The sequence below is a fragment of the Thunnus thynnus genome, chromosome 13, assembly GCF_963924715.1.
Source record: "Thunnus thynnus chromosome 13, fThuThy2.1, whole genome shotgun sequence".
In the NCBI taxonomy this organism is placed as follows: Eukaryota; Metazoa; Chordata; class Actinopteri; order Scombriformes; family Scombridae; genus Thunnus; species Thunnus thynnus.
This window is the reverse complement of record NC_089529.1, coordinates 17,387,241-17,531,419: the sequence shown is the minus strand read 5'-3', so window position 1 is coordinate 17,531,419 and position 144,179 is coordinate 17,387,241. Positions and strand designations below refer to the sequence as shown.

At 39.4% G+C, this 144,179-nt stretch overlaps 6 protein-coding genes and 1 long non-coding RNA gene across 14 annotated transcripts in view; 3 read left to right on the top strand and 4 right to left on the bottom strand.

The window, feature by feature from the left end:
* The first annotated feature begins 2,114 nt into the window (after positions 1 to 2,114).
* LOC137195795 (proto-oncogene DBL) lies at positions 2,115 to 23,411 on the top strand. The gene is made up of 26 exons (XM_067608421.1): positions 2,115 to 3,200; positions 5,135 to 5,269; positions 5,622 to 5,738; positions 6,460 to 6,609; positions 6,785 to 6,909; positions 7,109 to 7,223; positions 7,325 to 7,444; positions 7,527 to 7,718; positions 8,566 to 8,757; positions 8,835 to 9,015; positions 9,374 to 9,462; positions 9,804 to 9,904; positions 10,405 to 10,471; positions 10,738 to 10,853; positions 11,001 to 11,070; positions 11,188 to 11,280; positions 11,471 to 11,563; positions 12,655 to 12,780; positions 15,962 to 16,177; positions 16,452 to 16,544; positions 16,666 to 16,744; positions 17,073 to 17,118; positions 18,603 to 18,775; positions 20,120 to 20,232; positions 20,390 to 20,502; positions 20,628 to 23,411. Exons 1-26 carry the CDS (start codon positions 3,150 to 3,152, stop codon positions 20,707 to 20,709), a joined length of 3,048 nt encoding a protein of 1,015 aa, XP_067464522.1. The 5' UTR covers positions 2,115 to 3,149; the 3' UTR covers positions 20,710 to 23,411.
* LOC137195796 (uncharacterized) lies at positions 18,792 to 20,761 on the bottom strand. Of its 2 annotated transcripts, XR_010931164.1 has the most exons (4): positions 20,672 to 20,760; positions 20,361 to 20,510; positions 20,114 to 20,261; positions 18,792 to 18,992 (listed from the first exon to the last, which is right to left on the bottom strand). It is a non-coding gene; the product is annotated as an uncharacterized lncRNA (long non-coding RNA). The 2 variants fall into 2 exon arrangements; XR_010931163.1 differs by lacking the exon at positions 20,361 to 20,510 and having other exon boundaries at positions 18,801 to 18,992; positions 20,672 to 20,761.
* Positions 23,412 to 24,226: 815 nt separating the features above from the next.
* Positions 24,227 to 30,733, bottom strand: f9b (coagulation factor IXb). The gene is made up of 9 exons (XM_067608419.1): positions 30,604 to 30,733; positions 30,417 to 30,519; positions 28,617 to 28,786; positions 28,463 to 28,487; positions 28,239 to 28,352; positions 27,965 to 28,096; positions 27,190 to 27,572; positions 26,563 to 26,698; positions 24,227 to 25,448 (listed from the first exon to the last, which is right to left on the bottom strand). The coding sequence occupies exons 2-9, from the start codon at positions 30,496 to 30,498 to the stop codon at positions 24,901 to 24,903; spliced, it is 1,590 nt and encodes a 529-aa protein (XP_067464520.1). The 5' UTR covers positions 30,499 to 30,519; positions 30,604 to 30,733; the 3' UTR covers positions 24,227 to 24,900.
* Positions 30,734 to 38,178: 7,445 nt separating this feature from the next.
* On the top strand, positions 38,179 to 57,187 carry fgf13b (fibroblast growth factor 13b). Of its 4 annotated transcripts, none has more exons than XM_067608415.1 (5): positions 38,179 to 38,482; positions 49,420 to 49,530; positions 51,707 to 51,810; positions 53,310 to 53,508; positions 55,642 to 57,184. In XM_067608415.1, exons 1-5 carry the CDS (start codon positions 38,434 to 38,436, stop codon positions 55,779 to 55,781), a joined length of 603 nt encoding a protein of 200 aa, XP_067464516.1. In that variant the 5' UTR covers positions 38,179 to 38,433; the 3' UTR covers positions 55,782 to 57,184. The 4 variants fall into 4 exon arrangements, with proteins under 4 accessions (XP_067464516.1, XP_067464517.1, XP_067464519.1 ...); XM_067608416.1 differs by lacking the exon at positions 38,179 to 38,482 and adding an exon at positions 43,950 to 44,251; XM_067608418.1 differs by lacking the exon at positions 38,179 to 38,482 and adding an exon at positions 47,990 to 48,880 and having other exon boundaries at positions 55,642 to 57,187.
* Positions 57,188 to 58,218: 1,031 nt separating this feature from the next.
* afap1l1b (actin filament associated protein 1-like 1b) lies at positions 58,219 to 75,827 on the bottom strand. Of its 2 annotated transcripts, none has more exons than XM_067608414.1 (19): positions 75,635 to 75,827; positions 68,162 to 68,290; positions 66,593 to 66,673; positions 65,991 to 66,076; positions 65,781 to 65,898; positions 65,589 to 65,678; positions 65,220 to 65,431; positions 64,341 to 64,520; positions 64,110 to 64,202; positions 63,314 to 63,416; positions 62,198 to 62,353; positions 61,690 to 61,904; positions 61,351 to 61,496; positions 61,134 to 61,215; positions 60,788 to 60,896; positions 60,361 to 60,528; positions 60,106 to 60,272; positions 59,216 to 59,341; positions 58,219 to 59,130 (listed from the first exon to the last, which is right to left on the bottom strand). In XM_067608414.1, exons 1-19 carry the CDS (start codon positions 75,654 to 75,656, stop codon positions 59,104 to 59,106), a joined length of 2,310 nt encoding a protein of 769 aa, XP_067464515.1. In that variant the 5' UTR covers positions 75,657 to 75,827; the 3' UTR covers positions 58,219 to 59,103. The 2 variants fall into 2 exon arrangements, with proteins under 2 accessions (XP_067464515.1, XP_067464514.1); XM_067608413.1 differs by lacking the exon at positions 75,635 to 75,827 and adding an exon at positions 68,531 to 68,696.
* Positions 75,828 to 79,238: 3,411 nt separating this feature from the next.
* Positions 79,239 to 127,575, bottom strand: LOC137195791 (actin-binding LIM protein 3-like). Of its 3 annotated transcripts, XM_067608412.1 has the most exons (23): positions 126,844 to 127,571; positions 123,471 to 123,638; positions 110,665 to 110,848; positions 108,643 to 108,755; positions 106,554 to 106,680; positions 105,760 to 105,853; positions 105,232 to 105,319; positions 98,929 to 98,987; positions 97,422 to 97,502; positions 96,599 to 96,760; positions 96,425 to 96,454; positions 95,375 to 95,486; positions 94,948 to 95,052; positions 93,306 to 93,356; positions 90,610 to 90,747; positions 90,382 to 90,446; positions 89,873 to 90,017; positions 85,124 to 85,153; positions 82,799 to 82,857; positions 82,301 to 82,367; positions 82,110 to 82,117; positions 79,925 to 80,005; positions 79,239 to 79,806 (listed from the first exon to the last, which is right to left on the bottom strand). In XM_067608412.1, exons 1-23 carry the CDS (start codon positions 126,860 to 126,862, stop codon positions 79,693 to 79,695), a joined length of 2,100 nt encoding a protein of 699 aa, XP_067464513.1. In that variant the 5' UTR covers positions 126,863 to 127,571; the 3' UTR covers positions 79,239 to 79,692. The 3 variants fall into 3 exon arrangements, 1 of the variants encoding a protein (XP_067464513.1); XR_010931161.1 differs by having other exon boundaries at positions 79,925 to 82,117; positions 82,301 to 82,370; positions 126,844 to 127,573; XR_010931162.1 differs by lacking the exon at positions 94,948 to 95,052 and having other exon boundaries at positions 79,925 to 82,117; positions 82,301 to 82,370; positions 126,844 to 127,575.
* Positions 127,576 to 140,477: 12,902 nt separating this feature from the next.
* LOC137195790 (beta-2 adrenergic receptor-like) overlaps positions 140,478 to 144,179 on the top strand; it is a 9,631-nt gene continuing 5,929 nt past the window's right edge. The window contains exon 1 of the mRNA XM_067608410.1: positions 140,478 to 140,702. The gene's annotated coding sequence lies outside the window, so the exon portion shown is untranslated. The remainder of the gene's footprint in view (positions 140,703 to 144,179) is intronic.

Here is a 144,179-nt window from a genome sequence, read left to right as displayed (position 1 = left end):
TATTTTATCTCCTCAGGCCTCTAAAAGTGCCTAATTTTTTTTTAAAAGCCCTCTTTCGTTTAACTGGCAGACATCGCAACATATGACGAGGGGTCCCAGGCATACACTTTGCTTTGTTTTAAAGGGACGCAAGCCAAAAATCTTGGGAACCACTGAACTAGATGATGTTTCTTTTAAAGTAAAGATGATTTAATAAAATACTTCATTTATTTATAGGGAAAGTGGGAGATGTCAAAGGGCCTTGGTTGTAACCCAGCCAAGGTCAGCAGTGTGACCTCTAGGTCAACAGGACACCCCACAAGGCAAGGGTTGCTGTGTTGTAATGACCGTGGCTTAACTGATTTACTTCGTTATCTCAAATCAAAATATAGAGGCTGTACAGATGAAGTGTTATGTGAAAGCTTTATCAGCTTTGTCATTACTGGTATCCATTTAATTTGACTGATGCAATGGAAAAATAAAGCTTTGATTGTATTTCTCAACAGCAGACAAAAATTTCCAAGTTCAAGTGGTTGTATAAACTTTCTAGCTATCAAAATATCACTCCTGAAAGCCATCTATTTGTGATCAGGGCAAGTCAGAATGAAACATAAATAGTAGGCTCAGGTTTTATTAGAACAGGACGCATTGCCTTGATACTAATCACTGTTCAGTCTGCCATGCAGTTTGCTTCCAGGAATCAGCATGTCCTCCCTGGCTCTCAGCCTTTTGATCACCAACCAAAACACGATGTGACAGGTGATTCCCTCAGATGAGGATCTCCCTACTGAACATGTGACTCTATGACAAACAGTGTCTCTCATCTGTTTACTGTACTAATATAAGACATATTTTGGACTTTGGAATCAATGATTTGATATTTATTAAGAACTATCTGAAGTTATTAGTGTGGTATGTACATCTTATTCCATACATCTAATATGAATATACAGAATTAAATAAAAAAGTATGGAAATACATATAAAAAGCCCATCATACTGGCAGTGTTAGTTTGATTTTATGGACACTGATATAAGGGGATATATTTACTGTATATATTACTACATTTTATCTAAATACTGCAGATTGAAATGAGTCAGAGATTCAGACACAGGCAGACTCTCTGCCTACTTAATGTACATAATCCACTTCATTTGTAAGCGCTCACCGAAATAGCCAACACCTAGACACGAAATGTTGTGGTGGTTCAGAACAAAGGCCGTCAGATTTAACTGCAGCTTTATTGATTGTGTTATTTTGACTTTCATACTCTCTACCACTGCTTCCACCACACACTGTAACTGTAACAGGTTTATTACACAAAGACAGGTTCTTTGTACCTGTGGGCGCATTTAAATGCAGTATAATTAATATTTTTACAATTTACAATTAAATTGTACCGAGTGTGCCATACTTATTTAGATTGGGGGGAAAAAATCAGTCAATATGTTCATTTTTATCCCAAACTCCCTTCTTTTGAAAACATTTACACGGTTTGATAGGAATACATAACAGACAAGTCTCTGGACTGGAAAAGAAAGAAATGTATATATTTTATATTTATTATTTTTATTTTGTAAAACAAATCCCATTTTAGCTCCTGGTGACTGAAGCCCAAATTGGCACAGGTCCCATGTACTGAGAGGTTTTAAATAGGACCAGCTGAGTAAAGGAGCTGTTGGTGGCTGAGCCTTTTTAAAGCCAAACGCACTCAGAGGGAGTCTGCCAAGGACAAATCCAGCACAATCAATTATTTATGGTGATAAGATAAGTTTAGATAAGTGATGCACAGATATAACATGAAGAAGTATGACATAAAGCTAGGTGAGTATAACTTTATATGAACAAGACAGAGCACTAGATGAGCTGAGATGAGACAATATAAAATAACATCCAGATTAAATACATTCACACTTCATAGAGAAATAACAAATTTATTTTCTATTTTTCCATTGTATACTTATTTTTGCAGTAATTACAATTGCAGCAAAGTAATCTGATGTAAACACTGTCATGGCTGGATTACCAAAGTGTAAAAACGACCCTGGGTCCCCAGATGATTCATTAATTGCAAATTTGTTACAAATGTTACAAATTTACTCCACTAAAGTACAATATCAACTAAAGTGCGTACAGCATTAACTGGTGTTGTGGCCAAAATCTAGTTTTAAAATAAGACTTTATTGATCCCTGAGGGGAAATTCACAAGACCTCACTTATTTTAGTCTCTGCTCATATGATCCATATTCCTAAAGTTAAATCAAATTACCGAACCACACAGAAAACCTGATTCCAATACATTTTAATCCAGCATCAAGGTCTCTAAGCAATAATAAAGCTGTTTTAATAGTGTTGTCTGTTTGTTGACGTTAACTTGGAGGCACATGCATAGAGGGTGGGAGGTGGGTGTTGGTTTGTCAATAATAATAACTTAATTACTTTATATGTTAGCACCTTTCATGCAAAGATGCAGCCCAAAGTGCTTTACAAAAAAAAAAAAATAAAGAAAATGAAAAATGAAAATAACCAACAAGTAAGAAAGCTATTTGAGGGCCCAACAATTTTCACCCAAAGGCCCAAGTCAGGTTAATATGCTGTTCATGTCAAAGGATGATCCAGAGGTGGCTCACAGTCTCCTGAGTTTAAAGCGCCATCTAGTGGATACAGTAGAAATGATTTAACTCCCTTTCTTTCTTCCATCTCCCCTTTTTATTGCCCATGTATCTCACAATAAATGCTTCTTTGTCTGTTCATTAAACAAAAACAGGGAAGGCATAAGTCATATTCAAGTTCAGAAACGTGGAGACAACTTATTTTTCCATATTTTACAGCGGGATGCGCCATTATATTCTCCAAAATTCTTGCTTGTAAACAATAATTAAATCATCTTTTAAACAGGTAATTTAATTTATGATAATATGCGCATTTTGTGCTGCGCAGCTGTGTAGCGGCCAACTTATTTTGGCTTTGACGTCAGGTAAGTGAAACACACCCCATCCTGGTACAGAGCAGAAGTGCGTCTGGTGCGCACTCAGCGAGCTGCTCGGCCCTCCCGGACACTGCAGTGCCGGTTACCGTGCCATCGCTGCGGCTGCTCGCTCCCGACACCACGTCCCGCTGCAGACTTCCCGGGTTCGGGGAGAACAGGGGACAAGGAAGCGCTGAAAGCCATGGCCGAGTCCAACCCGCTGCGGGGGTTCCCCCGTCTGCGCCGGGCCGCGGTAAGCTCCGCCGAGAGGTGGGAGGTGGGAGGCTTGAAACGGGGCGGCGAGGATACTGCAGCAGAGAGAGGAGCAGAGAGATGAGGAGAGATGCACGAGCTGGTCTTAAGACAGTTAAGCTCTGCGACAGAGGTTGGGATGTGTCCTCAGTGCAAACAGGATTAGATATATAAATTCTCTCTCGCTTTAGAGACTGCTCACATCAGATAGCAGGTCATTGTTAGGAGTGTAGTGTGTAGTGGACCAGGACAGGCCAATGACAAACGTGTTTGTGCGTGTGTGTGTGCGTGTGCGTGTGTCTTTCTGTTTGGACTGCAACTGCAGAGCAGCAAAGAGGCTGTATCAGCTTTGGCACTGCAGCCTGTAACTGTGTGGAGTGTGTTATGTGTGTTATTAAGTTATGCAGCTTTATGTATTAGATTTGGGAATATGCTTCAGACACTTGATGCCCACATATCTAAATGCAGTTAGTGAATGCAGAGGAGCTGACAGGTCTGCAAGCATCCAATAACATCCATCATGGCTGCTGTATGAAAAAATGTCAAGGTTAATTTTTGGGGATTTGGATGAATATTTACCTTATACATTTTCTTGTGTAAAATGCTTTTGTAGAAATGTAGGTGCACTGGACAGAAAACTGTATGTGTATTTGGTCTCAGGTCAGCATTTTCTGGTTTAAAGGTCTAAATACCTAAATACCTGTTTCTGAGAGCAGACAACAAACTTACCATCTTACACTGAGTTGAAAAACTTAAGCCTTGTGTTTGCTTTATCAGATGACGCTGAACATGTTTTAATGGGGGATGATGTGAAATCAGTGTACCAGAATCCACACAGTTCACTTTCCCTGCCAGGTATACTGGTTCCCTCACTCACCACAAGTGGGAAAAGTGTGAGAGTCTTCATCATGTTTAATAATTCCTCTTGTCATATGATCTATTAGTAATGAGAAAATGTGGGGTGGACATTTGGTATTTTGGAGGCAGGGAGAGGAGATAAGAGAAAAAAAGGAAAATATTTCACCAGGGAAGGAAAGAGCTACCATAATAAGTAGTCCACTTCATTGGTGATCTGCTCTGTAGTCATCTGTCTTATGGTAGTCACTTGTTCAAGCTGGAAGCAATAAAACATTACCCAGAGCACCAAAAATAGACCAGTGTGTTTCAAGGGTTATCTGCTGCATCTCTAGTTGAATGTATGCGAGTCAGAGAAATTATCTGCTGCAGGAATTAACAGCAACACAGAAATATTAGCAGAAAACAAAAAAAAATATGAAAAAGGGGGAGACAAACTAAGAGAGAAGGTGTAGAAGACACATAATCAACATTAAAGGTGGATTAACTGACCCTGTAAAGCCTTGAAAAAGTTATAGTAGCTTTGTGTAAAGTAGTAAAGAAGGCAAGAAATGTGAAGACGTGAGGTGGTTGATAATGAAGAAGAGAAGAGCGATGAGAGAGCAGAGTCAGTCAGAGGAGCTGACTATAAGACCTTCTGAAGCGCTGTAGAGAGTTAAAGACTCCCCAGATTGACACTGAAAGATGCTGATGCTGAGTTGAGCTTTGCTAGGCTGCACGACTAACAACACACAGCTGCCATCAATTCTGACTGCCTCCTGTCATCCCCCCATCCTGCCCTACTCTAGGGATGTGGTGGTGGTCCTGTCAATCCACAAAATCCACATTTTTAGGCTTATTTCCCCGAGATGAATTCAGGGGATCAGAGCTGTGTTGCTTGTGACAGCATCAGTTAACTATCAGTCACTATCAGTATGAGTTTTCTTGTAAATTAAGAGTATAATTTAAAGCTTTACAGAGGCTGATATTGTTTGATGTTTTTGGCCATTTTTAAATAATATTATCTCTTCTACTATGAGTATCTAATGCTATTACAAAGTTTAATGAACAAATAAAATAATATACTTCTTCCTCTTTCAGACCTCATTTCCGGGCAACCTGCATCTGGTCTTGGTGCTCCGCCCCACCGGCTTGTTAAGCTCCACCCCCAGTCCGTCCTCAAGCACTGACCTGGGCTTTCGCTTCAGTCAGGATGACTTCCTGTTAAAGATGCCAGTGAGAAGACTTGTTATGAGTTTATCTTAAATTTACAGAAAAAAACATGTATTTTACCAATCTGATCCAGTTGTCTCTGCTCCAAACTACACACACATGCTTCCTCCTCTCCTCTCCTCTCCTCTCCTCTTCTCTCCTCTCCTCTCCTCTTCTCTTCTCTTCTCTTCTCTCCTCTCCTCTCCTCTTCTCTTCTCTCCTCTCCTCTCCTCTGCTACCCTCTTCTCTCCTCTCCTCTCCTCTCCTCTCCTCTGCTACCCTCTCCTGTCCTGTCTGTCTGACACACAACTGTACCTGTCCAGGTGGCTGTTGCACATCAGTGTTCTTTAGATGCCTTGTGCTTCTGTGTTTTTAGGTGGTTATGCTGCGTTCAGTGGGTGACCTGCTGCGCTACATCGATGAAAACCACCTGGCGTCAGAGTTCACTGGAAAAGTGCAATACTGCCAGAGTGACTGGATCGTCCTCCGCACGGTATAGCCTACGCACTGAGGCTTGTCAGTCCACCACAACATGCAGGTTGCTGTTGAATTAGAAGTTAAAAACATGTTCGCAATGAAAATAAAACAATAGAAGAGTATTCACAGTCCATTATTCATACAGCTTAACAACTAACAATACTGCTTGACTTCAAACAGCCCTTTTCATATCCAAAACCTGAATCAGATGCTCAGAAACTAAACTACTAATTCAGGAACTATGGAACTTTCAGTAAATATCAAACAACTGGTGAAATGCTTCCAATAGCAGTTCAGGAAATCAACATGGCAATGCAAAAGACACACAATGTGTTGTAGAATAATATTTGGCTATATGTGGACACCCTTTGTTTTATTCCTGTTAATGTGACCCCAAAAGAAAATGTGAAGGGAATCGCGATTTAATAAAGAAAAGTCTTTCTAAGTTAACTGCAGTTGTACTTTGTTATGTTGAGATTTACAGCTGTAATTTCTAAATGAATAATAAGTTATATCAAGTTAAGTAATTGTTTTTCTAATTCTACCGAAAGTGTCACCCAAACCTCCCTAAAACTATTTTTTAAATTACGCAGAACAGAAGATAAAAGACAATACTGAATTATTGCCCAGTCCTACGTAGAAGCATCATTTTTTCCCCCTAAACAAAAAACGAAAGTACAAAAGTATTGAACAAGCTTTCATGAGGTGTGTGTGTTTGTGTGTGTGTGTGTCTGCAGTCCATTGAGACCTTTGCAGTGACAGTGAAGGAGATTGCGCAGCTGCTGCAGGGCTTCGGATCAGAGCTGTCTGAGACTGAACTTCCGGATGAGCCCAATGCTATCGAGTTCCTGCTGCACTCACACACACACCGATACCGACAGATGAAGGTTGTCGCTCTCTCTCTATTTTTCTTACTGTTCTTCCTCTCTCTTTGCCTCTGTGAAGACTCCCTCTGTGGCAATTTTTGTATTTGATTTCTCTCTCTGTGTTTTGCATTCATGCGCTGGTGTTGTATGTTTTTATGATTTCGTTGTCCTTTTGTTGCTGTTTTTCTTGTTTCAGGACGATATCCGGAGTGTGCTAAAAGAAGGGCGTCTGCTGCTGTCCAACCTAGAGACTGTCAAGGCCTCTAAGAGAGACACAGAGGAGGAGAGAGACATACAAGCAGACATGGACACCGTTCAGAGGTACGTGTTCAGACATTTTTTAATCTTCTGTAGACAAATCACTCAGTCAATAGTTGTTTTTAAACATATATGGTATTGAAACGAGTATTAATAAGACATATTATCAGTCTTATTAATGCTAAACACAAATTTATTCATCTTACTAAACCTTACCACGCAGCTTGTGTGTAAGTGTTTTATGTGTGTATGTGTGTTCTAGGCTCCTGGCTCAGCTCCGAGACATGGAGGAGGCGTTTGATGGCTTCTTTGAGAAACACCACCTGAAGCTGCAGCAATACCTCCAGCTGCTGCACTATGAAATGAGTTTCCAGCAGGTGTGATGAGTGGTATCTGTTGGAGTCTCTCCTTAAATCGTATTCTCCTGACTCTATGTTACAGTCCTGTGATGATTAACTTTGTGTATGTGTGTGTGTAGATGGAGGAGAAGCTGGAGAGGCTCACAGCTCAGGAAAAGGAGATTGCCTCTGTGGGAACAACAGTGGTTCAAACTGAACAATTACTGAAAGACCTGGAGATGCTGGACAAACATGCTCAGGTCAAATACAAACACACACTTATAGTTTGTATTTTGAAGTAAGTGACCAAGCTGAACAAAATGCATTCATATTATGTTGCAGGAGGAGATGGCTCGTGCCCAGGTGGTGATTCTGCATGGTCATCAGTTGGCTGCCAACCACCACTACGCCCTGGCACTCATCGTGCAACGCTGCAACGAGCTGCGACATCTCTGTGATGTCATCACTACTGCCATACGCACCAAGCGGGCCTCGCTCATTCGAGCGCGAGACCTGCTGCTCCGCCTTGAAGAGGTAGAAATGCTGACATGATACACGCTCAAACAAAATTATAATATTTGCAGACTTGCATGTGAAAACTCAGAATTACTGCAGTGAAACATTAAAAAAATCATGAATTGTTGTGTATTTCTGTTTCACTGCCCTGTTTTGTCTCCATCTTGCTTTACTTTGTCCTCCAGTCTTCCATGCAAGTTTCAACACAAACCACAATTACTGTAAGCTGTGTGTTTGTTTCCATGTTTGTTTTGATGTCAAAGGGTTCAAAGAAAAATTCATTCTCACAAGTGCACGTGTACAGTGTATCTGTCTGTTGTTCCCCATCTTAGATTTGTGCTCCTCAAAGACAGCTACTGATTAGAGCTGCAATGATTAATCCATTCATTGATTTGTCAATCAATAGAAAACATTTGCTCATTTAAGCTTCTCCAATGCAAATATTTGCTGCTTTTCTGTTTAATATAATTGTACACTGAATATATTTGGGTTTTGGACTGTTGTTTGGACAAAACAAGACATTTGAAGGCATCACCTTGGGCTGTGGGAGATTATAACATTTAGTGACATTTATCACTGTTATCTGACATTTAATAGACAAAAAATGGATTAATTGAGAAAGTAATCTCTAGTCGAGAATGAAAATAATCCTTAGTTGCAGCCCTGCTATTGATGTTTTTGTGCCATATATAACAGCAAAGGGACAATTGTTAAATGTCATCAAGTGAATATCTTCTTTGTTCTTTGTTTTCAATAAATTAAAAAAATCTGTATATGTATTAAAACATAAAATGTATCAGTGAGATCAGCCGTGTGCATGTGTGTCTTCTTGTGTTGTCTCCTGTGTTTATCTGTGTGTATGTAGGCCCTGCGGTGGTGTGACGAAGGCGCCTATCTGCTGGCAAGTCAGATGGTGGACAAGTTCCAAACCAGAGAGGGAGCTCAGGACGCATTGCAGTACCTCAGCAGTCACCAGGAGAGGGCGCCATCTGCTCTGAAAAGCCACCAGGACATTCTGAGCCTGGAGTTTGAAGCCATACTCACCCCACAGCTGCAGGTGGCCCGTCTCCACTGACACAAACACACTCAGACGACTCACGTCTCATCTCAACTCACACTTTCTTTCTTCCCTAGTCACAAATTGGCATGGTAACGGAGAAGCTCCACTCGGTGCAGTCCATGATGAGAAACAGAGAGCAGTGTCTGAGGAAGCTGGCGGATTTGCAGGTCAGACCCATCCAGCTGGTGGCCCCCCGACCCGAACCCGACCAGACCTTGCAGCGATGCAAGTCACCCCTGTTCTCCCCCAAACACGGTACGACCCTCTCCAGTGGTTTACACTTGTATTAAAGGATTTTCTAGACAATTCTAACACTAGAAGCAGAATGAAATCACTTGTTTCATGGGACTTTTACACTTATTTCTGGAGTGTACATTTGATTTCATTGTTTCAGTTTCTGTCCAATGTCTGTTTTTGACTAGATTGTTATTATTATACAGTTATCAGTTAAGTCCCACGCTCAATTCTCCTCTCTCCGATATTCCCTTCCCGGCATTTGACATGCTTGTTCCCTCTTTTATCTCATGTACAGTGTTTTGCCTGCATTTCCTCTCAGCTCTGTCATCACCAGTCGTATTTGTATGCATGTGTGTTTGTGTGATTATTTTCACAGGTGTAGACTTTAATGTACTAAACTCCAAGTTCTCCTTCGACCTGCTTCCTGGCAAAAGAGCCTCGAGGAGGAACAACAGCCAACGCAAGGTGTGTGGGTGTGTTTGTGTGTGTTGTGTTTAAAGTGCTATATACAGTAATAAATTAGAGTTGAGTGTGAGTGTGTGTCTTGTATTGTCCACTCCCTTGACATATTCTTGGGCAAATTAAGAGATGAATAGAGGTGTAAATTCAATACATTCATTTGATTAATTCTGCTGTCACGGCTAATACGTTGCTTTGGCTTGCATTCTTACTTATTTTTTTAATGGGAGTATTGACAAAATTTTAACTAATCATCAGCTAACCTTTAACACTACACTGGCAGCATGGTTGTAAATGTAATGTGATTAAATGCCAGAACTTGCTGAGAGACTTCTTTCATGTGTCAGATCGAGGTGATGCACGATTACCAAGGCAACCGCAGCTGTCTGTACGGTCCCGCCCCCGAAACTGATTCTGAGGCAGAAGACAATCCAGAGCAGGTCACACGGTATGCAATCTTTCACCTGTCACACATGATCCCTGAACCGAGCCTTGACCTAAACCTTGACCTGTGACTCTGATCTTGCACCGTTTGTCTCTAACTAATAAGTTATCAATCTATATACAAAAGGGGGCCTGAAATTCCCAGAATTAAAAAAAAACTGACATCTTTCAGTAATACCCTTCTTATCACCTTCAAAGTTCTCTCCTTGAGATGCAGCACTTCTCCCATTGCTGGAAACATTTTCTGTTGTCATCTTTTGTCACCGTATCCAGAACCTCCTGCGTTTCTTCCTTGGTGGCGAATCTTCTCCCTTTCAGTCCCAATTTTAGTTTCACCAAGCTTTAGGCATAGACTACCTAGTGGCACCTACTCCTGTGCTATTGATGGTTTCCTGGAATTTTTGGGTCTCCCCTTGTATGTAAGGCTATCCAACATATGTGTCAGATGTTTTTTAGTTTTAGCATTCGGTTGTACTCGCTGTTTCCTTCTGTTTATCTTTCCAGCCATATTATGAAGGAACTGATAGCTACAGAGAGGATCTATGTGGACGAGCTGCTCTCTGTCCTTCTGGTGAGTTTAGTTTAGGTTATTTTTTACGACATTTTGCTTTTGTCAGCTTGCAGTGCAGAACAACAGCATGGGTAAGATGATGAAATATGACAAAGGTACCGGGCTGACTTTAAACACGGTTTTTATGTCCTGTTTTCTCCTGTCATGTTTTTCTCCTCTCCTTTTCTTCTCCTCTCCTCTCCTCTCCATTCCTCTTTTCTCGTCTCCTCTCCTCTCCTTTGCTCTTCACTCCCTTCTTTTCTTCTCCTCTCCTCTCCTCTGATCAGGGCTATAGGGCAGAAATGGAGGACCCATCCATGTCTAATCTCCTTCCCCCAGCTCTACGCAGCCAGAAGGACATTCTGTTCGGCAACATGCCCGAGATTTACCAGTTCCACAGCAGGCAAGCCACACACACACACACATATACACACACACACACACACACACACACACTGAGCTCACCAGCTGTCGCAGAGTTGTCCTTGTCTCCCCCTCTTTTTACGCCAATCCCATTTCCTTTCATTTTCCTCGTGGATCCTCCATTCAGGATCTTCCTCCAAGATCTGCAGAGTTGCCTGGAGACACCAGAGAGGGTGGGGGCATGCTTCCTGCAACGGGTGAGTAAAGATGAGGAGAATGAGACAGGGATGGGAGGGAGCTGTGGTAGGGGGATTTCAGAGGTAATGACAGATACAAGTTTAACTTTTAATATCTGCGCGTTTGTGTGTGAGCAGAAGGGGAAGTTCAAGGTGTACGAGCGTTACTGCCAAAACAAGCCTCGCTCTGAGTTGCTATGGAGACAGTGCTCTGATTCACCCTTCTTTCAGGTATTTGAACATATTTAATACACGATCCATTCACTGTCTCATATTAATGTTAGGAAAGTCATTTGGTTTTGTGCTGATAATAGGCATAATCTTTGTCGTTTTTCTTATTTTCACAACAGAATCACTTGTGATTTTCCAATGCCTCATGCATCTAAGGCAGCAAAATGGATCTCTTTCTCTCTCTCTTCAGGAGTGCCAGAGGAAGCTGGACCACAAGCTGGGTCTGGACTCTTACCTCCTGAAACCAGTCCAACGCCTCACTAAGTACCAGCTGCTGCTCAAGGTTCTGTACATCTGAGCTCACACACTCAAAGCTACAGCTGCACTCATTAAAAAAATCTGACATGAATGTTCAAAAGAAGTTTTTAATCACTGTCATGAAGGCCATTTGTTGTGAGATTACATGTTCCTGACATCTTTTCTTGCATAATGATAGTATAACATGGAAAAGAAAAGAGACAATAGACAATAATTTTACAAAGATTTTGTTGTCGAAAAGCAGTTTTCATCATGATGAGACAAAGTGTTGCAGAGAAATGTTTCACCAACTTTTTCTGCATCTTTGATACAAACGAGGCCAAACCATTTGTAGTATCAAATCTCAAATGAATAACTTTAAGTAACTAGAGATTTATTTATACAGCACAATAAAAGCTTTAAGAAAGGCATTAGAAACATGTTTCATTTTGCATATTTTGCATATGGTGCAAATCTTATCAGCTTTGTAGCAGATTTAAAAAAAAAAAGACAAAACACCAAATGGCTGTTATATTACAGTAATTGTCTAGACCATATTCATTCAGGACTTCTTGACCCGGGAACTCAGGGAATAAAGAAGTTTGAAATAAGAAAATGTTCAGGAGTGTAGATCAAAAAGGTCATTGAACTGATGATGCCACTAAAGGGAATATTAATGTATTCATGTAGTACTGAGCACCTGTGCCTGTAATATTCTTGGTCTGATCTCTGTCAGTGTTTCTGTTTTTGTATTGGCTGGGATTATTGATTCATAAAAATAATAAAAAAAAAATTTGGTCTGGCCAGTCTGCACAGTAATGGGTTTTGTTTAGAAAAAAAACACATTACGTTCAGATTGATAAATGGACATAGAGCCTAACAATGAAGACAGTTTTATTAACAGCATGGCAGACGCACTGCAATACAGACAAATAAAAAAACAGGCAGACGTCTGAAACTCCCACACAGACAAATTGACAACAGGAAGACGCCATTTATCCAGACTAAATTTAATAATTTGTAGACTTGCAGACAGGCAGTCATTGAACTCACACCCAGACATTTGTACAGGCAGATATCAAGACAGACTAGGTTAAATAAACTGACCTGGCAACCTGTGTCTCTGTCCTTGTTCAGGAGCTGCTGAAGCACTGTACGGAAGAGCGATACCGCTGTGAACTGCAGGAGGCTCTGGACTCCATGCTGGAGCTGCTGAAGTCTGTCAATGACTCCATGCATCAGATAGCCATCACTGGATATCAGGTACCGGCCTGTCAAATCAATAAGTAAGGTAGAGTGGACAATCACGACAACTGGATGCCAGATTTATGTCACGTCTGTGTGCTTTAGTATAAAATGGTCCAATCAAAACTTTCAACAAGAATCACTGGTTGCTGTGACGAAATTACAACCAGCAACATAATACTGTTTCTGTATCAGGGGAGGAGGCAGACAATAAGTTGTAAAAACATTGTTTTTTCCTCACTCTCATTTAACCTGCATTATTACATTTTCCATTTACTTCCAATTTCTTCTGATTGTGTGCAAACCAACTACCTCAGACATGAACTGACAACCTTTAAATCAAATTAGATTAAAAAAGTGCAATGCCCGTTCGAAACGTGCCTGTTCGGATTGCTTGGCCTCCAGCTGCTGCTTCAATGCATAGAAAAATTATTACAGTTGATGTGAGGTGTGAATGAGTGCATACACCAACATCATGAAAGAAACTAACATTCTGTTATACACAGATGTTATAAATAATAAGTACTCTAATAGTAAATAAATGTTCTTTTCTCATTTCAAGTAGCTTAAAATAAGGGCTGCATTTAAAAATAAAATAATGTGCATTCTACTATAAAGTGGATTGATCATATTGGGCTCTTAGATCATTTATTTACTGTGCCCTCAGTTCGGATTTGAGTGGATGTATTTGCTCAAAGGATTTGTGCTTTGTCTGTAGTGGCACTTCACAATCGCCATGGTCTCAGAGCATATGAGACAAACTGGTTTTGAACTGTCAGTGGGAAGTATTTCCATCATTTTACACATGTAACTATAGTCACTGTGTATTGAGCTGTTAGTGCTTCCAAAATGCGGGTGACGCACACTCAACAATGTACCTGAAAGCCTCCTGTGTATACACAATGGTTCACTCACTGCTGCTGCTGCTGCTGCTGCTGATCTGCTAAATGTGCTGCTCATGCTATGTTTGCTCAAAAGATTTGTGCTTTGTCTTTAGTGGCGCTTCACAATTGCCATGGTCTCGGAGCATATGAGACAAACTGGTTTTGAACTTGGAAGTATTTGCTCCGTTTTACGCACGTAACTACAGTCCTTGTGTACTGGGCTCTGAGCGCCTCCAAAACGCGTGTGACCTGCGCTCAACATTGTACCTGAACGCCTCTTGTGTATTCACTCGCTGCTGATCTGCTAAACGTGCTGCTAACGCTACGCTGTCCATTCCAGTGTCCATTCTTGATTAAAAGGTCTGTTTTCGCTGTCTACTTTTCTCTTTTTAGAGCACTTTTCTCTGACTCGTGTCCCGCCTCATCTCTGGTCTCTCCCTGACATGCCAGAGTTAATCGTCAGAGCCCTGAAGCTCCGCCCTGCCTCTGCACAGAGCGGAGCGGCTCACTGATCACTGATTTATTCAAAGTTTATTGATATTAAACGATTGCGTGTCCAAATTGCACCAAATTTGATACTGCACTCCCTTTGGTCCCCAGCCATACACCCGCCAAGTGTGGAGTCGATCGGATGAACGGTTCAAGAGATGCGCGAAGGACATACAGACATACATACATACAGAGATTCCTTCCTTTAGCAAATTAAATAAAACAATTTTTTCTTTATTTGAATCAAGGGTCTAAGGATAGAGGATGTTGTATTGCTGTACAGATTGTAAAGTCTCCTGAGGAAAATTTGTGATTTGTGATATTGGGCTATACAAAATAAAACTTGACTTGACAAAATAAACTTTAAAGTTTTATGCACTTAAAATAATTTCAATGAAATGGCTGTTTGGTTGTTACGATTCTGGCACTGAACTGTGTTTTTTTGCATTGTAACTTGCATATTCCTTATATAGATATATATTATAGTTTTTCTTTTTTTTACATTTCTTCTTTTTACTACCAATTTTATTGTTTTATTCTATTCTAATTACAAATATTTTAATATTTGTAAATACATTTCCTGTGTGTGTAGTGTGGAGGAGGCTACAACTGCATTTCATTATGCAATCCTGTATGTATAATGACAATAAAACTGAACCTTGAACCTTGAGTCTCAAAGGAACATTAGACATCTTTTGGTTTTGTCTGTTCAGAAAATTGAAAATAATCATGGTTATAATATTTCCAATTTTTGCCACAATCAGTAAAAATATTACTATATTACTACAGTGGAAACCACTTATAGTGATCATAGTTTCAGTGATCAACTGTTTATATAGATCAAAAAGCTCGGGACAGAATCATTTCTATACAAATGCTGTTTAAATAATTTGCTTATAGTAATCAAGTATACCGCTTACAGTGTTCATTTTGGGTCTTTTCAACATATGGAAAAACATTTTTAAAACTATGGTAATTTTTTTTTTTATCCTACTCCCCTGATATGCATATGATATGTATATATATATATATATATATATATATGAAACAATCAGAAAATAACGTTTTATTCCTCTCATTCACCGGCTTTCTCACTACCACTGCTCACTCTCCTCATGCACTCTCTACCTTCCTTTACCACTGCTTCTCTCGCTCTCTCTCTTTCTCTCATCTTTTAAAAAATGAGTCGGGAAGCCGACAGCAAAGCCTGACTTTACTTTTAATGTTATCAAAGAGAAGTGTCCTCCTCTCTTTCTAGTAATGTTTTTGTCGTCCCTCAGTGCAGGGTTGTACATCTCTAATCAGTCTGATCTCCGGGCTGTAATGTACAAATTTCAATTAGATAGTAATCTGCATTAGAAATAAAGAAAAAGAAAAAAAATGGGTTATAAAAATCATCCACTCATAGTTATCAATTTGACCTGGAAAGACGTGATCACTATAAGTGGTTTCCACTGTATTTCCAATCTGAGGTAGATACAGAATTCCTCTTCTATATCTTTCTGAGCTCTCTAGCACTGTTCTTGTTTGATTTGATTTTTACCTGTTTCTATAACTACTCTGTAGAAACACCTCAAAATCCACAAACTGCACCACGAAATGCAAATAGCTACAACTCTGTGTAATTCCTCACAGACTTTGGTATAGCCTTGAATCACATTGCTAAATGTCAATGTAAATCAATGCTGTTGGGTGAAGCATAGCGAAAGTTTCCTATTCACATTGATAACTAAAGTTTGTGCACTTTGAACATCAGCTTCACAGTTTATGTGTGTTTAACTAATGTTTGTTACTTTCTTGTCTGTCCACCTGTACGTCGGACTCAGGGTGATCTCGGCCAGCTGGGCCGTGTGGTGATGCAGGGCAATTTCAGTGTGTGGATCAGCCATAAGAGTGCAGCGGTGCGAATGAAGGAGCTGGCCAGGTTCAAACCCATGCAGAGACATCTCTTCCTCTATGAGCGCGCCCTGCTCTTCTGCAAGCGCAGAGATGAGGACAATCACGACAGGACGCCCTTCTACAGCTTCAAATCCTGCCTCAGAGTAATAATACATAATACACTCACTTCAATGCAATCCAGTTCAACAGCCCTCCAATACATCCACCCTTTATGAAGCTGATCAGATTATGTTTTGACACTATTGATTCAACTCTGACTTAACTGAGCATTTTGAAGGCTGCAGTTTGGGGCACTGGTGAATTGTTTTATTGGTGGACATAATCCACGGTTGCATTTTATCTTAAGAATAAGAGTGTACAGTCAGAAGTGCTGACAGCGAAATAGTCAAATGCAATGACTTTTCTCTCTTTCTGTAGATGAGCGCAGTGGGAATCACAGAAAATGTAAAAGGAGATGTGAAGAAATTTGAAATCTGGTACAGTGGCAGGGAAGTGGTGTACATAGTTCAGGTATTTGCTTTTCTGCTTTCTATTTTTTTATATTTTATTGCAGTCAGTTTCAGTGTCTGGATCCTCTCTCACACTCTTCTCGTGTCGTGTTCTGTGCTGTGCTCTGTGTGTGTCTGTCTAGGCTCCCACAGTAGAGGTGAAAGTTACATGGCTGACGGAGATTCGTAAAATTCTCACCAACCAGCAGAAACTGCGTCAAGGTTTTTATTACTGTTATTATGAATCATTTTCTGCCTCAGTGTTTGGTGTTTCTATGAAATGCCTAATTGATCTCCAGCTCTATTTTATTTAATCTAAGAGATAAAACCTATATTTTAATCTACTATAACATCTGTAGCTAACAAACTTCACTGTTAATGCATTCTAGGAAAGTAGCTTTTTCTTTTTATTTGTTTGTAAAGAGAATTTTCCAAAGAAGTTATGACAACTAAATTAGATGTTTGGTCTTGTGGTGGACTCCAGTCTGTTGTTTTTATGATTCAGTCTCCCTAAATCTAAGCCACACGCCTGTGTTTTCTGTTTTCTCAGATGAGGCTCCTTCTCTTCAACTTTCAGACAACCCCCTCTCTGAAAGGTGATTCTCTCTGCATGACCTCCCTATGATCTTGTGTCAGTTTGTGACCTCCTGATGTGTGTTAGTGGGAATGGGTGAACTCACTTTTCATTCCTGTCTCAGTTCGGAAATTGATTTGAAAACTTAATACAGTAAAGGAAATGTTTCTCTCCCCTATGATGATGATGAAAAATCAATTTCCGAAATGATTTGGTGATCAAATAATCCCTCAATTTCATCCACATGCCAGTCCATCTTATCTTTTGTAACAAAGCATCATGATTATCAGTACACAGGGATGTTGAAGCTACTGAATGAGTTTGTATGTGTGCAGTTTGTGCATATTTGTATACTGTATATTAACGTTGTTGCCATTACCCTTGAGAACTGGCATTCATGACAACATTGCCAAGTCCTGCAGATGGCTGTAACACTCTCCGTGGTGCTGAAATTGAAACTGAATTTCAGCACCATGGAGAGCACTTCACACTCAATCTACTGCAAAGACCTAACTTTGCAGCTTTTGCTAGTGCTTGTTTCTAATTTTACTGGCTAGTTATCGACGCTCACCTGGCCCTGAGTAGATAAGTAGGTATTCATAAAATCCAACAGTGCTCTCGACCATGATAGAGAACGACTTCATTAACATCCTGCTAAGCTGCTTAAACAGTTCTCAAGTATGTCTGGCAGTCATGTTATTGATAAGCAAGCGTAAGTAAGTTGAGCGTGCATGTTAGATCTTTTTCTAAGGAGACATCGTAAGTCAGTGAAATTGTTGGCACATTATTGGTTTGTTCGATTTATGTCTTCAGTAGGAACCAATGGGCTCGAGGCTGAGTGCCACAGACAGGATACAAAAATCAGTTTTGTATTGAGACAGACTAATGCAGTGCTGGTTTTGGTCTTTTCATTGGGGTTTTTTGAAAATATGATTTAATGCCAGTCTTATCCTTTAAGTAGTTTCACTACTAGTAATCATGATCAGTTTTGTCTTGTGGGACTTTTTGATTTTTTTCTAACAGATGGAGGATGAGATTGTGCATGTTTTGACTTTATGTAGCAGATGGGTCAGATTTAACATTCAAGCAAAGTGACTTTCAAATATTTTGTGAGCGCTTTAATTTTCTTCCTATATGTGATACTCTGTATATGGAACAAACTCCACCCATCTACTACTTAAAGCAGGTTAAACAACTCTGTGGATTATTTGCAAATGCAGTCTAATTAAGGCCTGATGTGTATGTGGAATACTGTGTTAACAAAATATTTTTTCCATATATTACAGCGATCTCTGATACACTTTGATAATTGTGCTGTAACCTCAAAGATCCTGTGGAATGAGACGCTGAAATATATGTGATTGTGAACTGAATGCTGTTGAAATGTAAAGAATGTGGATGAGGTATGAGCTCGTTTTGTGACACCGTGGATGTTGTTGTTGCTGTTGTTTGTTTGTTTTTTCGTTTGTTGTGGTCGTGTCTTGTTCCCTTGGTGATGCGGTTTAGTGCATCAGAGGTGTGTGTGTCGTGGGGCGGAGCATCGGTGGGAGGCTGCTCAGCGTGTCTCCCTGTTCCTCACAGCTCCTCGACGACAAGCCACTCCCACAGGTTCCGGGGGGAGGAGTCAATACACACTAGTCCTGCCCACTCAGATCCCGTGGTTCACTCACCTCGACGCAGTGAGTGGCTCACACACAAATGCACACATCAATTACAGTCACTTCATGGCATTATTTTCTTTACAGTAATTATTTGCCACATTTTTGTTTGATTCACTGTTTAATTCATGAAAAGCTTCTACATTTTCTCTCCTGAACTCTTCTGGTCTCTGGCAGGTCTTTCTTTGGCCAGAACTTCAGTGATGTCTCTAAACTTTGACCTTGAGGATGAATGTGTCTTGCAGCCAGAGGAAACAAAGAAAACACAGAGTTAAACATAAGTTACATATGTTGAATAAATGAATGGCTTTATTTAATGAATCATTTACTAATGCTTTAAAGATCATTTATAAGAATGACTTTTGGGTTGCCAGGTTATGTAAAATCCTCACCCTGGACTAAAATACATTAATGAACAAGTTATTAACAATTACAACTGAGAACTATATTACTATAAGACCATTTATTAATAATTTATTAACATGTATAATTGCAGGTGACAGGTTTAATGACTGACTTACTCTGTTATTTAATCCTTATAAACTCTAAAGTGTTGCTTACCAGAAAGTGGTACCATAAAAATATGTAAAACAAATACTCAAACATACAATACAGATTAATGCACATTTAACCTTTTGACGGCATTTAAGGAAAAGATAACGACTAACTCACTTAACTACCATGGAGTTTTACACACACCCCAAACCAGCTTCAGAGGGAAGTGCAATCATTGCGGAGCTTTTTTACAGATTGCTGATTGGCATCAATTGTCAGCTGATTATCAATTTAAGTGCCCAGATATTTGTAGCATTTAACCTGTTCAATGATTTAACCCTTAAAGGGGACCTAACATGCACATATGTCATATATCATATACTGTTTGTGGGTTTGATGGGGAAACAGAGGTAACTTTGCAAACAGAGCATTCAGAGCAGACTGAAGAGCTTTTGTCTTGAAGGCAACATTTTTATATATGTTCCCCTCAAGATTTGGAACTTTGACTATGTTTAGTGTAGACATCCGACATTATAACAGTATATAAATGACAAAATCACAAAAATCATGAAAAGTCCCCTTTAATGATGTGTTAATGTGAGTTTAGGGTCTCCCTCTATACACTCATATCTTTATGTTTTCTGAAGCAGAAACTGGTTTGTTTGGAATAAACAGAAAAGAATTTTACTATCACATTGTGAGTAGCTGAAAAAGAAATGCTACTGTATGTTTTCTTGACTTTGTTCTTTGCATGACTCCATTTGTCAGGAGCAACCCAGGATGAAATGAAAATCATCTCAGTTATGTGTCATTTTTAAAAAAGTGTGGCGCTACACCGTTCAGTTGTCTCAGCAGTCTTGTCACCTGTAGGTTGGCCTGTTCCTGCCCACTCAGTGGCGATCTGTGAGGGCCTGGAGGACTGGGGCGCGACAGACCTGTCCAACTTATCAGACTCAGATGAGGAGGATCAGCCTTCCCCCCTGGTGAGACTTTAGTGGTCGACGATACTTGCCTGTGTGCAAAGCCAAGTTCTATGTATTTTAGATCTGTCTGTAAATGAATGTAGACATACATAGAGGTAGATATGGGCTCACAGCTGAAGCAACATAACTGCACTTTTCTCTCTTTCTTCTGCTTCAGGTGGCGGGTAGGTATAGGGTCATGGTTGAAAGCAGCATGGCCAGCACTGATGACATCATCTTTAACTGTGGCGATGTCATTCAGCTGCTGCATGAGGATTCGTCAGGAATGTGGTAACAGGCTACGTGTTTCAGAAATGTTGATTGACAAAAGCATGAAAATATTGACTGAAGCTGAAATGAAGCTATGTTAAAAAAAAAAAATCTTTGTGTGTCTGTGTTGCGTTTTACGTGTGCAGGATGGTGAGGAATATAAGTCGTGGTGAAGAAGGGCGTGTTCTACCTGAGGACCTGCACAGGATTCTGGGAGAGATCTGCTGAGAGCCAATCAGAACAGAGGATAGATGATGCAGTGTTCGTGATGTGTGTCCATTCTCTTCCTGTTTTCATTGCTTATTTGGCTCATCCTCCTCTCTTGCTGAACACTCCTCCACACTGACATTAACCACAACTTGCTGACCAACAGGGGGCATCTGACTCTGCTGAGACATTCATCAATCAGAGTAAAGCACAACATCAACAGCATACCTTACTCTTCAAACTAATGAGTGACTAGATGCCTGTAAACGACAGAATGGACCTCAGAAGACTATAACAATGCAAAGCACATACGTGGGACCTCACAGTACTGGAGCCATTCCTTCATCTATCTTTTCCGGCAGTAAAACAGTAAACTGGAAGGTTATAACTGAAGACGTTGATCGGAGGCTTTTATTCATACATACAGAATGGACTTTTGTTTAAGACTTCAGGTTTTATCATTTCTATTTTCTTATGAAATATCACAGAAATCATCCATATGCCTTCAAACATATCTTGACTGTCCATGTGCCAAACAGCTCAGCTAATCATTGTGGCTTCTTTTTATATAAAACTCTCCCTTGTGGAAAATAGCATTTCCTACAACAGCCAGCTACAAAGCTAGAATCATGAGAATGGGATGTTAGCGAATGTTGAAATCGCAGTATTTACTTCATCCCTTTAGTGGCAAAAGAAAACATTCAGCATCTGCTCAAAAAAAGGCAAAGAGGAGACAAACTTGGAAATAGTGTGTCAAGATATTACAGGTCTCGCAGGGCTCCACATTCATAGCAGCTATTGTTGGTTTGTTTTGACACTCAGTGGCTACGATGGGGGTTGCAGCTCATATGGATTAGTATAGATCTTTTTTCATGGCAGGCATTTTGACATGTGAAAGCAGGGAAAGCACGATCATTAATAACATTAATTTGTTTTGATTACTACATTCCCAAGTCCTGGTATTATGCATGATGGTTCACTGGAACTGAGCCATTGTTAATGTTATTAGTCCCACCTGTGCTTCTCCTGCTATGACAAGTAAAAATGTTTCTTGTATCCGCTGCAGCACTGTCAGTCCTCAAGATGAACTATGCGGGCTGTCATTGTAGCTAGTTGTTGTATTTCATTGGTTATTGGCCTTATTTGCATATAATTATTTACTGTCACTGCTGTTGTTGGTGGTAATGTATTCTTTTTGTTAACATTTATATTTTAGGATTTGTTGGTGACATTCTGCAACTCACATATCAAACAAATATCATCTTTGTCTACTGCAGCTGTAGTTACCACTGTGATGACACAAGCTTTATGTTTCTGTTTGTGTACTGCTCTGCATGGACAAATCACTGCACATAGCGACTGCTTTTTTTCTGCCTGCACCGCTATTGTACACCAGCGGGGAGAGTTATGTTCAGTGTTGGGTAGTAACTGTAAATAGAGTAGCGTAGAGTTATAATTGCCAACTGAACATTTACAGTTACATCCTGGATTACTTCATGACTTGTTGATATGAAATTTGGGGGGCTGAATTTAGGAGAAAATAATATCACAGCAGATAAAACTGCCTGTTTTTTTTAACTGCCCAGTCTGATTTTGCATACATTGTAAAAAAGAAGCCTGTTAAGCATCAGTTTATATATTTCATGTCCACACAGGTGTTTCCACTTATTCTGGCTGACTAGACCAGCACTCAGCTTGAATTTGGGCAGAATTAAGATGCAGTGACATTACACTTCTGTCCAATGAAATTCCCCTGCACTATAGGTCTGGTTCAAAGGATATAATGTAACATCTCTGATGTGGGTAAGAAATAAATATTGATCAGAGCTATAAAAATTGTATGAGATCGTTGACCCGTTTGTGAAACACACTAGAATGATAGCTTCTCTATTTCCAGACACAGTGCAGCAGTGCCTCTATTGACCAACTGAACACATCCGCCTGGTCAAAGTTGAACAAAGGTGAACTTTGACCTGCGAATCTGACAGAGCACACTGCACTGAAAAGAAACACATGCTTTGTTTCTCTGTCGTACTGACTTCAATAATGAATAGTTCACAGTGAATGAAACTGAGCAAATATTAGTTGAATGAAATAATGTAATGTGACCTTACCGTTATGCTGTAACTATGTGAGGTCATCAAACTTCATGAACCAATAAGAATGATAAAACTGTCACCCTCCCATCCTAACAGGTGCAACAAAACTAAAAGGAGGGCCAGAGAGATGCCAATTAGGCACAGAAGCAGTCTAATCAGGCAAGATAAGTGAAAACACCTGTGTGAGTGAACTGTGGGTCTGCGGGGGCCTTTAAGAGGCTTTCAAACACTGTGTGAAAAGTGGTTATGGAAACACTGCCACTTCACTGTGCTGAGGATTTATCTCTGAAGGGCAGATGGATATAATTACTTTATTACAGTCAGCTGTGACAATGTAAATTGTAAAAATTTGAGTTGTCAATACAACTTAGTTTGGTCAGTAGTAATCTAGATGGTAACACTTGTTTATGTGGTCCAATATTGACACTCAGCTATCAAGTAACAAAAGGCACAATAGATACCTGTGCTGCATCTCTGGATAGTATAAATCTAATCCCACTGGAAACACTAACTCTAAGATTAACATTAAATAAAGATTAATTTTCCCACAGTGGGAATATAACATATATATATATATATGTATGTATATATATATATATATATATGTATGTGTGTATATATATATATATATATATATATATATATATATATATATATATATATATATATATATATATATATATATATGTGTGTGTGTGTGTGTGTGTGTGTGTGTGTGTATATGTGTATATATATATATATATATATATATATATATATATATATGTGTGTATATGTACATGTATATATATATATAATATTATAGTCACTTGATAGTGGAGTACAATGATTGGACTGTCTAAATAAAGTGTGTCCAATAGCTTAATACTCCATAATGAGGAACATTTGTTTATCATGTTAGTTTGATTTGAAATCCACCCGACACTGGCTATACTGTAACATCAGAATGTGTTTTACTTTGTTCATGTTCAGTCAGGCTACAGCTTCTTTTCCACAGTACCTAAAATTAGTGTTTGCTGCTTTTGCTCATTTTGCACTTTTTGATATTTTGAATCATTGTGAAAGCTTGTATTATAATGCATAATGTATATGATTATTTTCTCAAATATAAGCACAGGATTGTTTGATTTGATTTAACCTGACTGGTGTGACTTTGTTCCTGCATGATTTAGTTTAGGTCCCACTAGACTTACTGACAAACCTACGGTACACCTACACAGATGTTTTCTCTTATTTTTCCTGATTGCACCTGTTAGAAGAGGACAACTTACACCTCATCAAAATTTGCTACCCATTTATGTCAGTGATAAACTGCCTCATTTGCAGAGTGTAAATAATATTTGAGTTTTTTCTTACAGGTTAAAATCAAACAAAGACACACAGATAACAATAAAACGTGCAAGTAGAGGAAAAAAGCCCAGCCAATTCAAGAGAGAGGGTGAGATTGATCTACAGTATCATTTAAGATGTATTGATTGTTTACTGTAAACAATACAAGGAGCAGAACAGGAGGGATGCTGCATGGCTGCACTGAGTGCAGCAACATTAATCAAGGGTAACAGCAAGCATTTGATTAAAACAACATGCTATGGTTACATTTTTCATATTATTTTCTGCACTTTCTCACTTGCATCTTTACACAGTGTGCAAGTCATTTTCAACTTGCCAATTCAGGTCTAAATACTTTTTTTTTTTTACATAGTTTGGTGATGTCCTGTAATTTTCAGCTTTACTCCACCCAACTTCAACCTGCACAGAGGTCTAATCAGTAACACCAGTGTGTGTTTTCAGGGCCTTTAAGGTTCAGGAATATCATGTGAAATTACTTTAGCATTTGATCTAATATAAGCTATTCGAGATTGCATGAAATGTTTCTTCCGGCATAGCATTTGAATTCAAATGTTGGATGAGGAGCGTCATGGCATTATTTTGTATTATTTCAACAAAGACATGCAAATACTCAGATATTCTGATTACATTTTATTGGAGAATAGAAATTAACATGACTTTTTTAACTAATAGAAGAAAAACTATCACATTGTGAGTAGCTGAAAAAGAAATGCTGTATGTTTTCTTGACTTTGTTCTTTGCGTGACTCCATTTGTCAGTTAACTCAAATCCCTGTTGTCTTACTGATCCACGGATAGTACCGTGAGATTCGGGTATAGATGCCATACTTTCCATCTTTGGCACACTCCTCCCCCCAGCTGACAATGCCCGTCAGGAACCAGGTGCCATGGTTACTGCTGGCATGTGGCCCCCCACTGTCCCCCTGGCACGAATCCTTCTGTCCACTTTGGTAGCCTGCACAGAACATAAAGCGTGTGATGTGGTCCCGGCTACTCTCTTTACACCGGGTGCGGTCCACATAGGGGACCTCCAGCTTCTGAAGCTTGTAGGCCTCTGGACCCAGGAACTTCAGCCGTCCCCAGCCGCTCACCAGGGACTTGCTGGACTCCCTCAATAGGTTCTCTGTAAAGTCTTTGGGGCCCAGGCAGATGGGAAGCCGACGGTAGGACAGTTCCACTGGACTGGCGAGTTTCAGCAGCGCGATATCATGGTTATACTGGGACTTCTTATCATCGTACATAGGATGGAGGTGCTTTTCTGCCACCGCATGATCTCGCTCTGTACCCTCATCTTTGAGCACGTCATGTTCACCTAGAAACATAGATTAATTTATTTATGATAACGATCATATTATCATTTTCTGCACCAGGCAATGTGTGTGATGAGTCTAGTTTCATCAAAAGCTTCTGAAATAATAGCTTACTTGCTCAAAATTAAAGCAAGCAACCAATAGTTTTTTTTTTTTTTTAAAAAAACATCTGATAAAGCAGTTTTATTATCCATGAAGCTGAAAAGATGAAAAATGCACATTGATGATCTCACTGATATCCAGCTGTAAAATAAAACATTTAATAGACTCACATGTTATCTAACATTTTTGCAAGTTTTAGATCATGAACTACTGGTCATTAATTCTAAAAAATATGACAAAATATGACACAAAAATATTTCACATTGCATACCATACATTTTAGATTGATTTCTTACCCTTTAAGCAGCCGTTGTTTTTCATTCATTTTAGTAGTTAATTGAATACAATAAATTCTGAAAAACCACTTGCTGATTTACAACCTGTTTGACTGTAATCAATCAACAGTGAGCATTCAATCCACTCTATTTGTCAGAGTTGCATTACTGTAGTGTAGTTGTGAATTTTCTTCATGGTTTGTTCATGGGCACTCAGATATCTGACAGTCAACTGTTGCAAAAGACAACCCAACTGACTTTAAACACCTTCCAGGTTGCTCATTATTTGTCTAATGGGCTTGGTTTCACAACAACACAATGCTTTGGGCAGCTGACTCAAATCTCAAATTTCAGAGCTTTGTTTCAAATCAGTCCCTGCTAACAACTGCATTACCACATGGTGATAAAAAGCTTTGATAAAGCAAAGTAATTGCTCAGTGTTGAATCTCAAGCAAGTATCAAATATCTCTAAATTCATTTTTCATCCATGAACTGTAACCAATGGCAGTCTGGAGGATAAAAAAATGAAAAGTGCGTGTTGTGTCGGAAAATAGTCAGCAATATTTTGTAGTTATTGGGATAAAACATGCAAACCATCAACATCACCCTGTCAGACAAACTGGCATTAACTGTAATGATTGGAAAATTAGGTGACAATTTTAAGACCAGATTATCTGGATTTAAGAGATAAACTGTAGATCAAAGATTTAGAATTGGAGTATATGGGTGTTTTTCATACCCACTCTGATGAAGAACTCTTGTTTGGCCTGCACTATACAATGGGCAGCAGTGATGACCCACAATTCACTGAGCAGAGATCCTCCACAGAAGGGCTGCGCTCTCTGAGAGGCTGCTGGGTGAGACATGAGGCTCACCTGTAAACTCACACAAAAACACGAACACAGATACTTAAACACAAACAAAATGATAGAGAAGCAGCACAGATGGGTTTTTTCATGGAAATGTCAATTGGCTGGTCCCCCCAGTTGTTCTAGATTGTCATCTATTGAATGGATTGCCAAGAAATTTTGTTCAGACATTCATGAAACATCTCAATATATACAACATGGATTGGCTCAAAATTTTGGACAGACACTCTTAATTCCCTGGCAATATACTCTAAAGACTTTGTTGATCCCCTTAATTTTTCTCTAGCGCCACCAGCAAGCTTTTGTTTCACCTCTTAAATTATATTTCCTGCCCCAGTGGCCTGGAAATCTGGGAATGGAGAGAGTTTGCTAAATTTGAGCCGATCGACAAGTATCTGCTTCCTAAAAGCCCAACCACTATGATTGTTTCTGTCAATATTATCCATTTGCTTTCTATTCATCCCCATCGCTCCACCTTGCATCCCACACCACAGTACCTGCCAAGGTATCTCTCCAGGAGTGGCCTCATCACCTCCCACAATCCTAATCTCAGTGTTGTCTTCTGCTGTGATGTTTGGGTGTGAGAAGTAACCCCACCCCGCCCCCCTTTTCTCTCTGGGTGCTTCAGTGACACTGCTCGGAGTTACAGGAGAGCTTGAATTTGACTCCAGTGAACCTGTCTCTACTGCAGAGGCTGAAGAGATATTGACCTCTTCTGAATCATTCATCGCGTAGTCGTAGTAATCTAATAACTGTGTTACATTGTGGCCAAAGTAGTCATCCTTCAGAATGTCGATGGAATCTAAACTTCTTTCAGAGGTACTGTTTGATGTTCGTGGCTTTACGGTCCCTTTGATCACTTGACCACAGCTGAATTGTCCTGTGGAGTAAAAAGGCAAAATAGATAGGGAGATATTATAGTTTTGTCTTCATATTTCACACATCATTATATATTAAAGTCTGTTTTCCACAGCTGGGAGGATTTATTTTGGGACTTGGTGGTTCAGATCTATATTGGTAGTTTTGATTTGTGACTAACTGTGGATGCAGACATTCAAATACAGTAGCTGATGCCAGTATTTCCTCTGGAGAAACACAGCAAGTCACCATGGTCTCAAATGTGGGTGTAGAGGACAAGACAGGTCTAATTTTGTATTAAGATTTTATACAGAAGGGATTTAACGTTCTAGCATTGTTTCCATTTGTTTCTATTTGTGCAGGTATGAATTGACCACTTTATTGAATGGTGTATGTGGTTTCAGTTTATTTCACCTTTTGGTTCACAGCTCCTCTTGTCTGGCCCAAGTATGTAACCAGTTGCACACAGGCACACTGGGCGCTGCGCCTGCATCACACAGAAGTGGGAACATCCTCCGTTGTTGACTGAGCACTGCTTGTTCACGTCTGGAAACAGGTGGAAAAACAGAATGAATCTCATTTTGTGTGTTATTCTTAGTCCATCTTAATAATAATTAACTCCTTAGTTAAAAGAAAATAAAGTAAAGATCCTTGTTTGAGTTATTCACATCCTGTCTGCCACACTCACCGATCTCACAGTTCTTGCCACTGAAGTTTGGTTGGCACCAACAGACATATGTACCAACTCCATCTACACACTCTCCTCCATTTTGGCAGGGTGGTGGCTTACACTGGTCACCATCTACACACAAATACAAGTATAAAACACATATATACACACACACAGGTTTTTGGGGGATTGTATGCTTTAAATTATAAGAACTGTCAGAACGTGACATTCACTTATCTTACCAACGTAGCTGGCCCAGAATTCAATCTGAAATAGAAACATGGAGATTGATTGTTCAGCCATTAAACTCACATTGTTGTAAAAGAACAATGAATTATTTGTGTGTGTGTGTGTGTGTGTGTGTGTGTGTGTGTATGTGTGTGTGTGTCCACCCACAGTTTTCTCATCATTCTCAAACCATTCCCTGGCCTCCTCCATCGTGCAGACTTCCTCTCTACATTCCCGCTCCAGGTTGTCTTTCTGCAACTCTTCAAGATGGCCGCTGTTGTATCTGCGCCGACGATGCAGCACTGTATGTGCTGACTGCTGAGACACAAACACAGCACCTGAAAAGAGAAGATGAGACAAGAGGAAACAAAGAGGAAATTATTTTAAAACCTCTGATCAGATAACCTGGAGTCACTTTTCCCTAAAAACACCTCTTTCTGTAAATTGGAGTTCTATCATGTTATTTTGATGATACATTAAAAAAACCCTAAACATTTTATTGACCTGTTATATATCAAATTTATTTCAAATGTTTATAAACGTTTACTTTTGAACAAACCTTTACAGGACAGGTTCACAAGTTTTCAAGCCTGTCATAAAACAATATTCAGATGCCCAAATTAACATTGACATATGTTTTTCTTGCTGTAATCATTCCTCCTGTTCATACTGACTTTTAAGAGATTCCTTCATAATGCATAAAATCCACAGCCCTCCTTCCATGAAAAAATATTAAATATTAAAAAATGTTTCTTAAGCTAATATGAGGTGTCAGCCATCCAAATTAGTAGTCAAATAACTATCTTTCAGTGTTACTGTCTTTTTAGTGCTAAAGTTCCTCTTTTTTTACAATCCTTCCACTGCAGCTGAACAGGAAAACACTGTCTGTCAAGTCAGAAAAAGAGACTTTTTATTATTAAGACTGTAACTTTGAAAGATATCCACTTTATTTGACTAACTCAGGCGGCTAAAGCCTAATATTATCTTCAGATAAACCTTTAAACACATTTTTGCTCAAAATGAGGACTGTGGATTTCCCCCCCAATCACTTACATTATCATCGTCATCATAAAGTACATTTGACGGGGATCTTTTAATGGCCAGTATGAACAGGAGGAATGATTACAGTGAGCAAAACCTCTTATTTTGAGATAGACTTGAAAAATTGTGAACCTATCCTCTAATATAATCACAATACATCCATCAAAATGCACACACCATCTGTTAAACAATAACAATTTATGTTACCCATACCAAGATTTCAAAATTCAAAGTCTGTCTTTTCACAGTATAGGAAAGATGGCTGTAAAACATTTGAAGTTTGGCTGTGGTCATTTTAAATTCAAGATATTAACAATATAAACTAATGATGGCAAGTTGGCAAGTTTTCAGTGCAAAAAAAACCCATCAAAAAGTCCTTAGAAACATCTGAAACCACTCCAGCAGGAAACACACCAAAATACAGCCAAATCCTCTGCTTCCATGTCATTCTACCCTGTTCCATGATGTTCCAAAGAGGTGCCAGAAATAACATAGCTAACCTTGAAGAAACGGCATCAACATACAAATATGGTTTGGGGTGCAGTGACTGATTTAAGTAATCTCTATGAATGTTTTAATACTTTTTTCAGCTATGTTGTTGGTAACTTCTAACTTGTCATCATTGAAATCATTTGTAACCAACATACTGTAATTTAATTGACCACATCTGTCATTGTTCTCTATGACAAATGACTCTACAACCTATTTTACAACCACCTTTCAAACCTACAAGAGTTGAGTCTTTAATAATCAGAACATAGATTTTTGAGTGGAATATCACTTTAAGATGTGGGGTGAGAGACCAGGCCTTAAAAATGGCCAGATGGTCAATTGCCTGACCACCAGCATCTTCCTATATTTCTACATCTTTTGTCCCTTTGGCTGCCTCGTATGCCCTCAATCCATACCTGCTCCCCTGTTATTTACCTGTGTTTTCCTCTGGGATTACCAGTCCATATGCCTCCAGCAGTAAACCAGCGATGAGCGCCAGTAAACAAACTCTGGCCATCTTGTCCTGTCAGCTGTCTGTCTGCTTTGTGGAGCCAAAGCCTGAACTCAGTACTGGAAAGACTGATCCACCACTCCAAAGTACAGAAACACACTGTTTACTCACCTTGTAGGCTGAGGACTACACATGTGTGTGTGTTCAAATTTGTATGTGTATGCGTGTGAGAGAAAGAAGAAGAGTGAGAATAGGAAAAAAGTGTGTGGGAGATGCTGAATATGCGCATAAAGGAAAGAGAGAGAAGCATAACTTGACAACGTTTGAAAGGAAGTCAATTTTATACGTTCGGAGTTAATTTCAGATTAGAATTGAGCAACAACAAATATTGACTGTCAACGAGAAAGAGGGACAGTTCCGGACAATGTGGTGTGTGTGTGTGTGTTTGTGTATGAGTGTGTGTGTGTGTGTGTGTTGACATTTAATCATGTTGTTTATCATGATGAGTCTTGTCCAATAAGCAGCTTTTGCAGCATGGCTTACGTGAGGGTTTCAAATGGGGGTAAATGGACACACATACAGGACATTACCCTACCCTAACCGTAACCACTACTTGCCAAACCCTTATCCTTATCCTAACATTATGGATACACAATGGAGACTTTATCTTTGTCCTCAAAAGCAAGGTGGGCCCACACAATGTGACGTATGTCCCCATAGATCATTATGTCCCCACAATGTAGTGAAATAAGTATATATACACACATACACACTCAAAAACATAAGCTTGTCTTTTTATAGTTGTGACTATCCTCATTGGCATAATATGTTTCTTAGCCCCTAACCTTAACCATCACAACTAAATGACTAACTCCAACACTTACCCTAGACTGAAGCTAAACTCAATTCTAACCTTAACTCTAAAACAAACCTTTGAAATTATGAGAACCAACCCAAAATGTAGTCGCAATGCTACAATGGTTTAAATTTAATTCATGCACATAATACATTGCCTAGCCCCTAACCATAATATCACAACAACATGGTTGGCCTAAGCCTTACCCCTAACCTTAAAGGGTCATTTTGCTGATTTTCAACCTTATCTCTAGCTATCCAAATTAGGGATATAGTGTGAAAAACACCTGCAGTTGTTGCCAATGTTCTTCACCAGTGCCGTCATTTGATGTGGACAGTGACGTAGTTGGGGGCAAGGAAGCACTACAGGCATATGGCCTTATTTTTTTCCCACCCACTTTCCGCGAAGATCTGCCCTACTCTGCCTCTGATTGGCTAGTACTCATTGCCTTCGTTGGTTCAGTTGGTTAGGTTTAAGAATGAGGAGTAAGATGGTTGGGTTAGAGTGAGAATATCGGAGTCAGAGCCAATCGGAGGCAGAGTGGGGGCAGGTCTTCACAGAATGCCAATGGGAAAAAAAATAATGTGACTATTTCAGCTTGGGTTTTTAGTTTCTGCCTCTGGGTAGCCAGGGGGTGTGCTCTTTGCTTGTATTGCGAACTAGCTGTTTCCAACAGCGAAAATGGCATCTCAAAGTATGAGTGCAGAGGATGTTATGGACGGGTTTCATTTTAGTGTTTTGGCTGACTTGGATATTCAGCTGTATTTATTCAAGCCAGAGTATACAGCCAAAGAAATGCAGTGAAGAGAGGCCAAGGCTGTGGCTGCATTAGCTGTGCTGCATCCTGGTACATGTAGGCACTGCCGGCACAGCTCTGTGAGCAGGAAAACTCAGCTTTCTCTGTCAATAGAGCACGCAGAATTAATTGCTTCAGTTGACTACCATCAACACTGATTGGACATCCATATAAAATGTAGTGAAATTTCCCTTTAAAGGATAAAGTCACAGTTTTTGTCTTAAATCAGTCAGGAGCCCGTATGGACATTGACATGTTTTCCTCACTGCAATCATTCCTCCTGTTCATACTAACCATTGGAAGATCCCTTCATAATGTACTTAGAATGTAAGTGATGGGGACAAAATCTATAGTCCTCGTTTTGACCAAAAATGTGTTTGAAAGTTTATTTGAACTTAATATAAGGCTTCAGCTGTCGGAGTTAGTCACAGTGGATATCTTCCACAGTTACAGTCTTTTTAGTAAATAATTCCCTTTGTGTTTCAACCTTAAAGTGAGACTATGTAACTAAGACAGAAAAAGCATATTCTTCCTTAAAATAAACACATACTTGCTTAATTCAATACACTCAGATTTTTTGCCATCACAGCCTTATTTGGTCTGGTAGTTTATGATGGCTAATGTTAGCTAGTGTTAGCAAATGTTTGATAAGTATATCTGTGTAACATTACAGAGTCAGTTAGCTGACTTTTTGACTATTCTATATTTATGACAGTGACTGCTGTTCAGCAAAATTTACAAAAGCTCGATTTGACCCTGAAACCAATTCTTAATCCTTGGCACTTAAAAGAGGTGAGGACCAGCCAAAATGTCCTAACTGCTTGCTCCTCACAAAGTACTGTATCCAGATTTTAAACTGTATCACCATTTGTGTGAACAAATGTTACGTAAATCTAGGCAGGAAACTCAGCTTAAAGCCACTTAGATACAACCGAAGAGAATGAAACAATAATGAAAACTGCTCAGCTTGCGCTGCAAGATACAGACTGAAATACAGAACACCTAAACTCCAAGCTCGATTGTGAGTATTGAAGGCTATTTGATTAGAGTGTGAGTTACACAGGGTGTGGTTGTGGACAAATCACTGTGACTGACAGCCAGGTCAGCTGGCCTTGAGCCAACAGCTCCTTGGCAACAGCATCCTTGTGGTGACTTATTGGCTGAGAATGATTTAAACAATGTGAGGGAGGGTTGCATTCCTCTTTTTAGTGCAACTTATGCAAGCGATTAAATTCACCCCCCTTGCAAACTATAGATTTTAAGGTGGAAAAAATATTGGAGGAAGATAACAATTAGCACGTTCACTGCCCCTTTGGTAATAATTATGATTAAATCACTCCCTGCTGATTGGTGTCCTGGGAACAGATTTTTCAGCACTGTGAACAGCCGCTCAACAGTGGAGGAGGTGGCCGCTGACGTCAACCATCTCATGTAAATGCGGAGAGAGAGAAGGGGCAAAGTGGGTTAAAACCAGGAGAGGCATGCTGTTGTGAAAGCTTTTCCCCAGTGTACTAAATCTCATCCAGACTGTATATTGTTACATGACTGGTTATCAAATTGAATTATCTTTTATTTTTGGCTGCAAGTTTAATTGCATGAGCTTTTATTTAATATGGTTGCCTTTATTGTCAATAGACTGAAACTGGCGAGGAAAGAGTAGAAGAAAAGAATTTGTAGTGCAAACTGGCATAAAAGATTTGAATCATAGGCAACAGTCAAGTATATTATTGTAGATTAAGTATTACAAACATATTCAAATCCCCTTAAAGAGATAAACTTTTATTTTACCATATGGGCTTTTAACATCAATGTTTCTTGTGTGTTGGTTTTGTTTTTACTGTGATTGCATTGGGTCGACATGTATGCTTTACTGAGATTAATTTAATGATGAGATTCTTTATCTTTTACTTAACTCTTGGATTATTACCTTTGAGGTTTGGATGTATACTCCTCTGTGAGTTGATTAAGGAGGTTTGACTATGTGGTCACATTTAGACAGATTCTATGAATATGGTCTAATTGTTGACATGGGAGGTGTAAATGCGGAGATGGTGCAGTGTTGAGGACTCCAGGCTCTGGATGCATGCCTCTGTTGAGTCAATTCCTCTTTTTTCTTCTCATCAATCAATACAAACAGAGATGCCCCCTCTCCTTCCCATTATAATCATACAGCTGTTTTGCCAGCAGTGTATGACTCATGAGGTCAATGTCTCTGCAATTTCTGTTCTCTAAACAACCCTTGGTGCTGTGCAGCTGACCTAGGACCAGCTCATAATGCAGAGGAATTACTCTGACTGACATTTTATGGAAGTAAATCTGACTTCTTGAAATATACCTGAGGAATTGCCAGAGTTTTTACGAAATTAGCTCCTGGTACAATATTTCAAATGTGTTAAGGAGTAATTTGATCGCATCCATACAAAAGGTTTGTCATATAAGAAATCATTATGAAGGATATTTACATTTATTAAAAGGTAAATATGTTCAGTAGCCTACGAGGGTCCTGTCTGTTTGCATGAATTCTACTTTTCTGTGAGCGAGTTTATCAGAGTGGGTCCTGCTGATGGGAACAGGAACAGTCACATGTGGCACTTTCTGTTCTAATAGAGCAGCTGGTCCCAGAACAGTAATCCTCCGGGGGAGGCTCTGGCAGAGGGCCAGCTGTGCTTTGGTCTGTTGGCTCATTTAGTAGCTGGAGTCAAAAAGCCACTTGGAGCTGGCGTCATAGACCTGTTATACAAGAGTCAGACAAACTTGTCAAATGAGACAATATGTAAAAGATGCTCCGAGTGAGACACACAAACAGCATGAACATGTATGCTACTGTTAGGGGTTACTAAGGGAACTTTAATCTTCTATAAAAAAAAAGTGACATTTCATTGAAACAAATTATTCTATCAAAGATCTTCAGTGGGGATAGAAATAGTCATTGCAGCCCGCAGATGTGAAATTTTGAGAGGAAGCTGCTCTACAGAGAGGCTTTCTGTGTATACAGACTCATAATGATGATGATGATTTTATTTTTTGAAATTTAATTGTATTTCATTTAAAATATGAATGTATTTATTTTCAATTATTTTACCTTATTTTAGTCTTTATTTTTATTGTATCTTAGGGTGTTAGTGTTATTTATTTTTCACAGTATCCCTGAGTAAATATAATGCAATGGTTCCCTTATAATCTGCTCTATGTGTTTCATTTCTACGATGGTGCTTGATTTATTCTAATTATGTGCATCTGGCTTATCTGTTTAAAAGAGGTTGGACTGTGACAATCATTGAGCTGCACTCTGAGGAAGGTGAACAAGTTAACCTTCAGTTGAAGTCTATATATAGGCTGTCTTGGTTGCTTGTTGCATGTGATGGCCACACATTGCTTACATAATAAAGCTTTTAGAAGCACAAAAGTAACTCTGTGTGGAGAAGCCATGATTAGGTTTTGTATCGTCACACTTTTACGTATAAAACATTCTCTCTTTCTCTGTGTATCACATGAACAAAATCACCTTTTTCACAAAAAAAATGCAAAGGAACCCAACAGGAACTGACAAAGGGACAATGTTCGACAAAGTTAGTTAAACTTTATTTATTCTGGAAGTCTCATTGAGATCAAGACCTCTTCTGCCAGAGAGACCTAACAATTTACAGATGCACACAATCACAACAAGGTAATTCAGTCACACAAAGCAGTTGTCACACACTTATATCCACAGAGTTAAAATTAGGACACATAGGACCTCTTTACTCTGTTCTTTAGCTTACAGAAATACCAATGATTATGATTACTCAGACTTACAAACTAGTGCTACATATGCGCTTGATGTATGGTTAACAAAAGAAACTTAATTTATCTCTGACCCACCTTCTTCACACTAGGTGCTGACAAACTGAAGCCTTTAGGAGGGTCTTGTCAAATGGACTTGAACCGAATGGTGCTGCAGGCAGAAGAGAAGGGAGAAACAAGTGAAATCAGAATTTAGTAATGAGTCTGACAGCAAGCAGAAATGTAAAGGAAAAAAACATGGTACATGTTACTCTCATGACTGTTTGTCTCAGAAACAGAGCTGTAGGACATGAACATGTGAATGAGTTTCTTAGGATAGTCTAAACGCAATGCATACATTGAGCCAAACAACAGTACAAATGCATCAGCCAACCTGGGGAGACTACTCAGAACAATTTCATATTTCACTAGAACAGAGATGCTCTCAGGGATGAAGTCAACCACAGTGAAGAGAGCAACAGGATTGTAGGCCATATCTGGCTTGACATTTCTGCTGCAAAATACAAATAATACGATTATGAGGATAGTTCCATATGTGTCTCATGGGGGCGATTACTTTTCGTTTTGATATCTGTTACAGTTACTGAGATGATTTTTTTTACTGTAATATTCTTTTAATGGCTGTCTACGGGAGTGTGGATATATTCCTAAATATCTCAAATACTCTACATGTAGTAAAAAGTAAGTAAGTAAAGTAATGTTACTTGGTACACAGGTGACCTGTGGAGATGTGCTCAACATATTAAAGCACGTATTCCATAGCGCCACCATGTGGTCAATTATTATACATTTTACCTTTTGGCTAATGACTCATGAACTGTGAAAAAGAAACATTTTTGTACTGTCGGTTCCTTGGATGTAGCTGATTTGATTGATATAGGCCACGCCCATTTGCACCTTTAGAATTTTTCTGCCATTTTGTATTTTTTAGTAAACACATTTTTTGCCTCTGTTGGCATATATTTCATCCAATCTTCACCAAACTTGGTACATACCATATTTAGATGACCCCGAACAAAAGTGTCTAGTTTGTTTTGGATATCGATTTTCATTTCTCTGCAGTTGGTTACCAAATTTTGAAGGTGTGGCCTTATGCACTTAACAGGACATAACTCTTCAATGCAAAATTCTATTGCAACCACATTTGGGAATATTGTACAAACAGCCACAAGTGTGTAATATTTGATGCAACTCTACACACAAGGGGAGCTACAGTAACAATATAACATGATATTTCTACAATTCTGTTGTCTTTAATAAAATTAAATTTAGTACACAAGTTCTCCACGAGCATGTGCAGGACATATTGAAGCATGGCACCAATAGTCCAACCTTCTGGCCATTAATAAAACACCACCATATCTCTTGAAGGCATGATTCAATTACCACCGATTTCGGGTGGTATCTTTAGATCTAAATCACCAACACTATGTTCCTGGGACTCTTTCAGAAGGTGGGCCAGCGAGCAGCAGCAACAGCAGCAGCTGCAGCAGTCAAACACATTTTCTTCAGGAAATGCAAATATTCTAATTTTCATTGATATTCACTGCAAGATAATGTCCAAACATATCTTAGTGAATGAAGGTGATTGCCTCAATAAAGAAAAATTTTACTACTCTTAAGAAAGCAGTGACAGTATCAGTGCATTTGCAGTTTGAAAAATAATCCCATTTACCTCACGCAAAAGACACGATACACTAAAACAAGCAAGAGGCTTCGTTGACTTACATTCAACTTTCAAAGAGGATTTGGATAAACTTCAACAAACTGACATACTGGGGAGGCAACATATTTGGAAACACTGTCATGTGTTAAAGTGTATCCTACTTCTACATGGGTAAAAATGCCATTTTCTAGCACAAATTGATTAACTGATCAATAAACTACCCCATTTGCATATTGTTAGACTGCTGAGTTTGCAGGTGGATCTGCATTTATCGGATTGAGGACAACCTTGTGAATATGCTGACCTTCTTTAAGTGAAATGTGGCTCTTATTACTGTAGCACCCAGGAAAATCAGTTTATAAGTTTACTTCAGGGACTTAAGAGTTTCTGTTTATAATAGATCTGTAGCTACAGCATTAGTAAATTATTTATTAACCATTACTAAATGTCATTAGTTATAGCTTACATGCATAAAGAGTTAAAGGATACCTTATTCAAAACTACTTTTAATCCTTGAAACAGTGTAGGATGTCTAATTAAACTAAAGCAGTTGGTTAAATGGCCTTACATGTGCACATATTCATCTCACCTTTCATCATCTTTCTTTGTCTCAGTGTGCGCGTGCGAGTGCAGATTTTGCGCGCGCACGTTTGGGAGCGCTCCTGCTGTGTATGGTGACAGCCAGAAGCGCAGCGGCTTCTCAAAGCGAGAGAGGCAGAGAGTGACAGAGGGAGGAAGGGACGGGACAGAAAGAGGGCTAGACCTAAGACTGCTACGGCCGTGTCTGTGTTGGGGTGAAAAAAACCAGAGGAGAATGAAAAAGTAAAACCGTGATCCTGCAACTCTCACCTGAAGTTTGATTTTCAACAGCAGCGGCGGCGCCGGCGGCGGCAGTGCTCCATGAGCGGAAAAACAAAAGCCAAAGAGGATAAAGACCATGCCGCCAAAGGTGAGTGATGATGAACCCGAGTCAGATACAAGGAAAGGTGTAATCTTACGCGCTTTTTAACCAAGACTTTATTGTGAGCACAAGAAAGAGGATATGGTAAAGCCTTGTAATGATGCTGAGATCAGCAGGCTGACCCCTTCCCATTGTCCACTCAGGGCAGCATACAGGCAACATAGGTTGGATACTTAACGGTAGACCTATTCATAAATGATGCTGCTGTTCACTGTGTTATTATATCTTTGTCTCTAATGCTGTTATAGCTTTATCACAAAAATAGGAGGAGACCCATAAACCGTTTATGGTGTAGCAAATATTGGACTCTGCTCAAGATTAAACATTCAGTATAACCTATTGTATGTCGAGTTGTAAAATCACTGACATTGGCTATTATTTGCTCCGCTGAAGCATTTTTGGCTCTCAAATCTAATTTCAGCAGTGCGCGCGCACACACAAATTAATTTTCTGTCCTCTGGACAGCAATAAAATCGACGAGCGATACACCGCAATGGAAACTGGGATACTATCATTGCCATGGAGACAAAAAAGGGAGTTGCCTGCAAGCTGAGCGCGATATGCATGATTATAGATCCATATTCATTCACAAAAAATGCAGAGAGATGCAACCTGCAGGAATGCAAGAAAATCTTAATAATCTATTGTTCAGTGTGATATACAATCAGTATGATAATTTAGAGGTATTAGTATTCACGTAAAAGCTTCTTTCTCATACCATAAACAATACATATTATAGTATTTTTACTCTTAAAGTTCTAAAATTGTAATTTTTTTACATTGGTTGTTGTCTTCTTTGATCTCAAGTGGAGGTTTCAGTTTATGCCTCTTATAATGACTCTAGTAGGAGTTTCTTTTATATCGATATCCTTTACTCATAAAGCAAACGAATCAATAAACAGAAAAAGCAATGAAGCCGATCCAATAAACAAGAAGGGGTGATTTATAAGATGATAAATGCACCGAGAGACCAGAACAATAATCACCTCTGTAGATTGTAAAGGAACCCAGCAGCCCTGTAATAAATGATGCCCTTATAAAACGTATAATTGGTCCTTTGCTGTTGACACTGAAGGTAGAAATGTGTATCAAACTCATATATGAAGCTATAGTTTGTGGTGTTGTCATTGTATTTTACAGTATCATCCACATTAGTAATGTGGACAAAATATTAAACCTTTTGGTGTAAAGCCCAATATAACATCACCACAAAGTAGCCTCAATAAAAACTGAACATTTGAAGTAAGGCAGTATTTATTTTTGTTATTAAGTGATTGCATTACATTGCACAGGAAAAGACCCTGACTTTGAATCTAAGTAACAACAAACCAAATATAGCACATGTCAAAATAAATACTGAAAAAAAATGATAGACTATGTCAGGGAGTCAACAAAAACGGTTACTGAGCAGTTACATATACAAATGTTAAGTGCTCTGTCTTACATCGGATGGATGGATTGATCGAGTCATCAAAACAAAGTAACACAGACACAAGAGCCCGACGATGTTTACTCTCACGATTGCTAAAAATGTTAAGTCTAAATTACTTTTTGATTAAATATATTCAGTAATGACTCAGTCACTCTCTCAGGTGGACAGACATGCAGGGTCATGCACTTTTCTGTATAAAAGTGGTTTTAAGGATTAGGTTTGGGTAGAACATGAACTCATTAACATCTTGTTCCTATAGACGTTAGGCTTCTAAATGCGGATTATAACTATTAGTGCCTCTGTGTGTGTGTGTGTGTGTGTGTGTGTGTGTGTGTGTGTGTATGTGTATGTGTGTGTGTATCACAAATAAGCAGCAGAAGAGGATTGACCATTGAGACACTGTTGTTAATTAACCCTGATTGTGGCACAGCAAGGTGGCAGCAGAGGTCAGCGTTGCACAGCAATTAAAGTCCATCCGCTATATCACTGAACCACATCTGACTTCTCACTGATGTAGTGATGTCAGCAAGTCCAGCAACACTGCAAGAGTGAGCACTACACTTACAGATCTGATTTATTTTTACATTTATTCAAAACTTTGTAAAATTATGGAAGTGTATTTCCACCCCTTTCATTATTAGGTGTTTTCTCCTCATAATTGGGACTTATTTTCCCATAAATATGATAATATTTCTTATAATTATGAGGTGACATTTCATACTTATGACTATCTCATATATATGACTCATAATTAGAAAGGTTTTCATAATCATGATATACTAACTAATAATCATGATATACTAAGTTATACAGTATATATGGAGTGATAAGTGATAATTTAAGTTTCTTGTAATAATGGAGTAGCAAGTTATCGTAATTATGAGAAATCTTTTCATGGTTATGAGATATAAGTAATTTTTTAGGGAAATTTTAAAAAAAACTTGGATGGTGGATTAAAATCATGTGAACATTTTTGTTTTAAAATTCTATTTAGATCCTGAGAAGGCCAGGATGATATTTTCAATTACTGTATATACCAAATGTTATAACATGTCAGCAACAGAGAAGAATTTCAGGAATATTTGCACCTGCAAATTGATATTACTCTCTTCCCATGATTAATGTTATTACCCTGAAAGCAGTTTCAGTGGTTTAATAAACAGTTGGAGAACAAATTTGCTTTATCTTGAAATAGCTCTATAATCTAGAGGTTTTGACTGACTGTGTGATGTCATGAAAAAAATTGGAAAATATCATGGCAAATGTGTTATGGCTCCTCCTCCAGCCATATACAACAGTAGATGAAGTCATAAACTGGGGCTCCTGGCAGTTTTAGGGTCTAAATAAACATAGAAATGTCACAGAGATGTGATAGAGTTCTCACCACAACAATGCTTTATCTATTTATGTAGTCAGCCGGTCATCAGCCATAAAGTCTGACAAGCGTTTTAAAACGTCTTTTATTTGTTTGTTTGTTTTATCTCTACAGACACAGACACTAATTTGAACATATAATATACAGTAGATGATACATCCTTGTTTCCCACTTCCTCCCTTTGCTCTGTTGACTGGCAATATGGCGCCATCTAGTGGCTGACTATCTCAATCACTGGTAGTGAATGATAGTTGCCAAACCTTTGAATCTGCCCACTCCACCGAGTTGCCTGGTTCTAACCCTAACCCCAACCCTAACCCTAACCATAACCCTGGCGTGTAATGAGTTGACAGTTCAGTCCGATATCAGGCAAGAATGACAGCTGATACGCTCCAAAATCTGAAGGGAAGCACAACAGAGATTTAAAAAAAAAAAAAAAAATCAAAAACAGTGATTGGATACTGGCTACCTGCCCAGACAATTGGCTTGGGAGCTTTTGCCAAAACGTACCTGCTGCCATCTACCCAAGGCTACAAAGCTATTTTGGGAGGCATTATGTGTTTATTCAAAGCTAAAGTGGTATTTCCTGGTATTTTCAGAGAAAGAAAGAAAGAAAGAAAGAAAAGTGACTCAGTGACTCAGTCAATCCATCTGCTTGATCTAATAGAGTTACAGTATTTCCTGATCTCACAGTCTAATGATACAATTAGGTGGTCAAAAAAACCAACAACATTTTTCTCTGGAAAGCTAGCTTTTGTTGCCTCAGAGATTTGGAAAATCAGAATGAGAAGCACATTCATTTCTTCTTCTTCCAGCTTTACTTTTCAATATGCTGAGTGTGCATGTTCTCCAGCAGCATCCTGCTTCGCTGTCTTCAACTGCTTTTATTGGCTTCTGTACTGCAGTATCTGCAGCAATCTGTAATACTGTCTGTATCAACCCAGTAATATGGACGCTCTTGTATTTTAACAGGCCTCTACAGGAAGCACTGTAACAGCACAACAACATAATGGGCTGATAATATAGAGTTATGGGTGGCCATATAGAGTCTGCATGTAATTCTGGACTGGCAGCATTGGGTTTGCTCAGAGAGTGGTTACTATATAATGTGCTATGATGGCGCTCATTGAGGATAGCCCACAGACCCACTGAGAGAGATAGTGCAAAGCCATTAATGTAGGCGTGTGTGTATTTGTGTGTGTACTGTGTGAGTTTGTCTCTAAAATCCTGCAAAACAAGGACATTCTGTTGGTCTTTATTTTTCGTTGCCATGGTTTTAGATAAGAATGTTAATTTATTTATGATGAGAGTCTTAACATTTTTTTCAAATCAGCATATTCTTCTGTCTGTTAGGTTCATCTGTACCATCTTGTTCCAGCGCTTCATAGACGTGAGTGAAATATTGAACCACAAGACTCCATGTATTTTGGTTTCAATGGCATCATTTTATACACTTTTTTTTTTAGTTTTTGGAAAGTTTGGGGTTCCTGCTAGAATCTAAAATAATGTGATGTGGGTTTGAACAATGTTTGTCTGCACAGGATTAGTTTGAAATGAGGGTTTAATCAGAATAGAAAACAAAAAGAGAAAAAAGTTCAGGTTAGAGGTAGTTTGAGGGTGAGAAGAACAGTTATGAATATGCTGTTATGTTGTGTTGTGACTAAGAATTGTGACAAACACTGAAATTGATAATTTTTTAGGTAATTTGTTATTTTTTTAGACAATTAACCAGATTTATTTCAGTCAGTGTTGCTGGGGATTTACTTCTACCTCTTTGTCAAGTAGTTTCCCTGTGTTTTACTTTGTCTTCGTATGTTTCTGTGCATGATGATCCACTTGAGTCACAGTCACAAAGGCAGCTTTACTCAATAGTCAATAGTCATATCGTGTACTGCAATTCACACCATGTTTCAGTTTTTACGTTCTGACTATCTATCCACTTCTATAACTGAGTTAGAGCTGAAAAAATTAGTTGATAAGTTCAACGACAGAAAAATAACTTGCTAATTGATCATTTCAGTAATTTTTCAAGCAAAAATAACAAACAATCCCCATAGAAATTTGCTGATTTTCTTTGTCTTATTCAATATTAAACTGAATAGTGTTAGGTTTTGGAGAGTCTGTTATGAAAACAGGCAATTACCTTGGGCTTTAGGAAATTGTAATGGGCATTTTCACTATATTTTGTCATATTATAGACTAAGTGATAGATCAATTAATTAAGAAAATAATAAGCAAATTAACTTATAATGTAAATAAATTAGTTTAACTAGTTTTCAGAAATAAAAAATAGTAAAGATATTTAATCTGGCAAGGAGAAATAAAGTCTTGTGTATGGCTATTATGTTCAGGTTTTTGGATAAAGGTCAGGGGTTAATGGGAGTCCTCATAAGCAAAATAATATAAATGTGTGCTTATGTGTTTGTGAATGTGCCCAATTAATGTCTCCTGAAAGTTGACAGTTACAGTTCAGTTTCTCTTACTGTAGATCACTGGCACACACAAATAGCAAGCTAATAGACAAACACACGCACGCACGCGCGCGCGCGCGCACACACACACACACACACACACACACACACACACACACACACACACACACACACACACACACGCTGCTTCCTTGATAGATCCTTGGATTTGAGAACTGAACAGCCTCCTGGCTCCCTCCTTCTCTTATTGTGCCAGATCAGCGGGGCCTCGAGATGAATCATTAATGACCGGTTCCAACAGCTTAATGGCCTCTAATGTTCTGTAATGATCTCCCGTCAACGCCATGTGCGAGGCCTTAATGGATCCAGTACCGTGGAGAATTCTCTGGTTTGAACTTCGGTAATTCCTCCTCTTTTCGTCGAGAAGCGCACAACAGGAAGTGCGGAAAGCCATGATCACAAGACTCCTGAGCAGCACGGGCGCAGCATGAGTTTCCCTCTCCGCCGATCGACCTCAGGTAGGACCAGAGGGAACGAAAGAAATAACGAGATTTGACTCGGCCTGTAGTAATAAAAATCTTAAAGGAAGCTGTGCGAGTATGAGCTTAACTCGGCACTTTGGGAATAGGCGGTTATGTGAGAAATGGGATAAACATATTTTATTTTTAAATTAAGTACAGTAAAGTAAACAGACGGTTGGGAAGTATCTAAATGGAAATCGCAAAAATACTGTCTTAATGTTTTTAATGATGTTATGGGAACAGTTGGTTGTTGGTTTTAGATACTTAACTTTTCACTTTTGTTAAGTTGTGTTTGACATAATTTGATCTCTTTAAAATAATTTGAGGAAAACGTGTTTTCACTCAATTTAAAGTTGAGGTGCTGTCCAGGGTGCTGAAAACAGCTCCGGACGCGCCCTTCCTCTGATTCGCCTCTAAACTGAACTGATCTACTGACTTCAGAAAAAACACAGTTTTATCCATTAATGCTGGGACTTGCTTTTTAAAAACACTTATATATACATTCATGGTGGATGGCCTTGTAGTTTAAATTATTCTGCTGAATCCACTGCAGCCTTGACAATAAATCCATATCAAACAACACAAAACACAACTTTTTAAATATCATACTTGAGCAAACAGAACTTTTGGTAACATTTAAATGTTAAATTTTTTTACTGGCTTAATATGACTTAAACCAGCAGCCTCAAAGACCGTGAATCAAACGTCTCAGCGCTTTGCACTTGGACTTATCCCTTTATCCCTGTCAAAATCCATGTTGGCCTGCAGGGTGGATTCTAACAGTATGTCTCCTGTCCAATAACAAAATAACATTAATCAAAACAACCTTCTCTTAAATTTTACCTTAACTAAAATTCACAAAAATGTCCTGAAAATTACTGTACGTCAACTTATAAAATGGATACACAATTTCATAATAAAAGTGTATCACACAGTTCACTGCTCTAACTTCTAAAGGCCTCAGCGGTTTGCTCTACAGTGTTTAACTGTGTTGTGAATGCTGCTGGGTTGATTAGACTCTAACTGGCATTCCTGGTTAGACTGAGAATCACACACATAAAGACTCCATAGCTCGCTCTCTCTCTCTCTGGGCATGTGCTGTAAATATACTGTAGTTTCCTCTGTCATAATTAACTCCTTCTTCTCAACCTCTTTTTGTCTTAAACTGCCTGTAGGGGGCGCAACCGAGCTCCAACCAAATCTTTGACCCATAGAATAGACCAGGGGTTTTCAAAGTCTGAGACTATTGGCCTCCCCTCAGACAAAGCTTGTAAAAAGCACCCACAACTCCTCTTGTTTACTTGCTTGGTTTCGCTCAATTCCTAGATGCCTATGGGATCATGATTATGTTATTTGATCCCATAGACGCTCAACAATTGAGCCAAGATAGCCTGATATTGCTGTTTGACGAAACTACACCAAATACAAAAAGCGTACAAAAAGTATGTCTGAAGGCGTTTATTTGTTTTTGACTCTGGAAAATTTGGAAAATTCCCCAAAACCACTGCATCTCTGAACTATCTCTTTAACCAGATCACACACATTTAGGCTATTCTGTGTGATCTCTTTTTGATAACTGATGTAATAACTAAAGTAATATTTTTACTTCCATTCACTGAGCCTCCCCTGAAACCGTCTCCGCTTCCCACTTTTAAAACCTCCGGAATAGACTATACAACAGCTCAAGTTTATCTTTTAAGTCACTTATTTCCACTGCAACAACCTGTCACATGTTTATGTTTCTATTTTCAGATTATTTGCACACTCTGATTTGTTCATTCAGTATTAAATCAAGGATTAATTATTCAACTGGGATATTTTTTAATCCTGGAAACAAATCTTATCCTAATTCTTCCCTTTATGTTGTTTGGCTGCTTATTTGTTTGATGACCTTTATTGATAGACTTCTCCGTAACATTTGAATTTGTTATTGTGGCGACTGAAGACAAAAGGTGTGCATTGACAGTGTTTGTTTCATGTTCCTCAGAGTCACCTTGTATCTGGTTTGTTTACCCTGCAGCTTGTATTGTTACATTTTTCAAGCTCTTGTTAAATGTGTGTGGCTTTTGCTCTTAGGGGCACGTGGTGTGGGTTTAAAAGCTGGGGTCTCATAAATGAAAGATGAAGGACTAGACTTACTGTAGCTTTCAGTCATTTCATTACATTGGCGGTATGTTTTTTAGATGAGACAGACTGGTTATGAAATCTTTCATGGCTCTCTCTCTCGTGAACTGTACATTTACACGTAAACTATACTTATCTGCACATTTACAAAGGTCTTACCTAACCAGAAGGTTATGGCTGTAACTTCAACTCCGTCATTCAAGGTAAGGCTGTAGGCTCCACTTCAGTGACCGGGTCCTGACCTCAGTTTCTGTCCACAGTCCATCACCTTCTGCTCCTCCTCCAACTGGCTGATGCTCATAGTGGGCTGTAGGTTACTGAGTTTGCCTCCTCTCCAGTCATGTAATTTACTGCTCACCACATCCTCTCGCTCTCCACTCATCGATTTCCACTACCTTTCCCACTGGAGAACAGCATGCACTGGCTCTGCCTGCTGTTTGGAGCCAGGTGCCACAAGTCGACTTCTGCTGCAAGTCACACGGCTCCTTGTCCACCTCTTCGTCTTCCTCTATACTACTCGGAGTTGCAGTTGCCATGCGCCATTGCAGTTGTATCTCGCGCTGACAGCTGTGCATCTGTTTTCCTGCGGGGGCTGCCGGTGGCCGGCCGACATGCATGAAGTGGCTGATTGGTGCTGCATGTGTGTGTGTGTGTGTGTGTGTGTGTGTGTCTGCTCTGGTGCGAATGCAAAGGGAACATCTAGAAAACGACATCCAGACAGAAGTGCTGTATCCGTCACCTCTTTCTCGCACGCTGCAGCCTTTCAGCAGTGGTGAACCTCTGCACCAAAAGATGAGAGCCCCTCCTTTCTCCCTCCCTCTCTTCCTCCACTTTCTCACTCACACACACTCCATAGGTCTCTCTCTCATCTGTCACCCCCTCCCTTCACTTCATTTACCTTTTCTCTATCTTTATTCCTCACAGTTTCACTATATTTCCCCCACATCTCCTCATATATGTAATATCCTCTTTCCTTCTGTCTCTCTCGTTTCCTCTTTCTCCCTTTCTCACACTCAACATATATCTCTCACTCTTCTGCCTGTCTTTATTTTTTCCTCCTCTCTTTCATTCATCATGCTCTTTTCATAAATCCATTTCTAGGTTGTGTATTTTCCACAGGCTTCTCTCTCTCTCTCTCTCTCTCTCTCTCTCTCTCTCTCTCTGTCTCTCTCACTCACACAGGCTCACTCAATATCTCATTTTCTCTCCCCCGCCCCCCTTTCCCATTATTCCTCATCTCATTCATTCACTTGTCTGTCTCCTCTGTCCCTCTTATTTCTCTGTTTATTTTCTTCACCCCTCCCTCTATATTACACCCACCGCCCTCATCTCTCTCTCTCTCTCGCTCTCTCTCTCTCCCTGCCTGCCTATCACACATCAGTATTCAGTATAACACGTAAATATCATGCCACGTGGGGTTCACAGGGCTACAGGTGCCCTATGAGAAAAAGCTGCCCCAACTCCCCCTCATCACACCCCAACCCCATCCGACCCCCTCAGACACACACACACACACACACACACACACACACACATAGGCTACACACACATAACACACGTACACACACTCTCCCCCCACCCCCCACCCCTTCCCACTCCCACCCTCCTCGTTCTGCAGGGCTGCAGCAGTTTTATGAACGGCACGGCTGCATCATGATCCTTTTCCCACTGAACCAGCCCCGAGCTGTTTCATTGACAAACATTCCGGTTGCTGCATTTCTGTCACGGACAGCGTCGAGGAGCGGAGTGTCGCCGGGGGAGCGGTGCAGAGCAGCAGCAGCAGCGGCAGCAGCAGCAGCAGCAGCAGCAGGAGAAGAGGAAGCAGCAGCTGCAGTGGTCATCAGCAACAACCACCGGTGTCGTTCGCACCAATTTATAAGCTGTTGATTCGCCACTTGGACCGGGACTGGATCATCACGCCCCCCTCCCCACCCCCTCTCCTCTCCACTCTCTCGGGACAGCCAGAAGAATCACCTGAGGGGGGAATCAGACAGCTTTTGCCACTCAGACCCCTTGGGGGCGATGTGAGGCGGCGTCGTTAACGCTCACTCACGCGCAGATTACTGGATTTGTTTAACCACTTCCATGAGGCGCCCGGACGCACTGATGGAGCATTCTGGACGCTTTTTCAAATCACGGATATCTGCGAGACTGCAGCGGCCGGTGTGTGATGCGAGCTGAGCCGTGGGTGGTGTAGACCCCCCTCCCCAGTCCCCGCACCCCACACACCCTCACCGCCTTATCCGCGCACCACCCCTCCAACCGGGACGCACAGCCTTGTTTCACTCCACCGGGGGAACATGTCCCGGGCAGCGGCTATCGCCAGCTCCCTGATCCGTCAGAAGCGACAGGCAAGGGAGCGGGAGAAGGCGAATGCTTGCCGCGGCAGCGGCAGCCCGAGCAACAGCAAAGGCACAAACGAGAAGCCGAGCAAGCTGAACGTGTTCTCGCGTGTCAAATTGTTTGGATCGAGGAAGAAACGGAAGAGAAGGCGACCACCAGGTCTGAGGGCGGGGGAGCGAGAAGTGGGAAAGCCATGAGCTGCATCACCACCTAAACCATGCATACCATCACGACCACCACCACCATCACCATCACCATCATCACCACCAACCAACACCATTTTCTCTCATCACTTCATCATTCGTGGATAGTCTCCTTCTTGGCAGTGGCTCAGGAATTAATCCTGTTGCATGACACCACAAACATCACATGTAAATAACTTTGTATTGTTGCAGCAGCATGTATCTGATAACTGATGGAGATCTCAGAGAACAGGATCATAATGTAAACAGAGCTGGAGCTGTTCTTACCATCATGTTACATCTGTCAATTATTCTTTGAGATTTATTTGAGCCATGATGTACAACGGCTTACGGATCAATATTGGGCCCTCAAGGCCCAGTGAAAATATAAACAGCTTCTCGTCCTCTGACACTTCCGGCTTCCTGAAGACTGCTGGATGTGATACATGTGATCACATGACAGTAATAAGGAATAAATGCAGTTCATGTATCTCCTCCCCTTTCCTGTCCTCTCAGAGCCCCAGTTAAAGGGCATTGTGACCAGACTTTCCAGTCGCCAGGGCTTCCAGCTGCAGATGCAGCCTGATGGCACCATTGATGGAACCAAGGATGAAGACAGCACCTTTGGTAAGTCTAACTCTGGCCTTCAGACATACAGAAAATGATACTGACCATCCATTTTTTTCCATATCCAGTGATTTTCTATCTTAAAAGTTATGGGAAAACAAATGTGTTACTCCAAGAATGGCAGATATTATAAATACAATCTTTAAAAGCATGTAAACTAGTTCTCTGTCTCAGTATCAAGCAAATAAATTCTTTAGCGTTCATAAAGTAAAGATATAAAGTAAAAGAAGATAAACACACATTACTGTACAGTAGAGATTGAAACCTTTCTTTCTATTGCATTCTTACTAATAATATAGCTCTATTACTTAAAGGTACAGAGTATCGCAACATATTGAAGGTTAAATATCTTCCAAGAGCTTATTTAGTTTGAGTTCAGACTGGAGTTATCAGCCAAAACCAGTTTAAATCCAATTTTAAGACAAGTTTCACCCGGAGGAAATCTGTCTGAGAAAGGAATTTGAGCTCAGTCGCTCCACAACATGTCAAGTGTTAATGGATTTAGTAAACTGGAGCATGCTTTTCCTACAGATATCAGGTGGCTAAATGGTAATCTATCTGTGTTAAGTGTCTCCTGGTTAAAGAAGCAATAGATTAAATTTACAGAGGACGTGCAGTGCAATACTCAAATCCCCGAAAGCTTGAAAAATACGAGGTCGCACTGAACCAGTGAACAAATTTTCTTTCGTTCGCTGTCACTCTCTTTCTCACAAACACACACACACACACACACACAGCCTACCGACGTGTGATTGATACGGCTAATTCAATTCTGTTGTTGTGGTTCAGACGGCAATCACTCTCCTCCTCGTGCGCAGCTGGTGTTGCCAGCGTCGCGCATTAATCTCTGCTACTTCTCAGGCCACCAACTGTTGTGTGCAAAGAGGAGGACGCAAGGAGCAGAGGAAGTATCCTTTAATTAGATGATTACATGCTGTGTACATCACGTAAACGCCCACCCACATGAAATCATTCGCCTGCGACTGGGTTTGAATGGATAATCCATGTAATCCACATCTCCATATAAAGAACATGGTTGGCTAAATGAGTGTAATTAAACGAGGGCCTTACTCATCAAACTGCCTGGAATAATTACAGTACATCTCTGCTACAAAGCGCACTGTATACTGTGGAAACAATATAATGGCTTTGCTTGTGCCCACTGAGTGCAAAACAGTGGGTAAACAACAACAACAAACAGAAATCACATACCTATTATCAGTTTCGTGATGTATGTTTTTTTTTTTACTGCGCACTAAAAATATGTTTATGACGAATCTTTAAAGTTATACACACACTGTAGATCCTTTATGTGCTCATCCAACATGCCTGGAAATCCCTTCGAATTAAATCTGACAGTCTTTGCTTTAATGTCATATTCCCTGTAAAGTATTAAGAGTGTGGAGCCCAAACAACTCAACATTGCTTAAGTAGCTTATGTTTATGATTTGTGCTTTAAAAAACACAAGCAGCCCTTGAACCCTGCAGTGTCAGTAAGCCTGGAAATGTCCTTGTACGTATTGAAAGGTACAGCAGGAATGAGTCCTGAAATGATTAGTTGATCATCATTTCAATCACTTATTACACAAAATGTCAAATATTCTCTTTTTAAATGTGAGGATTTGCTGCTTTTCTCTGTCTTATATCATTGTAAGTTAAATATCCTTGGGTTTTCACCATTTAAAGATGCCACCTTTGGGACTGTGAAGCTGTGACGGACATTTCTCATTACTTTCTGACATTTTATAGACTAAATGATTGATTACTAAAAGAATGGTCGACAGTCGATAACAGAAATAGCTGTAAACACGGATTCTGCGGATTTTTGGGTTGAAACTTGTCCTTGCACTATCAAATGTTTACTAGTCCCTGTTTTGCTGCGTGCCTTTTGATCATTTCCACCCTTTTTATCCCACGCTTAACACCAGGCGCTAAATCATCAGTGTAATTCAGCAACCTTAGTGCCTGACTGACCTTGTAAAATAGGTTCTTTGTGGCAAAATGGAGGTGCCATCCTACCAGACGCTACATTGATATTGATGAGGATTTTTCTCTCTGTTTCCCTCTGTGTTCGCTGCGTGAGCGCTTGTTTGTTTGCTGCATGTGCTTGTGTGGTTACTGTGTGTGTGTGTGTGTGTGTGTGTGTGTGTGTTTGTGTGTGTGTGTGTTCATGTAGCTGTGTTCAACCTGATCCCAGTGGGGCTTCGTGTGGTGGCCATCCAGGGTGTCCAGACCAAACTCTACCTGGCAATGAACAATGAAGGCTTTCTCTACACCTCTGTAGGTCACATGCACAGACACACACACACACACCATCATCATCATCATCATCATCATCATCATCATCATCATCATCATCATCATCACCATCATCATCATCATTACAGACCAAAATCTCTTCTATGGGTCGACTCGAGTGTTGAAACAGCAGCTTTCAGTGTGACCAGTCTATCATTATCATCCTATCATCACATCAATACTTTAACCAGTGTTGCCTTGTGAGTCAGCTGCCACCAGGTGTTATAATCCAGTGCCTGAGGCTTCCTTATCTGTCTACTGATGTTGTGGCTTCCCAGGATTGATTTCAGATCATCCTCCAGCCTCTTTTTGTTTATCTCCCTCCAGTCAGTCTTTGATAGGAAGATTACTTTGTGCCCATTTACACAAGGCACCTGAAATTTGCTTTTATGCCTTTCTCAACTAGATTTACACCATATACACTGTGCATATATTTTCTGAGACAGGTCAGAAGGCAGTGTTGGCTGCAGTGCAGTGTATTAAGTGGCTCACTTTAGCTCTTGAGCGCTAATGGTGGGTGGTGTAGATGTAATAATGAAAAAGAGTCAACAAAAATAACATGTATTTCCTCCAATATAAACAAGGCTGCGAGGCTGGCAGATGAAAACTAACAGAGAGGAAATAGAAAAAATGGCACCACACCTCAATGTAATAACAGCCACGCTGCTACGCCTGTGCAGGCACGTTTGCCACCACCGTATCTGGCCAATCACATCCAGTCCTGGATGCTTTGGGTTGTTATTCTGAGGGTGTGGGCTTCAGTCATAACACTGATATCACTTGTATCATCTTCCCACCTGATATTAAATGCACATTACAAACACAAACACACAGAATATTTACATATATATATATATATATATATATATATATATATATATATATATATATATATATATATATACACACAAATGTGCTTTGTGTGTATATATATATATATATATATATATATATATATATATATATATATATACACACACACAAAGCACATTTGTCTGGCTTTTCTTAGTAAATCTACTTGAAGATCATACATACACAAAACCTGCCCTAATAAACATTCATACAGGATTAATGGATGACAAAGAGCATTCCTTCTGTATCTTTCCGTTTCCCCCGGCAACCTGCATGGGCACCATCTTTCTCTCAGTGGGCTGGTTGGTATTCAAGGGAGTAGCCGGTTGCCATGGAGACGCAGGAATAAGGAAATGCAAATGTCAGCTGTCCTAAGTTGGTGCAGTTTGTTCTCAGAGAGACTACAGCCTGACCGCGATAATGATTCAAAGAGCGGATCAACTGATGGATGAATAGACTGACGAGGATACGGAAGAATGATCAAACACTTTTAATGGAGTTTACAAACTCATATCCTCTTTAACTCCCCTCCGTCTCTACAGCTAACGCCCCCACCTGTCTATTTAATCACCTTCTCTTCTTCTTTCTTTTTATAATCTTTCTTTTTATTTGTCACATTTCCTCCTCAGGAACATTTTACCCCAGAGTGTAAGTTCAAGGAGTCAGTGTTTGAGAACTACTACGTCACCTACTCCTCCATGCTGTACCGGCAGCAGGCCTCCGGCCGGGCCTGGTACCTGGGACTCAACAAGGAGGGTGGAATCATGAAGGGGAACCACGTCAAGAAGAACAAGGCTGCCGCACACTTCATACCGAAACCGCTCAAAGGTAAGACTAGTGAATAAGTGATCTGCACTTCACCGCTTAGTAGTAAAACATCTCACAGGCAGCAACTTAAGTTACAGTTGCACTGAAGTGGACTTTTATTCTGCAGAGATATACGTTTTCCTAAACTTTAACAACTTTATACACATGTTTGAAACATCAAAATAATCTCTCTATAGCATTAAAGTCCCACTCCACTCAAAAATATGTTTTACTTATTGTTACTTCATTTGAATGTTTCACCTTCTCTATTCAGAGTAATGTATGTTTTACACTAAAAGGCTGTTTTCACATTCATCTACTGAATGTTTCTCTGTGTTAAATCTGAGTTAAAGATGTGTATGTATGAGCAGGATTTTGTGACATCACAACTAGTTTGGAAACCAGTCTTGTTTCAATATGCAGCTTACAGAATGAGATGTAAAAACCTGAACTTCCAGTTACACTGACAATGGACTTTTCAGTAAAATAAGACTAATCTCTGACAGTTGACAGTTAAAATGAAAATAGGAAGGAGTAATTGTAATTTTATGAAGTTGTAAGTAGTTTATTTAACTTGTTTTGATGAAAAAAACAACACAAATTATTATTCAAAACTGTGTTATAATGTCTTAAAAATGTATGGAGGGTATATTCATGACTACATAAGCAACAATCAACGTTATGAAACATCCTTAATTATAATTTAATAAGCAACACTTGAAAATCTCTGTGGGTGTGGGATGATAAGATTTGATTGACAGTGGGGTCTCCCTGGTGGCATAATCAAACAAACCACCGCTGTCTTCAGGCTGTGACTCAGATTCTTACATTGCTTATGTCTGATTGGTGTATGGAAATATGTGGCATCACCTTTTTGAGCTGCATCCTCTTCAAACCACTCAGACAACCAGACAAAAACAAATCCTGCAATCTCTCATGTGAAATAAGGTAATTCATTAGCACATTCTGTTTTATGTTTATATTGATTCAAACAACTGAAAAGTACTTCAGGAAACTTCTTGAAGTTCAGTTTCTTGAACTTCTTATTTGTAAAACTCCTTCATAGATCTGTGTAAAAAGATTTAACTTGATTTTATCGAAGGGAGACATGGTTTAAATGGCACCAGACAGAGATAAAAACATATCCTAAAGATATGGTGTAAATGCAAGAAAGTACACATTACAATCTAAACAAACAGTGAAAAAATACTTATGGAAATAAAGAAATGAGAAGAGCACATATAGAGAGAAACACAAAGGTGGTGTATGTAGGTAAATCAGGATGTCGTCTTTAAAGCAGCTATAATCAATACTTCCGTATTAACAATCGACCGCATGACTACTTGTGATTGTGTGGTGAACCCACAGAGAATTATCACCTGACTCTGTAGTTCCCCTCAGCTCTGCAGAGCTTCTTAGCACTTTCATGTCATTGTTTTAGTTGTCTGGCAAGCAACTTTCATGTTTTGCTCCACTCTCCCCCACTGTACACTACCTGCCCAGCACCAAATGACAGACACATACGGTTTGCAGCTACCAGCTGAACAAAGTGGATCATTTAGCAGCTAAAGAGCCAGATATTTCCCTCGGGAGCTGGTGGAAAGCAAAACAAAGCTAAAAGGAGAGTGATTATTGGAATTTGTATTCATCAGGTGGACACAATCACGATTCCAAATGAATGCTAATGCTGCTCCTTATCTACTGGATGTGTAAATAGGCAACAGGCTCGACACATTAACGGAAAAGTTGATAATATGTCAGTGTTGTGTTTGATTCTGCTGTCTCCAAGTAAATTGGGGAAAAATGAAAAAATGGAAAGAAACACTAATTCATTCTTTTTTGAGAGAATATCGTTTATCAGTGTTTATTTTATGCTGATCACTGACTAGAGATCATCACCCACATTTTATGGAGCGTTATATCTTAAAAGTTGGCTTTGCAGGAATTTCCCACTGACAGTAAAATTGTTATATTATTGTGAAACCAGGATTAATTAGACTGTTGATGTAATGCAAACCTTTTGGTTATCAACAGTCTGTGCAAGGTAAATGTACCAAACTGACTGAACAAGGCTGTGAATACCAAACCTGAGTGATTCAGAGCAATAACATTAATTTAATTAATCATTCTTGTCTTGTGTGTGTTTGTGTGTAGTGGCCATGTACAGGGAGCCCTCCCTCCATGATCTGACAGAACTCTCACGGTCAGGCAGTGGTACGCCGACCAAGAGTCGCAGCGCTTCGGCCCTACTTAACGGCGGAGGGAAGTCGCCCAGCAACAATGACTTATCCTAGCCCCCCCACCCCTCACACCTCACACACACACACATACACATTCACACACATTCACAGACATACAAACACACACACACACACATGCACAGATCTCAGGCCGACATGCCCACGCATCAGGCTGGTGAGGGGTAGGAGGAGGTGAGGAGTAGATGAAGGAGGACCGGAATGTGTTCTTCCACTTCACGGAGCCCACTGTGACTGACTGTGATGTAAATAAACCAAGGACAATCAATCCGTCTGACTCTGCCGCTCTGGTCTGCAGAAGGACAGGACCTGTGAATCTCTTCCCTTGACTACTCTTCCTGCTGTATCATACCCATAGTGAACAAGGGAGGGAGAGAGAGAAACGAGGGATAGTGAGCGTCAGTCAGTCACACAGTCAGATAAACAGACTGTTACAGAGAACCAAAGAGTCCAAGTATTAACTAACTAAGTTATTGCTATGAAAAGGCAAGTGGCAAGAAAGTTACAGAACGACAAAAAGGAAGGAGGGAAGGAAGGTCTTTATCTATTCTACCGTACGCTATGTTTACACAGAGCTCATGGGGTCAAGTCATATTTTTAAAAATGACGAACGTATTCCTTGTACACTTATAAGGATTGATCATTTGTTTGCATGCAGGTGCGCCTGTGTGTTTGTGTGTGTGTGTGTGCGTGTGTGTGAGTGGTCGAGTACATGCTGTGGTTGCAATAGGTGAGTTGTGTGTGTGTGTGTGTGTGTGTGTGTGTGTGTGTGTGTGTGGACAAGTGAGAGCGAGTGTGTGCGCACGCATGTGACTGGGGGGGATTTTACCTTTTTAAGATCTGTTGTATATCAGACAAACCTCCTGAGGGCTTTAGCAGGTTAAAATAAGGTTTACTGTATATGCTTCCATGCTTACTTCTTACAAGCAATGCTGTTGTTTATCTTTCCGTTTGTCGTTGTTGTCCCTTGCTGTTTGTTTGTTTGTTTGCTGTTGCATGGAAGCTTGTGGACCTCTGCTCAGTAGCAGCATGCCGAAGGTCCTTTTTTTTCGGGTCGTACGTGTTCCTGACCAAAAGAGAACACTAGTGAGCCAATAGTGTCATACCATAACACTAGTGAACCAATGTGAGGGTGTTAGAACACTACTGGACCAATAGTATTGCACCAGAACATGAGTGGACCAATGGTGTTGGACCAGAACTTTGGTGACCAATGGGAGCACAGATTAACTTAATATTTTGGTTCCTGCTGTGGACAAACTAGAAATGCACTAAATAAACTCTTTCTAAAGAAGTGACTGTCTTGTCTTTTTTTTTTTTTTCATATGGACCTGGATTGATGTTGAAATGCTTCAAGTCTAGTTCACAATATTAGAAAAGTAGAAAACTGTTTGTCAATTCACTACAATAACAGAAGATGTATTTTCATACTTGCTTCTAGTAGTATGCAGGGAGTTTTGGTTTTATTTGCCGAAGGTTTTGAGATATACATTTCTGCTGCCACCTCACTACACAGACGGTGGATGGTATTTCATTCATGCTGAAGAAATAGTCCCTGTAAAAGATGTCATGAAATATATTTAAAATATAATAAACATATTCAAAGGGACACTGATTCTGAACAACGATGTTTTTTTTTTAATGCTGTGCACCACAAATGAAACTGCATTCACCTTCACTGTATTGGAAGGAGATGGAAATCTCAAAACCAAGGAAGACAAATTCAAAAATGTTTTTTTCTGTTTGTGATTTGGGTGAAAAGACCCTTTAACATTTCAATCCACGCAGATGAGTGCAGCACAACTTTTCTTCCTTGAGTAATTTCAGTGCGGTTAGACCACCGGTTAGTCAAGTCATTTTTATTTATATAGCACCAAATCACAGAAGTTGTCTCAGGGCACTTTTCACATAGAGCAGGTCTAGACTTTACTCTTTCATTTACAGAGACCCAACGTTCCCCAATGAACAAGTTTCAAGCAGGTTTTTAATATGTAATGTGTTCACATTGGAAAGTGACTAAGTATACTGAAAGAAGTCAGACTGATTGCATACTAAATATGCTTTGTTTTTGAGTGTGTCCTTGATAAGCATTATTCTCCCACAATGCAATGCACAAAAGAAATGTGGAATCTGCTGACAGCTGGAAAAATTAAAACTAATTGCTTTTCCTCTTGGAAGCATACAAACTGGTTAAGTATGATGATTTATTGCATATTAACTGCATTGTACTACAGAGATTAGTGTAAAGTACATATGTTGTACAATTTAATTAGTATGTAGTATGGAATTGGGACATACTGTAGCAAAAATTATAAAATGCTATCATTTAATGAGCCACTAGATGGCGCTTGTAGTACAGAACTGTGCTGCTATTGGTTTAATACAGAAATTTATCCTGTGACGAAGTACCAGGCTGAGACAAAAATACTCCTAAACCATTTACCAAAGACAAAAAAAGTCCAGTAGACGAAGATGATGAAGATAAAGTAATCCTTTACTTCAACATGTGTGTGTGTTCATATCTCTGTGATGAAAAGGGAAGGCAGACATGGGCATTTATCCTTGAATGATTCTGCTAAGAGGGATGCTAAAGCTAATTTACAAGACATTGGTGTAATCACAAAATACAACAAGATAAAGTGCAAAAGTCAAATATGAAAAAATACACATATAATGGTTAAAATCTAATAGTTTCACATTGCAATAATAAACACTAGTCATTGGTTCCAGGAACAGTGTCATACTCAATATGCTTTCCAAATGGTTTAAATACACATTCGAAGATGTGGAATACTTCTCTCACTAATAAGATAATTTAAGGTAATAATAATAATTTATTTACTTTAGTTTTTTGTTTTACATTGACAAGTATCATGTAAAAAATGGAATAAAATCAGTGAGTGTAGGTAAAATACTCAGTTGACTCAGGAAGTCTTGCCTGTAACTGTAGCTCAGCAAACTCTGAACACAGTGTTGATGAACCACACTCTCCCTTTGCTTTGCTATGAAATGACCCCATTTTCACTTTCTGCAGCCCTCTGCAAATGCAAACGCACATGCAAACTCACACAAACATATACATTTCATGTTCATAGCGATCTCCATTAATACTGTACTGGAACATCAGTCAAGTCTGTAATATTTACAGTGGTTGAGGCAGCACCATGCTGCCTGTACTTGCAAAGATTCCACTTTTTCTTAAGGTAAGAGGAGCGACGAAGGCATCAGAGTCTGTCCTCCTTCTCCTCTTCTCTTCATCTTCTTTTCAGTGCCAGTTTTTCTTTTTTCTTCCTTGTCTTTAACACATCCTCCTGTAACAGCTCATTTTTTCTCTCCACGAATCCATCTGTCGATTCGTTTAGTTCCCCTTCTTCGACTCCCACTCCTGGAAACCAGGAGAGACGGCACAAAGTGAGGAAAGCACTTACATACATCTGACCTTGTTACACAACCACAAACACACACTGTACCTTCGCCTTCTGCATGACGTTCCCCTTGGAGGAGGCGTAAAGCGATGGAGGGCGTTTACGGAGCTCCGATGCTGTGTTGACCGGCACAGTCTCATTGTAAACCTTTTCAACCTTGTTGCTCTGTGCCTGTATACACATTCACATACACAGACCGAGACAAACACAAGCACAAATGTCAGATGTCACTACTTTCCAGTAGGGCTGCAACTATCAACTAACTATACTAACTATAATAATAACATGATTATTTTCATTATCGATTAATCTGTTGATTATTTGTTGACAGATTATTCGATTAGTTGTTTGATCCACAAAATGTCAGAAAAATCTCGATCACTGTTTCCCAAAGCCCAAGGTTACGTCCTCAAATGTCTTGTTTTGTCCAGACCAAAAGTTCACAACCCGAAGATATTCAGTTTACTGGCATAGAGGACTAAAGAAACCGGAAAATACTCACATTTATGGAGCTGGAATCTGAGACTTTGGACATTTTTTTCTTAAAAAATGACTCTTAACAATTAATTGACTATCAAAATAGTTGGCAATTTATCCAAAGTTGGCAACTAAGTGATTAATCAACTAATCATTACATATCTACTTTCAAGAATTATGGTGAAAATCTGAAATTATATAATATACTGAGATTTGGCAATAAAATGCGAAAAAGTGCCACAAAATAGCACTTTCAGAATCTGGCATCCACCATATAGAGTAGGGTCCAAAAGTCTGAGGCCACTTTCCCAGAATGAGAAAGTGGCCTCAGACTTTTGGACCCTACTGTATATATGTATGAGTGGCTGATTCCTGAAACACTTCAATTTCTCTTAGTGGTAGATCGTTTTTTTTAACAATTAAACAGGAGAGTTTCTGTCTCTGCTGTAGCTGCCTACCTTGACATTGATCTTGGTGTCAGTATGAGGACCTAGTGCTCCTCTAGCCAGTGATTTCTTCAGGTTTTCTTTGACCTCTGTCAGTCTGAGCTCCAGCTCCACCCTCTCCTCCTCCTTCTGTTTGCACAGTGTCTCCAGCTCGGCTAACCGCTGTTCCACACAGTGACCTGCACACACACAAACACACATACTCATAGTTAGTCCTGCTACCAAGCAGAACTCTGAACAGTGCCGTGTGTGTGCTTTGTCCCTGACCTGCACCACTCTTCATCTCCTCCTTCAGTTCCTTCTTCTCCCTGCGAAGGGAAATCAGTGCATTTCTGAGCTCTTCCTTTTGCTTCTCTAGCTCCTCTTTCTGTGTCAGGTACCGCCTGGCGTCCTCCTCTGCACGCGTCTTCCCGTAACGTTTATACTGGTTTACATCTAACAAAAAAAAAATATGGCAGAATATCAACAGGACAGCAATGCGGGTACTGCTTTATAATGATAGAGTGTCAGTATTTCAGCTAGCTAACTATCCACGTCATCAAACTTTGGCTTTTCACTGCAATTATGATCCAGAGAAGCCAAATGTGACATGTCTGACAATCTTCAGTTCAGGAGGAAGGCTGTGGCCACTTTTTTATATCATATGATTTTCCTGTAGTCAGTGTAATGAATTATGAAAAGAAAGGAGACTCACTGGAGGCGTGTCTCTTGACGGCAGCCTGTTGTTCAGTTTTTTCAGAGTCCCTGCTGGAGAATGAGGAGTGACGTCTCACCTGTGCGGCTCTGCTGTCGACATCCTCATCCTGCAGGTGGGGGGGGGATAATGATAATGTACCATTTACAGGGTCCATTTTATTTGTATGCATCAATATGTTTTTTTTGATTGAACCATGCAGTGAGAGTCATCAATATTCCATCCAGGACAACAATCCACGCTACTTGACAGCAAGCTCAGTGCTGTCATGCGCAGTCTCCATGTTTGACAGCTTGAAGTTTAATGATGTTGTACATTATCACTATTTCAGAGGATGTTTTCTCACCGCAATACTTTCATAGACCTCATCATATGTTCTGGAGTCTGTGGAGGCACTGCTGGATGACGCAGCAGTGGTAGTGGCCCACCTGAGAGGATAAGAGACAAATTTTAAAAAGAAAATTAAGATAGATCAAGTATTTCCGTATGAAAACTTCAATACAACTCTAGATATATACAGTACATGCACGAATGCACGGATAAAACTTTAGGAAGTGACTCACAGGAAGGAGTGTCTGGCAGCGTGCCGTATATCAGTGAGTGTGTCCACGTCAATGTAGTCATAGTGCAGCTCTTCAGGGAGTGTGGCACTGCCAGTCTCTGCAAATAACACACCCAGCCAGCGGCCCAGGTCCTCCGAGCAGCTGGCCTGATGGACACAGACACACACACACACACACACCAGCCACATTTTAGCAACTTGATTTCCATAAAAAAAGTAGGTGTGTCATTGCTGTTAACTTTCTGTCTCATCTGTATCCACAACATGATGAGAGTGGCTACATTAAATCTCCTACACCAGTTGAAATTGTTGAAGATCTTTTGATGCAATTATATTGTACCTCTAAAGCTGCCAGTTCGCTGCCTCCTTGCAAGATGTGGAACGAGAAGGGATGTTTGGGGCCAAGGCCTCCTGGCACCACCTCTGCCCCCTTGAGGGGAATCACAATGACTGGGGGACGCTGGTCCCCAGGGTCCTTCTGCAGGTACAGACTTCCACCTCGCACTACGCACCAACGCTCCTTCCAAGAACCACTCAGACACACACTGAGGTAGCCTATGGCGACATAAAAACAGCAGACATGTTAAATGTCTTAGCATGGCTGAAGTCAGTTAACATTCAAGTCTCTTGATCTTTGTCTCTTTAGTCTTTACAGTATATTTACTTTAAATTTCTCTTTAAGTTGCTTAAAAGATATAACAAATACTTTACACACAGTACTGCTGAAAATGGTCTCATTGTCAAGGTCGAGTGAAATATTTAATTTGTCCCTAAAATTAGTAATTCACCAACTAACCAAACAGCTAGTCATTCAACCAAATAGCTTCTTCATCAATTTGTGTCCTCACCACAGCGGGGGTTGTCATGGTGACCGGAAGACAAGGGAGGCTCTCCTGGTAAAGGAGGTTTCCGTTTGGAGAAGGTGATGATTTGATTGATTTTCTTCCCTGCTGCTCGGCTCATCGACCCCGTCAGCTCTGAGAACGCACCGCGCTTTGCCCTGCCTGAAACCAAACACACCCCGGTCAGGCTGCGCTGTGACGGACAATAAGGTCACAGAGTCGAGGAGCACTTGATATACAGTACATGTTTTTGTGAAAACCCCCCAACAAGTCAAGACTTATTGCACTTCTAGAATTTAATAATATATTATATTCAATTTCAGAGATGTCTTTTATTTATTCAACCAAACTCAACAGTATGTTTGTGTGTTCATACTGAATGACCCAGGTGCTGCGGGGCTCTGTCCAGCCTACTTCCTATGATGTCAGAGGGACACAATCGCAGGAAGAGGACAGGAAGGATGTCATATCTGCTCGAGCCTCACTTCCTGTCTCTCCCTCTCTCTCTCTCATGTCTCTTTAGTTCCAGAGCCACTCAGACAGTAAACAAGTTGTAACAACACTGAAACAATATCACTGCGTTTGACCTATATTCTGACCAAACATCACCTCATCCTGATTTATCCTTCCTGATTTTGTGGATAGATAAACAAAAATAGTGAAGGTGCTTTTGATGGTGAAAGGATACGTGTTTGTGTGTGTGTGTGTGAAATGCATTTTGCCAGTGACAGACTTAACTAATGTTTTGTATATTTTTACCATCAACCTAAATATTCATATTCTGGTGTCACAGCAGTAAACATTGTCATAATAGATATTTTTTAAACATAACTTATAATGTGCATTTTAATTATGCTGCTAAAACCTTTCAAGAGAAACAAATGTTCATTAAATGTGTCAGTATTGTCATGCAACATCTCCCACACTGTTTGTTGGCAACTCCAGAGATGATATGTACTCCTTCAAATAGTAAACAAAAAAGTGACAATTATCTAATTTACAATTTTAAGATATTCTTTAATCTGGCACAAAATATTACTTTGTCTCAATTTATGTCTTATGTCTTACTCTGAATTAGGAGTTTTCAAATAAATAAATACTTAATCACGATGGTTAACCTACTCAGTGTGTCAGTGGTGTCCCGTCCTGGTCCCTGTGCAGTAGAATGAGTGTCTACTGTTGGCCCGCTGTCTGAGTCAGATGCCTGCCTCTCATAGTGTAGCACCTGGCAAGGAAAAAGTAGAAGGCTATATTACTTTATTACTTTTCTTCCCTTGATAAAGGAGAGGAGAGGAGAGGAGAGGAGAGGAGAGGAGAGGAGAGGAGAGGAGAGGAGAGGAGACTAGACGAGACGAGAGGAGAGACATACAAATCCACAGACTGAAAACAAAGCATTCTGTCCTTTAACTGAGCAAAATCATGTCAACTTCAATCATGCTGAGTGGAAAATGTTTTATTGACTTTATGTATTTTTAAAAGTATTCTGCCAAAGTGGGGTGTTACTGTCAAGTCACCATGCATTCAGCTTGTTAGCCCTGCCAAAACTTTGTTGAGGGTATGAAGCAGTTTGAAAAATAGCCAGCACAGCAACCACAATGTAATGTCACCTCACTCACTGCTTATAAACTAGAAGCAAAAGGAACAGTTGTGTCATGCGTGGGCTGAAAGAGGTGATGTAAGCCACAGACAGTGGAAATGTAAAAACTAGGGTATAGATTAAGAATAAAAAAAGCCTCAATAAACAAAGAATTAGATGTTACAGTAAAATAAACCATAGAGAGATGCAGCTGTTGGAGCCATCATTTGGAGAGAAAGTTCAAGAAGTTGGTTGAACTGCTTTATGAGCAAATCTTATAACATACACAAGGAAAAAAATTAAAGACAACATATAAACAGGCACACAGGCAAACACACACACCTTGTCAAGCTCCAACTTCCTCTGTATAATGGGAGAAGCAGATCCATTTAGTCCTTCAGTGTTGCTACTTTGGCTGCCAACATCTTGCACCACCTGGATCCGGAAAAAGAAAACCTTAACTTCCAAACACAACCTTGTGTACTCTCACTCTCTTCAGCCTTATTCCCTTGGTCTCCAGTCACTCTTGTCTGTCTCAACACCGGCCCTTTGATGTAGTGAATAAAAAGGTACCTTGAGCCATCGCTGCGCCTGCTCTTTACTCTGAACAGCCAGGACTAGAGCTTCTCCTCCAGGCAACGAGAAACGCAACTCATGTCTCTTTTTCCGGCCTTCTTTCGGGACATAGATGACGTTGCACAGATTCAGCGGGAGCTCCGTGTGGGGAGTGCTTTCTTTGATGCTCTTATAGCACTAAAAAAAGATAGAGAAAGACAGATGTTGAAAAATAGACAGAAAGAGAAATATGGTATCTACAGTATCAGTCAAAAGTTTCAACAAACTTTTTCAGTCAAGTAAAGGGGAAGGTGTGTCCAAACTTTTGACTGGTACTGTGGATACTGCTGACTGTTGTAAAAGCTTTCATTTAATTTGTGATATTTGTGACTGAGTGTGTCTGCTTAATATCCAGTGACATACTCACTCCCATTAGCTCTGTTTCCTTTAACGTTCAAGCTAAGTTTCTGCCAATAACACTGTAATTGAGGCCCCTGAAAACTTGGTCTCATATTCTAAATATTTATGGCTAAATAAGCAACAACTTAGTTTAAGGTTTATTTCTTAAGAGTTTAACACTTAAAAACTCAGCTACTCTGCTTCATCAGGACTGTCTGGGTGTGGTTTGATCAGATTTGTATTGACAGCATCAGCCAACAACCTCACACCTGTTATCTACTCACGGAAGTACGTGACATCACCTTTAACCAACTGAGCGCTACTAACTTCAAACCAGTCAGAAGAGCACAGAGAAAACAGCCCAGACAGAAATCTAACTGGCAGAAAATATTGTGATTATGTTGTAATTTCACGGCTCATATCAAGAAGCTAACTGAGAAAATAGAATTTCAGGGCCTTTAAATTTGAACCTTTGAGCTTTAAAATTGCTCAGTTTACCTGAAGTTTATTATCTCGGACAACAACGAGCTGTTTAGCCCACTGGCCGAAGCGTTTCTTGCGCAGCAGGAAGGCACAGATGCGGCAGTCTCTGACAGGTCCGTCTGGGCTTTCCTCAGCTGTCCATCTCTGACGTTGGTCCCGCCCTTTGGCCTCCTCTTCCTCTTCTTCGTAAGACTCGTAAGAACTGCTCAGAGCATCGGAGTCGTTGTCTGAACACCAGAAATACCACAGATCATTAATTTATAAAACAACAACAGACAATTTCAGGTTCTCTTCATTCATGTATTCTACATACTTTATGTTTACAGTATGCCTCTGTTTATACTTGTAAATTTGAATTGATAGCATGAATAACGGCAGACTCACAGGAGTTTTTGGGAGGTCCGTTAATCCTGGTGAGGGGGTAGTTGTTGTCGGCATCTTCATAGTAGGCATCCTCCACAGAGTTCCTGGAAGCTACAGGAGAGGAAAAAAAGATATATGAGAGAGAGCAACGCAAACCTATAATTATTCATAAGAGTGCAAATCTGTGTTACTGAATGTATGTACAGAACTGACCGTTCATATTTGTGGTAAAGTACTGGGGGGTGGATCCAGGATCTAGAGGAACAGCCTCTTCATAGTAGTCATCAGGAAGTGGGGTGGTTGGCAGGGGAGGGGGTGTGTCGGTCGGTGTCTGAGGAACCAAAGTGAAGGTTAAACCAAAATCTGAAGCACAAGGACAAGAAAGGCAGGTGGACTGACAGGTAGATAGTGTAGGTGACTTACAGATTTATTAGGATGAGTCTTCTCCTCTTCCTCTTTGTGCTCTTTCTGCTCAACTGGAGATGCACTGAGCATGTGCAAATCACAATCTGGTGAAACAACAGAGGGTTGATGTTAACAGTAGTGTAAATGTTGCTCAAAATGTTTTCGATATACATGTTCAAAATGTTCATTTTTATATTCAAACCTGATTCAGATCACCAGACTCATTACTCGATTTCATTAGAAGGGGGCACACATAGCATCTTGTTTATTTTATTAGACAGAATATAAATTTTTCATAGTAAACTTATGACAGATAAATTGTGGTGATTTCCATATTTTAATAAGTTGGGCTCCAAATTTTCTGGAGGAAACGAGACAGTTGAGCAGTTATTAGGTTTTTGAGCAAAGACTGAGGCATGGACCTAAATTGGCTGATTTAGGGTGCATTTTTATTGCTTTCTACAAATTGAATTTCAGCTCAATATATCTTATAATAGATGTTAATTACTTAATTTAATAGATGCTGTGGTACAATAATTGGAAATACACAATAATAATCATTTCTACACATGAGGTCATGACACTGGACTGGTTTGAAGGAGCTCTGAGAGTCGACTCACCAAAATCCTCAAACAGAGACTCTACAAAGCTTGTGCCGTTGCCATAAAGACAGCTGTTCATGTAGACGTCTGATCCATTGACTGTGGAAAAGATAAATTAGGGATTAGAAATAGGATCAGACATAGGGTTAGGGTTGGGTTTTATGGTAAGATCGGGAGAATTAAGATTATCAGAGTGTATAGAGATGCAGGGAAGTGAGTGAGTGCTCATTGAGGATCAATACTGAACTGTGTGCATTTTAGGAAAATAAACTGTATGGAGATCTTTATCAGACAACAAGACCATGCAGACTGGAGTTTGCAAATCTATGCGCCAGAAGATCGAAGATAACTCAAGTTAGAAAATGTGTGTGAACGGATGCCAAAACTTCCAGACTCTCTGGAAGTATTTTTCAATCAGCATTAATTTCGTAGGCTGTGAGAAATCAATCTCTGAAGTTTTTGGCTGTATTCAAATTAGAAACAAGTTAAAAAAAAACAACTGAACATATGTGGATTATTCTGATCTATTGTGTAAAAATCTGAGGAGTGAGTATGGGTAGCACAGTCTGGGCCCACTGAAACACAAACTTGTTGTGAGGATGTGCTTACCCCCCAGGATGTTTTGCTATTCTCCTCAGTTTGACCTCATCTCATTATCCTCTTTAAACTTTATATTTCGTTATCCTCTTACATCAACCGTTTTATCCCCTCTGACATCCTGTATTCTCTCAGATAAACAAGGATCTACTACAAAGACCTCAGTAAGATTTCATTTCACAGAGCTGCTGCATTTTGTTGCATTGACTACACTTTCTGTATCGTATCTCATACAGTGTTGTGCGGTTGCAGTCTGGTTGGCTCATGACAGCAAGGTTGCAAAAAGACCTGGGTTGAGTAAGAGAGAAAGGCTGTGTCTCTGTCTAAATGAACACTGTGACCTTGAGCAAATTGCTCAACTCCGAGATGCTTCAGCTGAACTGCTACAAATGTCAAACTGAATTAATGTGAGCCAGGATGCGGCTGAAAAACCGCAAGCATGCTCAGTCAGATCCAAATGGATAAATAAAAGTTAAAGGGTAACATCAGTTTTATTTATAGTTCTCCCCAATTTAACACTCTGATTTGCATTTTCCTGTATGTAAATAGATTTTTAGCTTTTTTTTTTTGTTCTTCTTAAAATACATGCTGTACCTTTGCTGTGTCAAACCTACAGCAGCTTGAAATTAAGTTCTGCTTGTAACTTATGGGTGTCAGAAGACCCCAATTCAGGCTCAGTGCAATTACAATAAATTAATTCTTCATTCCCGATGCAACTGACTCTATAAACAAATATGTGGATGTTGTTTTTGTGCTGTACAAGAATTAATGGAAGCTAAGCTGTGCCATCTGTAAAATAACATCAGCATAAAAGTACACAAATACTGGTATTATGCAACAATAGCCATTAGCCAATCGACAGCCGAGTTTGTCACATCACTGCAATTTATGAGACTAATAAGATATTAACCAAAAAATAAAGGCTAATAAAGGTTATGCACATTGCCCACTCAAGTGAGACTTAATTAATCTATACGGTAGTACTTGTACCTGACAGCTGCACTGTGTCCAGGATGTTGCGTATGGAGGCCATCTTGTCAGCAGTGGCAGGACTGACCGTCTCGTGGTCCAGCATCTTCAGCAGAGAGCCCAGCTCGCTCACAAGTCGCTCCATCACCACTGACGACCACAAAATATACAAAACAATACATTATTTGGGTTTGCAGTATGACCATAAAATACTTCTGGTGTTGAGCAGCATACAAATCCCATACTTAAAGTACATTCCTAAAATGCCTGTGTTATTATACAAAGTGCATCAAATATCAATTTAACACACACATGCAAGCACATACAGGCAAGTGCCAGCGAAACTGGCGGTTCATGATGGGCATGAAGTCAATTTGGAACTCAGCTTACCGCCTGTTGCAACAGCTGACAAGGAAGAGACGTTTACCATCCTAACATATCTCCCGATTTACTTTGTCGACCTCAGAGTGTGTTTGTGTGTCTTTCTCTTGAGTTTTCTGTCTGGTCTTTTGTTCCCACACCACCGCAGATCAAATCCTTCTTTCACTTCAGACATTTCTAGCTTTCTTTGAAAAATAATTGTTTTCATGTTAAACCCCTGACATCCTGTGTGTCCGTGTGTGTCTGTGTGTGTGTTTTGTTGACCTTGACACTGTTCCAAATGCTCTGACACACTCTCACACATCCTGCTTGCTCAGAGCTGACAAAGAGAGAGAGGTTGTGGGGGGGAGGTAGAAAGTCAGAGAAAAAAGGAGGTGAGGAGGAGGAGGGGGCATGAGGCTTCCTTCCCTCAAGGAAATGGAGCCAAAGTAAAGAAGAAAATCTTTAGTTCTACTAGAGATAGGAAAGGATATGGTTACCAAACTGGAAACTTCATTCAGCTGATCACTCATTCATAAGAGAAGTTTGGGAGGCTGACGTTTGACATGAAGGATATAAATTGAGGTAGATGATGAACTTTTCTGTGTGTGTATTTTTGTTTAATTGCTCAATAGGGCTAATGGGGGGGAAAATGGGGCGAATCATACTTTTCTGGTTAGAAGTTTTTCCTGTTAACGTCACAGTTTAAGATCCACAAACCTTAAAGGTGCAGTGTGTAGAATTTAGCAGCATCTACCAGAAAGGACTTGGCAGAAATGGAATATAATATTCATAAGTATGTTTTAATTAGGGTATAATCCCATGAAAAAAAGGAATCGTTGTGTTTTTGTTATATCTACATAGGGAGCGGGTCCTCTTCCATGGAGGCGGCCATGTTTCTACAGTAGCCCAGAATGGACAACCCAAACGCTGGCTCTAGAGAGGGCCTTTCATGTTTTTTGTGAGTTTCACAGCCACCGCAGGTTCTCCTACATACTTGAAAGGGGAGGGCGGGGGGAGGAGTATTCAGATGCCACTAAGTCCTACACACTGGTCCTTTAAATAATTTCATTTAATTTTCATTTGGGTTTCAGTGGAAACCCTTGATGTTCCACTTGCTCTTTAAGTGGCTTTTTCCATCCCGCCAAGAAAAATATTTTGGGGAACCATTTAGTCTTGGTTATTTTTGGCATTCAAATTGTTATTACAATGTCATTTCACCCAAAATATAGATTTTTAAAAAAGTTGACAGGAAGTTCAAGGACACTTCAGCAGAGATGTTGGAGCCTCAGCAAGAGGCTGCTGTACACAGTCAAAGTACTAATATGACAATAAGTGTATTAGTTTACTAGCTCCTTGTTAACGCTCTCTGGGAATCATTTGAAATATTAACTGGAGGACACACACACAGAAACCCTGCTCAAAGCATTACATCTTTACAAAGAAGTATTATTTTAATCTGCCACAGATCTGCAAACAGGGCCATTCCTCTGTGGTGAGTGGTCAGATAACACCTTAAAATCTGATTTATACGGTTTGAAAAAGTTGCTGATATATGAAATACAGTACATCCAGAAAATGTACAATTCCTGGGAAAAAACTGGTTCAAGGGTTAAGATAAAATAAGATTAAAACTCTCTCCCCCCCACACACACACACACAGAGTGAGAGTATGACAGAAAAGCCCTCTCTCTCCCATCGCCTCTTCCGCCCCCCCAAGCCTGACAATACTCTATTGTCTCCTCGAGGGCCAAAATTAGATGACGACCACAATGGTCCGCAAGCCCAGCGCGAACAATACAATGTCAGAAACTCAAAGAAAAAACAAAACAGGAACTAACACACACACAGTCCAAGAGGGGCGTGGTGCAACACAGCTGCATCGTCTCGATCCATGGGCATTCAGGGTTAAAGGATATATATCCAGCAGCTGTGTGTGTGCGCTTGCTTGTGTGTGTGTGTGTGTGCATCATTTCTCAGCCAGCAGCTGTGGTTTCCTGTCTTAGTTGTCGACAGAAGCTTCACTCCACTCCTTCCTGATCTTGACTCCATCCCACTGCGAGTCTCACCTCTTCCTCTTGCTCTTCCTCCCACTTTCCCCTTTCTCCTTCTCCAATTCTCTTCATCCTCCTGCTGCTCTTCATCCTCTGTCATCCCACACTATTGTTCCATCTATGTTCACACTTTTTCCGCCTTTTTTTTGGTCGCTATCCTCACCCCCCCCCCCCCCCCCGTCTATTGAATGAAAAGTTTAGAAGTTTTTCAGCTGATCGTTACTCCAATTCTCTGGGACCATCTCAACTCAGTCAACAAAAAGGTTTCAGTGTAATCAATCACCGTGTTAACAAAGCCAGTAGTGGGCTGATAGAGTTTCCAACCGGGACCTTTGGTCTATTTTCTGCTTATTCAATTCTAACTTTACACAGTCAAGGCCATCCATGCATTTGCTGTCTCTCTCTCCTCTAAGTCTGTGTACATCTCTCTCTGTTTCTTTCTCTCTCACTCTCTCTCTCTTTCATTTTTTTAGGGGACCGGAGGGTTCAGAGGCTGAGAATCAGCTGTTCTGGATGCTTGTGGTCAGTCTCACCCACAGAGGGATCTTTGTAACCCCCCATTCCACACATACGCATGCTCACACACTCACACACATGGCGCAGATTTCCTCTTCGAATCCTTGTTTTTTTCCCCCCACTGATGGACACAGACGTTCACTTAACTCACAGCGAGGACACAAACACTATTAATTTGTCTTGCAGAGAAATTATCCTATACAGAGAAAACATGCCGTCAAAAGAGGAAAATGTGTTTGTGTGTTTGTGTGTGTGTGTGTGCTTTTACATACATTTTTGTGTGTTTCCACAGACTGCCTGAAGAAGGCCAGTCATGAGACCGGGGCCATGCGACTCTCATTTGAACTGATTTAGCGTGTTTGCTTGCAACTCACAACAAAACAACTACCACTCGCTACTGCTGCTGCTGTTTATCTCACCACATAATGCTAAAAGATACTTTTCTCCTCCTGACCTGAGGCTTTCACTCCCATCCATTACATGTCTAACCCATCAATCACAACAATCCAAGCCTAACCTCCTCCTTGACTCACCTCTCCCATCCAAACTATCCCTCTTTTTATTTCCCAACACTTTAGGACTAGGAAAAAATATATGATTGCCTTGATGTTACCTGAAACACATGATACTCTTATGTGACATAAACATAAGTTTTTCACGCCTTTCTCAAGTAAAGAGAATTTCAAGTCTCCGAAGTGTATGAAGCTGCTGTTTTGCTCTACAGCAGGCGTCCTCATTCTGCCTCCCCCACACTCCCAGAGGCTGAGGTCCCTCCAGATCCCACATTCTCCTTTCCACTCCTTTCTTTCCCTCCCTCTCTGATCCTTTCCTTTTAACTCCTCTCCCTCGTAGGCCTCCCTGCGTCCCTCTCCAGACACCCATCCTCTCCAGACAGAGGTCAGAGTTCAAGTCTTGGCGGCCCCAGCGGCTCCCTCTGAGACAAAAGTTTACTTCAGAAATTCTGCATCCTGTAATTAATATTTTCGTGACAACAGTGGATGGTGTCAGCGCTCACCCCGGGGTTAGCATTCAGTCAGAGGTCTCAAAAAAGTCCCCTCCGAACCAAGCGGGCAAGATCTTTAAAAAGAAACAGCTGGGGTAGAATAAGTCGTGGAATTGTCTCTTTTTCACATTCTTTCAGTATCTTATCATTTTCCCCAGATAGTAAATGGTGAGACACAGCAAACAGAGCTTGACATTGGCTCTGCCACTGTGGCACTGCATGCGCTTCATTTCAGACTATTGTGGTACTGTGGTTTCAACATGTAAGCAGCCACAGGTAAGGAGACACCCAGCCACCGTGGGACAGTCACATACCATGGTTATTTAGCTCAACAAAGAAAACTTTAAAGTCCCACTTCACTCAAAAATGCATTCTGATTTTGAGTTTCACTGTGCAGAATGATGTATGTTTGACACTAGAAAGCTGTTTTCACATTACATCTGCTGAAAGTGGAGTTTTTTTCTGTGCTCATTGAAAATGTGATTTTAAGGGGTTGATTACGAGCGTGATTTGTGACATCACAACTAGTTTGAGGCTAATACTGGTTCGATATTCAACTCACACAAATGTGATGTGGAAACTTGAAGCTTCCAGTGCATAAACACTGAGAACAGACTTTTCAGTGTGTCCAATAGTTCAACTTCTGAAACATTTGCATATTCATATATTTTGGAATTTTCAATGAGGGAGAATGAGTCATTTTAAGGATTTGATAGTGGTAATTATGCTTTTTTGTGGAAAAACCCTATCAGCCACACATTTTTAAATGGCTCACTGTTATGTGAAGATGTTGAAGTGAAAAAAACCTCCAAAAAACACTCAACTCTATGCTCAGCTTTATGCAGTTTTTAGACAGTTTACAGGCTTAGTTTGACATTTTGGGAGATACACTTATGCGCTTTCTTGCAAAGAGTTTGATGAGAAGACTGATACCATTCACATGTCTGTATTGTACAATATGAAGCTCGTTCCAGGAAAAAAGTTAGCTTAGCTTAGCATAATGACTGAAAACAGGGGGAAACAGCTAGCATGGCTCTGCCCAGCTCTGCAAAAAAAGTCATCTACCAGCACCTCTTAAGATCACAAATTAAGACACAACATCTTGTTTGTTTAACCCATACAAAAACTAAAAATGTGCCAGACTATTGTTTGTCTGGGTGCAGTGACTTACCAAGTTTTAAAAATTGGGATTTCTCTGTTCCCTTTTGATTGACTAATTGTATAATAAACCAGTCATATTAGTACTTACTGAAATTACTACACCATCACTCAAACATGATTCAGTGTTTTTCCTGTTTGGCTGAAGAGTGTTATCAACACAACAGCTTAGTTTCCTACCGACAAAGATGACATGTACAGACCTGCTGCTGTAGATATCTCTGTCATGGAAAGTTTAACAACAGTAGATTTGCAGCACAGCTTATCCTCTCTTCAAACTATGACGGAAACCAAAACAGTTGAGTTTATGGTGGTTAAGTTATTTCACTTTGTTCTGAACTGAACGTTTTGAACTTTCTGACTCTCTGAGAGAGAATGGAAAGAGGAGGTGGGGTTCAGGGGTCACTGAGAGATGAGGAAAAGGGAAAAGGAAATGTAAGGGAACCATGGTCGAGTTCAAGGCTTACTGGTATGCCTGTGTGTCAGAGTGGTTGTATAAATGCAATCACTTATTAGAGCCTTTAGTATTATAAAACCTGTTTTAAAAATTGTATACAACTGTGTATTCTCCTTCATGTAGCTGTAGTGTAAAAGTACTAAGAGGATAAGTCTTTATTGCTCAAAATTCCACTAAATACTGTATGAAAACTTTGTCCTTCTCTGCCTCATTTAAAGCGAACTTAAAACCTCACTTTCTACAAATTTCTCCCACTTGTGGCAGTGGTCTAGAGCTGCAATAATTAGTTGACTATTCGATTAATTGCCAATTATTTTTAATAGATTACTGGGATCGACTTTTTTTTTTTTTTTTTTTTTACCATTTCATAGACCAAACAACTAATTGATTAATCAAGAAAACAATTGACAGATTAATTTAAAATAAAAATATTCGTTAGTTGAAGCCCTACAGTAGTTGCAAAATTTGTCCGGAACATACCAGCGTAAATTACTCCTCTTTTTTCCTGCTTTTTTTCTCTCTAAGCTGCTTGTTCATTTCACAGGCCCTTTTTATTTAAGACATTTTGACACAGTATAAAATCACAGGTGTGAATAATACAATTAACAATGGCTGGATTCCATTTAGCTTATTCAGTTTTAGGGTCCTTGTGCGTGCTGGCTCACTGTCACACTCTCACGGTTTACTGGGACACTTGAATAGAACAAACAACCATCGTTAATGTTATTAGTAACACCTGAGCTTTGCCTATTGTGACTAGTCACAATGTCCGCTGTGAAAAAGCCTTTATATCACACACTGTTTGCTCTGATGTGACTAATGTTATATTGTTCATGAGCAGACGCTGTAACAGAGCACCCATAGTGCAGTCATTGAATATAAAACTTAAAAATGACAATTACTTATCATGAATATTTTTTATCTTCATCATCATTTTATGTAAACGATCATTATTATTATTATTATATGGTTGTATAAAACTCCATCATTGCTAATAATTGTTAATTAAAATAGTTTGGAGGTTGTAGTGGTGAGGCTGCTCAGGCTTTGTACACTCACTGTCAGTAGTTTCGACATAAGTTTGATTGTAAAATAAAGATGAGCTATTTCTTTTACCTAATTTTACTCTTCTATTTAAGGGAACTGACATCATTTTTTTTTGGTGTAAATGATACTATGCAGATACTATAGTCATGTGCCTACTAGATCAATTACCTGTAGGCAACATGATGTTTTAATGAAGCATGAATTAATGCTTTTCCACTGTCTAATTTTTTTTTTTGCCCACAATGGTCATTGTTTCCCTTATGATAATCACATCCTCGTTTGCCAGATTTTCAATTTAGGCCAATGCTTCATCACCTGCCTGGTCAAACATAATGCAGCTTCCTGTTTCCAGCGCAGTATAGCCTGAAGGCGCAGAAACAGAGCGTCTATTCAGCTTCTGCTGCCGCTGCTGCTGCTGCTTCACTTCCAGCAGCGCTGCTTCCAACGGGGCACTTCTCTGTTGGTATCAGATTGCATCACTCTACCTGAGGAGGATACCTCCTCCATCCTCACACACAGAGCACCAACCGGCGTGTAGGTGTGTGACGTCACTCTCCCGTTACTCCAGCGGTGTACCGGGAGCAGCGCGAGGCGCGACTCGGTTGTCGAAGTTTAGGTTCACGTCGGTTTTACGAGACCTCGTGCAAAATAAGTCTCTTCGACAATTCTATTTATAAACCTCATTAAATCTCAATTTGTTGTGGTGAGTTTTAAGTTTAACTTTAGTGTAGTCCGTCCTTTTTAAATATCTAAGTAGAGCGTTTGTGACTATATTTATCTCTTTAGACGAGCTTAAATTGATATTTATGCCTTGAGTCAATGTCTTCTTTTAAAGTTTTTAACAGTTGGCTCTTTGTCGTGAATAAATGTGAATGTGATGAAGAGGGACTGTTACTCACCACTCTGCCGTTTGGACTCCATGTCGTTTGATATCCCAAAGTCCGACTTATTCTGCTTCTTTCCAGTAATAATCCCTTGGTTGTTTCATTTAAAAAGGTACGGTTGTTAACATGTGAGGGCGGCTTGTTCGCCACGGACACGGCGGAGCTCCGTCAGCCTCCGTGCGGCGGAGTGAGTCAGAGTGGCCGCTACGGTTTATAGTTTGAGTCTGCAGCCGTTGGTGCCTCATCCAGACCGCCCTGGGTCCTAGTGCTAGTCCTAGCAACGCTACTAAATATTTGTTTGGTTTGTCCTCTTTATATATACAGTCTGTGGGTTTGCTGCATATTTATGCCATGAGTCTAGAAGATCACACGCTACTTCCATATGAGGAGACACAATCCCTTAAAACCTCTTAGTGTTGTTCATTTTGTATTTACGTGTAAAACTGCCAGTGGTGGATAAGATTATTTATTCAAGTACTTAGATTTGAAGGACTTTACTGGAGTATTTAAATTTAATGCTACTTCATAGGCTACATCTATTTCGTTACATTTCAGACAGAAATGTTGTACTTCTTACTCTGCTACATATTTGACAGCTATAGTTACTTTACAGATTAAGAATTTACATACAAAACATGATGAGTTTATAAAACATGGTTACATTAAACAGTATAGTATGCAACTTACACATTGATGTGTCAGTGATAAAAAAAAAAGTGATATCACCATTTTTATGCACAGATTTCTTTTACATTTGATTAAGTACTTTTTGCTAATGTTACTAAGTTACTTCAAGTAACATTTTGAGTGCCGGACTTGTAATGAAGTATTTTTACGTGTGATATGGCAGCTTTTTCAAATCTTTTATGGTTATACCATAACTTTTGCTAATGTTGCTTATTTTAAAGTTCTTAAAGTTGCAATACACGGCATTCAGCCACTTAATGTTGCACTATAGCACCAACATGTCAGACCAAAACAAAGGTGTGTGTTGTTCACTCAATTGGAAAAAAAAAAAGAAATCCGACAGTTCACAAACTCAGATCAAACTGTCAAACTAGGCAGTGCTGATCAAATATGGATTAAGATTCTGCATTGCCTATTTCTCACCTCAAATGCTTTCAGTAACATATTTTATTGTATTGTTTAGCTGTAATTTGAGAAAGTTTGTGACCTGGCCGCAATCTTGGAAACGGACGTGGAGGACACGGAGGGACACTAATATGCATGCTCACATGCACTAACATGTAAACGCGGCTGGTGCGGCTCCCAAAACAAAGAACAAAGAAGCTCGGATAACAACACACACAGAGGGAGTGTGACTTCATTCACTGCTCAGGTCTCCATTATTCCACTATATCCTTAAATAGCAAACAGTTATTGGCTGACATCCAGTGAGGCTCAATGTCATTTATTGCACCTTTAAAGTCAGTGGTTCTCAAACTTTTTCACATCAAGGACCCCTAAACTGAAACAAATTAGACCACGGACCCCCATCTGATAAGATTTTTGCTTTTAGATGTTTTATGACAGAAAGTGTATGAAACCCATGACCAAAATAGTCATACATTCTGTCATTCATGGATTGAATTATAGTGAAAATAATTATCTCCCTTTTTGCTGGGGACCTCCTGGAACTCCCTCAAGGACCCCTGGGGGTCCTCGGATCCCACTTTGAGAACCACTGCTTTAAGTAACATTTTAAATGCAGAAATACTTGTAATGAGGTATTTATAGTGTGCTATTGTAACTTTTCCAAATCTATTATGGGTAATAACATGAAAGTACTGTTTGCTAATGCTTATTTTAAAGTGCATTAAGTGCAGCACTTTTACTTGTAATGAAGTATTTTCACAATATAGTTTTGCTACTTTTCCAAGTGTAGATCTAGTATGGGTTATAACAGACTATATACAGTTTATGGAAGTGGTTCCCTACTGGGGTGCAATATGATTAACAAGAGAGGAACCAAAAAAAACACATTTCTGCCTCACAAAATTGTTGTTAGACTGTCCTCTAATCTAAATCTAAAACCTTAATTAATGTTTATTTCCTCAGGCCTTTAATTAAAAATAAAATAAAGAAAAAGATCTCTTTTTGGTTAAACTGGTAGCAATCTGTGATGAGTGGTGGAGCCAATTAAGTTGTGAATCACTCATCTATGGGGTATATATTTAAATGATTTTTGAGCACAGCAATGTTCATCCATCTTCTGGTCTGTACTGCTGCTGAGCAGGTGTTTAAATTCACAACTTGCTTGACTATTCATGGTTAGGATGTAGCTCGTAGCTAATCAGACTGTGGTCAGCGTGGTAAAGGTGAAAGCTGTCATGAGAGAAGTCAGAGTAAATTCAAGTGAACTATACTTTAAATTACATTACAGCTCACAATTAAATTACAATCAACATTTCAAGATTGTCTGGAAGAATCACTTGAATCCTTTCAAGACCCCGCTGACCCAATGACCCCTCAACCAGAAAAATACAAGCCTGAAACCAACAAACCTGTTCACCATTCACAGTCATCATCTGTCTGAGGATCATGGAGAATAGAAGTAACAGTAGCATTATTAATCAGAGTAGTGTTTGAATCATTTATTTAGCAGTTGTAGTGACAGACATGGGGTTGCAAATCTTGTTCCAATAAATAAAAAATAAGTTAGATTATAGACTTTAGTCTTGAAGTCTTGCGCACATTTAATGCTGTAAATGTGATAAATTATTGTAATAGACCTGTAAATACACGCAGACACACACATACACACCTAATAGTTTCAGCCCTGACAATAGACAGTAAAATGATCCCATCTCTTACATTCAATTACAACACACTCGTGCACACCAACACACTAATCTTTCTCTTTGCAACAAACTATTAAATCTATTCACTTTCCTTTTGTGACATGAAAACTTTTTTTTATTAAACTTTGTGAGAGCCTCTTTTCCTTTTGGATCTTTCTTTGTTTTCTCCCCTTGTTTCTTCCTCCTTCTCCACATCCTTTATCCTATTTCCTTCCGTCATGTCAGAAAAAAAAATCTCATTATTCAAAGGGTTTTACATTATCCATTAAATGCATCTATCAGTCATTTAAACACACAGACACACAAACAAATCCATCTGGAGCTGAGCTGTGCCATATGTGCAACTGCAATTAAAATTTAATAAAATTAAAAAAAACTGTTTTCTTAAAATAAGTAAACGTCTTATTTTATAGTGTGTGTAGTACCAAAGCCTCATTTTAACTTTACTAACATCTCTGAGCTAAGAGCTGTGACACATTTCATTCACATTTAACCTTATAATCACATAATATAAAGAAACCAAACACTTGTCTGCTCATGTCATAGAAAAGAACTCCAAACACTTATATGGCTTCAGAAAAAAACAGACAGACAGCAAACTCAAACACATGCCAGCATTTAAAAAAGGAGAAGAAAACCTTTGGTTTTCAGTATCAGCACTTTATAAAAACATCATGTGTATATTATGCACAGTAACCCTAATGTTCAGAAACACACCAATCCTCTTCACCTGGTTTGTCAGCTTATGAGCCACTGAGGATAACGTCTGTGTTTGTGACTAAAACTGGATCTTCTTTGCCATCAACAACAAAACAGTCTTTCTCACTCGCTGATGGCATGTGGGCAAGTTTGGGCAGAGAGTGCAGACCATTGACTGTAGACCCTCAGTATGGTTTGAAGCATGTCAGCATAAAGTCCAGCCTGTCTTATCAGACTACCATCCTGATCTCATGTTAACACATTGCCATCTGCTGGTGGAAAAGAGAGAAGCAGCGGACTTCTCCCTCTGTTTGTCAACTTGCCTGTGCGTTGCTCATCTTCTGTCTTTTGTGGTCTTCATGCTGTCCAGTCCAGTCTTCCTTCCTCTCATAGCAGTTCATCATTTTCACCAGTAGGCTGACTTCTTATGTATTACTTAAGAAGTCCAAGCATACCAGTTACAGCACAATGAGAACAGGAGGCCACCAGTTGTCTTCTTCTTGTCACTTCAAAGGAAGAAAGACTTTTGTATTTTGTATTCATCCTGTGGGCAGTGGGTTACACTTGATATTCTCAGAAGAGTCGGACCTGTTTCTTAAGTTCATTCTTCTTCCACTGAGCAAGATGATCAAAGGCACTCATGGACATGCCAAAGACTCTGTGGAACTCCTCTGGTGAGAGGTGACGCTATGAGGAGAGAAGAGACTTTTCTATCAGTGTTTTTATTACACTCCAGTGTGTTGTTGTGTTTACTGAGAGCAATAATTCAAGAATATTTTGAGAGTTACTTCCTGTAGCAGTTTACCTCTAGTCTGGCTCGGTCCACATCACTGGGGAGACGCTGCTGTCCTCTGACTGACACCATTAGAGCTTCATATGGGTAGATCTAACAGAGAGAGAGAAAGTATTGCTAATAAATGTCTGTCTGCAATGCACCATGGAGGCTTCAGCTGCCATTTGTGAAATAAATTACACAACTGTGAATCAAATTGTGTTCAGATGCTCCTTCAAAGGACTTTCATAAATTATGTCATTCTACGTTGTTTAGTGAACATTATTGTTTGGGTAATGTTGTTTATAAGATGATTCAAATGCCAACATTCAAACCATCACAGGAAATCAGCTTGGATTTGAATTTTTCAGCATCATGAAGACAGATGGACTGAATTGTTGCCTTTGAAACCCTCCAGTGGCCAAATTCTATAATGACAACAATGACAGAGGCGAAAACAAATTAGAAAAATAGATTTGCTAAGTCATTTTTCTTGCAAATATGGAGGAAGAGATTAACGAAGAACTTGAGAAAAAAAATAATATTGACATGGTTCCTCTTGTTTTTCTCTTTCTTCTCAACCCTCATCCCACCAACATATTTAACATACAAGGACTACCTGCTGTCAAACAAAATTTAGGGTTGTTGAGCACATGAGGGAATCTGTATCTGCTGCATCTGTGTCTGTCTCCTTCAAAATGACTGACAGAGTGCCCCTACCTCCTCAATAGTGTGTGATACTTTAAGTTAAGACCCATGGCAAACATGAACTCAATAAACAGTTCAATCTATTAAAACTGCATAAGCGGAGTTGGCTGCTTTTGACTGGGGTCCCCCAGGACCCCAATACATTAGTATTTTAAAAGTACTATTTAAAACAGAAACAGATACAATGATATAAAGTCATTGGGAACAAATTGATCGACAAAGTCATGAAAAATTGGAACAATAGAATAAACCACCTGTGAGATGTGTCAAAAAGTATACTTCTGGGGGTCTGCAGGGACCCCTGTCAGGAGGATTAAGGTTTTAATGAAAATAAATCATGGGAAAAATACTCTATTTTTTACCCCTTGTAAAAATATAAAAATATGCCAGTTGGCATATACTGTATATGCTTATTGAAAATCTATTTTCATACTGAAATGATTGGAATCGAATGGCAGCCAATGGGTGCCTGGAATGCAAGAAATCAATTTAAATACTTATTGCATGCTTTATGAAATGGTTGGTAGTTGTAGTTATAATAAGCTAAAGCATAGCATGTGAAACTACTGGTATGGTCCTTAAACACAGCTTCTCTCCAGTATTACACAGCACTGACACATGATTACATTTAGCTTTCAGATCACAAGGAATTAAACTGTCATCGTGTCCCCATTTAGAATATTGTAATACTCATACGCACCCAATATTCTAACAAATAAGACCCCAAACAACCACATTGCTGATACTAACTCTCTCTCTCTTTTACTTCACCCCCAGCTTTAACTCTGGAGACTTCAGCCATCAGCTTTCCAGTGTTTCTAGCTTAAAGAGTGGGTTTTACAATTGCTCCCAACTTTCCTATTATTCAGTAAGTGTGATAAAGTTTAAATCTATTTCTGATTTGTATATAAAAGGGAAAATGGTTGCACATTTTCATGAATTTCACAAAAATGTTTTGGAGCACTACAAAAAGTACATTCCTTAATGATTGCCTCACTATGGTGTCTTATAGCCTACATTTACAGTGTTTCACCAGAACAATGGGGCACATTTAATGAAAAACCAAGGAGAATTAAGCATTATGACACATTTCAGAAACTGTAGTGTACTGTATCTATAACTTCCCAAGTTTCAAATAAAACTGCTAGGATTTCTATTTTTCTGTTTACTATAAATATCAACATTTTTGCACAAGCTTTTCAGTACGACTTTTCTTGTCATAAAGAGATGATAGCTGACAGCTGTAGAGACTATAGAGCTCTCACCCATCACATTTGTGTCAGTACTCTTTATCTTTATATTCTTTTTTACTTCTGTGTCGATAGAATAAATGTGCTTCACAAAATTTCCTTTAGTCATTTATGTGTTACTGAGTGAGATGGATTCACCATTCAATATGAACTGAGACTTCTTCAAACAAGCAACTTATCATCCTTATATACTATCCACTGATCCAGACCTTTCACTCTTGGCTCAGTAACAGTTCGCCAGTGGTGGCACAGCATCTTACCTTGTATTCTGAAAGAAAAAGAAAAAAAGAAAGTGATAAATTATGTTAACTATTGCATTCACTGTCACCTCTATTCCATTATTAAATACACTCTGAATAACACTGAATAACATGCATCAGGAGGCGAGGTAAACCAGGAGAAAACTGGAAGAACTGGCGATAAGCAGATTTATGCTGTACAATAGGCTTACCTCTGATCTGCCAATTAACTGCATTACTGCTGTCATACTGGTAATAATCTGCACCAGCACTCCCAGGCTGCTAGAACACAACAAGAGCAGTTTAGCAAACATGGACCGAGGGGATGTATTTCATCATCAAAAGATCCAACAAAGTGGACATAATTGGTAAAATATTACATTATTCTAGACTACTACATTAGTATTACTGCTGTAGGAGCTACTGTACATTATTGTTTCCATATGTAGAGAAAATCAATGATAAAAATAAGAACAAACACACTTCTCAACTGGATCATTTCATCAGCTAATAACAGTATCTTGACAGTTGTTAGTTCCTGTCTCAGTTGGCCTCATGATATAAACTGATACAAATGAGGTTCAAAGGTTCAGTAGAAAATGAAGGACTTTGAGATATTTTATGGTTTATTGGATGACAAGGCCTGTTTTGTTCTCTCTCTATCTATCTCTTTCTCACCTCTTTTTCCACCAGAAATCATGATTGCTTACCCTGTTCAGTCCATTTCTGCCGTAGCCTGGCAACGAGGCTGATTTGGAAATGTATGAATCTGGAAGAACAAACATAAACACAAACACATCATTTGTGAACAGGAGCACAAACAGTAGCCCTGTAGTGAAGTTGTTTATGGTGCTTTTAGCAAAATTTTGTCTTAGGCTAAAAAAGACTGTTGTTTTTAATATTATTACATATTAAGTAGCAGAATCTCAACAAAAATTTCCACATAAAATCAAATTTTATTTAATCTTTATCCTTTCAGGGAAAGTTGGCTGAGGTTATCCCATTGACTTGCACACTTTTTTTCAACCCAGCTCTGCTCCAAATGACTACAGTTGCACACACCTGGAAACATCTGGGCAGGAGTGACTACTGTATGTGAAGTGTCTTGTTCAACAGCATCTAACTGACAGCTGCTGAAGGATTTGAAAAGGGAAAGAGTGTTTGGGAAGCAGTTTCTCCCATCTGGTACAAGAATTCAAAGCGGCAGTCATATACTGTAACTGCTTTTTAAATCTCAAGGCTGTTTTCTGCTTCCTATGAGCTCGCAGTACTGTAAAATACTCCCTTAAAAGATGTTTACAGTCATTATTGATGTATGCCTGAGTTAGATACCTCTGTCCTTGACGAAAAGCCAATATGGGCTTGAAAATGTACTTTTTCTAGATGTAATAAAGAAAAAAGGGGACATTCTACAATGTTGTGAGTCCTTGGGAAGCAGACATTACCTACTCTTGTTCTATTGTTGCTGTTCTTTTGCACCTTGATGTGAAATGTGGCTTAAACGTCAGGGCTGCCTCTCAATTAACACAAATGTGGCTCAGATCACACTGTGATATCAGCAACTAGATTCACCTTGGAAGCATATAATATCTCAACTAACACCTCACCTGGGATGACTTTTAGCCTCATTTTGGTACACTGTTTCAACCTCTGGATATTAAATGTATACCTTTATCAAATACAAACAAACTACAGCACATCTACCAGCCAAAGTGTTGGAGGAAAATGAAGAAGACTGTGGTATTATTGCTGCTTCTCCTCACCATTTTATATTTTAATGAGAATGCTCTACTGTCGCAATGATCATATACATTTTTAAAATCTGTCTTTCCTTATTTTATCACTCCCTCAGCATGGTGGCATCTCTCTTGTTACCAATGGTAACCACCAGCATCCATGCATCCTTTGTGGTGTGCACTGCTGCAGCTGAAGCAGCAGAGGGCAGTAGAGTCTCACTGATCCTCTCAAGTCATTCTGCTGCCTCTCATCTTTCTCACTTCTTCTTTCACTTCATAATTTCCTCCTCTTCACTGTCTTCATTTCTTGTTTCTTGGCTTCGTCACTCATTCTTCCTCCTCCTTGTTCCCTCTCTTCCCTCTTCTCCCCACCCTCCCCTCAGTCCATCTTCTCTATCAGACTCCCTTGTTCACTCAGGTGTTGAAGTGAATTAAATTACACAGAGATGTCAAAGAGGTGGGATGAAACACCATGATGCAGCAAAATACCTGCCAGTATGTAGAGATATTGTACAGCCGCTGAACTATAATGGGTTTGTCATTCACAACTCTCTGCCTCAACACAAAATAAGACACAGTCTCATAGATTAGTCATTGTGTGTGTCCTAGAAATATACTTGTTTGTGTGCCAAATAGTGTGAAAACATCTAGCCTAAGCATCTCATTCATAGTACAATTGCCGGCCTATAATCACTGCTGCCATTTGAATTTCTCATAGTTTATATTTTGGTGCAATTTGCACAATTACTGATCAGTAATCTTACTATAATGGCATTATATGACAGTCTAGATGCACAAAAATTCAATTTTATGATGCTCCAAAACGAGTTTGGAGGCAGCTATGTTGTTGTTATCAGGCTAAAATCCACACAAGAGGATTAAAAGAGATTGTAAAGAAAAGAGAAAGCATTTTAAGGCCAAGTGTGGATAACACATATAACACATTCATAAAAATACATTTCTTTTTACAATCAAAAATCACATAGAGTGTAGTGTGTAACTGCAAGTTGTGAAACAAATGGCTGAGGAGCTCAGGTCAGTGCTGCTGCTGAAGAAAAGCTGTTAAATAAGCTACAGCTCCATTCATCTTCCCACCTGTAGTCCAAAAAGAAAGAGGGGTGTGTGTGCATGTGCATGTGTGTGTGTCTGTGTGAGTTGATAACAATCTCCCATTTAAAGCTGTGCTGCTGTCACAGCAGAACCGACAGGATGAAGGGGATCAGAGGGAAGACAGACTGCTGTGTCGCTGCCCCCCTTGAGATGACCGCAGAGATCCAAACACACTGACGAACCACTCACCGCTGTCTACACTGTAGACGGACCTGGGAGCTGAGGATAGAGAGACACCAAGAGGTGGGGGAGATATGGAGGGAGATGGAAAGAAGGAAAAACACAGGACAATATATTAATCTAACCAGCTGCATAACTTGAAAATACAAAATCTCTTAGCATGAAAGGGATTCCAAAAACAGATTTTAAGTAAAGATGACGATAAAATGATGTTCCAGTAACACCCAACAGTGCTGTGTATGAGCATTTCATATCACATAATGAATTCAAACATCTAAAGAAATCACAAAACTTCCTGTTGAATCTGACTTGACTTTTGATGCATGTTTGTGTGTGTGTGTGTGTGTGTGTGTGTGTGTGTGTGTGTGTGTGTGTGTGTGTGTGTGTGTGTGTGTGTGTGTGTGATTGTGTGTTAACCTTCATATTGTGTGAGACTGTGTTAAGCGGGGTTAATAAGCCCGCCACATAACACACTGTAGTAAAAATATGGGAACAAACAGTAAACTGAAATGAGAGAGGACAGTTAGTTTTAAGTGGAAGGGAAATAAAGAAGGCCAGCTGTTGTGGGACATCTATAAAACATCAGCTATGTGAGGATATTCCCCCCCAACAGCATCAACATGCAGACATAATCACAATTAAGACCTACACATCATATAAAATATGAAGCAGCACGGGTACAGCCATGCAGCATCAGGGTTTCTGCTTGGGCCACTCGTGTTAAAAATGTATATGTTTATGCCACTCACTGAAGTTTGTAATTTTAATGGACTGTGCTGCAGCTTGAGATTTATTTTTCTCAGCCTGTAATTTAAGGTGTGATGTGGTGGTAAAAATGCGACACACACACAGAAAATGGAAATCATGAAAATCAAGTACAATCACTATTAAACTGATGTGTGCTAATCTTTGGCACATATCAGGGTAAAGTTCTCCTAACGACTGTTGGATTTGGTCTGTTTTTGGTTGTTAAGTGGTTGAGCTAAATGCTAACATCAGCTGTTAAGCACTGTGCAGGTATAATGGTTAACATGTTCAACATCATACTTACTCTTAAGACCCGTGATGATCGAGCTTTTGAGCATCTAAACTATGGAATGATCTGCCTGTATCCTTATGGTCTGCAGATCCTTTAACAAAACAGCTAAAGATATACCTGATTAGACGGGCGTTTGGGAAACCTGTATGCACCAGGTCAGCATTTTATGTTTTTACTGTGTATTTTTATTGTGTATTGTGTTTTTTTAGTTTTGCACTTTTTAATAAAGTGACTTGGGTGGTCACTCCATCTGTTACGATTTCCTTCTTTTTTGTATGCTGCATTGTGCCCTTGTAAAACACTTTGTGACTAATGTCTATGAAAAGCACTGTACAAATAAATTTTACTTAACTTACTTGCATTATTAACATTTTAAAATTAGCACTAGTAAACACAAAGTAACAGTTGGGGCTGATGAAGGTCATTAGTTTTGCAGACATTTAGTCATAAATCAAAGTATTAGACAATTTCTGGCTAGATGAAAAATCATAGAGTGAACAAAGTTACTGCAATTCATCCTGAGGAAGACATTAATGTCTGTAAGGGCTGCAACTAATGATTATTTTCATCATCGAATATTATTTTCTCTATTAATCAGTTAATTATTTGGTCCATAAAATGTCAGCAAATGGTAAAAAATGTCGATCATTGTTTACAACAATGTCCACAACCCAAAGATATTCAGTTTACTATCATAAAAGACTAAAGGAACCAGAAAATAATTATATTTGAGAAGCTGGAAGCAGAGAATTTGGACATTTTTTTCCTAAAAAATTAATCAATTAATCAATTAATCAACTAATCAAATTTCATGTCAATCCATCCAATACTCATTGAGACATTTCACTCAAAATCACAAATGTGAACTTCATGGTGGCACTAGAGGAAAAGTTAAGGGTGTTAAGAACGTCTGCACCAAATTTTGCGCCAATCCATCGAGTTGATGTTGAAATAATTTACAGGATAAGTAAAACCTTTGGTGGCGCTACAGGAAAAAGTCAGGGGATCACCAAAGCCATTAGGATTTATCTCATAGTGACCATGAATGTCTGTACAAAATGTAATGGCAATCGATCAGATAGGTGTAGAGATATTTCAGTCTGGACCAAAGGGGTGGACCGAGCGACATTGCTATCCCTAGAGCCACACTGATAAAATAAATGAACCGATAAATGAAGTCACCAAGTGTTAATTACTTTATAGGACTACATGTCGCTTCTATCAAATGATGGACATCTCATTTTGCAATTAGCCTCTTCTGAAGAATAAATGGGGATGTTTCTCATCACTATAATAACAGCAGACACTATAAACCCAGTGATTACACAGCATTAAACACTAACATCATCTACACCTCTCTCAGTCTGACCTCCCTGTGCTCGTTTCCCTCTCTTCTCTCCACTGCTCTCTTACCCTGATTTACCTCCGAGCTTCATGTCATACATCTTCTCTGAACAGCTCCAAATTGCTTTAGCTTCTCACTCCCTCTCTCTGTCTCTCTCTTTTATATTTAATCCACTCTTGTTCGCTCACTCTCTCTCTCTCTATCTCTCCTGTTATAACACCCTTTCTTTTATTCCCATTTGACCTCCACCTAAACACACACACATTCTCTCTCTCTCTGTCTCTCTGCCTCGGAGTCTCTCTATCTTTGTCACGCCATTACACGTGCTGAATGCAATGAGGAATGGGATCAATGGGAGAGTTAATACAGTAGTGGGAAACTCCCATCTCTACGGCTCGCTCAGCATCACAACGAGACACACATTCCTCCTCTTTTAAAGGTGACTAAATTCATGTCCTATCCTCTAACCTTCACCACCACCATTACTCTAACCAAAATCTGATCCTCATTTCAGCCTTGAATCTAAACCACTGTGTCAACCCTGAAACAACCCTGTTGCACAAGTCATATATGCTTTACATTACTGCCAACCATTTGTAAATGTTCATTTGTAAATCATATTCTTTAATCTTATTCCCACTTATTAAGCACATTGCCAACTTGCAAAGATCAATCACTTAAGTCTACATCATTGCGTGCGTATGGGAAACTCTGATATCCATAACTTGGAATTCAACTGCTGAACGACTCTCTGTCATGAAAGAAGCTACTAAATGATCATTTTCATTATTGATCATTTTTCCTCAAAAAAAAAAAAAGGCTGAAATAGGAGTGACTAAGATTATCTTCTATCTTTCTATCTTTCACCTCTTTGGAAAAAACATTGAAAGAACATTTGCATGGTGATCAAATATCTGCTCTTTATTCATTGTTACTTTCTCACTCACAGGACTCATCAGATAGTAGAAGACTAACCTGGAGTGATGATATTGGACAAGAAATAATAAAGGCAGAGTGGATAAAGGCACAGTTGCTTACAGTCACAAGTTTTAATTATCAATACCAGGTTTAAACCTTTACAATATAAGTGATTAATGAGAACCTATATCACTGCTTGTAAAGTACACAAGTTCAATCCTAACATTCCAGATCAGTGCATTAAATGTAACGAAGATAAAGGGACCATTGTTCATGGGAATGTCTTGTTAGCAAAGATTATTATAAGACTTTTGGAAGAATGTGGTATTACATGTTTTCCGCATTGTTAATTATGATCTTCCTCTGTGTCACAAATTATGTTTACTTGGTATATTTCCTACTGTATGTAATTTAAGTTGTGAGAAGAAAAAGATGGTACATTTTTGTTATCTTCATGCCAAATATACAATTGCTGTGTGCTAGAAAACAACACTAAAGCCATCTTTTAACCAACAGCTAAAAGGACTTTCAACCTTTTTATCTATGGAAGAACTGATGTCTGAAATAAAGGGAAAATCCAAGGACTTTGAAAAGATGTGGGCATGTGGATTTCCTGAAGATGAGCCCCACGGAGGATTTTTAAAGTCTTGAGAATTACGTCTGACTAAACTGTACATCATTAGGAGTTTTCTAATTTTCCTTTTTGTTGTTGTTGTTGTTGTTATTGTCTTTTTTTATTATTGTGTCTTGTATGTTTGTTTTGTTTTTGTTGTTGTAGCAATCATTAATCACAACTCTCACTATACAAATTAACATCTCATATGTACTCAGAAAGGCCTTCTTAAACTATTTTGCAAAGATGTATATATTGACTTGTTTTTCCCCCCTTATTGTTAAGATGATTTAATATTTGTATAACATCATATGTCTTTATTCTGCATTATTCCATTGTATAAATAAATACAGGCCCTTGTGCACATTTCTATGTAACTCTTACTTTTAGGTTGTCCTCTTTAAGCAGGATTATTGAGACATGAACATTTCAGGGACATACTCTAAAAGATATAGTCTTTTTGTCTCTTGATGTTAAAAATGTGTATGGAATTAGTGGATTAGTACCAGGTGAGATGTGTGGATATATAGGGCTGCATCTGACACTTGTATTGAACTTGGTTTGAGAAAGACCCAATGTGGTTGAAACGCTGGTCATATAATAAAATCATTGGAGCTTAGTGTGCGGTCATGTTGAGTTTGATACATGCCGTTGCCATGACCAGCACCTACATTTTGGTGTTTAATCACCAAGTTTATCCTGATCAATACATACAATACAGACAGTATGAACAGGCCAAGAAACTGTCACACATAGTAATGTTATATCAACAAAAATAAATAAAAATCAACCCTTACTGACAGCTTCAAGAAGACACAAAAACACACACAACCTCACACTTACAGCCATTCAGGGAGCTATATCCTCCAAGACTGTTCAGCGCCTCCCTGCTGCTAGAGCGGGAACTGCGTCTGCTCCCCCACTGGTCATTGTCGTGACAGCCTGACCGCGCCTTCATCTCCTCCTTTAGGATCAACCTGCCGATCCCCTGTTGGGAGGCAAGAAGGGAGAAAGAAAGAAGGATAGAGGGGAGGAGTAGAAGCAAGGGACCAGAAAAAAGACGGACAAATGGATAGATCGATGGAGCAATAAGAGTTGGTCGAGTGGAATAGATGCATGTGTTGATAGATGGTGATGGAATAATATAGGTAAAGATGTGAAAAGGTAATGTTATTGTATGGACAGATAGAGGGATGAATGTGAAGTGACAGAAGAAGAGAGAGGAGCTTCACTTCGTATCATGTCCAATGAGTGAGGTGGAAAAGAAGCACTTAATTAACTAGCTCATTAAATATTAACATGCACACTTAAAATATAAAAGGGAGAAGCAGGGGAATGTCTTCCTCTCTTACCTTGTTTATATTGTGATTCCATCCATCCTCTTCCCCTCCAGATGAAAACCTCCTCGTTCTGGAGACTAGAGAGAGAAGAAAGAGATGAAATGGGAAGTAAAAAGACATCACATGAGAGGAAAAAAGCAAACATCAAGGCAATTTTGGCACTCAGAATTTCACTTTAGGTAGAGGTTTCTAAGTACTCGTGTCAGCAGAGATGTGTGTGAGAAAAAGGGGGAGCAGTACCTTTTGGAGAGCCAGCATATGGGTAGTAGTTGGAGTCAGGGTGATAGATGCTGTTACAGTTGGAGGTGGAAAGACGACTGGAATTGACGAGGTTCTCGTTGGTCTTTCTCTTACTGGCTGTCGGAGAGGCAGAGATGTCTGACAGACAGAGAGAGAAATTGTAGAATGTATTTTTACACAAAACCATTTTTCCAAGCATTTCATTAGAAAACTTGTTCCGCTTTAACAGAAACGGCTCGGTTCGTTTGTCGTTGCTCTCTGATGATGTTTCACTGTCGGACGAATGTGGGCGGGAGACGTTTTGTGCCTTTTTGTGTGTGTGTGTGTATGTGAGTGCAGGGGAAACAAAACGGACAAAGTAGTACATTTACTTACAGAGAGGGGAGGGCACAGCAGGGGGGAGGAAGGGAGGAGGAGAGGAAACACATCAAAAACAAAGGAACAGAGAACGGAAAGGAGGTCAAGGAGAAAATGTGATGGGATATGATACATGACTTACAGTAAGCGAGGTTGTATTGCAACAACGCTCACAACTGCTAGGAAAGTAGTTAGTGTTGTTAAATATGTACGACACATTTGTGATTACATTCAAGACATTCTGTAACCCAAATGTTGCTTCACTTGTGACTTGTGAAATATTATACAACAGCAGCACACTTAGCAGTTTTCTGTATGTGGATGAGAGAATTAAATATCTTAAATTGGTGAAGACATTTGGACTTTCATTAGACTGTGTGAAAAGAGTGACAAGAAAGATAAAATAATGAGAGTTGTTGACATATAACAAAGGTCATACTAATGCTATGGATACATGATTGTCCCAACTTACACGCAACACAAAAACCTGAACAATCTGTCTCCTTATTGTGACTTTTTTGGAGAGGTGGGGGCTTATGAGGACATTTTTAAAATGTATATTTAATGGGGACAAATAAATTCAGCAACTTTTCATGTACAACATGTACAACAGATGTTATGCATACATGTTTCTGATCAATGCTACCTTCTACACCTTGATCCTGGTAACATTTTTACATTTAAAACAAATATTGCAGGGACATTATAATGTACCAAAAAGAAAAACATAAAATAGAAAACATGTATTTTTGTAACTGGGGCTGTTAAAATATGGCAAAAACCATTTATCTATAATCACTCTTAGCTAAATCTTCTATTCTCAGATTCTATCTCTATCAAACTCTATCAAACACTATCTTCCTCTGACCAAAGAGATCATTGTGGTACTAAATATACAGTATATATACCTGGTTATGGTACTTTGCCTCAAAATGAAAACTGCTCTATAAGTGATTCATGCTGTAAATTAAAATTTGTCCACACAGCCCAGATCAGATCACAGATTGCCAGCTCAGACTGAAGTGAGAGGGGTTTGTCAGCACTTTGCAGCTCAGTGTTAATCATCCAAAGGTGTTTCTGAGGAGCTGTAACTCTGTTGGACCTGGCATCTGAGCATTGATGGATCACCTACACACTCTGACTATTTGGCGCTGCTTCTCTTCTCTTCAGTTTTACTTCACCTCTCGATTCGCCAACTGAATCTGTGATCTCACTTCTGATGTGGTAACAACTACTAAACCTCACACCTGTAGTACTTTTTTAAAGTTATTTTATTTTTAGCAAGTCAAGTGTTCAGTGACTTGATTGTTCCATAAGGGGTTCACCCATGTATGACCTTACAGATGTACCGATACAACTTTTTCTCTTCTGTCACTAATACCTCACCAAATTTAAGATCTGTATACATCACTGTGTGGATCTCATTGGAATTCTTTTTATGTGAGGCCAGGGATCTCTGTGGCGCTAAAAACGAGAGTACGGACCCTCTGACTGACTGAATGTAAGTCATGCAGTAGCAGAAACACTGATTTTTTCTTAAATTACATTGTGTTTAATGTGGATTGGTTGTGTTATGGCCAACATCCAAGTCAGTGGAAGGGTCCAATTGATTGTACAGTATCTGAGGTTTAGGGCAGCAACAACCAATTATTAGCAGTAAAAAAGGTTTTTGATTCACAAATATTGAAATGTAAGAAAGGTCATAAATTCCCATCATAACTTCCCAGATCCGGTGTTGATATCTTCAGATTGCTCGTACAAAATCCAATTTAATATTCATTGATATAAAATAAAAAAAGAGGCAGCAAATCCTCCACACTTGATAAGCTAATACCTGTGAATGTTTTGCATTTCACCACCAGCATTTTTCATCAAAATTCAAATAAAAACTCTTACAGCACTAGAAGTTTACATACAGTTTCAGACCTTAGAGACGCACAGGGACAATCTGCTAGCTGGTTAACAGAAAATCGAAGAGCATAATTTGAGATGATTTTTGAAACCTCCTCTATTGAGATCATCCAGTAGCGCTCTATAAACTCTGCAATCCAATCCAGCCGGTGGTAAATTACTGCTTCCACTTTCTCTGACTGCTTCTCTTTTGTGAGAAGTTGAATAAGAAAACTGAATGTTGTCAGAAGCACCAGATGTTAGACAAAGTGGAACTATAATTGAGATTTAGCTCAGATCCTTCCTGTAACTGATTCATTAAGTCCAACAAACAAACACATGTTTCATACTGAGAATATAATGATAATACACAAAACGACAAACTGGCTGACAGTTAAACAGCCTAACAGTAGCTATAAAAAGCACAGCAGTGTGAGGAATTGACTGACCTTGTCTCTTATAGATGGGGGGTTTCCTGTAGATGTTGGTTTCCTCAGATGCTGAAAACAGAAACAGTGAGCAGGGATGGGGATTGACAGGAGAGTAGATGAGAGGAGACGAGGTACAGTAGGAATAATCTGGATCTCATTCATCCCATCCCACCAAATTAGTTGTATACATCTGCAGTCTCCTTGGCCATAAAGCTGCCAGCACAGGTAATAAACTGTGATAGCAGAGGCGGTGCAGTACATCCAGACAACCTGACTGACGTGCAGAGAGGCTGATTAATTTGGATTCACGGGCATATTACAGGAAAGAGCAGCAGATGGCACGGGAATAAAGAAGAGGGAGGAGAGCAGTTGAAGGGTGGAGAGATGGGCGGATGGAGAGGCGAAGGAAAAGATAAGCGGGAGATTGACAGGAATGCGTGGCACCTTGTAGCTCTCATTTGGTGGAGAATCATTTAACTTTGAACGCCGGATATGCACTGCATACTATATGACAGTAAATTAAAACTTGTGTTATAACCTGCAATAAAACAACAAATAAAGCAAACAAATAAAAAAAATTACATTAAAAATACTTCCAAATACAGCATAGAGCTTAACCCTGCTAAGATAGAGGTTTGACTCCCAATGGGCCATCCGCACTAAATTTATATGCACTTGTGGTACTGTAAGGCACTTTGGATAAAAGCATCAAGCAAATACATTTTGCTCAGTACTGAAAAGCATGAAGGGAGTGCTGTCGCAGGGCTGGCAAGGGATAACAGCCCTCGGAGAAACCAGAGAGAGGGAACATGCAGTGAGAAATGGACTGGAGGCAAGAGGGAGGAAGGAAGGAATGATGGAGGGAAACCAAATGCACAGCTTGCAATGAAATGTAAGAGCCTTTTAAAGTGGATGGAACAAAGACAGAGCGAAACATTCAGGGAGGAGAGAGGCAATAAGTTGAGGGTTGATGGAATGTTTAAATAAAACGGACTGGTCTTAGTTGTTAGATTAAAGCGCTCATATGTTATACAAGAGCGCAGGATCAGTTCCCCACCAGAAGACACTGAAAAGAAGATAACTGCATTTTTATGGATTGTAAGACCTCATTAAAACAAGTGGAACTCTTCTTATGTTTTTGATTAGTTTTTCGATTTAATTGATTTGCAGAAAAAAGGAGGAGAGGTGTTCAAAACAAAGAGAAATTCACAATTCACCACAGCCCAAGGCGACGTCTTTAAATCACTTTTTTTTCCAACAAACAGTCCAAAACCCAAATATATTCATTGAAAAGAGCTAAAACCAGCAAATATTTGGTATATTTGCTTGAAAAATTACTTAAATGGTGAGTCAGTTATCAAAATCACTGTTGATTGATTTTCTGTTGAATTGGTTAATCAGCTAATTATTTCAGCAGCACTTTTAATAAGGCTAATAAAAATGTCAAGTGACCACAATCAGGTTAAAAGCTCACTGTGATTGTGGTTGTGTGTCTGGTAGGAGGGCCGCTAATATGGATCTAGGGTCTTAGCTGGGAATGAAACCTAAGTTGTAGAAACACCTGGGGGGCTTTGAAGATGATGTTTGGGTCAGTTTTGATCTGATGTGGTTACGGGTTAGTATACAGGTAAGGGAGTCAGCGTTTGGGATGACGGCCTACCTGGCACATGGAAATGCTTGGGGGCTTGGAGGGTTGTGGTGGTGGGTGTGGCGCACCTGGGCTCTGGCTGACTGTAATAGGGTGAACTCCTGCCACTCTCACTGCCTGTATTCAGCCCAGCCAATCACATTGAGAGAAACCAAAGCATGAGCAACAGAATATCCAACAATCCCCGAAACAGAAAGACAGACAGGCTAATGACAGACAGACTGACTGATAACCTGCTTAGTTACATGTATTAAAGAACGTGTGTGTGAGTGTGTGTGTGTGAATTCTGGGGTTCCACATGGGACATGCCACACCGTTGCACCCACTCAAAGAGTGAGTACGTGTTTCCAGTTTAAGCTCACTCCCTTTCAACTCATTATTTCTGTGTGTGTGTGTGTGTGTGTGTGTGTGTGTGTGTGTGTGTGAGTGGGCCCAATACCTGGGAGATAATAATGCAGTGGGGACCCTCCGTGGCGACTCTGTGCAGGAGAGTCAGTGAAGGCAGAGCTGGAGGAACGCCTCGTTCTCAACTCCACGCCATCCAAGAGATCCTGGAGAGAGAGCATGAGAAAGAGAGAGCGAGAGAGAGGCTGCCTTAAGAGTAATTAGCTTTAATTTACTAAAGGCAATAAATTAGACACCGGGAGGCTCCTTCCAAGATTTTAATCACGTCCACAGCAGTTTAATATTCTATAGTGTGCATGTGCTGCCACAATTCCACTTAATGCACACAAACGCACACACATGATCCATGGACATTTGGTCAGTGATGTGTGAATGTTTCAGCTAGATGTGAGGAAAGACTGTGGACAGCAAACTGTTTCAAAGAACCACACGGTTTATGCTGCATTTGGGTGTTGTATCCCTTTAACTATGAAGCTGCCATACTTAAAAGTAATAGTTTGAGATTTTGTGAAATACTCTTATTCATTTTCTTGCTGAGAGTTAGATGAGAAGATCGATACCACTCTCATGCCCGTACGCTAAATATGACGCTGTAACCAGCAGGCAATTAGCTTAGCTTAGCATAAAGACTGGAAACAGCTAGCCTGGCTCTCTCTGAAGGCAAAAAAGTCAGCTTACAAGCACCTCTAAAGCTCACTAATTAACACGCTTTATCTCGTTTGTTTAATTTAACAACGAACTGTAAAAATGTCAAGTTGTACTTTTATGATGAGTTACATGCTGTCAGGGCCAGTGACTTCCTAGTCCGAAAATGTTGATCTATTCCTTTAAATGACCATCACTTTTTAGGTTTTTTTCTACCTTCCAGGCAGCCGTTAATAGCAAATCATTTCTATGAAAATCAACTTGCAGATATTTGAAACTTGCTGCAGATTAAGGATGCACTGATACAACTTTTCTCTCCTGATTCCTCTCTGCTTTTATACTCTAATATATCAAAAAACATCTCGTGAACTTTATCACACATACAGTTACATTCATTTTCTTCCAGTCACCAGCTAAAATGGTCATGTGGAGTACTTACATGCGAGTACGGCGATAAGGAGCCCAATGACTGGATTAGAAGGAGAAAAAAAATGTCAATATTATACCAACAAAATATTTTTCATAGAAAGTTATAATAGAGGATATTTATGGTCATTTTACTTCGCCTAATGCCGTTACTTTTTTATCATTGATTGGTAGTGCGTGTATGTACCTGTCCGCAGCTGTATCGCTCCAGAGTGTCATCTGAGAGGTGTGTGTGTGCGTGGTCGGCCTGATAAGGGATGATGTCTGGCCGCTGGATGTCATATATGGCTTTGACCCTGGGCAGAGCCGCCAGCTGCTTGTAGTCCAAAACATTACTATCAACCTTAGACTGTGAGAGAGAGACGGGTAGACGGACAGAGAGAGAGAGACAGAGACAGACAGAAAATGGAAACTGAGTCATAAATAGAAAATTGGACATAAAAAGCAATTCAGAAGGAAAGATAGAAGAAAAAGCAAAGACAGACAGACAAATGTGTACACACAAAAACACATATACAGGCAGGAAGCATGGAGGCATTGATACAAAGATCGAGACAGAAATGTAAATCAAATTAAAAGTCAGTTTAATGACAATATAAATACAATTTAAGAGTTCTGAAATTGTTTAAGACTCATGCTACATTTGAGACATTTCAATGACTCATATTCATTCACTTTTTCTTCTTGTTTTTCGCCTGAAAATCTTCAAATTGTACAATGTCCTTGGACGCAATGAAAAGACTTAAAATAAAATGTGTTGTAAATATAACCGACTCATTAAAGCACTGCAGACACCCCAATATAACAGACATGCAGTGAAGCAGGGAGAAAGACGAGCGGCTCGACAAACAGACAGACAGAAGTAAGTCTGCTCAGAGACAGATAGCACCGACAGAATGAGCTTTCAGGGAGGCTTTGTGCTTCTGTCTCTGTCGTTATATTTGATTGACGGCGGTGACAGTGACAGCTGAAAGCAGTGAAGGTGTAACCATGGTGACAACAGTACTCACACAGATGAGCCGGTGAGGGGAGCCGAGGAGGGGAGAAGAGCCCGGAGGAGAAATGGACGCCGTCTCAGAGGTACGTCTCAGCTGGTAGGACAATGGAAATGTAGGAGTCAGAGCAAGCTTGAGGTCAAAATAAAGTTAGCTCCGATACAACCACTTTTAATACATGTAATCAAATTTAAATTTAAAGATATAATTATAATGACAAAGAAATCATCCACAACATTACATCTATCATGGCAGAAAAAGTGATTTAACCTGTTATCTGTTGCAACAAGTTTGTTAGAGAAATCTCGGGTTTACAGTATCTGGAAATTTGTGCATAATACTGTCATAACTACATCACTGAAATTAACATGAATGACAACAAAACTTTATGAACACTTATGACTGATATCATAAAGAGCCACTGGGTTAATAACGTTACTTTCAATACAAAGTTGATAATGACATAGTCTGTAATAAACATCAAACTTTGTTATTACTAACTAATCATTAGCAATTACAAGTATAAGCAATAAAATAAGTAAGTAATAAGTTATAAAATAACAGTCCAATGCTTGGCAGTGTAGTTTCCAACTTATACAGTAATGACTTTTCCAAAGTTGGTCCGAGATTTGACATTTCATTTATGAAGCCTCCAAAGTCCAACACTTTACTTTCCTTTAATTAATACAAACTGTTTTAACAGTATTTGACACCTTACATCCAGACTGCACAGCTCTCTGGAGCATTGTCAACTGAAAGTCAAATTATTACCTGGACAACACAAAGTTTGTGAAGTTTAACTTGTGTCCCCATCAAAGTTCATGACATAGTTGTGACGTGTGTTATTAAGTTCAAATAAAGAGTCACTAAATCTTTACCTAGTTCAGCTTTTTTTCAGCTTCTAGTGAACTGAACCAGGCATTGGATACAGTTTTTCATTATGTTACCTTAGTTTAAAGAAGAGAGATGCAGTTTTCCATTTTTTTTTATTTAAAAATCTTATTTATCCTCAGTATACAAATTGGTTCATTGAAAGAATGTAGGAGGAGGACAGTATCTTCTTGTGATGAACCAACAAAATGTTTTTGCATTTTCATGATGATACTTGGCTCTGTCAGGCAGCTGCCAAAGTGATGCTCTATACATTTTTCAAATAAAATGAATTTTTAAAACATCTTTTTTCTTTTGGAAGGCTGTTAATAAGTTAAGCCAAATGAAGCTACAAGACTAGTTAAAAAATGATTTCTTCTCTCTGGTATAAACTGCATGCTGTAAAATATGTTAAAATGCTTCTAAAGTATATCTTACAGTATATTTAAGATACTTTTATTAGTTATTGGTGAGATAAAAGGCATTTGGCATTAATCTGGAGGGCATCTCACAATGCAAAGAACAACATGATGTAGCTTGTAAACCAGGAATGAGAAATTTTAGACATGAAGAGGAAGTAAGAAACAGACAGGACATAAACAGAAATAGATAGACGGAGCGGGTGATTGTGAGTATTTTGAGTATTGCTCACCCTCAGTTTTCTCTCCAACCGAGCTGCTTCTTTACACATCGGATGCCAAACTTCTGAACCTGCACACACACACACACACACACACACACACACGCAATTTCAGCTCAGTCAACTTTGTTTACTGTATGTGGGCAGCAGCCATGCAGTTTTATGGGAACCTATGAGGAGTAGATCAGCCTTTCTCAAGTGCATCAACATCAATCAACAACACACACACACACATACACACACACACACACATAGAGAAGAAGTATGACTGTGGAGGCCGTTTGTCTGGTCTGAGGACAGAGAACGTCTCCTCACACACATAAACATAGAGGAAGACAGAGAGAGAGTGAGATCTACACCAATAAACAATACATGAACAATCTACTACCTCGATAATTATTTAACTATAAATACAGGTCGTAAACTCAACAAGAAAAAGACACTAACAGAGAGTACTTCACATGTCTTGAACACACCAAGAACTCAATTGTTATTCTTATCAAAATAATTCAAGTCCACCATCATGAAGGCTGCAAGCAGGCCTGCCAACGTTGACTCTGGGTCAACAGAGTCTTGACTTGATATGGTTCCTTCTTCAATGACATCAAGTTGATCAGCAGAATGGAGCACTCTTATTTTTATGCTGTATTTTGGTAATTTGGTTTGGTTATAAAGTGCTTCACAGTTACAGTACAAAAAAGACGATTATACAAACAGGCAAACATTGCTTAGGAAATAAGGACAAATCAGAGCAATGAAAAGCTATGTTATTGATGCTCAATAACATAGCTTTTGAGAATAAAATAAATAAGATTTTGAGGTGAGATTTAAAACACTCAACAGATTTTGCTGATCTGTGCCAATGTCTAGGAGCAAGGACAGAAAAAGCTTGGTCACCACCAACCAGAAGTCCTCGTTCTGATGACCTGAGAGGCCTGGAGGACTTGGATTAGCAACCTACTGCTATATGGTGGAGCCAAATTGCACAGTGCCTTAAAGGTAATTAGACGGATTTTAAATTCATTCCTAAATTTGGCAAGAAGCAAGTGTAACAAAGTCAGCACTGGAGTAATATGAGAAGGTTGTGAAGTCTTTCTCAGTAATAATGCAGCAAAATTTTGAACAGATTGTAGACGTGCTACAGCTCCTTGACTTAAACAAGAATACAGTGCATACAGTCAAGATACAAGGAGACAAAATAATGAATGATTTGTTCAGACTGTTGTCAATGTTTCTTAATTGAAAGTAACAGGACTGAATAACTGACTTAAGATGTTTCTCAAAGTTCAACTGGGAATCAAAAATGACCCCTACTGTAGCCAGGGAAGAATCTCTAAGTATCGCTGAACATTAAAAGATCTATTTGGACCAGAACTTCAGTTTTATTGTGATACATATGCAGGAAACTATGAGACATCCAGGTCTGAAAATACATCCAGCCCTTCTCAATTTTTATTACTGTATTTATGTCGGTTGAAGCTGTTGTTTGTCCTCAGCACTTGTCTTGTATTGTTTATACATGGATTGTTGTAACTAAGCAACAAACTAAATCCAATGACAAATCAGTCCAAATCATCGTACCATCCCATTTAAACATGTAAGAAACCGATAGAGCAAGAAAGGATATACACTCTCAGTTTCCTTCACTTACAGTCTAATTATTTCTTTTGTAATTTAGTAATGCACATTTAAGTGTATTGCGAGTCCTGTGAAAAACAGAACCACCACTTTGGCAACATAGTGCTTCAACAGTCATTGTTAACTGAAGTAAATTAAATGAAAGTAAACCAGAACAAGGGAGAGACCATGAGAGGTCAAAACAGGAATAGAGGAGGTGGCCTGAGAGAAAAGAAAAAGGAGAGATGTAAAGAGAAAAAGAGAGAAACGCTGTCAGTGAAAGAAGGAGAGGAGGAGGAACCATAATGTAGAGGGAATGAATGAAGGCTATTAAATCTTACTCATAACAATAAACCACTAATGTCAGGATGTTATATGCATGTGGATCTGATAGCGATAATGACAGTAATATATCCGCTCTGAACACACACACACACACACACACACACACACACACACACACAGACACACACACACACGCTGACTCAGTATCATTTTCTCAGGCCTTGGGGGCAATCCAGGCCAACCGAATGGGCTCAGTTAGCTGATCATGACTCTAATATACAACCACTATCAACATCATAAATCTGACCTGCACACACACACACACACACACACACACACACACACACAATAATGTGAAAGCACATACACAAACAAGCATAGATACACAGAAGCAAGGAGATGTAGGCAGCACCACACACTCAACAACCACACACACACACACACACACACACACACACACACACACACACAAAATCAATACTGTAGACAGAAACCATGCGTGGTGATTCAGTACACCCCCATCCCACCCACACTCCTCAACTCTGCTGCTGAGCAGATGTATGGCCTTGGACTTGAGATCCTTTATCTCTTGGATGAAAAGAATCTAAATGGTGCAGAGAACAGGCATTCAATCTGAAACACCTCACCGAACATCACTTCTGAGAAAATTAGCTGCCTGAAATTTGTCATTAAATAATTATTTAAAGGTAACTCCTGAGTCCTTCTGTGTCTTTTTTTCTCACATGGCAGATGCATCATTCAGGACTGAAGCCTCAGCTATATTTAGACAGACTGTTATTTTTCCTCTTTCCTTAACTTTATGCAAAACAAAGTTAATCTGTGGCCTAAATGGCCTCCTTATCTTGGCCGCTGATATTCAAAAGAAGGGATGAAGGCAGTCAGTGTAAATCTAGGGAAGCAATATTGACATCTGTGCATATATGCCATTTGAAATTCTAATGCTATGAAGCAGCGGATGTTTAAATAGCCTCTGGTGTTTCCCTTTTTGCTGAATCATGCTGGCATGAAAAACAGCATACACGTCATCAGGCTAATGTAACCATTCAGATGTACATTATGATTAATCCCATTTCTTTATCCTCTTGATGTCTGTAGGCCTTGGTTTTCTGAATAGAACATTTATTGAGGGTGTAAGAAAAGAGGTAAAGGTGAGTGAGTTATTAAAGTGTGTCCTTCAGTGCAACGTGTTTGATTTGGCTGCACAAAATTTTTTTTTTTTTTTTGGCATCACTGATCCGTCGACTGTGGCCAGAAATGCTGTGTCCTTTGAAGAGGATGGAGGAATCAAACATAAATAACTAAATTACGGTAAATATCAAATGAATGCTCTTCACTGTTTAGGATTGATACAGATATTCTGTTTTCAGCTCAAAATATATTACTGTACACAGTGCTGTTTTCTCTTTTTTTTTCTCAAGAGCTTGATGGCATGTACATCTGAAAATGTCTGACATTATTAGTCAACTGACAAAAAAAAATAAGTGAAGACAATTATGAGAAAATCATCTGAAATACATGTTAAGTAGAAATAATCTTCTAAAATGGGAGGACATGATAGCTTATATATGTTTTATATTTCTGTAGTGAAAATAAGTTATTATAAGACATCAGTCTGGGCTCTGGTAGCTTGTAATGTGCATTCATCATTATTTTTCACATTTTACAATGAATTAGTGAAAGATTAAAGACAGTGGTGATGGCAATGATTTGGTTGCAGCCCTAAATCTGGAGGAATATAGCATGCGATTCAAGATTTGAACTACTTGAGCTTCACCTACCATGACTTGCTGCCCAAGTTATTGCAAAACCATTGAGACTATAGTGGAGGTGCTACTGTACCACTATTTGAAATGATTATTTGAAAGCTTAAGTTTTAGACTTATGAACAACAATATTAATGAGAACGATTAAGGGAACAAAAAACATACTCTTTTCATCTATCTATGATCTATCTATCATTGAAGACCTGATATTGAGCCGAAGCATCAACGGTTTGTTAATAAAATAGTTTTACACTCCCACCTCCAACACACAAACACACACACACACACACACACACACACACACACACACAGACACCACTTCTTATTCCAGACATGCATCATGAGATTGATTGCAAAGGTGTGCATGTGTTGTGTGTGTGTGTCGTAATTGAGTGTGTCTCACGAGGGTGATTGCTTAGCCCTCCTACATGTCTGAAGTCATCAAAGGGAGTGAATGTAACCTTGGGGCAGCTCACTGGAGCGCTCAGCACACACACACACACACACACACACACACACATACACACAAACATACACACCTACATTCATATGCAGACACACAAATGTGCAAACATGCATTCAAGGAGATACATAGAGAGTGACTCTTGCATGCATTTACAGGCATAGATTACGACACACACACATACATACATACACATAGACTTCAAGTACAATATGCAAATGCTTAGTTTTACTGGTCGCTGTGAGCAGGAGAGCAGCAGAATGTCAATGAGGTGAAACAGGAGGTGGCAACCTGTGTGGCGACTCTGGGGCACTGTTACAGTACAGTGGCCCTGCATGTAATCTGAATGCAACTCAGTCAGGCCAAATCATCTGTGTAACAATATTGTCTTTTTTTACTTTAAATTCATGGTTCTGCACTTTCTTTAGTGGTGCTATTTGAATTTCTTTTATCTTAAAAAGTTTAGAATTGCAGTGCTCTTACTCTCAGGTGTGGCCTGTTTACACAACCATATCTCAGACAGTATGTTCATATGCAGCTAATTTGCATTAACATCATGCAAATAATATTAATTATAGAAATGCTGCCAACTTTTCTTCAAAATATCAAACATGTTTATAGTGTATTTATCTGCTAAATGTTTACTGCCAACATTTTACCTGCCTGCAATATAGAGTATTTAAAGGGGGCACATTATGCACCTTTCAAAGTCTATATTTTTAATGTGGGGCTCTACTGGAATATCTTTAATTAATTTACAGTTCAAAAAAAATCTCTTATTTAACTTATACCGACCCTTTACACTGTCCCTCAGTTCAGCCTGTGTCTGAAACAGGTTGTTTTAACTCCTGTTTCTTTAAGGCCCCCCTCTCAAAGAGCCCACTCTGTTCTGATTGCGGAGGCTACACCAACAAACTATGAAACCATGAAACAACCTTAGCAGCAAAGGCTATGGGATGGACAACCGTTTATGGGCATGCGCCATGAGCTGATGTCAGCTTGTTAGTAGAAAAAAACATTGCAAACAAAGCGTTCAGAGCAGGTTGAAGCCTGGGCTTTTGAGTTTCAGGGAGCATTTCGACATATGTTCACCTCAAGTTTTGGAACTCTGACCATGTTTAGCATAGATATCTGACATCATAACAGTATATAAATAACAGAAAATCACAAAAAGAATAATATGGCCCCTTTAAATAATACAATGTCAGTGCTGACTGAGACAGGGGGATGTAAACTAGGAAAACTAGAGTTGAAGACAAATGTCTGTGCCATCTCATTTCCACACTTTATTTTGCTTTTTTAGCTACTCTGTGTGACCATCACACCACTTTCTTACACTGGCACTAAATGTTGCTGTTTAATCATAGCTTTTCTAATTACATTGATTCTATATAAACATTATGGTGCTTTTCCTCCTAAACATAATTGCTAACACAAATAGCTGCTAATGAACAATTTGTGGGAAATTAGGTTGGGTAATTAAAAAAAATATTCAGCAAATGCATAATAATGCCCTACATTGTCAAGAAGGTTTGCCAGTGTCCTCATACCAACCTATTTGAAGTAATGACTAAGCTTATTGACTTTAATAACTATAATCTAATATGTAAAACAGAAGCTCCTGGATGATTCAATTTAAACCTCTGTCGAAGTCGGTTTCATTGAGATTAATTCTGTCAGCGGCAGCGCAGGATAATGGACACAGCAGAGGCAAAGGTTGAGTGGTACTATAATTGACTCCAACCTTTGTGTGTATCAAGAAAAGATGGAGGGGGGAGGTGTGTGCATGTGTGTTAGTGTGTGTGTGTGTGTTTGTTACTGAGTGACTAAAGAGTGTTATATGTGAGATCAATAACCTATACTTTGTTAAAAGCACCCATTTATCAGGTTGCCATATCCTACTTCTCTCTGAATCTCCTTCTCTCTTTGTCACACACACACACACACACACACACACACTTCCACAGATGCAGAAACACACAGGCCATCTGGATACTTGCAGGGTACAGCTAATTCAATAGATGCTACAAGTCTATTTTTATGCCTACTAGCTGTACAAGCACAGGGGCACCTTTGAACAGCCACAGACGTCCATTAACAAAACTAAAAATCAATTCTGTTGGTTTTATATGGACTGTGTCATTTGTCTGGCTCTCCTCTCCTCACCTGCTAGGTACATTTCCTCTCCTTCCAGGAACATCATGTGACAGCGGGCACACCTGGCACAGCTGGGATGGTAGTGCTTCCCTCCAGCCTGGAGGAGAGATCGGAAGGACAACAAGAAAAGGAAAGTAGGAGTGAGAAGAAATTAAAACAACAAAGGAGAGAGAAGAAAAACCAGATGACACAAATGAGGAAATGAAAACAGAGTGGTGATAAGAAGATAAAAAACAATGAGGGATGAAGAATGGGGAGAGATGTGATAAGAAACTTGAGAAAAAAAGGAATTAATAGGGTAGAGGAGATGGGAGAGTGTTGCTTTGTTGGTTTTCCAAAGCTGCTTCATCATCAGTCAACATGTCAGTCATTTAAAGAGGGACAGCTGCTTTTTTTGTAGCTTTTTATAGATCTACACACACACACACATTCTTGCATAGATGCACAAAACCCCACATTTTCAGCAACTTTCAGCAACACATATTCTCTCTCACACACACACAATACATGTGTGTAGACATGGAGAAATGCACTCACCTCCAGTACTCTGCCGCTGATGTATCTGTTACAGCCCTCACACCTGATCCCAAACTGAGTGTGGTAGTCAGTCTCACAGTAAGGTATCCCATCCCTGGCAGGGAACAAAAACAAGCTCTCACTTTAAATATACCTCCTGACTTTGTGCAACTGTTCAGCTATTATTTATCTTGTAACACATTATTTTTTAATCCCTGAGTCAAAGGATCACTAGAAGATTCCTGAAATATTCACCAGATATTTCACTTCCAAGTACAAACATCCAGAGTAGGGAAGTCAGAAAGTATTGAGGGACGAAGTAAAACATGGTTGGTTTTGGTAATTTTATGGGTCTTTATGGGACAGTAACAAAACTGGAATAAAGCCAGATCCTTTAATGCTAAAGGCTGGAAGGACTGTTAGTAATATACCTATTAGTTGGAGTAGGAAAAGGGAAGGTTATTTTATCCCACATACATACTGTATCACATTATGTTCCCAAGGTTGAGAATAATCTTTCATGCTCTGGGGAAATAATGTTTAAATACTGCCCTTGAGTTGATTACCGTAAAAGACGGTTACTGTCTTGAAAAAAGAAAAAAAAAAGAACAAATTAACTGATATACAGAGGTGCTGATGAAAAAACCTTACTTTTCTATTCAAACACCTGTTTAATTCAACTTAAAGACTTTTATTTGACAGACAAGCCACAAAGTAAGCAAAGAGCAAAGATGTGGATGGCTTGAGAAAATCTTTGATATTCATACCTAAAAACATATATATATATATATATATACACATATAAAGTCACCTACTTGCTGATGTACTCTCCAGTGAGCGCACAGCTGCATGTTCGGCATTTAAAACAACTGACGTGCCACTGTCTCTCCAGAGCCAGCAGAGATTGACCCTGTTTGATCTCCTCGCCACAGCCTGCACAGTCTACAGGGGGAGAGAGGAGAAGAGAGGAGAGGAGAGGAGAGGAGAGGAGAGGAGAGGAGAGGAGAGGAGAGGAGAGGAGAGGAGAGAAATGAGAAAGCACACAAGGAAGATAAGAGCAGCTTCAACATTTGGAACATTTATCATCCTTTCTCTCTGTCCTTGCCTCTCTGCTCTGCCAACCTCCTTCTTATCCTCTCTTCCTCATCCCTCTTTCATGTCGTGATAGTCACCCTGTCTTTGACCAGATGGAGCGACCAGAACCAGGCTACAAGACTACCTGAAGCAGCAGGCCACCTTCTGTGTGTGTGTGTGTGTGTGTGTGTGTGTGTGTGGGTGGGTGTGTACAGTAGCTGCAGGGAATGTTTTGCAGAGTTCAGCAGGTGAACATCACAACTCTCTTTGTGTTTTTCACCTGTAGGGGAACAAATACTACACGCTGTATGAATCAAAAAGACGTGAGTAATTCTAATTAAAATAGCATACGATGCCGTGGCTACAGATAATCTTTGATTCTAACGGTCCAGAAGGTATGCATTATTTTTTAGGTAACTGATGTCACTGTGTAATGCTGCAACATTATTATTAAATCATGTTCATTATCTATTAATCTGCTAATTATTTTCTCATTTTGGCCATAAAATGTCAGAAAATAGAGAAAAAAATTTCTTAAAGCTTGATGTGACGTCTTCAAATGTCTTGTTTTGTCTTGTTTGTCAATTAGTCTAAAATCCAAAGATATTCAGTTTGCGATCATGTACAGTATGACACGTATAATATTTAAATTCTCACATTTAAAAAGCTGCTGCTGCAACCACTGAATATTTGGCATTTTTGCTTAAAAATTACTAAAATGATTATTCAATTATCAAAATAGTTGCTTATTAATTTTCTGTTGATCGACTAATTAATTAATATACTAATCTGCTCTAAAGTATTGTCTGTGGAGCTAAAGCCTGCTATAGTGTTTTCCTTTAAAGCTCCATTGTTGTCCAAAAACTATCACACACACATCAGTGAGCCACAGGATTCCACCACGTGTCATATAGTAGTGCACTGTAGTTTATTTTGAGTTAATCCTGCATACATTGTCCTGCTGCCGTAAATACTCACTAGAACATTTAATGTGTGTTGATCTGCATCTGAAAATAGTCACCAACAAATACACTGTTGTTTACTCCCCTTTGGTTAACATTTGATAAAAACTACAGTGCCCAGCTGTTTTAGGACTTAACATTACTTAACCTTAAAAAAAAACCATAATAAATGTATATATTTGTGACCCTTTTTTAAAAAAATATTTGTGTATTAAATAGGAATCAATTGGTTTGGGGCCAAGAGCCACCAACAGAGTAGGGAAGCTGGAAAGTATTGAGAGATGGACTAAAATATGCTTGGTTTTGGTCATTTTATGGGATTTAATGATAATAACAAAAATCTAGAATAACGCCAGATCTGTTAATGCTAAAAGTTGGAGGGATATACTTATATCAGCTCTTTTTCCAATTTGCTGGAGTAGGAAAATGACACCTGAGCTAGATCAATTCACTAATGAAGATGGTCAGATGCAATTAAAGGCTCTGGAAGAAAGCAATTATTTTTTCCCACATATATATCACATACTGTTTGTTCCCAAGGCTAAGAATGAATGTCCATGATCTGGGCAAATAATGTTTAATCCAACAATAGTGTGCATTGCCCCAAAATATTAATAAGCAATAATTCTGTTTTGTTGTTGTTGACAAGTAGCTATGGTGTTATCAAAAATAACGGAACTCACTCCATGTAATATTTTTGGATAAATGCACAGCTTGTCATGGATTATTCCTGTTATACTGTATGTCACATTGCAGTTTTTTTATTTACAGTATAAGCATGGTGTCACATGCATGGATGTCAGTGTGCATATATATTTTATCAGCATAAAAGGTGAACAGTATGTGCGCGTATGTGTTTGTTTCTTACAGCTTGGTCCATGGACCTTGACCGGCTTGTCGCTCTTCAGAGTGTGTGAGCACTGCTGACACACACACTTCTTCCCGCAGAAGGTCACCCTGTCTCCAATAGGGAAGGGACTCCTGAGAGCACACACACACACACACACACAGAAATTTTCATCAAATCCATGCAGATATGGAACTACGGAAATTCAACTTGTTGCCACATATACAGTAGTTAAAGGGTCAGTTCATCCAAAACCATTTATTGTGATAGTTTCAGTTTCATTTGCAGTTTTGAAAAATGCAATAGATATTTTTTATCACCATCCTAACATAATGGATGTAAATGGAATGAGATTTCTGGTTCTCACAGCAATGAAAACTGATATTTTACAAATCCACAGCAATGTGTTTATATTGGGACTATTTCATAATGAAGGAATAGTGCCAATAAAACAGTCAACAGCAACGCCTGAGGATTATCTCTCCCATTACTCCCACAGCACTGGAAATCATACAATTTTGGATATTGCTTCTCGAATTGCCCACAGAAAAATGTATAAACGAATGGAGCTTCAGTATCCGATGAGATATGGGATCATGTTTCTGGGTTGTTCCTGAAAAATGAAACAGTGGTGGAGCACCGCCCTGATCCCCCAGTTCCAGTTTTTCCAGATTGTAATTATTATTTCTCTTTTTGCTTAAACCTAAATATGCACATCTGTTTTTTGTTATTATTTTTCAGGAGACAGGGGTGAAATATAATTTAAAAAAGGCCATAAAGTATAAATTAAGACATACAATAAAAGCCTTTCGGCCCTTTTGCCCAGTACCATCAAAGTTTGAGGGCAGAGCTGACCAGACATACAAATCTGTAGCCAGACCACAGCAGAAGTTTGCAAAACTCCTCTGATAGAAAATAAGGTTGATAACTCATAAAGAAAACAGAAACACAGGAAGCTCAGCCTGAGTACAAATACCATTCAACACTAGATTCCTGTATTTTAAAAACCCAATAAGTATTGTGTGACAATATATACTTAGATATTAGATATTAAATGTATTTCATACATATATATTATTTGTGCATAATCTGTATATTGCAGTAAAAGATAATAGGAGTTATAGCAGGTTCCCATCCTGTATCTGGTGATGGCGCTATGCTGTTCACATTTAGATCAGATTGAATGTATGAATCTATACTTCTACCTCTAAAAGCAAGAAGTTGATGCTGTTAGAAAGTTTTCAGGCTGTATCAACACAGTAAAACATTCCTACTGAACATAAATCTGGCAGCAATTTATTTAACCTTAAAAAACATAACTGGCTAAACAAATTTGTAGTGCAGTATAAGTGTAATTGCTGGGGGACAGGGATGAAAATATCAATAACTAAACAAAAAAATCACATTGATAAATAGTAGTGTCAGAATACTGCCCACTGCTCTATATTAATCTATGTCTGTCTTCTGGGTAGTTTTTTTTTAAATTCAGAGTGGTTGTTGTGGGATTGAGGTCAATATTTTGACAAAAAGTCTCTTGAGAGACATAATTTTATTGCAATGTGCTGACTCAGCCACTTTCAAAATCAATAAGCTTCATTCGAAATTTCAGAACAGTGTGTTCTTATGATGGTGCAGATACACACATATATGAAGTTTCATATTTAAAACATTTTAAACACTTAACTCGTTTGCTCTTGGATGTGCTTTCTCACCAACTTCCTGCTCCACTCTGACACATTTACTTGTGTGGGTGACATACCCTAAAACAATTATACTACTACAGGTAATACTTAGTCATCATAAAAAGTAATACAGAGCATACTTCTTATGGGGGGGGGGGGCTTTTTAAATTCTGAGAGATCTATCAATTTGCAATAAAGGAAGTAGAATCCAGGATTTTTGGGGGGTAATCCTTGCAGGAAATATATGTTTGTAGCAGTGCAGAGAAAATTACATTTCTGAATATGAGGAGAGAAATTACATGAGTAGTCAGCAGGCTTAGGAGCAGGCTCATAAATTTTGAAATCGTTCCTTTTACTGTACCTGCAGAGGCTGCAGACAAAGCAGTGTGGGTGGTATGTCCTGCCCAGGGCAGATACCACCTCTCCGGTGATGTACTGGTCACAGCTGTCACACTGGGTCCCATAGAGACGCTGGTAGTCCTCGGTACAGATGTACTCGCCAGAGTGGTGGAAGAAACCCGAGTGCACCAGATCACAGCCGCATACTGGACAGACAGAGAGAGAAAGTGGCTCGCTTTATTCCTCAGAAATAGAAGGCAGACTGACTAACCAGGAAGTAAAGAAAGAAATGTGTGCTGTGTGACAGGTGATAGTAATAGATACTATTTCCTCTCTAAAATAAAGGCAAGTTCTTTAGGACAAACTGCCAAGATTACCACAAAAATAAGTTTTGCATGCATTTCTGATTCTGTGCCTATAATTAAACCAATATATGAACACTATATGTATATAATAATCCACAAGTTGCTGCTGTAAAAAAGAAACTTTAGCTGTCAGCCTGTCTTGACACAGACACCATTTTTAATTAACTAATCTAGAGGTTTCGCCTTCTGGTTTGAGGGTCGCTAAAAGCAAACATTGTCAGTATAGTGTTTGTATGTGTGTGTGTGTGTGTGTGTGTAGTGATCGAGGGGGTGGGGCTGTTGAGAGTGCAATCTGCTGTTTTTTCTGACCTCTAAGGGGTTCATACTCTAATCTGGTTTAGGGGATTAGACTAGTAGCTGTCTAATCTGTGAATTTATACAGCTTGTTATGGTTGTCTCTGCATATATATGAGAATATATTGCATACTGTATGTGCCTGTGTGTAAATCTCATTTGGTAAATGTGTACCTGCATGTGTCCAATCATAAATTACAGCTTTTCCGACCATATTTAAACTCAATAAGTATTTTTATATTTATTGTTAGGGAGGCAGTGTTGTGTGATACATGCACGTGTAGCCAAAGAGACTGTGTGTGAGAGCACACTGTGTTTACTGTATATACTGACAGCATGATACATTGCTTTTAATTTGCAAATACAAAGTCCTTCAGCCAAATGATTGCTTCTGGGTCAGCTGTGTTCAGGGTGAGGAGACCTCTGCTGAGCGGAGTTTAAAAGTAGCTGAACAATGATTTGCTCCAGCTATCAGGGAGGCACTGAGCTTAACTCCCATCAGGTGTGTTTTATGGTATTTGTAACGTGTATTTGGTGGACACTACCAAGAAAAAATGCTCTTATAATGCTTCAAATGAAAAGATTTTTATCAAACGTGTCCTTACAATGAATTTAATCACTGATAAACACAAACTGTATACAGTATGTCACAATAATGTTACTGTAGTGTACAAGCCCAGTCAGTGGAAAGTACAGTATATACCGCAGTATATATACTGAGTGGCACCATGATATAACCTGCATGTACTGTAGGTTTGACATCTGAAAGGCAGCCAACATATCAAGATATCTGACAGTGAATTGAATGTCTGGTCTCTAATTAAGCTAATGGCTCTAAACCCAGCGGAGTGAATGGATCTGATCTGATCCGAGCCAGTGTGTTAAGTGGCTCAGACAGAGAGAGCGAGAGAGAGAGCCAGACACTGTATAGCAAGACAAGCAGTCTAGCTGCCTAATGTATTTATCTTTTGGAGCCAACGTGAAGACATAAAGACAGTAAAGCAAAATTTAAGCGTTCTTCTTGATACAAGCCTTGAGCCAAACACATGAATCATTCAATTTTCATTTAGAAAAGAAAGGCTTTAAAGGGCTTTCATGAAACCTGAGGACCACAGTAATTTTCATTTCCATTTAAAAATGTTACATATCTTATATATTATGATCTTACATAGATAATTATATTGTAAATTCACTGAACATTCTATCACTGGAATGCCTGCAGTTACACTATATCCTCTAAATGCTGACCATAAAAATGTGTCATTACTGCCTGGAGCCCTTTAATTGAACAAGCAGACTGTTCAATCCAACCAGTATTATGGTTTGCTCTCATTTCTTGTTCTCTGTTTTCGCTGAATTACTCGACTCTACTCCTGACTGTATTTAAACTAGATCGAGAGAAAATGAATGGTTCAGCTTCTCAAATGTGACAATTTGAAGCTAAAGGCTCTAAGAAATTATAACAGGCATTTTTCACTGTTTGCTGAAATTTTATAAACAAAACAATTAATCGATTAAAATGGTAGTCCAACATTTTGATATGTGTAACATAGATCTGAACTTCTGTTTGTAGTATATGTGTAAAAATTTGTGATTTTCCATCACAGATATGATGCTTTTGTTGTTTCCCACAAGCAAGTTCATCTTTATCACTCTCTTACACTCTCAGTTTTTTTCATATAACTAGGACATCCCTCTTGAACATGAGAAACATTGTTCACTATTTTTGTTTTTCTCTGTCTCTTCTGTCTTTGATATGGTATTCTTGTCATGGCAAAGCTGCTGTCGCACAACTTTAAAATGCCAGCCTGACCTTTAACAGTCTGCCTGAGACTAAAGCTGTTCACAGTGGAAGAGTTACAGCTCACACACACACTCTCTTGTGTATGTGCTGTACACATAACACACATCAATGCACACACGCACACACACACACACACAGACGTGTCCAACAAGTCAACCATTTTTTATTATCCAGGGGGATTCAAAAGGCAATATGCTGATAACATGATATATGCAAACCTACATATGCATATAGAGATACTCTTTCTCTCTTTTTCAGTTTCCCACTCATTCAAACGGATACACACTCTTGAGGATTGCAGCCAAGTCCTTCTCCTTCTTTCTTGCCCAGCTGATAGCATTCACACATTCATCACTGTCTAAATGGAAAGCTATTAAGATGTGGAGGAAAACAGGAAAGAGAGGGAGCTGTTGAGGCTTGGCCTCTCTGGAGGAAACTCTGTTATATTTGGATTTTAGAGGACAGGCCATTTTCAAAAACTGTGCTCACAGAGGGGCATCCATGCATGAGTACTTACACTGGCTGTGCTTAATGATACTTCTTAAATATTCAGCTAGGATGTATTTTATGACATGATCTGAATAAGTAAGACATTCATTGATTTGGATATATGTAGTTTGTTACATTTTGCTATTCTTGTTATAATGTTAGAATTTCATTTGGCAGACGCTTTAATCCAAAGCAACATACATGAGAGTTAATACAACACAAGCAAGGATCTATTCAGGAGAGAACAATGCAAGTACGTGCCATGAAGCTAAGTTCAGATCTGATAAGACACACAGTAGGTGACAAAAGGCAATAGAGTGCATAGAAGCAGGTATTAACTTTTTTTTCCAGTCCATAAGGTGTGAAAGTGTTCACGAAAGAGCTGGGTCTTTACCTTTTTTTTTAAAGATCCAGAGGGACTCTGCAGATCGAATGGTGTTCAGTAACTCATTCCGCCACCGGGGAACTACAGAACAGAAGAGTCAGGCGAGTGACTTAGGGCCCTGTTGTGGTGGTAGCGCCAGGTGCCTTTCATTGAGCGTAGTGAGTGAGAGGTTATGTAGACCTGAATGAGGGAGTTCAGGTAGGCAGGAGCCGTTTTGGTTGCTGTTTTTCAAGCGAGTGTCAGGGTTTTGAATTTGATGCGGGCAGCAACTGGGAGCCAGTGGAGGGATACGAACAGTGGGGTGACATGCTGTTTTGGGCTGGTTGAAGACTAGACGTGCTGTTGTGAGGAGACCTACCAGTCAGGAGTTGCCGTAGTCAATGCGTGATATTAGGAGAGCCTGTACCATGAGTTGTGTTGCATGCTGAGACAGGAAGGGTCTGATCTTCTTGGTGTTGTACAGGGCAAATCGACACAACCGAGCAATCAAGGCCATGTGAACCTTAAAGGTTAGTTGGTCAGATCATGACACCCAAGTTTCAGGCAGACTTTGTAGGCATGAGTTGGGCTGATTTGAGCTGGATGTTGACCTGATGTTGTATAGAGAGACTGCCTGGGATGACGAGGAGCTCAGTCTTAGAGATGTTAAGCTGAAAATGGCGTTCCTTCATCCATGCCGAGATATTGGTAAGGCATGACAAGATCCCTGCTGAAACCGTGAGGTCTTCCGGCAGGATGGACAGGAGGAGTTGGGTATCGTCAGCATAGCAGTGGTATGAGAAGCCATGGGAGCGGATTACTGCACCAAGTAAGGTGGTGTATATTGAGAAGGGGACTGATCACTGGCCCTTGAGGAACCCCTGTGGATAAGATGTGTGATTTAGACACTCCCCCCCTCCAAGATACACAAGACCTCCCTGAGAGGTAGGACATGAACCAGCGGAGGACAGATCCTGAGATGCCAAGCTCAGTGAGTGTGGAGAGGAGGATTTGATGGTTAACTGTGTCAAAGGCACGTGACAGAACTGGCAACAGAACTGAAGACTGACCAGCAGCTCTAGCCGAAGGCAGCATTTCCATTATTCTATGAGGAGTTTTCATACTTTTACAGCTCTTTTTTTTATCAATCTTGTCTAATTGAGATTTTACAGTGCATCTTTATTAGATTGACAATAATCGCTGGTCTCTACTGAAACTTTGCACTTAATAAAGATGAACTATTAGCCACATTTAGCAGATAATGTGTAAGGTTTTTATCTTTTGTCAAGTCACAACTCAGATCAAAATTCCTTAATTAACACCAGTTAAGTAAGCTAAAGATTTTATTTCACAGATTTACAATGTAAGAAATTATAACACAGATGTCACAGCAACGAGCTCCCAGAATATAAATGAGTATGTGCCTTCCTGTTACCATCCATTATTGCCTCTGGCACATGACATTTTAGTCTTTCATGGACAGTCAGGACAAATCTTCCCGCAGCAACTTGAACTTGCTGACTGAAGCTTAAATTCAAATAGGTCAAAGACTTGTCAGTCTCTCCCCATGCCGTACCTGTCAAGCAAGACCTTACGACCCCCACATGACCTAACCCTGACCCCACCTGTTGTCCCAAACTCTGAAGGTTTTCCATATTTAGTCTCTGCTCTGTGTGCTGAATCAGCAGTCACCAGACAGTTCCCATGCAGCCTGCGGAGCGCCAGCAGCTACATGAAACGCAGCAGTCAACAGTCCTGTTGTATTTAATGGTAATGGACTATGAGTTTAGCTATAAACAAGCTCAAGATCATCACTGACCACTAAAATAATAAAAAATATTTCATTTTCTTAGCTACATATGTATATAGAGCTACTGACATCATATTGACATCATAGATTTCAGTGAATTCAACCATCATTACATCAATGGTGATTGTAGATTCAGTGGTAGAGAGAATAGCAGCCATTTACGACCATCTACAACCATCCAGCCCCCACTCTATCTCCCTGTGTAGAACAGCCAGACTCCAGCGAGTCAGTCAGCTGTCTGTTTCGGCAGCCACCATGACCCCGGGAATCCTGGAGGCAGTCTGTGCAGGGACCTCTGACTCGTATGACTTATTCTCACCAGATGGAAATGACAATCAAAAGAGATTTCATGTAAAGTAATACAGGCAACATCACAGTCACACGATAGACATTTACATTTTGCCATTTGGCAGACACTTTTATCCAAAGCGACTTCCAAGTGAGGCAAGACAATCAAGCATTAGAGGACAGTGACTCAAAAAGAGCCGTGGTAAAAATTCTCAAGTAGCTGACCAGGTGCAAGTGTAATGACAAAGAGTGCTAGACAAAGGGTTGGGGTTTCCTTTATGTGTTTTTTTGCACAAAAAAATACCATAAACAATAAGAAAGAAGTGCAACAATTAAGACAGTGCTAAAAGATTAGAGGGGCTCAAGTGTTGAGGTGTTGGTGGAAGAGCTGAGTTTTCAGACATTTCTTGAATGCATCAAGGGAGTCAGCAGACAGACATCGGACAGCTCATCCCACCATCACAGAACCACAAATGAAAAGATATACTGAAACTAAAGGACAGAGAATTGCTCTTTTGCTCACAAAGCAGCTCAATAAGAAGTGAGTGGCAGCAGCAGTGCAGCAGTTTGGGGTTCAATTATCACCTGGCAAGTCCAAACAAGGATTACACTTAGCACTGTTAGAGATCCCAAACAAATGATCAGAAAATGGTCACAGGACAGTGATGCCTTTGTAATTCAGTGTGTCTCCGATTTAGACATGATAGGTTAGAAGAGTAGCTCTGAGTCCTGAAATGAATTTCAGGGCACAAATAAATCATATAAATATTAATGAGTAAATAAAATAATGCACTATGCATTTTCTTTCTCCTCCCTCTCTTGATTCTCTTCTTTAATCTCTGTTCCATCAGTTTCATTCTTCACCAGCCTCCTGCTTTCCTTCCCTTCTGCTCATCAGGGGGAAGGTTCAGCTGCAGTTCATTTGGGGCAGTGAAGTATTTAAATACTTTTCTTCAACAAATGTTAACAGTGATTTGTAGCCTATTAAATTGAAGTGCTTGAGGTATACACACAAACACACAATTGGCAAAAAGGCCGCGGATAATGATTTCTTTGTTTACTGCCTACGGCTCGAGCAAAAGGGTCCAGGGAATGAAAACAAGAGGCAAAGGGAAAAAAAGATTTAAAAAGAAGGGATATAAATGAAGATGCATGCAAGAAACTAGAGTTCCTGGAGGCCTGATGTCTCATCTTTGTGATTTAGCTTTCAGATACACATAAAAAGCATACAAGAAAAAACACTAGAACACCAGCACACTGACCCAATGTGCAAAGGCTCACACACACACACACAAAAGAGAGCAGCACTGCTGAGCTGATACAGCGGTTAATTCTTCACAGTTTGCCCTTGAAGTCTCTTCTGAAGAAAGAGCCAGGCCATCTGTGACTGTCTGTATGGCTGAGTGTACACTAATACTGATAAAACACACTGAATCTTGCTCCTGGTGTGCTTAATTTCTGACAACACAAACTTGTTTCAAGCCAAACTGGGTCAGGCTTTGCAATAAGCTTTAATATGTACGACGAATCATACAAGTCTGTTTTAAATTCTGTTGAGACTATGAAGTACCTGCAGCCTCACAATTCACCCACATAAATGAATGTGTGCCTGCTGTACATCACCTTTGAGTAGAGTAGAGGCTCTACCTGAAAATAACATAATAAAGTCTTCAGAAAATGGGATTTGATAGTATAAACAATGAACAAATGTCCTTTCATCTCAAAATTCCTTATGAAATGTCTCAATGCACCATGAGGGGACAGAAAATATTTGTCCTTTTTTCAAGTAAGTAAGAATTTATTTTCAGATGCTGAGATGCTGTAAGGTCATAGATAATGTATATGGCTCAATTTTCCAGTGAAAAAAAATGGGAGTAGAGGAGAGAAGAAGAGAGGGGAGGATTATTTCAGATGCAAGGCTAAGACCAGACATGGTGGAAAAGAGAAGAAAGGCAAGATGGGGGGAGTCAAGGGAGAGATTAGAGGAAACATGAATAGAGGAAGCATCATATGTGAGGAGAAAGGGAAGTAGACGGCAAAGTGAAAGGGGTGAGGATGGAGAGGAAGAGACGGGGGGCGGGGGGGGGGGGGGGGGGGGGGGGGGGTTACCCAGGGGAGGTATCAATGAGACTATCGATCTGTCAATCCAGCACACGTCTGCCGTCCTGTCACTGTCTTCCCTCATGTATTCACATCATCAACATGGGATGGATTTCCTCTGCATTTGCATGAGTGTGGTTGGGATGGATGGATGGATGGATCACAGAGAAAGGGGTGGAATAAGAAGAGAAAGGATGACGTCACACAAAACCACAACGCTGACACATGTATACAGTCCAACCTGGGGACTGGTTGGTATGTACAGTAAACCAGTAGATTTATATGCCACAATATGGATTTGGATCTCTTGTTGACATAGACAATGGATGGTTAATTCATGAATTTTAATTATTTGGAAATCAAATAGTGGAATTATGTACAACTCTATATCTGCATACCCAGCAGGACATGAACATAATATTCCCAAAACTGACATTATTCGCTATGAAATGAGGGCAAACTTATGAACATGCTCCATATTTTTTGAGAGAGCAGGAAGATATCATTTGTAGATTTCCATTTATCCATGAGTGCTTGTTGAAAACGTTATTGGTATTCATTCAAGGTCTGTTTTTTCTTTCTTATTGCTTTGACAGAAAACTAAGTTTTAGTAATAAAATAAAAAGTTTAAATTCTAAACGTCCAATATGTTTACTCGTAGGAACAGCTTGTATGGGTGTTTGTATTACTTGTTACTTTAATGAAAAAGACCAGTTTCTGTGCTTCTAGATGTAAAGCAGCCGATGATGTCAAATGCAGGCGCCTAGGAGGCATCCTTATCAAACACCCAAACCACCCCAACTGGCTCCTTTTGACATGAAGGAGCAGCAACTCAACTCCGAGCTACCTCTAGATGTCTGAGCTTCTTACCTTTTCTCAACCCAGCTACCCAATGAAGGAAATTTATTTTGGCCACCTGTATCCACACTCTCATACTTTTGGTCATTTACCAATTGTGATGATAAGTGAGGAGCTGAGATAACTAACCAGGCTCCCAACCTGGAGCGAGTAATTTAAGAACCATGGCTTCAGACTTGGGGGTGCTGATTCTCATCCAAGCAGCAACCCCCAGGTCTGAAAAATGAAGCCAATGCAGAAGTGCTAAAAACTGCAGTTCCTCGAATGGCCGCTTGAGGCTGGCTCCAAAAGCAAGTCAATCTCCATAGACCCCATGTTAAAATTCCCAACTTTACAGCAGAAATAAACATGTTTACAGCCTGGTACAAAAAACGGTTTTGGTCTCTGTAGCTAATTTCCCTGTTTGTGACAACTGTACCGAGGGTGAATTTTTTTATAACTCACCCATTTAAATTTGATAAAACCGTAAAAAAGTTATGCATAATTAAGGACATAGCTGCTTTGAGTGACAGGTCGCTAGCCGCTAGGTGGCTTGTTTCAGCAGCCAGGCTTCATTCAGCCCACCTCTCTGCCCATTTTGAATTAGCAAGGAGTTCGCGGAGTCAGGCACTGCCAAGATGGCGACGGCTGGAGGCGTCTGCTTTGAGCTTCAAAGCCTCTCTTCAGAAACCAATGGGTGACAACACAGTGGCTACATCCATATTTTTTACAGTCCACACTCTCATCCCAACCACTTCACCACCAAACATTTCAAATGTTCACAAACTATGGAAACCCATGTCCACAATGGTCTGGGCGAAGAGGGTTTAAAATATTCTACTTAAGGTTAATCTGAAGCTTGTTCTAATAGCCAATATTGCTAATACAAACAATAAAGTAGCTGCACAATACTTAAATAACAAAAGTCTACTGCTATGCTTGTGGCTCTGTGAGGCTGTATGGCTGTGCTAAGAGATACATACTAACATCAGCATGCTAAGATGTTCACAGTGACAATGCAACATGCAGCACACAATTTCATGACAATCCATCTCGAGACATTTCACTCAAGGTAGTGCTAGAGGAAAAGTTAGGGGATCACCAAAGTCATTAGGACACATTGTTCAGAACAAAATTTGGTGCCGATCCATCCAGGAGATGTAGAGATCTTTCATAGAATAAGTGAAAATTTTGACCTGCTGGTGGTGCTAAAGGAAAAGTTAAAGGATTAGCAAAGTCATTAAGACTCATTCTCGGGGTATCATGGATATGTGTACTAAATTTTTTGGCAATCTATCCAATAGTTGTTGAAATATTTCAGTCTGGACCAAAGTGGTAGCTAAAAAACATGGTAGCAGCATCAGTTAATTGTCAGTTAAATAGTTCCCACAATAAGATCTTGTGTTATTTTGAAAACATGCTGTATTGAAATCATCTTATTCATATTCAAATATTAGAGTGTAACTCTAATTACAAAGCTGAAAAAAATCCAGGACATCCTGCTCATCTGCTCATTAATGGTCCTCTCCATGTTCCAAAAAAAATCTCTCTACAATCCCAAATAGCCACACTAACAGGAGATTACAAAGACGCATTGTAACTGTCTGACATTCACAGCTACAAAGAATGTGAGACAAGAGGGCGGCAGAGAGGGAGAAGAAAGGACAGGAACAGATAACGAGCAGAAGAGAAAAAAATAGAGACGCCTGTGTACTAAAAGCTGACGATTTGATTCTTGTCCGCTTCATCAGCTGATCCGGTCCACTCAGCTCTCAGTCCATTAGCTAGAAGTCATTAAGCTTAGTCAGCTAGATCAATTGTCCATAATAATAAATACTTTAATATCAAAGAGAGAACACTTCCTTCAATAAATCTAACTTGTGTTGAGCAAACAATCAGTCAATTATACGATCAATCATTCAATGAAACACACATGCAATCAAAGCAGTTATTTCATCTCAGGTTATTTTTAAAGATCTGCAGTGAGCAGTGTGCACATGAGATAAAATATGCGGTTTCTCTAAAAAAATAGAAACAGGGAAAACCATCCTCTTGGTGTTTTACGGCTGAGTGAATTCAGGCAGCAGATCAAACAAAGAAAACAGCATTGTCTTGCAGCACACTTTGAGACTGTGTGGGTCCCGGCCTGTGAAAGGAGGTTAGCTGGTTGGAGTCTGACGACAGGCTGAAAACCTGCTGACTGCACTGCTAAGCTAGCTGCTGACTCCAGACCTCTATTTGTGCGCTCTGTCCCACCTGCTCACTGGCGGAGCACAAACATGAAAAGACACACATGGAGCAAATACACAGAGACACAAATAGTCTTATTGTGTATTCACGTGGACCTTCAAACAGATGCACATTTAAAGGATAAGGCATGGATATGAAAAATGAAAAGAATGAAAGAGGGAAACATATTTGAAGTGACTGTTACAAAAAAACATCTCACTCTTTCAACTCCATATTCAAATGCTACATTTGATGTTTGTACTTCTGTTTTGTTTCTTATTTTGCCAGATTAGACAATGTGGGACAAAACTAGACTTCATTTACTACAAAACATGTATGAGCTACTGTGAAGTTACACACACTTGCCTGTTCCAACCCTCCTAAATAGTCCCTGAGCTCAGATGCTTGGATTACTTGGCAAACAGTAATTAAAAGCAAAAATTTGTGTGTTTTTTACACGGAGTTACATGATGGACCATTTCTGGCCAGTGACTTCCAGCGCTGCGTCTGAAATCACATACTATGCACTACATATCCAATATGTAATATATTTGTTGTCGTTCAACATACTTTCGTGTGAATAAATAGTAGTAGGTATCTTTTCGGACACACTGAGCTTTAATTATCCTTGCCGGACTTCTTGTTGGAGACACGTAACCATGGTAGCCCATGCCAACCGTAAAGTCTGAACTAATTTAAAGAATATTATGCCCAGCAAAGTGAACCCTTACTTAAATTGAAGCGTTATTGATGTTATGCCAGAGCTGCCTTGGTCGCTGTCCACCATTGTCTGTTATGTTGTTGTTGTTGTCGTCACTACTGCATTGCATTGTGGGATATTTGGGCCATCATAGGGTCCAGTGATTGCAAATAATATGTAATTCACGTACTATTGGTTTCATACTAACGTTTCAGACATACTAAAAAACCTCACATACTATTTTAGCGTACTAAATAGTATGTTAGTATGCAGACCAAGAGTCTTGTCATCACCATGAAGTTGCCAGGCAACCAGTGGAGACTTCAAGAAGTCACTGCTCCCGGCCAAGAAATAGTCCAGAACATAACTCCCAGTAAAACTACAAATTGTTGTTTGTGTAATGGATGAAACAAATTAAATATAAAGTGTTTATTAGTCAATTTAGAGATGCTGGTAGGCAGATTTTTTTAAACTTTGGACAGAGCCACATTGTTTCCCTCTGCTTCTAGTCTTTAGGCTAATCTAAGCTAATAGACTGCTCAGTCTAACTTTATATTTAGCATACAGGCATGAGAGTGGTATCAGTCTTCTCATCTAAAAAAGCAAATAAGCCCATTTACCGAAATGTTGAACTATTCCTTTAAAGAAGAGTCTGTAAGTATACATCTGAGTGGCTTAACGTTATCACCAGTGGTTTCAATTTGTTGATACTGGCTGAACTTACACGTCTTTTTTGATACCAGATAGCTATATCTGATCTGCCTGAGACACATCAAGTGTCAAGTTTAAATAGCGTGTGGAAAAAGGGCTGCAACTAATAATTATTTTTATTATTGATCTGATAATTATTTTCTCAATTAATTGGTTACTCTATCAGTTATCAGAAAATAGTGAAAAATGTGCGTTACAATTTCCCACAGCTCAAGAGAGATGTATTAAAATGTCCTGTTTTGTCTGACCAACAGTCCAAAACACAAAGATATTTGGTTTACTGTCATATATGGCGCATAAACACAGCAAATTTTAGAATTTGGAGCCAGAGAATTTGTGGATTTTTTTAAATGACTAAAACGATTAGTTATCAAAATAGTTGCTGATTAATTTTCAATCGACTATTCAGCTAATTGATGAATCGACTAATCATTGCAGTTATTACTGATTCTTCTACGTCACTGAATTTCTTCTGTTTTATATAATATGCTGCATGTGACTCACTTTAATATCGGTCATAGTTCAGTTTCTATTTCAGTGATGACAGAAGCTCTTCATTGATTCAGTTGTGCAGCCTCCTTCTTGTCTGTGTTCTGGTAATAATTGAATCTTTAATTATGCCGATTGACGTGGGTGGACTCCACGCATGGAAACCTGTGCATTAGTACACGTTTGAAAAATAAATGAAGATGAAACACTGTGAGTGAATGTGGGAGTGAAGAACGGAAGCGGATGTGACTGTATGTACTTTATATATGTGTGCATGTAAGGAGAAGTTAATGTGTACTGGATGTATGGAGGCATGTATGTGTGTGTAGGCGTGTGGTGGATTTTTACCTTGACAGGTGAAGCAGTGAACATGAAAGTGTGTGTTCTTGACGCGCACCACCTCCCCACGACACACCTCCCCACAGCGCTCGCACACAATGGGTGAATTTCCATGGCTGGAGAGAGGAGAGCTGCTATTGTTGTTTCCTCCATAAAGACCTGATTGGTACTGAACAGCTGGGAGGAGAGGAGAGGAGAGAAGAGGAGAGGAGAGGAGAGGAGAGGATCAAACACATGTCACTTGTTGTCATTTTCAGGCCTTTCTTTAGTCTTCCTTTCAACTGGATTCAAACATTTGATCAAAGTGTGATAAAAATGTGGAACGACTGGATCAAAAAGATGCAGTTTTTTTCTCAGAGAAGTGTCTTCTTACAGGAACACGTGACGGCTAAACACGAGCTTTAATGCACAATAAATTTGAATTTTGAAATATTTGCAATCAGTTGCTCAGGTTTGTCTTATATATGATGTGAAAGCAAATCACAAACACTAAATATAATTATCAAATATCAGTGCAGTTTTTGATTCATCTTTTCCCTCAATAAATTTAATCTGGCCTTTAAATGACACTTTTCTTTAATGTTACAAATATGGCAACCAATCCTGGAGGATCAATAAGACAGAGACAGAAAAACACACAATAAAACAGACAACAACAATACATAGATGCATACACAGACAAACAAACACACACACTTGGCTAAAGGTTTAGAGGAGATGAAGGAGGCTTAGTGACCGACTTGATAACTAGTACTGGCTCCTGGAAAGTCTGTTACTCTTCAATGGAGATCAGCACGACTTACAACCATTCATTACAAGCTAGTGGCTTAAGAGACAGACAGAGAGAAAGACAGGTGTAGGAAAAGACATGTACTGACTGACACTTCAAACTGCTGGTCACATTCAATGTCTAACATTTGTTACAAGTGAACTGTATTACACATCTAAATGTACTCTACAAGTTCATACTAGTGTCGCTGCTGTATTGTTTCACTTTACAAACTTACAAACTTTACTCCTCTCTTCTGATTGTATTTTCCTGATCTAACTTTAACTTTTTCCTGTTGATGACAATCAGACAGCCAAGTAGGGCTGCAACTAAAAATTATTTTCATTATTGATTAATCTGACAATTAATCACTTTAGTTATTGGTCCATAAAATGTGAGAAAATGGTGAAAAACGTTAATCAGTGTTTCCCAATGTCTTGTTTTGTCCTAACCAACAGTCCACAACCCAAAGATATTCAGTTTACTGTCATGGAGGACTAAAGAAACCAGAAAATATTCCCATTTGAGAAGCTGGAATCAGAAAATATGGAAATTTTCTTCTTAAAAAATGACTCAAAACAGTTAATTGATGATCAAAACAGTTGGCAATTAATTTAATAGTTGGCAACAGCTCTACAGCCAACTAATAATTGTATTCTTCTATGCAGCTCACACTCTGAGCATATGACAGTAAAGCTTTGAATACTGAATCTTGACATGTACTGCACATGCAGAGCATGACACGATGTGACAGACAGAAAAGGGTACAGTGGGGCCATTTTAGGATTACACCTCTTTCATCCTCGCTTATGAAACTGGTCAAATCCCTCTTAGTGAAACAAGTCCTTTCTTTACGCTGTCTGAAACACACGCTGCTCTGTCTCTGTCACTGTAGAACCAGACGAAAGCAAAACAGAGTAAATGGATTTCACTGTTTCAGTTGATACCGATTTTGATTTCCTTTAACGGTCGACTCTATACTGCACCCTAAACACTGTGCAACAATTCCACTGTATTCTGCTCAATTAGATTACATTACAGTTAATGCTGCTGCATCCCAGAGTATTATTATGCAATCAAAGCAAACACAACATGCTGGCAGGTTAAGCTGATGACAGCAGGAGAGACAGAGAGAGAAAGAGAGAGAGTTAAGAATCTATAAATGTTTTTGGGTGAGAAAAAAAAAGGTAAAACTGGGACAAAACTGTTTCTTAACAAATTGTATCATGAGTGTGTGTGTATGTGTGTGTGTGTGTGTGTGTGTGTGTGTGTGTGTGTGCACCACAGAAGCTGGCATTGGTTCTGTAGCCAGATGGCAGCAGAAGGACTGGAACCACAGACATAGAAAGATCTGAGCCACCTGTGTGTGCTTCTGTGTGTGCTTCTGTGTGTGTTTGTGTGTGTGTGTGTGTGTGTGTATGTTGTGTGCTGCATGTGTGTTATCTACTGTACATACTGTATAACTGAAATGCATGTCATTATATTTCTCTGTTCTGTCTTTGGCTTCAAAAGTAAAATAAAACATTTCTTCTGCACTGTTTGACAGCATCACATGTTCATTCTGACTTGTCACCTTGTGAATAAACTGCCTGGATAAAAAAAACCCTATAAGGTCTCATGGTGTGAATCAAACCACTAAGCCAAAAGATAATCCCCCTTTCTTCAGTGGGAGATTTTGGGGGTTACAGTCGCTACGCTGACATGGTCATAATTGCATCGGAGTGTAGCCCCCCTGAGGCCCTTATAAGGTTAAATATCTCCCTTAGGTTAAAGGTATAAAGCTGAATGGCTGCCAGGAGGTGTAAGTACCTGCTTAATGTCTTACACTGGAAAGCACAATGTCGTGTGACGCAGAGCCTTGTGGAAAATAGATTTTGGGATTTAGGGGTTTCACATAATAACTAACTGCTTCATGTGGCTCTATGTTTAGACATCGGGACATTTTAATATGTGCCAGTGTGGACCAAAATGTGCTCTTTTGTCTTCTGGCTTCCTCTCTTCTCTCCGTAATATCTGAATAGCTGTCACAGGCTTCTCTTACTGTCTTACTTGACTGTTACTGATTGCAAAAGATGATTAAAAGCGCCACTGTAGCTTATTGATTTCTAAACACAGAATGTTGTGGAAGCAATTTGTTAAATGAAATGAAATGATGGATAAATTGATTGTGACTGCAGGAATTTCTTCAGTGGAGGAATCCCTGGTTGTTAATCAGTACCACAGCAAATCTATACCAATCCATGCACACTGCTCACAATCTTCAGAACTGGTAACACAAACTGACAATGATGAAAATACTGATGAACATTGACACCTATCAATACACAAAATCAGCCTCTGTTTCAACACAGAACAACCTTCACTTGACAGAGAGCTGGCTAATGACATGATGAAATGCGGTGTCAGTTAGTGAGCCAGTGATCAATAACCTCAGTGAAGGGCTGTTTATGTCTACTTCAGAATAAACCCTCCCAGGACACTGTGGTATGGATTAGGCAGAAACACACACACACACACACACACACACACACACACACACACACACACACACACACACACACACACACACACACACACACACACACACACACGTGCACCTTAAACTCTGCTCACCATTTGTCGGTCCACTCATGATGAATTCCACAGTTCACAGCTTTAATAATCGTCCTCAGTCTGTATCAGTCAGTTCATTTAAGCTTCCATCAGCAGGACAAAAGCTCCAAATACGATCAAGCACTCTTGTCAACTCTCTCTATCCCAGTCCGACTTAAAACTCTTCCTCCCTCTCCCTGTTTCAGTCTAGATGGGGCTTTCCCTGCTCCTCCCGGCAAGCGGATTACTGCCAGGCGACAGACTATACTGTCCAATTGCTTAAATCGAAACAGACGGCATCCTCCTCCTCCTTCTCACGCCTTCAGCTTCTCCCTCTCCCACCCAACAAACCCCCCAGCAGTCCCCTGGCTCTGTGCAGAAGCGTCCATCGCTCCCTGAACAGTCAGTGCGCTCCCGAGGACGCCTGCATGTCCGTGTGCGCCAGTGTGAAGGCTGAAATGCTGCTGGTGAGTTTCACAGACCAGGAGCTGTCAGAGAGTCTTCCACCCGGCAGGACGGGCTCTTCTCACGGTACGAGAGCGCAGAACAGTGTCTGGACTCCAAACTGCAAGGGAATAAAGACGCCAGCCAATCCTGACTGCATAGTGTGATGGGTTTTTAACTGCCAGTGTCTCTCTAAAGGGAATTATGGGCCTGCTTTTATTGTAATTTCATCGGTCCTATGTGAAATCAATGTCATATTCCTGTAATATTCTTACCGTGAGTGTGTCAGGAAGTGTTTGTGAAAGTGTGTCAATGGCTCTCAATAGTCAGTTAATCCTGAATGTGGACTATCTTAATCCTATGGTATATTAAGGTCATGGGTCGTCACTTTAATGCATAGGTTCAAGATTCAAAGACCATATTGTCATATACACAGAGCATTGCCGTTAAAGCATATTCAAAAAATAGAAATAAGATAACAGTATCTGTAAAGGCACATGTTAACAAGTTTAAAAGCAGTTATATACACACATTAAGTAAATATATAATTATGAAGGTCTATACTGACTGTACAGGTTAATAAGTGGAAATAATAGCATAAAGCCACAATAATTGTCACAGGGTACGTTTTGATGTGGTCAGTGGACAATGAATTAACTTTCAACTTTGTTATTATCCTGAAGGAAATTTAGTTTGCAGGCAGGCATTAAAGGACAGGTTCACAATTTCTCAAGTCTGTCCTAAAACTATGTCAGGTGCCCAAATGAACACTGACACTGGACCATTCCTCCAGTTCATACTGACCATTAGAAGATCCCTTCATTATGTGCTTACAGTGTAAGTGATGGGGGACAAAATCCCCAAGCCTCATTCTGTGCAAGAATGTATTAAAAATTTATTTGAAGCTAATGTGAGACTTCAGTCGTCCAAATGAGTCGAATCAAGTCCATGTCTTTCTAAGTTAATGGGGTTTTTTAAAATGCCAAATTATCTCTTTTTATTTCAATATTTACACTGCAGCTGGACAGGAATACGGTTGACTGTAATTTTGGAAGATATTCATTTTATTTGACTAAGTCAGATGGCTGAAGTATCATATTATCTGCAGACAACATTTTTGCTCAAAACAAGGACTGTGGATTTTGTCCCCTGGACATCACTTACATTGTAAGCACATTTGGAGGGGATCTTCTAGTATGAATATATAAAATAATTACAGCAAGAGTCAGTGTTCATATGGGCACCTGACTGTTGTTTTAGAACAAATTTGAAAAACTGTGAACCCATCCTTTAAACACGTAGGACATCGGGATACACTGATGACAATGAGAAGGAGCTATCTATATACTAAATCAATCAATAAATAAAAATATTAAGAATAAAAATATTCTTTAAATTAGTGACTGGCTCATATAGAATTTACATTTCCCACATCCAAATGAGTTTTATTTGAACATATATATGCAAAGTACATTTAAACCAGGTGATGTCATAGTGTCATTAAGCAGCGTTTGGAGCATTAATGACATCACCACTCTGGTCTGCCCCTCTGCTGTTCAACCTACGGAGAGACTGAAATTTACAAATACAAACTGAGCTGGACAATATTTTCAGATTAATATTTTGGTGAATTTCACTAAATTTAGTTTTGAAAGTGAGTTTAAACCAAATGGCTGTTATGTTTTCTCCCACAGTAAGACATCAGTTTAATATGAGTTTAATATTACAATGCTTCCGCAAGCATATAACTGCATATGAGGATCTAAATAGTTTATTGTTTATTGTGATAACCATTCTCTGCTTTAATGTCATCGCTTTCATATTAGAATAGGGATATGAATCATAGTGACTCATATTGTTTTAAAAGCTACAGTTTGTCCTCTTTCATCTAACTATAGGATGCTTTAATCCAGCGGTTGCAACAATCACCAATCACTCATACTCACGGTATGATGTTTGCAAGAGGTCCATTCATGATGAGAAATGTGATCACATAATCAGCTGCAGTAATTGTGTATTAACAAATAACCAATAAAATACTATTTGTTACATTTTTACTTTTCATAATAGAAAAAACACACAGGGTACAAGTTTTGCCTACAGTGGTTTGTATCTACAATGCAATGACACAAATAACACAAGACACAGTGTTAAAATTGTACTTTTTGATCTCTTCGGGTCCCGGTTTTGAAGGTCTGTTACATTATTACACGTTATAAAAACGCAGTTCGAACACATGTAACATGTTTTCATCTGATTGACTCTGGAGTTATAGATAGATGGATAGGAAGATAAAATCATCCCACTACTTGTGGCTACAAAGAAATACCAAAAGGTGGCAGTGTAAGTTAAGACAATATTCATGGAAGCAGTGTGCTGTTAGTAGAGTCACTGCTGGTTGTGCAAATATTATGATGTGTCCCTTATATGAAAAAAGTAAACTTCAACTGGAGTCTGGAGCCTGTAAACTTTCCTTCCAGGCTGTATGAGGCGTATTCTGGGTAATGAAGTGGTGTCACCAGGGTTAGAAATGAATTGTGTGCCCAGCTCTGCAATTCACTGGAATATTTAAATGCAACACTCTTGATAGATGTAAAGTTCTAATGAAATATATACATTTTTAAATGACAACTGATGTTTTGAGACAACTGAGGATTTTCTGTTTGTTAAACAGAGGTATGATTTGTACTCTCTTGCATAAAACTGCCCTCCATCACAAAAACATGTTTATACAGTTACCTTTCAGTCTGTCCTGTCTCACTTCCCTGTACTTCAAAACAATGTGCAGGATACTTCCTGCAAATACTGGCAAACCACTGTTGCATGCTAACCCCTGCTGATTTTTCAGCCCAAGAAAGGATCTGCTCCAACATGAAATAGTCTTAATTTTAACTGTGAAAATTACTAACAGTATGTTACAGTATTTTTGTTAGGTTTTGATCTCTTACAGTAGACGTTTGATTCCTCCAGGAAGATTCCAGCAGTATCTCTGTTATAGGTGAGCTTCAGAATCACAGGGTCAGGCTTTGGGTATTGGCCAATGCCTTCAATGAAAGTTGACTGGGGTCAGAAAAACAATATGTCAGCTGGAGTATCACATCCAATTTGTGCGTCTGTGGGGATGTTCAGGTGTGATTAATGTCCTATTGTCGAGACAGTCTACTGATTTAAAAGCATTTGGGACACAATGGTGAGTTCCTTCAAGAGAACATCGCCTGGCAACTGCTCTGTGTGTTATATTCACAATGTTTTACAGCATTACACTCTTATTATATTCCAAAAGAGGAAATAGAGGACATCTGTGAGAGATAAAATGACATTGTTGACGTTCATGCCAGATGCAGCTGATGGGGAAGTTGAAATACGAGTTAGTACTAAAGATAGTATGCTTTAGCAAATAGTTAACCACAAATGGTTAATGTGCATGCATGTGAACACATGTGTTTCAAGAATGAAGAAACAACAAGGTAGCAACCATATATGGCAACTGTATTTCATCTGACGATGTTTGGGTGAGAACAGAAAGGCAAGTACTGTCTTGAATTTAGTAAAAATATCAATATCAGTAAATCATCTGCACATAAAGTTTAAGATGCTCATATAACATCAGGCTGGGGGCTTCTACTTGTCCTGTTTTACCACAATTTATATTGCAAACTGCCACATAAGATGTCACAGTAAACCAGCTGGCTTGCTTTGTGGCACAAACAGATAAAGCATTGTGTCTTACAGTGAAATGAAACGGCCGATGGGGGAACAAGCTAGAGGCAAACAGAAGAATGACAAAAGATAAAACAAACACACATGGTTTGATGCCTGAGAGGGGAATAAGTAGCCACATCCTCTTGGACAGGAAGCAACAGGCTTTATAGGAAATGTGGCATAATTAAAAAAACATCAGCCTATAAATACCACTGCAGTGAGACAGAGTCTAGCACTCGCCTCGACCATGGTTTTATTTGTTTGTCGTAATTAAAACAAGGTGTCAAAATATATTTAATGATACATTTTATACATAATGGTTAAACCTACAGTAAGGGATTTTTGGCCACATGGGGGCAGCAGAAACAAAGGCTGTAAACACAACATTTACATACACATATTATCACCTTATAAAATTGATATGGTAAACTTGTTAACTTGTGTTTCCAGCCGTCCTATGAATGTAAGTCCAATATTCTCTTTTAGCTCTGTTTTTGCTCTCTACCAACTCCTGACCCAGATAGCAAAATTGCTGTGGCCCAGATACGGCCCACACCCGACACTTTCAGCACATTCATCCAGCCCACCTATTGCGTGAAATGATGGCACTTGGGTGGTCTGATCCTGTTTCCCAGATCTGGGCCACAAGCAAGCCATAACAATGCTGTATGTCAACCAAGAACAAACCAGATAAACCAGAACTGGCCCACATGCAGCGAGAACACCACATCTTTACCAAAAAAGGCCCACATTTGATTTGAGATATTTGGGCCATATTTGCTATTTTATTTTTTTGTCCGGGCCAGAAGAAGGCCAGCAGTGCCACATCCATATGCTATCTGGGGAAGGATACATTGGCTTTTTAGCTACTAAATGCTGCACTGTGTTCACCAGCTAGTCGCTAACCCAAAACAATGAGCTGGAAGACGCTAAAAGTCTCTGTAGAGGTGAGCAGAACTGCAAAGTTGAGTGATAACTGTATGTGAGTGACCCCTTTCATAAAAACGTAATCATTTAGTCAATTGCTGATATATATTTATTGATTACAGCAGCTTTAATATATTGATTTCCAAATATAGGTGGCACCTTTAACCTGGTAGAAATCTACAAATAATGAAAATCTCCTCAGGCTGGAATGGATGTCAGCAGTAAAACAAACAAATAAAACACATATTTAAATAATTAAGGTTCAACTATCCATAATCTGCCCAATTTCAAGCTATAAGTGTCATATCCATATCCATCCAGATTGTTTTACTATTTCATTAAAATAATTTTGTATTGATTCATCATTGTTATAGCTTTAATGGTGAATCCTGGGGATGTGGAAGACATGCAATGATATGATAAGGAAGTCTTTTGTCGCCTAGCATGAAGTCCAGTACGGGGTTTTGTGCAAGCACTTCTTCTCTCATTTCTCTTTACAGTAAGACTGGACATTGACCATCTGTGTGTGTGTGTGTGTGTGTGTGTGTGTGTGTCTATATGTACTCATCATGTTGTGAAGACTCTAGTCTGTTCATACAGTTATATTCTGGTGACTCCTCCCATTTGGAGACATAAATTTGACCCTGGAGTAATAGTACATGTCCTGTGTGTCTGTGGGTTTGTCAGTCAGGAAATGGGACAAGGTGAAGGCGAGGTCACTTTATTGTGTGTGTGTGTGTATGTGTGTGTGTATCATTGATCTACAGTATCTAGCGTCACCTCTTCACATTAGAGGGTCTCTCTATGTCAGGGTCCTGTTCTTCACTGTGAGATTTATTGTTGATAAATCAGAATCTAGAGGTGAAAGGTCACGCTACACACCCCAAAAACATTGGATTTATTGCTGGATGAATCAAAACATATTCAAGCTTTTTCTTTAGATGTCTAAAGATAAACCACACCTCGTGCACAATGTATTTTCACCCATTTTGACCCAGAATATATCATTATATCATGATGGTGAATATCACGACCATCTTTCAGCCAGGACACATGTTGTTGTGTATACCGACTGTGTCACCTTTCACATGGAAGACATAAATAATTATCAGGCAGCCAGTTTTGACTGTGATAACAATGTCAGGATTACAATACAACTTTTATCTACAAAGGTACAGGAGACAAGTAATTCCTCTTTGAAAGCTTAGAGCTCTTACGACTCAAAATCCTTTGTTGAAACACATCTGCATTGTGGCACTACACTGTTGTTGTAGAATAGACACGTAGGCCTAAACATCTTCTTTGGCTGACTGCCGCTTCCCTCTCTTACATCGTTCAAACCTGGGTGTGGAGCCAGTTTTTCGCAGCCTTGGTTCGAGTCCAAAGGAGTTTTGAGCAGCTGTGTTTGGACAGACAGGAATTCTCTGAACCTTTGGGTGCAGTAAAATAACAGGATAGTACTATAAAAGACATCTCTCAGCTCAGAGAGCGTCAGGCGAAACAAGAGGCAAACTGGAAAGTGACCTGTGAGAAATGGTACTTGCAAATGTGTTTGTTTTAACCTGCTGGAGCATCAGTATGAGGCACATTCGCAGTATATTGCACATTAGATAGTACACTGTAAAAAGTCTTTCACTGGTACTGTTGATACTACCTAAAATTAAAATGATTTAGATTTGCTCAAATAAATTGATTATCCTTTTAATTGTGTATTTAAGTCACACATAACCAAAAGCTGTCAAAATTTTGACAACTCATTATTTCCTGCATTGAAAACGAGGGGGAAAAAAAGACTTTTACAGTTTTTTTTATCGCAATTCTCAAAAAATGTACTCAATTTAATCAAGTCTGATGTAATTCATATATTGACTTTAATAATGTTGGTTGAATTCATTTTCCCTTCTTTTTCATTTAGACTCTACTCATTTTTCTGCAGCTTACAGTATATTATTGAGTTTCTCAGGCTCAAAATACAGAAGTTCAGAAATAAGAAGTTCACTAAACCACCAAAAAAGCTTCAAAAATGTTGCCTATTCTTTTTGTGTTTTTTTTTTAACCAAAGTGACAGTTTTTACACAAATACTATCTCACCCAGGTTTTAAGCTGTAAAGAAATACTGTAAAGAAAGAAACTGAATAAACATACAGCATCAAACCAATCCAAGTGTCCTCAGTGCTGCATGTTAACTCTAACTGTAAGTGAAAATAGGCAAATATCTCAAAGATGATAAATTAAGAGCCTGATGTTGTTCACAAGCAAGTAGAAAGATATTTCATGTCACCTCATTTAAAGGGGCACTTTGCCAAAATAACCCCTGGTGATGTCATCAGGGGAATCTCAGTTTAGGCCTGGAGATAAATTTTCAATGGAAAGCCTGCATAGAGTGTAAAAGAGTTTAAATGGCAGGGAGGGTCTAAGGAAGGAAATTTACGATGCAGAATGATTAGAACTTGACCCATACTAGAGGCTAAAAGTCAGGGTATCTCTGACATATAAATCTGTTTCCTGTGAGTCACCAAACTTTATGAAAGTGCAATACTTAATTATTTAGAGTAACCTTTTAATATTAGTGTCATGTCCTCCACTTCTGCCTCCTCCTCCTCCTGACCTCCAGCTGCTCTCTCTCTTTCCTCCTCCTTGTGTGTTTATGTTTACTTAATTACAGGAGTGAAGACTGGTGTGTGGGACTCAGGAAACTAGCTGTCAATCATCATGATTGACCCTGCATAAATACCTTGTTCAACCTCCACTTCTTCACCAGATCGAAGACTCTGTTCACACAGTCAGTCATGCTTCCAGCCTATCTTTGTTCTGGTTACTGTTCTGTCAGGATGCAGCATTTGCCTAAACCCTGTTTCTCCGGTGCATGTAGAAAACCTCAGCCTGACTCAAGCCCTAATCCCCAGTCCTCCTGCCTCGTCTCCTCCTCTCCTCGTCACCTTCCTCGGCTCGGCTCAGCTCCCCGCTTTCTGGAACCTGCTCTGCCTGGCTCCCCTCATCATTCCCCTGCCCCTACTAGGCCCCAGCTTCATGCCCAAACCTCTGCCCCCAGGTTTCCAGCTACCTGGCCAAGCCCTCGCTCCAGTCTCCCCGCTCCCAGCCCAGCAATAAACTTCCTTGCAACTTGATTTACTGCCTCCTGTCTCTTAGCCTTAACAATTAGAATAATATACTGCTTTGAGTTACGAGGGGCTATTTCCCACAGGAAATGAACACGGCAAGAGAGTGTTTATAATGTAGATATAATATGAGATTTTTGCCACCCGAAATAAACATTAATATGACAATGATATGATGAAGTCTCAGGCTATACAGAATGAATTATTTTTCCAGGTAAAAGAGCCACTTGCACAGTTGTTGAGGTGCTTAATTGTGTCATTCAAGAGCACTTGATGTATCATACTGCTCCCGAAGAGATGAAAACTGCTGAGGATTGTTTACAAATGTTGCTTCAAAAGGGATGACAAACAACACAGATGGGGAAAAAGGGACACAGGTAGGAGCGTAGGGTGATGGAGGAAAACGAGGACAGATGAAAGATGCGCAGCAAAGAATTACACAAGAGGGAGATAACGAGAGAAAGGAAATGGAGAGACCAATGAGAGAAAGGAGGCAGAGGGGGAGTTATAAAGAAGACGGGAGAGGAGATGAAAAAGGAGAGAGTGATGAGGCAACGCAGAAAGAGAGACAGATAAGAGAGTAAATGAGAGAGATGATGAGAGAGAGAGAAAAAAAGAAGGAGGAAGGAAGTCTGCTCACAAGCAGAAAGCGTGTTTATCTTTCTGCTCATATCCTTCATTCCCGCATCTGTAAGAAGCAGACCTTTCATTTCCCCTCTCCTTACCTGTTAACACACACACACACACACATGATTATTTCACAACATGACCTTGACTATTTCTCTTTACCTTGTTTGACCTGTGCAATCACATCTGTCAAAACAGATGTCTCAGCCAGGCAGAGGTGATGCTGGGTCTGTAAAGACACATAAATATGGTGTAAGAGCAGAGGGAGAATGAAAGGAGAGTGAGGAAGACAGTGACCGAGCAGGGTGTAGTGGAAAAATTGATGGGATGAAGGATTCGATATAAGACAGTATTTTGATGCATTATTTTTACGACTGCTTCATTCACAGCCCAATTAATGACGAAAGACAGCTCCTCTACATCTCATTACAATGTCAGCTTTCCTTCAATATTCAACCTTTTTTTTCAGCCCATCTGTGTACACTTACAGTTGTTCATTCCAACAAATTCAGTTTGGTTGAACATGTGCGTCGGAAAAATGCCAAAAACGCTGACAGTCAAAGTTTAAAATGCTGGTCAGTATTGCAACAAAATTTGGGAAAATGCACACATCTTAACTTGATTACCTTTAGTGAACTATGATGTTATTTATATCAAGATATTTAGGTCAAGACAGTCAGGAAATGCTCTTCTATGAAAATTTCTTGTTGATTTCTTATTTCTTATTGAGATTATTCCCCAAATCCTCATATCAAATCACTGCAGTTCATGTAGCCATGGTCCGATCTTGGAACAGGAAACATGAGGTGTAAAAAAAACGTAGTCTGTGTAGGACATAGTAGCAGCAGGAAACAGTACAGTATGGTCCCAGTACTGTCCCAGTGCACATTATGTACAGGATATACTTGAAGTGGGCCTCTCTCACAAGAACAACAAAGCTGCACCAAGAACCCAGCTGAGACTGGGAATGTATTTTTCTCCTTGTGGATGTTCATTCACAGCAAATGTGAGAATCAATTATTGTTGTATTATTCTGCTGCAGATGCATTTTTTGCACAGTATGTATTAAATGTTTTCAGCTAAGAAGGTAAAGTGAGATAAAACAAATATGTGTTCTGCTCCGCATCATGTCTCGGTGATGAAAACCTCTAATCTGTGAATCACAGTTTACTTGTTGTAATACTGTAGCTGAAATAGGTCGCGTTGCTTATCAGTACATTTCAGCCACAGGATTCTTGTGTGAACGTCTGCAGCAGCATGGTTGCATTATAGATTGGTTCCACCCTTCGGGGAAAGCATTCAATGCAGATGTGGTTACTGTTAGTTTTGATGAAATTTGATATTGGATTCAGTGGAAAGTAACAGAGAAGATTAGAGGGGAACAATCACAAAAAAGACTTTGAGACACTTGTTCTGCAAGAACAATTTGTAAAGCATTTTGAATTGCCACTGTGTATGAAATATACCTCGCCTTGTCATGCACATTAGGGCATCATTTCACCGAGACATCCCCTCTAGTTTTCTCCATTTCTTATTTGTACAACTGCACACTGTAGATTTGCTTGTGGCATACATTCCCTTTAACGTGAACTCATGAGGTTATATTTCAACATGAGAACTTGAAGGCATCATATTCAAGTGGTTGATAATGTGATGGTCTTCGTGGCTGAGGGCCTTTACAGACGAGGTAGGTTGCCAAACTGTTGCCGAGTGGTAAAAATGATTTAGCCTTGTTGCTTTTTCAAAAATGGTCAATTAATATATTTTGTGTTGCAAAGTCAAGTTTTTTAGGAACAAACAGGTAGACAAAAACTAGATTCTCACCTATTTAACCTCCATGGGTATACTTCACAACTCATGAACTTATATAGCAATGAGCAGTGGAAGAGTGAGACAGCTACATAAAGGGTACAATGAGCTGTGACAGCTATGACATTGATACTTTAGGTGCTAGAAGGTGTTGTAAGGGTCGAGGATGTACAGAGAGAGAGAGAGAGGAAGGGATAGGACAGGGACAGGAAGAGGTGCGGAGAGGAATGCGTTGTAGCTAGACAGACGTGAGGAAATGGCCATACTGCGTGCCTTGTGTCGGTTTTCCCATAGGAGGACACGTTACAGTGTTGGCGAGACAAATGGAATAGTTTAATAGAAGACATTCCGCTCGTATGAGCTCTCTAATCCTGCCACTGCTTGATTTGCTTGCTCTTCTTGGTACCCGCAGGAGTTTTCACTGCAGGCGTGACGACCTTCAAATGAACTGTTTACAGCAGCTTGCACTTGTGCGAGTCGAGTGTTCCCCAGTGTTGAAACATACAGTAATTGACTCATGCACTGAATATGAATCAGAGTCATCTACTAGTTATGCAGAGCTTTATCTCTAATCAGTCCTTATGGCTGAATGTGTTCTGGGCTTCTTGACAAACATGCCCCAAAAGACGTAATTAAAAAGGAAATAGGTGATAAAAGAGAAAGAGAGATAAAGAATGAAATTAAGAGAAAAGGGAAATAGTGTGCTCTCATTGTGGTTCATGTTTTCCCCTGACAAAGTACAAAGTACAACTGGGTCAATTAAGCACATCCTTAATGCGAAAACAAAAACAATTCAGTTGTACAGTGACAAAGTGGAAAAACACTTATGATCATAACATGGATGGCAGGATGTCCTGTAGAAATATATAATGACATAAATCCCCCTCTCTAACATTCAGCTTTCATAAAGTTGTGTTTGTCTGTTATCATAAAGTTGAACTCAAACAAAAGTACTTTGCATTTTTAACACAGAAGAATATTGATTAGGTGGCATGAATGAATGCTTTGTGTGTGATGCGTTGTTTGTTGTGTCTGGGACGAGTGTGTTGAATATGCAAGTGTGTCAAAGATTCTTTTGTGCGACATGGCTTTAACTCAACCACATGTGGTGTGTGTGGGGTAAGTCTTTGTTGTGTATTTGCAGGTTATCATCAGGATAAAGCAGACACAACGTTCAGTTCTAAAATACTCTGATGGTTTCACCTGCTCTGAATATTTGGCCTACATTTTATGGCACTTTGTGGGGAATTTTAACAGGTTCTTTTGTGCTCTACAGACTGTAATTACATGTGATGGCTTGGATTTAGACTAGGGCCCCACAAATATTAAAATACATTCTAAAACTGCCTGTGATAAAACATAGGAAACAGAAAATTCAACATTTAAAGCCTCCATGTGTGGACTTTTTTATTTTATCATATATTACATTACATTTATTTGGTAGAAGCTTTTCTAAAAAATGACAATAAGTGCAGTCAACCTCTATATACAGCTTCTGTGAGGAGTTCATTTCACCACTTTGGGGCCAGGACAGAGCCTCAGTTTGGGTTACCTGTCTTGAACCCACACCGGTAGGGGTCGAGGAGGTTGTTCTGTAATTATAGCATATTTCATATCATACTGATGTCCTAAACCTTTGCATGTAGAGAAATGGGACAATCCCAAAGAAAACTGATATAGTCTATGTGTAGCTTTTTCAGTTGTCCTAGGCTAGCACAGTGTGGTTTTTAATACCACCAATACCAGTATGGGGGTGCCAGAGATGGTAATTTTCAAAATCAACACAACAACACATTATTTATACAGCCCACACATACACTTAGGGCAATTTAAAAGAGTGTTAAATGTATTTTTTTCTTAAAAAATGGCATTAAAATTCTAATCCTTAAGATTTTCATTATGTTGAACCTATTTTTTGATATTCTTTAGTCAATGGTGACACCAACTAACAAGACCTGGGGGAAGAGTCGCCATGCATGCTAACCGTGCATGAACTCATTGCCCTGGAAGATGAAATTAATACATTTGTCCCACATATAGCATATACAAGGACACAGTCAGATACTTTTCATCTGAATAATGAATAATGTCCCAGACCAAATTGGTAATTTTTTTAGGTGTTCTTATTTCATTTATTACAGATAAATGTGAATTAGCCTGCACTTTTGCAGTTTGGGTTTAGGGACATATTCCTCTAGCAACACCTTTAAATTAATTTTCACGAAGATGTGAATAATCCAGGCTTGTGTCAAGCTAACCCAGATATCCATGTACAAAAAAAAAAAAAACAGGCTGCGGTTCAAATAAACTATAAAATAGATTGGAGACTACCTGTGTGAGCCTGCTCTTATCTTATATTAACTACAAACTTGATACAAAAGTAGTGCAAAGCAATTTTGTTTTCTGCTAATCATAGAAAACAAGAAGCAGAAGTCATATTACTGAACATACTGTGTCTTCTAACATTTGCCCTCAGTTCCCCTAACCTGGATTCAACATGCAGTTACTTTTTTTTTGCAATACATGAAGTGTTTGTTTACTGTGGTTTCCGTATTTTCGTATCTGATCACTATGACCACCACCTCAAACCAACCTTAGCTGAGTTATTTTAGTTGCCTTAAATTAAACAATGTCTTTTGTCTTCATTTTTTGTCTTATTCTCTGTTGATTAGTGTAATTGATGGAAATGTTGTGGTTATGTTTTAAACTACAGGACTGCAGCAGCACAGCTACCCTGCTGCTAAAAGCAGGGGTCTGTGGTTTTCCTCAACAGCCCTCAAGTGTGAATGTAAAGTAGGGTGGAGCTAAAAAGAGCTGAGAAAACCTTCCCTAAATAAATAAAGGTTGAAAAAAAAAAGAATGTTTCCCAGAGAGTTACTGGGTGCTGTCAAGCTGTCAGTACACTGCAGACATGCGATATACATTAAAAGCCGTTTCTTGTGCTCTGATTGGCTACTGTCCTGCTGTGATGTCATCAGGGCTTGCATATAAAAGGGGTGACGGGCTCAGCTGCTTCAAAAGGGCAAGTGTGGTTGAGGGCTGAAAGAGTGTGTTTATACATGAACGTGTAAGGGAAAGAGAGAGCGAGACAGAGTGTGTGTGTGTTGGTGACACACATTCATAACTCAGGGAAAGAGGAAGAGAGACCAAAAGCTGCTGACAAACACATTATAATGATACTTTGTGTTGTGGATTTAAAAGCTTTTGGATTATCAAATCACTGGATTGTACAGAGCAGGACAGAACCTGGAGGTAGGAACACTTACAGTAATTTCAAGTTTGTTTTTTGTTACAACAACAAATGCTTTATGCATGCACTGTGTTCTCATGAGTGCATGTATATATATGTGTGTATATATATATATATATATATATATATATATATATGTATATGTAAAAACAACATGTACTCACAGTGATACCGTGGCTATTTTAAGACTCTTTTTCACGCAAGTGTCTCCTGGTTCACATGTCAGAATTATGAAAGCATTAAAAGGATTTTAGTTTTACCATTTCATACCCTTTTTATACTATAAAAGACTCACAAATCACAAGATAATTTGAAGCCAGTTAGGATTGTATCATTGACTAAGTTATAACTGAGGTGTAATGACAAATTTGCAAACACACTTATTGTGCATAAATTTGAACTCTAAAGTCTCAAATATTTAAAAAAAAGATCATTCTGATTAATTTTCCTTTATTCTAGCAGCTTCCAAATGAAAAAGACCCCTGACTACACACAAATTAGCAGAAAGAAGTCTGGAAATGATTCCAGTGTGATTCAGTGAATCCAAACTAGCTTTCATCTTCATCATATATAGCTTATTTTAACAAGACAGTGTGCCGTTTCACAGCTCACTTGTTACACCGGCAACGTGTACAAAGACATCTCTTCTCTCTCACAGCTTCGTCTACTGTCCTCGGTTTATTTTACAAAGACCTGCAAAAGCTGCATGCTTCATGTACACGCGTATTTTTGTGTGAGCACATGCACTTGTGCTTGTGTATTTGTGTTTGTGCATGTACTATTGTGTGCATTTTGGTGTATTTAAGTGCTCAGTATTATGGCCATCACCAAGCTCTGCCTAAATATTAGGATATTTATATCTCTGTAAATCTTTTGTGTTTGATTTTTGGCCTCCGAGAGCTGGTCAAGTTTCTTTTTTTGTGTGTGTAACTGTTTGAACAGCTCAGGCTGGGAGGGCAGCAGAGCCTTTTCACAAGCTTGACTATGTTATTTGTGCAGGGTGGCTGCCTAGATTATTGATCTGATCAATGGGGGCAGTGAACAGTCACAAGACACCATTACAGGGTCATCAACATAAATGTCGGCAGGGTCAGGCTTCATGAAGAAAGCAACAAGTGCACTGAACTGAACATTTTACAAACATGAATAAAAAAAGATAGAATCATTTCTTTGGTTATATACAGTATAGCCAAGCGTGGGATTATGTGCGATGCATTGTCAACTGTTAGGGGCGGACTGTGCTATGCTTCATTTATATAATTGAAACAGACTTCTAAGCATCAGTGATGAAAGATTGATTTTCAAAATGAATCTGAAGTTAATTCTCCAGCAGATCCATCATGTACTCCACACTTTGGCAACTCTGTACTCTCTAAATGTAAAAGTGTTGAGGTGGGGACATTTTAAGAGTGATGACAAACTTGCTTCTGTGTGCCGCAGACAGCATGACTGACAGCATACTAACACAGATAATTAATATGCAGTGCTGTGCTACAGTGATGTAATAAAACTGTAAGGCTTTGTTTAATTAGGTCAGCAATTCGTCACATCCGTGAAATGATTGTCATAAAAAAACAGTCTTGTCATGGTCCACCCCAGCATTTTGAAATGCATCCCAAAATATAACACTTTGCTCATTGACCGCAGGAAGACTGAGTAAACACTTGTGAATCAATGCACCTCTTTACAGCTTGCATTAAAGTGTGTTGAGTACTTGGATTGTGTTGGAATAAAGCCAACACACATATAAAATCCAAGTGTACATGCACACAGAAGATCCAGTTAACCAAACAACCTCTGGAGGTAGTCAGAAAAACAAAATGAATACACCTCCACCTATGAAACACACACAGAGCAAACAGCAGTTACTGTAGGATGACTCATTATCCTAAACCTTTGGTTATTTTACAGTACTTGCAGTACCATCCCCCAACTGTCAGAATAATAAAAAGGGGTCACCAGATGTCTGCTGTCAATTTGGCCATGGCTGTAAAAGAGCCTTTATCCTCATCATTTTATTTCATCTAAGTTACTACTTCTATAGCAGGAACTGACGCTGAGCTCTCAGGCATAAACAAACCAATATGCAAGTTGTCCCTATGCAGTTAGCCATAATGGCTGCTTCAAAACAAACCTTTGAAGCGTTTCATATAAAAATCATGTTTATTTGGAAAGATGTAAGACTCTCAGCAGCTTGCCCTAACAATGGTTGTTTTGTGCGATAAATGTCTTTTTGTGAATTACTGGAATCTCATCAGCATGACACATAGAGCCGTAACGGCCACATTTATGAGAAATACATCAGGTTGAAATAAACCGGAATTTTCCTTTAATCTAACCAGCCTAACCTTAACTTACCATGTATAAATAAAAATTCAATAAGATAAAATACATTTACCGTTCTATGCTCACTGTGCAGCATGACTATGAAAACAATGTAATAATCGACAATGCGTCACAAGTTCATTTTATGTAGTGATGCCTGTGATTCAGTCCAGGCAGGCAATTCGCTTTGTGCTGCTACACTGACACATAGCATATGTATTCTTCTCACAGCAATATATGTCCAATGCATGCATAGGATAAGGTGCAATAAGGCAGTCTATTTAAATGCACATATGCTGCCTGATCTTGCTCTGCTAATGCTGCTGCTGCTTCTGCTTCTGCTCTTTTGCATTTCACAAGCACAAACTCTTCCCCAGAATCCAAGCTCAGCATATGTGGAGAGTGATGTAGGTTAAAAGCCAAATAGGAAGTCAAAGTTCACCATGAATTGACTGAAAAACTTAGGAGGGTAACAAGATACTGATATGGACATAGGAAATGTAATGTTAATCTATATCATAGTAAGACACAAGGCTGATATCAGGGGAGAAAGACTAAAAACCCCAACCAAACCCTAACAAGCTGTAAACCCCAATCAAACGATTGTGGTTAGGACCCACTACAGTAGAATGCACACTTCTGAACTTGATGAACTCGTGATAACACCAAGTCACATATAACTTCCTCTGTGAAACAATATTCGCTAATATTCATATTCATTCATATTCATTCTCTATAAGATAGTAGGAAGGACAGGCCTCACCAGTTGACCAACATTATGACCTTTTGAAAGACTTTTTATATATTATATATTTTTTATATATTTTTATTATACTTTTTTCTCAAAATACCAGCCCAATGTAAATGCAATTCGGTATGTTCTTTGGCAGATAGTGTAACTGTAACTTGGAAAATATTGTAACTTTATTCATATGCATTTGCTTTTGAAATGCTTTGCAAAGCTTAAATTTCATCTTAAGGACACGATCATCTCTCCATGTACACACATTGGCACAACCACACTGGATGGGTGTGGAGCACACTCAGGCACACTTTGTGCGGGAGCCACCCTTCCTCACTTACCGCTATATGCACTTGACTACATTACTGCTGCTGCCTAAGGCTATTTATTATAAGTGTATTCACAGTTTGTA

What these genes read in the sequence shown, in the direction of transcription:
- f9b (XM_067608419.1), bottom strand. Translation starts at nt 30,498, where the DNA reads ATGGCCAGAGTTTGTTTACTGGCGCTCATCGCTGGTTTACTGCTGGAG. An exon ending in AATCCCAGAGGAAAACACAG is followed by an intron (nt 28,787 to 30,416) that starts GTAAATAACAGG and finishes TTCTCTTTTCAG; the next exon opens with GTGCTGTGTTTGTGTCTCAG. An exon ending in AGAGTTCTTCATCAGAGTGG is followed by an intron (nt 25,449 to 26,562) that starts GTATGAAAAACA and finishes CTATGTTTCTAG; the next exon opens with GTGAACATGACGTGCTCAAA.
- fgf13b (XM_067608418.1), top strand. Translation starts at nt 48,679, where the DNA reads ATGTCCCGGGCAGCGGCTATCGCCAGCTCCCTGATCCGTCAGAAGCGA. An exon ending in GGATGAAGACAGCACCTTTG is followed by an intron (nt 49,531 to 51,706) that starts GTAAGTCTAACT and finishes GTGTTCATGTAG; the next exon opens with CTGTGTTCAACCTGATCCCA. An exon ending in CATACCGAAACCGCTCAAAG is followed by an intron (nt 53,509 to 55,641) that starts GTAAGACTAGTG and finishes GTTTGTGTGTAG; the next exon opens with TGGCCATGTACAGGGAGCCC.
- LOC137195795 (XM_067608421.1), top strand. Translation starts at nt 3,150, where the DNA reads ATGGCCGAGTCCAACCCGCTGCGGGGGTTCCCCCGTCTGCGCCGGGCC. An exon ending in ACCGATACCGACAGATGAAG is followed by an intron (nt 6,610 to 6,784) that starts GTTGTCGCTCTC and finishes TTCTTGTTTCAG; the next exon opens with GACGATATCCGGAGTGTGCT. An exon ending in GGTTCACTCACCTCGACGCA is followed by an intron (nt 18,776 to 20,119) that starts GTGAGTGGCTCA and finishes TGTCACCTGTAG; the next exon opens with GTTGGCCTGTTCCTGCCCAC.
- afap1l1b (XM_067608413.1), bottom strand. Translation starts at nt 68,570, where the DNA reads ATGGTAAACGTCTCTTCCTTGTCAGCTGTTGCAACAGGCG. An exon ending in TCCGAGATAATAAACTTCAG is followed by an intron (nt 64,521 to 65,219) that starts GTAAACTGAGCA and finishes ATCTTTTTTTAG; the next exon opens with TGCTATAAGAGCATCAAAGA. An exon ending in AGGCGCAGCGATGGCTCAAG is followed by an intron (nt 64,203 to 64,340) that starts GTACCTTTTTAT and finishes TTCCGGATCCAG; the next exon opens with GTGGTGCAAGATGTTGGCAG.
- LOC137195791 (XM_067608412.1), bottom strand. An exon ending in CCCCATCTATAAGAGACAAG is followed by an intron (nt 90,748 to 93,305) that starts GTCAGTCAATTC and finishes TCTGTCTGTCAG; the next exon opens with ACATCTCTGCCTCTCCGACA. An exon ending in ATATGCTGGCTCTCCAAAAG is followed by an intron (nt 90,447 to 90,609) that starts GTACTGCTCCCC and finishes TTCTCTCTCTAG; the next exon opens with TCTCCAGAACGAGGAGGTTT.